The following is a 126,793-nucleotide window of genomic DNA, read 5'->3' as shown; positions in this document are numbered from 1 at the left end:
ACCCTGCGTAAAAATTATCTGTGTATTACTGAAAAAAATGCTTTATTAAAAAATAGAAAATGTTTATAAAATCTTTTCTTATGTTGAGACACTTAAAAGATATCTTCTAGTGTCCTTTCATCTGTGTGAAGAACAGTTCAGGGAAAATTAGAGGATGGTGGAATAAAGGTTTGTTAGTTAATGAACCTAACTTCCAAAACTGAGTATTATGTCCTTTTTGCAAATAATTTAGAGCATGATTTAAGAATTTTTTCAAGGCAAAGCATGAAAGAGAACAATTGCATAAAATTATTCAACTTGTGTTTAATTGTATTTTTATTTGGGTACACAAATAGAACAAGTTCTCTTTCATAAACTGCTCCAGGGCAAACCAGTGTGATTTATAGAAAATTGTGTAGAGGAAGAAGATTTTATATGTTGCTCTTTTAACTGCTAAACAAGATGAACACTACAATATTGATTTTGTAAAAAGAGATGTACCAGGATGGTCTTTAGCCTTTTGACACCGAATCATCCTAAGAAAGGAAAATCTAGATATTTTTCATTTATTATGAGCATTATTTCAATGGGGTTTTTTTACATGCTTCTTTTGGTTAGAGAGAGAAACATCCTGTGATTTTATAAGTTTTAGAAAGAGCCAGACAATATCCTCAGGTGGTTCTAAAGCCAATCTACTGTATTTTTCTCCTGGCATGCTAAATAAATATAAAAAATTATCCAAATAGACAGAGACATACATAGAAGCTTACTTTTGAGAATGAAGGTTTGACCTGACTAAGAAAAAAAGAAACTTTCCAAGTACTTACTAATTTGACTTCTCTCTGAAGCATATTGGTTACCAGAAATGTTACCCAGAAGGTGTTTTTAATGAGCTACTCTGAAGATTCTTGTGCAGGAGGGGTTTAATACAAAGGCAATTTGTCTTAGTAATTCACATCTGTTTTCTATACAGCAAGACTGAATTTACTTAAATATTTATGTGTCATTTCTATTTCCTTTTGGCTAGAAATAAAGTGGGCTAAACTTACCTAAAATGCAACTTTACTCAAAATCTGGGTTTCAGCTGTATGCAAGTCTCTTGTTCCAATATCTGTTCAGAATTGGTTCCCCAGCTTCAGCATTACACACTGTGAGAAAGCACATAAAAGATAAATTAAAAAAAAATAGTGACATCAAGACAAGGAGACAAACTGCAGTAGGAAAATCAACCCAAAAGAGACATTTCTGGCTCCCAGGACACTGTTGATTCTCAAAGAAAACACATTTTTAATATTAATGTAGGTGCAGAAATGGGGACAGCTGGAATAAAAGCAGTAAGTGAAAGGGTATGATCTTTATTTTTCTCTGTACAGGTTGCTGGAGAGAAAGAGTAAAAACTTATATGTTGACCAACACAGAAGGTTTCTATTTTATCCTTCTTTGCCAACAAATCTGAGACAGGAAAGCCATGCTGAAACAATTCAACATTTTGCTATTGCTCTGGTAGCCTGAGTCTGATGAAGATCAATTGGCTGTAACACCACAGAGCATTTAAGGAAACCATAGGAGACAAGTGAATTTGCCTCTGTTTTATGTAAAGAACAATTCACAGGAGCCTGACCAATATAAACAGAAAAAAAATCTGCCTAAATATTATTGGAAAGGAGCCTCTTTTCAGTAGAGGTAGAGATCTTCTGCACATACAATTAAAAAAAGGAAGGCCATGAGGCCCAAACCTTTAGAAGAATATTTTGGAAGCATTATGTATCAAATGGTAAAAAATGCATATTAAGCAAATTTGCCAATCTGTAAAAATTAAGGAAAAAACCCAAACCATGCTGATTCATTAAGCTTTGTGAATATGCATGACAATTTAATTATGAGAGACTGAAGGAAGTAGTCATACTAAAACAAAACAAGTCATACAGATAAATTGCTATCAAATTAACACGTATAAACATGTTTAGAATTTATGCTATAGGCCCTTTCAGTTTCAAGTTTACCCAAGGGAAATTGAAATTTTGAAGCCTGAAGAGGAGATAATGTTCAATGCATGCATACTGTGAAATTTTCAAAGATAAGATGCTAGTTTTGCTTCAAGTTTTACTTTGTGTTTTGGAATTTAAAAAGTAATTTGTCTTTAAAATTCAATAATCCATAAACATAAATGGCTTCATGTTTTCCACATAAAAAAAAAAAGCCTGCAGTTCAGTTTTTGACAAAAGTTGCAGTAATAGTCAATCAGCAGGATTAGTTTTGCATGAGAGATTGTTATAGGAACCTAATAAAAGTGGTAACATTATTGAGGCATGATCAAGATACATAATTTAATTAAGAGCCAAGAGTAAGTCTATTTTTTTCAGGATTTTTTAAAAAATTGCACATTAAATAATAATTTATCCTCTGGAGTTTTTCAAATTTAGAAAAGTGGGATATCATAAAAAGTAGAAATAAGATTAATCTTTGTATGTTGGATTTTTTACAGCAAATAGAAATAACCAGAAAGGGGACATCTAATCCTATATTTTGGATCTCATTAGGTCCTCTGTGTTTCATGTGAGCAGCAGGAGTCTGAAAATATTACTAAAATTCTACAGATTGCCACATTAACATATATTTTTAATAAACCATGAGTAGTACCACAACACCTGAAACTTTTTAAAATGGCAAAAGTTATTACAATTATATGCAAGTAGATCATGTATTCTAGAAAAAAGGCATAATGAGGAGCATGAGTACATCATCTGAAGTAAAGAGAGGACTTGAAGTATTTGCAACAGCATATCCATAGATGTGGTAGAAATTACTAATTTTCCAAAAAGAAAAATAGATTGTCAAGAATGAAATAAAATCATCCTAGTGTTAATCAATTAAATACACTAATTTAATTAATTAAATACTCTAATACTCTAAAAAACTACCCCAGAAAAGCAGACCCATAAATGAAAGGCTTTTACAGTGCTAAAAACATCACAGCCTGTGCAAAAAAGCACATTTGATCCTTTGATTTAGGTAAAGAATGCCAAAGGATCAAAGATTCTGAAAGGTTTCAGTGGAATTGTAAAAGATCTGTCAAATGCCACAGGAAAAAAGCCAACTTGTAGCTGTACATCAGCAACACCTGGTTTTTAAGGTGGTGGTAGACACGTAGAAACTCTACCCGTGACCCTACACATTAATATCAGTATCCAAATGTCCTACACCAAACTGTCATTTGATATTTATACCACCAGACTCAATCTTATAAAAATATTTAAATGCATAATCCAGATATATTCATGCAAATACAAGTAATCAATAACTTACAATGAAGAAAGCAATAAATTAAATCCCTATGGATTAGCAATAAAGACATCATTTTCATCTCTGGATAGGTGTTATGATATTTATGGCATTTAGAATGCAACTGACTGTGCACTCAAGTATCCCAAACCAACCTGATCAAGCTGCTCTATTGATTTTTTTTCTCATCTTCAGATAAGGTTTGCTTCATTGGCTTTGTTCCATATCATTAAAAATTACTGGGTGATAATATGCTTTTTCTCATCATAATGGTTATCAGCCAGCAGTTCCACATACCTGGGATCAATCAATACCCCAGTTTCTATTAAATCCTGAAGTATATTACTCTTGCCTACTGGAACTAGAAGCTTATATACCCTTACACACCTTGCCAATACACAGCTGAGATATATATATATAATATATATATAATAGTGTTACTCAGACTTTCATCCTTGAGATGCTCAGCGATGCTGATGAAGCCAAGAACAGATGATATTTCTTAACTCAAATCAGAGAGCCAACAGAGGCCTTTGCTTCTTCTGACCAGCTTAACAAAATGCATCAAATAATTCTTTTACTGGCTTTATCTGCACGATTTGTGACATCAGTAACTGTCTCCTCACTACCTTGCAGTGTACATATCATTTCCTTACCTTGTCCTTTTCTGACCCTTTCAACTTTTGATAAAGAAACACTGTCTTAATTTTCCTGTTTTTTTGCTGCTTTTCCTGCCTGCTGTGAGGTCTTGGCTAAACGTAACACACCTCTCACCTCACAGCTCTAGGATATGCCCATTGAATCACCCTTGGAACCCAACACATTCTCAAAGAGGATGACACCCCCAAAATTGGCTCCAGCCCCAGATGCAGACAAGGCTACATACAGGTGTCACAAGCTCCTCTGCTGTGAGCCCAAAGCTGCTCTAACTCATCTCCCAACTGGAATTATCTCCTGCGTTGTATTTCTCTAGGGCATTGTATCAGCAGACAACGGAGCCCTTTATATTGTATTTAACACATATTTCTTTTAAGGTCTAGTGTTTTTGTGCTCAGTAGAATACAGTTAACTGTCCATGCAGCATTCCTTCTAATTTACTGTGTAATTTTCTCAAAGTTTGTGCAATTAAGTACAGCCAGGCTGTTCCAAACATTCCAACACAATTGCTGACTAATAATTCTTGCATAACTACAAGATTAGGTTTCTATATTTATTAGTACTGAGTTTTAACCCAAAATTATTCTCTATTTTTTATTTAAAAGAAACGCTTATGCCGATTTCTAAAAGCTGAACAGGAATGGAAGCCCATTTCATGTTCACTGAGTAGCTGTACTATTTCTCTCTGGGAGGAGCACAAAGAAAACTGCAACCTTTACCCTTTGCTTGCTCTTCATGGGCTCTGGCGTGCTGAGAATTCAGCTGCACATTCACTGTGAAATACAGAAGTCTTCTACAGCACTGCTTCCAGGCACCTTTTAACAACTGAAGTCTCTGGCTGGAGAGGCAGTGTTCCATCTTTTCTCCTCATAACTGAAAATACACTTTTTAACCTTAACCTACACTAATCATGAAGTTTGGTTTAATTGCAAAGATATATGTGAGATCTAAGGAAATAATTGTCTTATTTGTCCTATAAACAAAATCAAACTCTTGCTAGCTAAACATTGGTCTGTTCGAAGAACAGGGTGGCTACAAAGACCTCTCATTATCTTCCAAGTATTACCAAGGTTCCATCAAACAGCTTCTAGACTAACCAGCTAGCCAAAATTAAAAAGAATAAATTAACATTTCTCTAGTTTATAAAAGTATTGAGAAGTTTCACTGATTGATAGTTACAAAGTACTTATTTCCACTGATAGTTTTCTAGTATTTTAACTTCTAGAACTTTATTCATAAATTGTTTGTTACTATTCTTCTAATACAAATTTTAGTGACATTTATTGGTATAATTTTATTTTAATTTATCTGATTTCTGTTCTTTGTAAGCTCCCTTGTCTAACTAGAAGTAATCCTCTAGAAACTGAACTAATTTGGTGAAATACCCCTGCACCTCTCTTGTTTTAAGATACTGATGCTTAAGATTTTTTGGTTGGTTTGAAGTGTCGGTTTTAAAACTGGATGTTGAAAAAACCCCACATCCCAATGGCAGTATTTTTAAAAAGTTCCAGCAATGACTGCATTGATACTTCATAAAAAATATACAATGCATTTACCTCTTCTAGTCAAGTTGTTGATGTAACAAGATCTTCACAGTGTATTTATCTATCCCATCCTAAGTAGGATGTTTGACATTTATGGGATAGCCAAGATGGACACAGATATTTGGCCATATGGATGTATGTATCTTATAACTGCATTTTTCTTTATTTTCTAGAAAAGAAAAGAAAGATTTACTATTACTAGAAAATGTATTTATGTGTACATGCTTCAAAATAACAAAACTTCAGAAGAAATACTTTCAGACAACCACATAAGAAAAAGGTATCAAGACAGCACATAGAGTTCATTAGAGAGAAAACATGATACAGTTTTTAACTTGCTACAAAATCCTGGCTGCATCCATGATGCACTAAGCTATAAATTTAAAACCAGCATAGACCTTCAGCTGAGGATATCACTTTGCTGCAGGCTTCAAAACAAGGAAGATAACTGACTGCCAAATGTCAAAATCAGCTGAAAGGAAGGGGTTTTTCTTTTTTTTTTTTTTTTTGGTGGAGAGACTGTTCTTTTTTAATTTTGTATCCTGCTAATAGTATCTTCATGTAGTGCACTGTGACTTTGTTTATTTGCAGCAGATGTCTATCTAGTGTCACATTTGACCTCAAATTTATTGCAAATTATACCTACTAGCTTTCATCCTTTACAACGAAAGGCTACAAAAGGTTCATCTTCTAAATCTGGATTTGTACATTAGAAGTTACTGAAATTATTGGTAAGGAAAAAAGGAAAAGTTCTTGTCAACTTTGCCTTCCTCTGTCATCACAAACCCAAGGAGGGTGCTTAGATTAATCATAGCAAAACAGACCTTTTATAATGTATATTTACTTCTCCTCTTTAAGGCTCCCATAAATCATAATCATCATGAGCCATGCCTATGTGCCCTTGATTCTGACAGCCATAATGTCATTTTATAACTCAAGCTCCCCAGAAAATAACATTTTTCTTATGTTTTTTTTCTTCTTACATATGCATTTTCCTGCCACGTGCCAGGATTATAGCTGATTTGAGTTAGGGTGATAGGGTTATTTCAAGGTCACCCAAGTGGATTGATAAATATCAGGATTTGTGTGAACTCTAGGGTGCCTATATGTGAATTCAGGAGGTTTTATTTTATAAAAGTGGTTAAAAATATTTTTTAAAATATTTTTTCTTTTTTTTTATTATACTTAAGTCTTTGCACCTTTTAGAGTGAACAAATCAACAATCTGCACCTCTGACTGATGAACATTATTCTTATAATATGAACTTGCATGTTTCAGCTACACAACTCCATTAGAATTTGAGAAATTTCTTCTTTCTTTGTTACAATATATTCCATTGGTTTGATATTGATGGTAATTGTGAACTCTGTTTTGACAATATCCTAACTTTCCTCATATTCCTTGAATAAACACAAAATCAAAACAGTAGTACTCTATTGAAAAAACATAGACCCTCAGTAAAGTCTATTTACTAAGTTAAATAAGCCAAAGCTTATTTATCTAAGTATGCTAGACTATTTAGCAACTTCACTGTACAGAATATTTTTATGTGGAATATTTAGGAACAGAAAAAATGGGAAAAGCAGGACATGCTTAACCAAGAACACACTGAGATTGCAACTTCTTGAATATCTATACTTTTCCCATCACGTAGCTCACAATTATTCAAGAAATAATTGATGTTAAAACTTTTCTTCTTTCACCTCTGTGAAGACCTTTTCCTGAAAGCTGCTGCAGTCCCTGTTGTAGCCTTCTTCAGCCAGGAGTCCCAGAGCCTGCATTTGGAATATTCAGAATTCCAGCTCGCTCTGACCGTGGGCACTGTGGATAAATAGTTTTGCCCCTGGCTCCTGGACCTTGGCGCATTCACCAACGTCCCTTCGAGTGCTTGAGGAACCTGCCAAACCTCAGCTCATTGCTGCAACTCACCTCGACTGAATTCAACCAACAGCCTGACACATTTCTTCTCAGCAGCTCTGAATTCTTTAATGGAAATATCATGGCATTATTCAAAAGCATTTGCTAGCTGGGCTGAAGGAAGTAGATGGAAGCCAAAGACAGCAACCCCACAGGAATTTGAAAAGAGTAAAGGCCTCTAATTTATGCAGAGATTGAAGTATGACTTGCTAGGAAGTCTAATTCACCAAAACAATTAGGATTTGATTTTATTCTAGTCTGCAGCGGTGCCATTACCTTTCCATCAGGCTACAGGGATGTTCAGCAGAGAATTGCTTTTTATTTTCCCTCAGAATAGCAATTGTTGCATTATGAGTTGCTTAAATATTCATTCAGGTTCAAGAGGTAGGAAAAGTTCCCAGACTTAAAATAAAATCTGATGAGGCTCCTTTCATTTTTGTGGCAGGGTAATCAACGATGTAGGGGGGAAAAAAAAAAAATCAACTACCTGGCAGCTAAAGAAGGGCAGAGCCAACAGAGTGAGCCAACAGGCTGAAAACAATAGAAATAGAAATGTTATGAAAATAATTATCTCTGACATTCATATTGTTGATTCATTTTCTAAAAACGCAGCAAAAATTAGGTGCCTATAATTTTCTTGCTAATTCTAGAACATTAAACCATTATAAAATAAAATGGTGTATTTTCTATTGTCCTAAGTTTCAAACTTTATATTTACAGTTGAGACATGCCTTTTCTTGAAGAGTAAAGAGGCACACTTCATTTAGTGGTTCAGGCTCGAGTCTCTCCTTGCCTAATCACTTTTGTGGCTGTTCACTTCAGCTGAGCCCAACATTATTCAGATTCAGTAACATTTTCTGCCTGCTCTCCACTGATAAAAAACTCCACTCAAGAGCCTGCACAAGATTTACCAAAAAGAGAATGAGAATGCTCGTGAAGAAAAAAAATTATTGTTCTGGTAATAAAAAATCCAGGTCACACATTTAGAAACACTTCATTCTTGGTGTTCATAAGCAATCTCTGACACTGGTCTGGTTTATGGATGAAGCCAGTTCCTGTGCACATTGAGTCCTGTCTGGCAATTTTTTTCCTGTGATATACTCCAACTTGGACAAAATATATTTGCTCACATTAGGAACATGACGAGTTACATGGAGAATTTAAACTAGCCATGTATGTCACACCCATTTTCAGTTTTTCCTCACCACAGCAGCTGCCAAGATAAAAAGTGCAATTCCAGAACAACACTGAGCACAGTAGAACACCTGAAAGGAGAAGCAATCTCACAGTCAGGGAGCCAACGAGGAAAATTCACTCTTGCTTTTCCATCTATTCTGGTTTTTTCCTTCTTTTTTCTTCCCCTGCCTCTGGAGGGCAAAGGTGAAGGGGAAGAGCAAGAAGTAAAACTGACTGCCAGGAAGAGAAAGCATGTAAGCAGGATTAGTCTCAAATTGAAAGGACTGGAAAATTTTCTCTTCTATCTCACATTCTCTTCCTTTTCTCCTTCCCTGGGTTTTCCTTGTTCCTCTTTTCTCTCTGCATAATCCACCTCCAGTATACATCACTAACACTTCCAGCTCCCTTTTTGCCTCAGTAACAATTCCTCCATTGATTGTGGTCATGATGGCTCCTCCACACTCACCTTTAATTTATATATTTTTTATATCATTTCATTTATACTCATTTATATTTATCCTGGGATCAGAGAAACAGAACAGTACATACACACTTAGGGGATAGTTTCACCTAAGTGAGAAGGCATGTATTTAAACCAGGCTCATTAAAAACCAAAACAAAACTGGCAAAATAAAGCATCTTCACATTATATTTAGTCATGTCAATTCTCAGAACCATTTGAAACAGGGCTGGATTTTAGTACCTCATGCCATCTATGAAAGATAACAGATTAAATCACTGCTTTGCTTTAAATAATTTGGGGTTTGATTAGTTCCATTAGAAATTAGGAGAGTTATAAATTAAAGAAGCATAAAATGGATAGATCAATCAAAATTCAGTGCGTAAACAAAGTGGGAGTGCTTATGATATAATTTACAGAGTATTCAAGACATTATAATGTTGACAATTCATTCAAATGGCAAAGAACGTAACAAAATGTAAAAATAGCAAAACATCAGTCAAATCTCTTGAAACGATTGCAGCTGAATAAAGGGAAAGCCATTAATTGAATCTCATTTGGCCATTTTCCTCCTCTCTGAAAGAAAACCACAGATCTCCTCAATGACTTCACAGGGCACAGCAGTTGGAAAAGAAAGAGGGAATTAACCAAAATAACCCTCCCAGGGAAACTTAGAAACAGATGATTCTATTTGATTCCTTAATTTCTTCAAATTAAACATGTCACACCTAAGTTTCTGAAGATATTTTTAAACCTAGAACATTCAAAAAGAAGATCACATAGCGGTACTCCTTTTTTAGACCAAAAATCAAAGACAGCCTTATTGATCCAGGCAAGGGTTTACACAGGTATCATGACAAGGCTGGAAACAGAGCCCACATCTTTTTTCACAGTATCAGCTAAAATAGATTCACTGACAACACTTTTTTGTCAGTTTATGTTTTTAGCTGTGTTTTGCCATTTTAATGAACAATTTGTACTATTTTTGCTCCTCAGTCATGACTCTGTGAGAAGTAGGACTTAACCAGAACTTACCTACTGGCAAGGTGGAGCAGGTGTTCTTTTCCAAACAGGTCTGTGATAAATTGAAAGAAAATAAATATAAAGTACATTTAAAATTATTGCTGGAAGTCACTTGGAAGCCTACATCACCACCCTACAATACAGAGAAGAATGTAGACTTCTGGAAATCAGGCTTTCATGACTGTAGGAGATCATCTGGGAGTCTCAGACCTTAAACAGTCTCTGCACACAGGTTAAATTGTTAAAATTCAGGTCACACTGAAATCATGTCATATCCTAACTTTGGAGAATTTGGCTTCCCAGTTTCATTTTTTTTTTTTTTAAACATTGTGGCTACTGACATCATTTTTAAAAGTTATAAAAGGCATTTGGGCACCATGCCATATTTGATAAACTACCAAATCTTGTACAAGGCTGAATGAGCTGGAACATTATATTATTAATATTTAAGCATGTATTTATATACGTGGAGCATCCCAAATACAAGTGTGTAACTCAATCAGCCTAATAAGAACTCCATTTATCTGAACTGAGATTTCTAAATTCACAAACATTTTATCCAGCTAACCCTCTCTTCACCTCCACTTTTTAGCTATGCAGTTGTACCCTGGAGCAGCAAAGATGGCAAATTACAGCTCTGTTAAGAGGTTTGACTTGGGAGCCCTTAATGCATTTTGGCATAATGTCTCATTTTTTCAGGTGGTTATAAGAAATTTTTAAGGCATAAGGAATCTCTAAAATCTATGTATCAATACAAACTGCTTCCAAATGAGGATTTTTTACAGACTTTCAAATACGGTTGCTAATAGGAGAAATAGCAATGCTATCATGGCTATTCCTAAAAGGAGAGAAATAAGACAAAGGTTAGGCAAAACTAAATGAGCTTCTCATATGAAATTTTATTCTTCCCTGATTCTGGACCTTTTTATCAGATAAACCAAATTGCTGACCATATGTGCCAGTGAAGAAAAGCTTGAGAGTAGAGACTGAGTAGAGTGAGCAAAAGAGACATCATCAGCCATGAAACCACTACTCACTAATTCTGCACAAAGTCAGAAATCATCCCTTCTTTTTTGCAACGTTAAAAGAGATTTTTTATTGTGGCCACTTAACATGTATTAATGAACTAGGTGCTATTATGTTCACTTGTGTGAAAAAACATTCCATATTGTTTTCTCCACTATTACTAGTACTACTAATATCCCATATATTTAAGTTTTTTACCTGGCATTTTTTTCTTGTAGGTTCAAATAAAAACTGAGAGTTTAGAAGTATGCAAGTTTAGAAAAATTCTTGTGACAGAGGAGCAGATGACACTGCTGTGGTACCAGATGCACAGCAAGATACTTGCAGTGGAGTCTGTATAAATGATATTGCACTATTTTCTTGGAGTTACAGGATTTCATAGAACAAAACACTGACCCTACTGTGGAGTTCAACATTTTGTTCATATTGAACTTCTTAAAAATTTGCAAGCATTTAAAATAGTACAGGAGACCAAGCTGATTTGAATACAAAGGACACTGGCATTTCACTTCCTAGCTCTGAAAACCAGCATTGGGCTCTGCAGCATTTTCATCATTTTTCTGTTGACTGACACTTGGAAACACCCACTTCATTGCTAGCAGCTTCACTCACTGAATCATTTCCAACTGAGCTGAAGAAAAGTGCAGTGAAAGTCCATAGATGAAAAATCTTATCTGACTACTCTGTGACTGCTTTTTCTTTTTTTTCTGTTCTTTTTTCACCATTTAAAAAGAAAAATCCATTCCCTGCACTTCTGTCAGACTTGAATGTTTTACTAAGGAGAATGTGCAATCTCTTTCTAGTAAAAATTGTGAATTATATAGGGTAATTTCAGTATTGCTTGATTTCTCTTCTTATAACAACTTTTAGTGTGCCAATCCACATGCAAAAATGTTCATACAGCTTTCATTGTCTGAAGTCATACTTAACAGTAAACTGTAAATGGAATGGTTGTTGGCAACAGATTTTTTTTAATAGCAAATTCAACATATGCCAAAGCCTCAACAAACACAATTATCCAAAATTGTTAAATTCAGTGTTAATTTTCTGTACTCACAGTGCCAGAAATATGTTTTGATTTTGCTTGCCACATTTGTGTATGTATACAGCATGGGAAAAATAAATGTGTTCTTTTTTCAAAAGCAGAAGAAAATAAGTTTCCTAGACAATTAAGAAACTGGAATCCATTTGTAAAATCTGTTCATTTTGTACATCTATACAAGTATGTGGTGGGTTGAGAGCTGGACAAATGCCAGTGCACCACTGAAATTACTTATTCATTTTCTGTTGTGAGATAAGGATTAGGAGAAGAACAAAAGTAGGCACTAAACTTTAAAGGGTATAAATAAACTTTAGTAACATAATTAAAAGAATATTAAGAATGAGAATAAACCTTTAGAACACTTCTCCTCCCCCTATCTCCTCTTTTTTTTTTTTTTTTTTTTCCCACTGACAATGTGAAGAGACAGAATCTGGTATTTCTTAGTCAGTTTACCATTTCTAAAATAATCTTTTTTCAGTCCTCTCAGGGAGAAGAGTTTCTCCTCCCATTCTGTGGAGACTTTCCCACAATAAACAGTTCTCTTCTGCTTTTAATTTTCATGAATGGCAGCTGCCTGGAAATCTGCAATCATTAAATCTCTCACAGAGTTTGGTAGTCTCCCCACAACTACCCAACATGGGTCATCTCAACTCATCCTCTCAATTACTTGATTTTAATTGCTTGATTGAGCAATTTTAAGGATGAGCTGTTCCAGCGTAGAAACAAAAGTTCTCTTCATTTATCTCTGGGAACAGAGGTTTACTTCCTCTATTCCTGGGGCAAGGTTTCTCATCTCTCTCATCTTTTTCGTTCTATTCAAGCTTTTCATTGGATCACAGTACTAAAATGATAATACTGACATTCTCTTTGTACATATAGGTGACACACACACACACACACACACATATATATATATATATATGTATATACTCACAACACCATTATAATGATGCTTTGCAATCACAGTGAGACCTAAAACTGAAAAAAGGGCTTTAACAGATTTTAACTAATATAGTCTTTTATAACCATTTTCTGTATTCCATGCTGACCCCAGAAGACACATCGCTACTGATGTGACATAATACTGATTTTAATCTGAGTTTACTTCAGACTTCATAATGTAGTTTCAGAAATCATTATAAATAGTTATTAGTTTGAGTGTGCATTATTTGTGCTTTATGGTCATTAGAGTTAATGGGACCTGGAATTATTTAATTCCTGCTATCTTACTTATCCTAGATGTTTTTGTCCTCAGGCAATGAAGACAAAGAGGAATCTGGTCCTCAGAGGACATTTTTCCCATAAAAAGCAAGCTGCCAATAGTGATACTGCAAATGTGCACAAAGCACCAATCACCATGTCTGTGCCTGCTTTTCAAAAGCTAAAAGTAAATGCAAAAACCATGTTTTCAGATCTGAACACTGATTTACAGCTTTCCTCCTTCATTTTGTCATCGCACTTGCATAATTCTCATCAGGATTCCTCCTGAGTGAAAACAGAAACATGCTTCTTGAGCCTTTCCTGTGGGGATTTCCCAATAAATGGCCTGGGGCACGTTGTATTCTTTGTGATGAACAACAGCCAGTGTGGAAATACAAAAATAAAAATGAAAAAGATGTTTGCCATTTTCTTCTCAGGGAGCTCAGAATGCTAGTAGCTGTGTTACACTAAGCTTCAGACTAATCTACATGTTTAAGCCACAGAGACACTGCTTTATAGATTGCTTATGCCAGAGGAAACCATCAGCAGCTGTGGAACAAATCCACATTTCAGAACTGCAACATTTTTGACTAGGTGACAGTAAAAGAGATGAAATAAAGTTGTTTTTTTAATAACTGATGTCCCCTACTTTCTCCGCCACAGTGACAAGTTTCTTGTGTGTTATAAAACTTTGCCAGACAGTTCAAATATTTCTCTTTGGCAATAAACATCCAAGGTTAATTTAAAATGAGGAAAACACCATGAATAACAAATACCTGAAAGTCATTTGGGTATGGCTTAATCCTAGCAATCAATTATATCTCAATACCTCTTAAAGTAACAGCATTAAAGAAAAAAAGGGAAAACATATTTGGACAAGCTGGAAAATAATTGAAGCCTTTACACACAAATAGGCAAAATTGTCTATTATTAACCAGTCATGTATGTGTCCATGCACCTCAGCAGAACACATCCCACATGAATGAGCAAGATCAAGCAAAATATTACTTAAAAGAGCACACACCTGGTAGTGATGGTGCTGTATACATTTGCCTCTGAGCTCCAAGATAAACTTTGATTTACTGGGTTCCAGTCTTGGGTTTTAGTGTTGCACTCCAGTGCACGGCCTCTTCTCAATGTGTCTTCCCCCCTAACTGAGGCCATTTCTGCTACTCCAGCCTCTCTGAGGTACCTGGAAGACATTGCCACACATTACAAAACACTCTTAATTGATTTTTAAGTCTTTTCCAAGCTACAGAAGTTGCATCAGATGGATACACTCTTGACCAAAGGAGAATTTTGATGTACTTTATTTTGTTACTAGAGGTGCACAAACTGAAGAATGTGAGCTGAGAGTTTTAGTTTAGTAACAATAACAGTAATAGTTTTCATTCTTTGAGTTTTTAAGTCTCACAAACTTCTCCATTATTTCAAAGCCTTATTATTTTTTTTTTTTTCATCTGGTCATGTTGAGCAGCATAAAGATACTACGAAGTGTTCTGTGGCATCTCTACTTGTGAGCAAACACTGGCCATAGATGCTGCTATGAAGTTTCCACCCAAAAATCCAATTGCAAGCATTCTTCTGATTACAGATATTGCCATAGTCAACATCATGGACATAGCTCATGTACCACAATACTGAATTTGCCCTTCTAAGCTCTTTCCAAACTAATAATTTATTTTTTTGTTTCAGTATTAACATGTGACCAAAGAATACACTGCCAGTTTACATGTATATCCCAGGAAACAGGAAAATTTGTCCCTATTTCATTTCTCACAAACATTTTATCTGTCTTTCCAATTAGTGTGTTGTTCTCATAACACTGGCACTAGGTTTCTTCTATCTGGAATAAATAGCATAGAAGAAGGAGCAGATATTCATGGTATCAAACACAATGAAAGTGAAATAATTTGCCATGTTTTAGAGTAGCACTAGAATGTATAATAGACTCTTTAATAACACCAAGTGAGACTGACTTAGAAATCTCTAGAATGACATCTGAAAAGGACTTAGAGAAGCTGGTAAAAACAAACGACAGCTAATGTATCTTTCACATTGGCTGTGGCAGTGATTTAGTACGTTGTCTGTGATGCTAAATATACATCATAAATCCCTCCAGCAGAAGTGTTATTATATTCATCCATCTCTACCCTGTGAGCCAATAATTTCTTCTTTCATAAAGTTTACTGTATAAAAAGGAACTCATTATATAAAATAAAATGTAGGCTACAGCCAGTGATCTTACATTAACTTAATGAGGATTTTATCTCAAGAAAGCATCTTGGACAGACCCTGTGGTCATGTTTTATAGTTAAATCCTATTTATTGAGTGACAGTGGGACTTTTGTGGAAGATAAAATGACACAGTGGTCTTTATAAACCTACATCAAGTGATCAGTTTTCTCCTTCAGTATAAGCTATTGTATACAGTTTATTAGAAACATGAATTGGAAAGAAAGCTCTTGACAGTTTGTAAAGAAAATGACAAAAGGAGGCATCGTTTTACTGACTGAAACTCTATGAAATATTTGAAAGACAAAAGAAAATCTTAATGGAAAATTAATACCAGTGTGGAGAGGGTCTCCTTTTTAGTCAGCTGACAATAAAAATTCAGGTAATTCAAAGAATTTGATGGTTTTGAAGCACCTAGGCCACTGTTCAGCCCACTGGTAATGACAATAAAGCAGTGTGGTGGGGACTGCTCTCAGGATTCAGCCTGAGAATGATTCAAACAGTGAAGCAGTGCACTGAGGATTAGTATAAAGAACACCACATATGTGGAAAATGCAACTGTCCATCACAAGAGTAAAAGCCAGTGGGCACGATTCAAAGAGACAATGGGGCTGCAGGTTCAGATGTGGAGGGTTTTTTTTTGGTAGTCATGGTGTTTGAATTAAGTCATTCAGTCATTTACAGCCACTGAAATTTCCCTCCTCTTACAGAGATGTTTATGAAATTGTCATGACAAACAGTACGAATAAAATAGGCAAAATTCCAGATTTTGAGGGATTTGCAAGGCCAACTTTAGCAAAAACCAGGGCATTCCCTGTGAGGAGCTTCCCAGTGGAGATAAACCACCATTTTTTAATGAGAAATTTGAGGGTTTTATTCAGCTTTAGTGGTAGGAAAAAATTTAGAATATCTGTTAAAACATCCTTATCACAAATACAGGGGTTAGGAATGAAGAAATAAAGTGTTCAACGGTTGGAGGGAATCAAAGTTTGGCAATTCTGTGTTTCACTTACTCAGTTAATAGCGTATTGTGATTTATCTTTTATAGCAGATATACAGCCACCCATTTAATCTAACACAGGCTTTGAATGCACTTTATAATTGAATAATTTATCAACACTTACCTATTTGAATAATAAAGCCAACTGATTGGTTTTAGTAGAACATCGATAATGCGTCACTGCCAACATCTCAGTTTTGAGAAATGTTGTCTTCTGTTGCAAAGCATTAGCATGTCTTTGATTTTATGATCATTTTTTGGCAAGATCAATGAACCCGGGAAAGCCTACAAAATATCAGTACTTAAGGAAAGTCCACCTTGCATCATTCTGCAAGACTTATTCATCAATTCAAAATAAGCTTCTTTCTGTGCCAGTGTAACACATTTCCCACGTGGTTGTGCATGGGCAGCCACCTCACAAGGGTTTTCAGAATGATTTCTCTTACTATTTCAGCTGATGCTAAGTGTCTCTGTTTATTGTTGTCACAAAATTCTGTGGAATATCGTGCAGCACACCTCAAAAATAAGGACAAGAAGTGTGGTTTATGTGATTCCCACTGAGAACTACAGGTGGAGATGTCAGACTTTACATGATTCTTTGCATCACAGAGGTCAGCTAAAAACCAGTGAGATAATTCACATTTTGTGCATTATGTTTACTGAAGGGATTTTTTTTTTAATCATTCAGTCTCATGACCTGAGTGTCAGAGACCCCCAAACCTGCATGATTTTAATTTTCAGAGTAACAGCTTGCATTAGCAGGACTTAGGGGAAATTCTTCAAGATTTATACCAGAGTACCAGAGACTTCTCTTGCTGTTACCCACCACTGTTTTGGGACCGTAGCAGTGAAATTATGCAATGAACAGGAAGGAATTTGCCAGCCAAACTGAATTCCAAACTAATTACAACCACCTGCTACATGGGAACTTTGCTCATGTTCTAAGAGAGGTGAAAAAAATGTGCTGTCTTTTTGAATGCAATCAGCAATAATGGGATTCTACTTGCTTCTGGCTTATACTAATAAATTGACAAAAGCAAGTTTTTAGGGATTTTTTTTGAGAGAAAAAGAAAACTAACACTGCTCACATAGGAGAGAAAAATCCTTAAAATAATCAATGCAATAAATTACATTAATGCCAATGAAGCAAAGATTTTGCATCCAAAAAGGAAGAAAGAAAGAAAAGGAAAAAGGATAAAAATATAACAGTGCAAACTAGCAGCATTAAAAAAAAAAAAAATCCTGGGCACAGGACACAAAGGATTCTTTAAATCACTTAGCAAGCCTTTCATTTATGTTAATTTTTGAGGCCCAAGCTTTTTCTCTCATGCACTGGATGGCCATTCCAATATTTATCCCTACATTATTTCAAAGCTGTGCAGAGCATGCAGACATCTGTGCTGTCCTGCAGATAGGGGAATGCTGGCAGATCCCCAGAATAATTAGGAACAAAAAGTTGGGGGCAGGAAACGTGAGCATTGCAGCTATTCCTTTTTGGTCCTGCCTCTTGCTGCACATTGGGCTCTACAAGAAAACAGAAAAATTACCAGAAATCAGCAGGTGGGAGAATGTCAAACAAAGCTTGCCCAGTTTGGGCTCGGTGAGCACAACCAAGCCCATCCTGGTTTGCCAGGCAGTGGAGCCCTCTCCGTGTGCCCGAGGTGCCTCCTGAGCCCACAGTGATGAGTGACCCCGAAAAAAGCCCAAAAGATGATCCAAAGACCAGCAGAAGTTAAGGCATTTCGAGAAACAGCCCAGGGCGCCAAATTAAGCCACAGATTTGGAATTTCAAGTCTTGTTTTCATTGAGGTGCCCTGCAGAAGAGTGGAGATTTCACAACAAAACCACGGAAGCGCTGATATATCTGAAAGGTGTCTATGCAGACCTTATGCCCTTGTACATTTAGTTTTTCCTCTCTTTTTTCACTGTGATGTGTGAGCTGGCAAAAAACAACCACACTAACCAAAGAACAAGAGCATAAAGCAAATGCACATTAAAATCTCCACATTTTATACTATTTGAAGAGTAAAAAAGATTTTAACTAAGAACACAAGAAATATCCCATTAAGAACACTAGTTTATCAAGACCATGGTTCTGACAAAAGCCATAGAAGATTCCATTTAGGAATAGCACACATTCTCAGCCACTTTCTGTGGTACATTCCCCTTGTATTTTCCTGGTGTCCACAGCTGTTGGATTTGGGATGCTGTGGGCTTTGTATACACACATTGACCTTAGTATCTGCTGTCCATGCATCTGCAAAATCCCCTTGTGAATCCTCATTCATCTGCTTTAAAGTTTAATGACTATAAACATGTGTGTCTCTGAATAATCTGATACATATTGCTTTGAAAAATGGTATTTAATTCTGTAATTGAAAATTGAACTGTGTTTTAATGAACTCCTTTATGGCTAGTGAGAAATTACATATTATCCCACCCACGTATTAAGAAATTTAAAGCTAGAAATGAAGGGTGAGGTCTTTCATAAGCATTAATAATCTTTGGCATATAAATATTAAAAAGTAAATGGCCATTCCATTCCAGGTTCTTCTGGTTTAATGTAGGGATTTTTTTTTCAGACTAGTTTTAATACAGTCATTCAAACAGATTTTACTCCAGTCACTTCATACCAAAAATGGGCAAGTCTGTGTTTCATTTCTTATGAGGAGAAAGTTGTTAGCTATTTTTCATAGAGGTCCATGACTAATTTTATATTATAGCCTTGGCTAATAGATAATTAAGTGTTTCACTCAAATTAGCTATTGCACAGCTAGAGGCAAAGTGGGAGGAAGCAAAAAACCTGGATTTTACAATAAATTTTGTACTTCCAGATTCTGAACACCTCTGTGAAGCAGCTGATAGGAAATGATGTACTGGATAAGCATAACCTATGTTTGCATTTTGTTAATAGCAGTCTCTGAAGCTTAATTAAAAAAAACCAAGAGAATCTTAGTAAAAAAATGACAGGCAGAGGAGGAGGATCTTCCACAGACATAAATGAGGTTGTACAGATTTCAAAACTGATTTCCTGGGTTTTTCTTGTCACTCTCACGTTACTCCAATGCCCCCCAGGGCGTGGCTGTGCCACCCGTGCCTTGCCTCCAGACCAGCAGGGTCTCTGACTCCTCTCTACACACGGTGCAGAAACTCTTGCCCTGGCCAAGCACCACCTTTGCAGGACTTTGCTGGTGTCCCCAGGTGAACTGATGTCACAAGAGGTCAGAAATGTGTAAGAGCAAGTCTGAAGCCACTAAACCAGGAGATGGTTGGTGCTGCACACGTGCCCTGGTGAAAAGGAGAATGAGAAGACAGCAACCAGCATGAGGCCTTCTGCAGCATGGCACTCAATGGCATCAGCTCTTGTAACACACCAGAGTCCCTGTTTGCATAGAGTTATTAATGTTTGAAATGTTTTTCTTCAACTACCGCTTTAAAAAGAGAATCACCCGTATATCATCACAATTGCTTTGCAGTAGCAGTCTCAAAACTTTATGATGATACATTAGAGCAGACAGCCAAGAAAGAACCATCTACATTTTTCTTCTATTTATCTGATAAATAGAAGCTTCTTGTCAGAGCTGAAGGACATACTGTCTCTTTTGTCTCACATCTGCTATTTGGATCAAGGATACAGCAAGTTTGTTTTTATATTATAGTGACATGAACGTGAGTAGTTCAGCTGAATTTAGAAGGTTACTATGATGCCAATATGCAGCTTCTTATTTATTCAGCAGATTATACATTGTGCTTATTTATCATGCATTTTCTGTCATGGCCTAGTGTAGCTTCTACACTAATTATTTACTGGTTTTCTGAAACTCATAATTCTTTTCTTTTAATGTCTAAAGACAAAACATGATTACTTTCCTAGCAGATACAATAGATATTTAAAAATTAAATAGGGAATCAATACATCAAACAAAGATACTGAACCAACATGAAGAAAAATAGAGGCTAATCATCATCAAGTGTACATTTTATCAAAATGGGATGGATACACATAAAGAACATGAAAGCAGATGTCCTTCACTCAGTTTTGGCAACATGGCAGTTTCTGCCTGCTCAAGAAAGCAGCAATAATGCAGATAGGTGGAATCCTCTCTTCCAGAATAAGTGTTGCTCCAGGTACACAATTTGCAAAACCTCAGGGTTTTAAGATTATATTATGGGAAGAGGTATAAAGTTTCTTTGTGGTCAAGGTGAGAGTCATGCCTGTCTTTAACCAGCAAAATATTCTCTGAATCCCTTTTTGCTTTCTATACCTTCACTTGCAGTAAAAAGCCAAGTAAGGAGGAGCCCAATCTGTAAATGCCTCTTTGTCAACTCTTCTACCTTATCCTGTTCTGGGTATTTACAGAGCCAGAAATTTCCTATCAGAAATATCTCAAAACTTACAGCAATGTGATTATTCACTGGATGCACCATTAATGCTACAGGGAATGAAGTGTTTATCTTTGAACTGGACAATTTAAAAGACAGAATGAGACATCCCAGCCATTTAATGTGTGTGCCCAGCTTTGATATTGTGGCCACTTGTTCCCACTGATCCCAGAAGGAGCAGCCTGAAGGGTCTCTAATCAGGATTCAGTTTGCTGGCAAGCCCACTGAAGTCACCAGAGAGTGAGTTCTGACCATAGTCACACCTTCCACTTGGATATAATTATAACACAAAATGAACCACACAACATTCTGCTAATGAGCCTATGGTTCTATAATGTGAGAGCAGCACCAAAGAATGAATTCCCATTGTTCACTTAATGATGAGCCAACAAAAGATCTGATTGTTCCTGGTGGACAAAATTAGATAATATTCCCATTAGTATTTAAAGTTTATCCAATTTATTACTGAGATTTCTTGATGAGCTTAATATAACAACATTTTATGTTTTAAATTTTTAAAGTTAAAACAATCTTACATTTATTCCTAAAAATTGCAGTAGCTGTTATCAAGGGTTTTGGAGATAACACAGACACACAAATATTCCTTTTTGAATCCAACTCATCTTATGTTATGCACAAAAAGAACTGAGCTGCTAAGACACCCCTTGTAATACAAAATCCTTCCAGGGAGAAGAGGTGAGCACCTCTCCACATCCCTCCTCAGGAAGCTGCAAAGAACATTGATGTTGTTTGCAATGAGGACAAACACAATATCCTAAATCACTCCTCACCCTCCTTCCTGCCCTTTCATCAGGTTTGTTGCCCTCTTCAAGGTACATTCAAGCACCTCAATGTCCTCATCTGCTACTTTAAAGTATATTTTGTTAATAATTCTTTTCATCCTTCCCATTTTGCTTGATTGTACCCCAAAACCCACAGATTTAGTGAGATGAGGAAAAAAAATCAACCGCACAAGCAACAATTAAAAAAATAGCAGAAAAAGTCATTCCTTTGAAGTTGGAAAATAAGTGGATTATGAGTGAGCAATAAACTGCTCCTGTAGGAAATTAGGAGTCATTTTAGTAGGAATATAACAGGGAATATATTTCTGTGACTCAGGACTTTTAATCCTATTTAGATTCCCATGCTTCATCAGGGTAGGGCATTTCAGAAAAAAAAAATAAGGAACAAGCCACAAACAAGCATCTTCAGGAATACATAAAACATATAAAAGCTGTTTGGTTTTTACTCATATGTGAATAAACACAGAAAGATTTGGTCTAAAGAAACACACCATCAAAGGAGCACCCACAACAGTTTTACACCATTGAAAGCCTATTGTAAAAGCTGCAATTTAAGTGTTCCCCATGGCCCCTGGAGAAAAAGAAAAAAAGCATTATATATGCAATTAAAAACTCATTATGGAATACACTCAGACTGGTACAGAATTAGGCAGTACAGCAAACTATCCTTATTTAAAGGTATGCAGAATAGAGTAGACACAGGTGGTAGGGACAGGGCTATATGTAAAAAATAGATTATGTTTCATACTTTTGCAGAGTGGGAAGCACAACCCTTACTGCAATATTTCAGTGATTCTCACGGCTGCAACAGAAGTAAAAAAATATTGTGCAGAAAATTACCACAATTCTGGCTTTTTTTTTTTTTTTTTTTTTCAATTTTTTTGAAGCAGGACACTGCACTTAAAGTGTGTACTTTATTTTCCAGCTGTCAGAGAAGAAAAGATGAAAATATTTAATTTCTCCGAAGTCTCCACAAGTTGACTAAATTCTTTTAAAATAATGCTCAACTTTTCCATGTCATCCAATCACATGTTGTTATAGCATAGAGTGTCTCTTTGTAGCAGAGAGAGTGTCTTTAGGACAGAGTACAGCGTGCTATAGTAAACATTATTCACACTTTTTTAAAATCTTACTTTTGTAAAAATACCTCTGAAATGTGACCAGTGTATTACCTATATTTATTTTAATACAGCTCTTAAGAATTCCTTTAATAAATGATTTTGTAGCCTGTCTGCACGCATTGACAAAAGATCCTTCTCCTCCTTGACCAAAGTATTAAGCTCCCATTAATACTAATAAGAGCTTTTAAAAACCTTTCTGTTATGTTTTACAAGAACTCTGGGTGTTATACTACAAATGTTTAGTTCAAGATTCTGAACATTCAGATACAATAAACAGGGAAAGGATCACAAGTAATTTAAGGGGAATCAGCTGAAATCAAACATTGGCTTTGTTAAAGATTACTGGCACAACAACATAAATTCACAATGCCACTGACTTACATACTCAGCTGGGCATGAAGAAACACACCTCATTTAAAAAAACCCAAAAAAGTTATTTCTCTGTTGTTTTCTGCTGCACCACTGAAACCAGCTGCATTTAAATGCAACAGTTCCAAGGAAGGATAACACAGAATTTCGGAGGGGCTTACGTGGTAGGGACCTTGTCCATCCCCCTCTCAAATCAGGGCAAACTCATGCAGGTCTACCCAGGATCATGTCCAGGGCAGTTCTGAATCTGAAAGGAGAAAACTCCACACCCAGCCTGGGAACGCTGCTTCAGTGTTTGACTGCGCTCTTGGGAAATCTTTTTTTTCTCAGATTAAGTGGTTCTTATATTTCAGTTTATGGACTTTGCCTGTTTTGTCCCTTCACTGGATACCACTCCTCTAACTCCACCCTTTTAGCACTTGTTAGGAGAATTAAGGAGATGTGATTTCACAGGCACAATCATTAATTTTCAGCATGAAAAAGACCTGAGGGTATTAAACATCTTCATCATACTTATATGTCTGAGTCAAAAATCTCCCATGATATACACAGAGAGGCAAGCAAAAAGAACCATTGTTCCCATTTACAATGAATAAATAATGGAAAAAGTAATGGTATGAGTTTTAACCACAAGCAAACAGAGAATTTGATTTGACTCCTCATATATATTGCTTCCTAGTTAATGGTACCATGATTAAGCTTAAAGAAGTTGCATCTACTGGGCCTTTAATGATTTTTCTGAGATATATAAACATGGGCAAAATGCACCACAGTTAGAATTTTTAATTGCACGAGCAGCTGTAATGAATCCATATCACAGTGCCAGGATTTGTATGGTTTCACGATTTCAGAACTATCAACTTGCCTTGATGAAAGAACTTTAGGACCTGTATTTGGCTAATGCATGAAAATGCCATTTGTATTCTAAACATGGACTTTGACCAGAAACACAAAAAGACCTGTCTCCAGATGCCAGCTGGGACAATCAAGAACCACTTAGCAGCCTGTGGAGATTTCAATCACTGAAGCAATTGACAGGTTAGTTGGATCCTAATTATTTCTGAAATGAGAATAAATTTCTGCAGTTTGAAGTGAAAGAGCTAGTATTTTTAAAAAGAAAAAATTATCTAGATAGAATTAGGAAATTGTTCACTTTTATCCAGAAATAATTCATAATGAATAGGATAACATCAGACTGGTGATCTGTCATTAGTGGGGTTCCACAGAACTTCGTTTTAAGTCCCTTTGCTCTTCAACATCTGCATAAATGACTTGGACTGAAGGATACTGAGCAAGGTCGCAGATGACACAAAGCTGGGAGGAGCAGAATCCCTCAAAGGAAGAGAGACCTCGAGAAATTAGACAATGGACAATCACCAACCAAATTAAGTTTGACAAGGAAAAGTGCCAGATTGCACAGATAGGACTGGGCAAGCTGGGATATACATAGACTGGGGAATGAGGTACTGGAAAGCAGGGCCACAAAAAGGGGGGTGTGCTAGAGGGAAAGCTGAATGTGAGCCAGCAGTGCCCTGGAGGCAGGAGAACCAGCCCTGCCCTGGGGGCACCAGCACAGCGTGGCCAGCTGGGACAGGGAGGGGACTGTCCTGCTCTGCCCTGGGGCAGCCTCACCTCCAGTGCTGGGGGCAGTTTGGGGTGCCACAGTATAAAAAAAGACCTTAAGTGGCCAACAGAGGACAAGAAAGATTGTGAAGGGCTTTGAAGGCAAGTGGTCTGAAAAGCATCTGAGGTCACTTGGTTTGTTCAGAAGAGGAGACTGAAGGAGGAACCTCATCACAGTCACTAATTTCCTCATGACGGGAGGAGGATGGATGACCTCTCCCATAGTGACCAGTGCCAGGACCCAGGGAATGGCCTGAAATTGTGTCAGGGGAGGTTTAAGCAGATATTAGAATAAGCTTCTTCACCCAGAGGGTGGCTGGGTACTGGAACAAGCTCCCCAGGCTGATGGCACCAAGCCTGATGGAGTTCAAGAAGCTTTTGAACAATGCTCCTGTGCACGTGTGTCATTTTTGGGGATGGTCTGTCTGCCTCTTTAGGGAGCCTGTTCCCATGCCCATCCACCCTCTGGATGAAAAACCTTTTCCTGATAGCCAACATAAATATCCTCTAAACAGCTTCATGCTGTTCCCTCAAATCCTGTCCCTGGTCACCAGAGTGAAGAGATCCGTGCCTGCTCCTCCTCTTCCCCTTGTGAGGATGCTCAAGTGCACAATGAGGTCTGGTGTCCCTCAGTCCCCAGGATGAACACTAATCTCAGCCCCTCCTCATGTGGCTTCCCCTCCAGACTCTTCACCATCCTCCTATTCCTCCTTTGGATGCTCTCCATCCAGTATCTTTGTAATATTGTGTTGCCCAAACCTGGATGCAGGACTCCAATAGAGGCTGCTCCATTGCACACAGAGTGGGGCAATCAGAGGTGAGGAAAACATGATTGATTCATGTTTGAAAATCAAAACTAGACATCTGACCATGGCAAAAAGCACAGAACTTTTCTTATTTCTGAAGAAAAATGCACTTCTGTAGCTATCACAAATAAGCTGATTGAGGTACTGATTTCTCCAACCATGCTTTTGGTACTGGAACTGCATTCCTCCCTGAGCCCCATGTTTGTTCAACTTTGGGCTCAAAGTTTTCTGCTCTCATCAAGCTAACATAAAGAGAATTGAGCTCAAATAAATCCAAGAATTGCTCCCAGACAAAAGCTACCAGAAAAAGAAATCTGGATAGCCTTTACCTCCCCAGGCACAAAAATAAATGGCACAAGGAGTCTCTTCTAAACCCAACAACAGTTACTCTGATGGAAGAAAAACAGCAGTGTTAAGTATACTAAAGTAAATGACTTTTCCTTCTGCTTTGGATAAACCCAGTCATACAAGAGCAGAAAAGCTCTTAAAACACTTCAGGTTCTACTCTATACAACTGGGCTTTGAGTTTGTGAGTGATGCAGGTCAATGGCTTAATAAAGTACTTGAGAAATTGGAGTTCAATCTCTGAAAATTCACAAGAATATAATTATAGATATGCCATGAGGAGAAATAGCAAAAATATGAATCAAATTCAAACCAAGTATTCATCTTGTTTGCAATTTTCTTTTCAATTTTCCAAATCACCAGATTAAAGTACCACAAAAAGAAATTTGTGATGAGAAAAAGCTTATTAGATCATATTTTATTTGTCCTTGGCAATATAAAACTGCTCTCTACAGCAGGTATCTCAGTGCTTAGTTGTGAATGAGCAGAGAGACAGATGTTCCCGATTTACTGTGAGAGAAAAATACTTTTATTGAAATAAAAGAAAGAGTTGTGACTTTATATTTCATCTAATTTTTCCTTTCTTCAGCTTAATTCCATCTTTCACATCTCCTCTGACCTTCCCAAATATTTCTCTTGCTTTTGAGTGGAATTTATCTGAAGTAAACAGTTTGCATCTTACCTTCTAATCAGATGAAAGAATTCAATAATTAAGCATGCACTTGTTTTTTTTGGTGCCTTTTATTTTTTAGGTACAGATGAATCTGTAAGAAGTATAATGGCAAATCCAATTTTTTTTATTATCTTAACATTTTAACAAGGGATAAATTATTAATTTGGAATTAATACCCACAAGTATCTGTGCAAATTAAATTTCCCCAAATATACATTTGAGCTTTTGTGATCACATCACAGTGGTAACTCACAATCATCTTCACCCAACCATTTATTTGTCTAAGGTACTGATTGCATTCAGTCGAGCCCACAGAATGTTATCTGATTTTCCTTCAAGTTATTATCTTTTCATTAAAAATCACTTTTTAGGCTTGCACAATTCTAAGATCAGACCACCAAGCATGCAGTTACTCAAACCTCATTGACTCTCTCATGGAGTTAAAAAGGTTAGTAATGTGGGCTGTATTTTATAGCTTGAAGTTGTTAGATTTTTTAAAGTAGTTTTTAAGTCTACAATTAAAATATAGATCGTGTTACAAACACAAAGTAAGGTTGGCAAATTTTTATAATGACCACATAAATCATACGCATAATCACATTATGTTTTTATAACTAGCATATAATTACTTTTTAACATAAATTTCCACTGGTTGCAAACCGTTTACTGAAGTAGTACTTGAATTTTAACAGTCCAATAAAACACACAGATTTTATTTCTCATCCCATTTTTACCCTACAGAAGCTTGGCTCAAGGGAAAGATGTTATTTCCTCAAAGCAGAAATATTTTCCCCATAAGCACTATTTTTAGGATGAGGCAATATGATTAACCTTCTTTCAGAAAGGACCATTAGCCTGTGACTTTCCTTACAGGAAGGGCTTTCCCTTCTGCACCCTCAAAATGAAGGTTTTGAAAAGAAGAGCAGCTTTTGGCAATGCTCACATTACTAAGTCTCCATCAGGTGCTGGAGACTTGCTTTTTTCTGTTTTTCTTTTCCTCATTTCAAGCCCAGTCCTCCAGAAGGGTATGTCTAAATTCCTTACATGGATTTTATCTCCTGACTGCGTGTCCAAGTCACAGACTATAACATAATCTTATATTGAGTGTGTCTTTCTTCTGTCCTTCTTTACAGAGCTTTGTCTTGGTGTTAGATTTAAACACCAATTGAGAGGTATTTTTCCTGTAATATTTTTGAATATAAGTGCAATAAGAGATTTGTAATGGCATGCTGTTAAAACTAAGAATATACAGTACTTTGAACACTATATTCAAAAAAGCCATTCAAGCTATAGAAATATCAGTAATACTGATGAATGGCCTAAACTTTAGAGCCCAATAAACAAATTGTGGAAGATAAATAGTAGTTCTTAAAGCATCAGTGAAACCAACAATACTTGTAGTTATTTTTCTCAGTGAGATTGCTTCTGTATGCCACTTTTACATGCAGTCAGGCTAGGAGAAACTTCTGGGAATTAAGAGAGTTCCAAGAGCTCTGCAGAACGAAGGTCGTACCTTATGGGCTCAGATTCTTTGAACAGCTGAATTCTACTGGAAATAATTGTATTCCATCATGCACACAAATGTATCCTCAGTCTGCCCCACTTCTCCCATGTCCATGCAGTGTAAAGTATTTTCTGTCACTGTACTCTCTACAGAGCCTGGCACACATTTACTGAGCCCAGCTTCGTGTCCCCTGCCTATAACCAAGCTGCTTCAGACAAATCTGACCTCTGGCAGTTTTAAAAATCATCCAAATAACAGAGAAAGGGAAGGAAACCAGGCTGTTAGAAAAATAAGGAAAGGTCTTTATGCACTCTTCAAATATGGAAGCATCATTCTATACAACCACGATGAGAATGGGCATCCCTTTACCAGCATTCTCCCATTACCTGGGGAAAAGCTAAAATCACATAATGGAATATGGGAGGCCTTTTATCCTGAGAAAGAATAGTGTAATTCCACTGGGACTAGTTACACAGCTCCTGTCTTAGTGACAATCTCACATCAGAACACTCAGCTGGAGAACCCTGGAGAGCAAAGACAACTCTCATCAGAAGCCTGCCAATAATATCATCACTCTGACAATTTTTACAACAGTGCTCTTATATTTGGAGGCTTTACTAAAGCATCAGCACTAGGAGTTAGATGTTTTGTGAGGATCTCAGCTTTTATTTTTAAGCTAAGTTTTCAGACCTCACAATTAGTGCACTAGAAACCAGAAGGAACTGATGTGATCATTTGTAGACCTTGCACACCATTATAGGATTTCCCTTAACTTGTTCAAACTTGAATCAGAGAATTATTTTTGAAGAGAAAGTTTCTGTGATAGAAATTCCCTCACTGCATAATTTCAGACACAGACTTAAGAAGATTGAGTTTATCTGCCCAATTAAAAAATAAAAATAAATATGAACATGTAATTTTAAAAAACCAAGTGTTTTTTAACCTTACATACAGATCTTTATTTTTGGAGGTGGATACAGTTAAGGAGATTTTATTCATAATTTGTTAGTGTTGTTAATATTTTGGATGAGAACCATATAATTTATGCTTTTAATAAACATATTCAACACCTGTGTATTAGTTCCTCTCACTAAAATACAGGTAAGAGGCATAGAAAAGACAGATTTTTTTTGAAGTCACAAGCTTTTCTCACCTTTCTGCCTTTATGGATTATCATTTTGGCTGCTGTGGCGTTAACAGGAGAGCATTTGATTACTAGTGAAGTTATTTCTAGACAATTGACAGAAAATGGATGAAATTTCAGACTGACTAGTTATATTTTCCTCATTCAACTCTAACAGGTTGTGATCGTGAATAAATACTTTCTACATAGAAATGTGGTAAAAGATTAAAAGTAATTGACAAATATTCCCTAAGTGAAAATTTTGCAAACAATTTCTGCAGCTTACATTACAGGTTAAGGGAACAGATGCTAAAAGAAATCAAAACTTGCAAGTAATTAAATTCCTGATTTGAGTTTGTGTAAAGTCAATAAAACATAATTGAAACATTTATTTTTGTCCTCTATATTTGGTCAATATCAGGGCTGTCAGAGCCTTACTTAACAATTCACAAACTGATCCAAGGCTCTGGAATCCTGAGCACTTTCTTGATAACTTTTGATCTCTTCTTATATAGGTTTCAATTTCTTCTTTGGTCTTGACTATTTTATAACAGGTTAGAAGATTTCTTAGTCTTGCATAGTTGCCTGTGATGGGAGCAGAGTAGATGATATAATGGCTTTTTTCCTCCACCAGTCCAATCTTATTAATGCACTCAGGAGCACTGGGATAATGAAGGTTTTATTATTTTTAATGCTTAGTAAAGAAGAATGTTTTTCTCTGCTTTCACTTAACTGCGTACATATTTTGGTGTGAATTACCCTTTCCTGCATAATCTGCCATACAATTTTAGCAGGTTTTCCTTACCCAACAATTTTCATCACAGACTCTGACAATCCTTTAAAGTACAAATAAAATCTTAGTGCACCGAAAATCCTTCTGATATTTTAGCCAACACAAAGAATTTTTCAGTCTGTGTTCTGAGCATCCTTCTCAATAGACTATCTTGAAATTCAGATTAGTGCTATATGGGCACATGAATCTGCTGTTCAAACAAAGCAACAGTTGTTTTGCCAGATTACAAAGGTAGGATTTTAGCTTTTATAAGTATGGCACAGCAAAAAAAATAACTCACTGATTTCTGATACAATTGACCTCTCACATTTAGAGATAAATTAAGAAGCTGCCACAGGAGGAATACATAGAGTATCTGTGTTCATTTTCTAACTACTCGAAAAATTGCTTTTCATAACGCTAGACTTTACTATATCAGCTCCTTCAACTTTATGCTCATTAAAAATATATAATTCAATATTTCACAGCGCACTCCACTCCCTTCTTTGTCACATAATCTTTTGTAAAAACAGGAGGACAAAAATGTGAAGATAATAAGATGATGAGTCAGGTGTTTCTCTTTTGGAGAGAACTGGATGCAATTCTTCACATATAGTGGACATTTCTAATATCTAAAAGCTTCAGAAACTGGCATTACAGATGAGAAAATGTGACTAAGCAAGTAATAATCCATTTCAATTAACAAGAACTTTAATATTTAATAAAGTCCACACACTTGATGACTTAACTAGATCTTATACATCTTTTCTGTAACAATTAGCTTGCCATGACAGTGATTAGAGTACCAGCAGCTCGGGTATTTTGGTTACATTATTGTAAGGCATTTGTGAAAGTCATGCTCTTCAAATGTACAATATAAGGGCACATAATTTAATTAAAAGTCAAATTTAGGCTGAAGGAAAAGCTTAACACACAAGCCAAGCAAACTGTGCAATAGCTGCAAGTGTCACGTAAATATTAGGAATTATTGATCTTGGCTTTCCTTGCTGATTATTTTCCATGTATAATGTTTCATTAAAAGGTATTAAAAAGGGATTACACCTTCCTAAAAGCACATCTAACTGCTGACTTTGTTTTCATGTTGTCACTCCACTTTTCCTAAGATGAAAAATAGTAGCCTTCAGATCAAGCTGAGTGCTGACTGGAAAGAACTTGTTGCTCCATGCTAGTTTATAAGCTTTGGATCACTGGGACTCTGCCTAGTCTGTTAAAAAGCAGTTTCTGTAATTTGCTCTGTAGAATTCTGTTACATGTACACACGTAATATACTGTCCCAAGTTTTTGCTTTCTCCTTTTCTTCCACTCCTGGAATGTGATCAAAATTTATATAAAACAAGTCCCCCTTATCCATATGAGTGTGAGATACATGCAGGAATGCCTGAAGAATTTAATACGGCATTATTTTATTTATTCCATAAAACCACAGAACTCCATCATCGGCCAACGGTGTCAAAACAGCTGCTTCTTTTTACTTTGAAAAGAATGTTTGAAGCAAAAAGAGCATTTGAAGCAAGCGCCTTTCATCTTGAACCATGAAAAAGAAACCCTGAAACAGCTTCCTTGAGCTGCCTGATGTTGGATCACTGAAGGAGCAGCGAATCCTCCCAGTGTTACAAGTTTTAATGATGCCCAGCACAGCAGCGTAATTAACATCTCATTGATAAATGACAATTCTCTGCCTCCTGAAGGTCCAGCCGCTGCAGAAGTGCTCCAGATGAAGCAATCCCCCAGCAGCCACGTAATGGGCTGCAGACAGCTGTAAGATTATTTCAGAGCTCTGAATGGGACGATGGAAATCTGGTGGTGCTGCAGATGTTTTTATCATCGTCCCCTTGGCCGTTGTCACCGAAAATAGATCAGCCCTCCAACGAGGCTGGAATGCCAATGGCTCAAACATTGGTTTTCTTTAAATGCTTTATTGCATTGCTATCCCTGAGTTACTCAAAGGCGTTTAGACTAAAATAGCAAAAAAAAGTTTTATGAAACCTTTCAGAAATATTTTTAGACCTAAATATTTCTAAATACTTTTAGAAAAATCTGCTAGAAGTGAACATTTTTTGGCTGCTCTTCTTTCTGGCAGTACCAAACCTTAATGTATTGGCAAAGGAAGAGAAGAATCTATTTCTAATTTGAAAAAAATTCACACACTTCATCAGTTGTGGTAGAATAACTTCTGCCCTGTTTCAGACCTCTTCGAATTGGCACTGTGATGTTATTGGCACTGTGATGCTGTCTCAGAGCAAGCATAGGGCAGGGATGTAAAAATTTTACCCAAGCATGTAGGAAACTTTTACAGGGCTGTAGAGAAAGTAAAGAGTATGTGACAACAAATGAAATGCCTGAATTCCCAAAGTTCCTGATTCTGCCCTCTCTCTCCTCACACTGCTGAGACAGTTTTCAGCTAAATTAAACTGCTGGCAGTTTTTAATACCATAATGAAACATAAGCAGCAAGACCTTCACTAAGGAAACACTGGACTCTTTCCTGCTTTTTCTCCTGTAAAAAGACAAAAAAATATACCTTTTTTTTTTTTTTAGCCGAGCCCTTCACATTATTTTCTCCTGATTGCTCAGCTGAAAGCAATGGAGCAGCTTCATTTGGCTAAAAGCAAGAAAATGCTCCTGGTTGCCTTAAGCTTTTCATTTGTAGAGGGGTGAGCAGAAAGCCTTCAGCTGCTGGTGCCAGGAGCACTCTGGACAACAACATCATAAATTTATGGATTTCACTTGGTAGCCCCTCGTGTACCCCAGCCCAGGCACTACCCTGACTGATTCAGGATGTTATTGCTCAGACAGTTAAAATGCAGAGGGGTGTTTTACATTAAAAAAAAATATTTTGTATTTATTTATAAAAGAAAAAAAACTTTTCATTACAGTCTCTACAAAAGGACTCTGAAATATTGCAAGATTTATTGTCTCAAATATCAAAATTTAGAAGAACAGATTGTAACAAAGCCCCAGCCTATTAGCATGCTACTTTAAATAATTGAGAAAGGAAAATAAAAGTTTTTGCTTGATTTTTACTTCATAAAAGTAGCTGCCTTTTTTTTAAGGGGGAACAGGAGAGAACAGCAATTCATTACTTTCTTTAAAATACTAAAATTGTTACCTCTGATGACACCCCTTCAATTTTTTTTACATTACACCCATCTCCCATAATATCTTCTCATCTGTATTAATAATGTATTGATTATTTTGACAAATTTTTTTCCTTCAAAGCAAATTTCATTTGCAGAAGAAAAATATAAATATTTAAAGCTGTATTGTATCAATGTTTCTATATTTACAAAGGAGCTTTTCTTCATTCAAAAAATTTAAATATCCATATATTTCAAATTTCGCACAGAATATTATAAAGCAAAATAAATGTCACCAAAAAAACCGATCACAAGCAGTTTGCTGCTATTCACCTCCACCCTGGATGTTACTTTCAATTTTATAATGTTGTGAGACCTGATCAAATCTCAGCAATTTTTATATCTGGGGAATTTTTATGGCTTGGAAATTTCCTTATTTCTCATCATAAGAGCAATAATGCAAATAAAACTCAAAATAAAACCCTCTGACTTTATCTAACAAAATCCACAGTCTTGAAATAAAACATTCTAAAAGTTCAATATTGATTTTCAGAGACAGACATTTTCTCATAGTAAACATACTTAATTATTTTTTGTCTAAATATACAATTTTCTCTTTTGCAGAGGTATTACTCTCAAGAGTGTACAGTAGGCAGTAAAACCCAAAAACAAGTTGGCAAAGGAGTAGAATCACATATGGCTCCACATTGCAGCATTCATCAAGGAGTTGTATTTTGGTGTCAGAGGAACAGAAAACGATCAGATAATTTACCCCAAATTTCAGTACTGCAATATTCCTGCTCCTGTAATGACCACAATGGAATAGATTTCTTATGTCACTGGGACTAGATCAGGTCCACCTACACCACTATGACATTTATTTACACCTCACAGCCTGCACATTCTCCTTGGTTTATTCAGATTTATTTTCCATAGCAAACTAAGGAAACAAAAAAAACCCAAAAACACCCCCCCCCCCCACAAAAACTAAAAAATTGAAACAAAACAACAACAAAAAAACCCCAATAAAACCTCCAGAGAAATGAAGTTACTAAAGATTTATAAAAGTGGTCCTTCCACTGTGTTCAAACTCAGCTGCACTGAAACCAAATTTTGGTTTCAGGTATTTTTATTCAAAGCAATTAAAGCTCTACTGCACTTCTGAGAACAAACACGTGCACATCAAAATACTTAAAGCTGAAAAGAAAACTTCCCTCTTCACAGTAGCAGGCACTCTTAAATTGCTTTGCCATTTAATGCCACCTCTGTTGCACACCAAAATGAGGAAATCTGCTTTCAGACATCCTCGTTATCCTTCATAACAACGCCAAAGATGTCTCAGGGAAAGCAGAGCTAAGGCATGCTCAGTGCTTTACAGGAAATCTGCTCCCAAACACACAGCCCAATTCAGTGCCCAATTAATGCCTGCAGGTCCCACCCATGCAATCCACACAAGATTTAGCAGCCAAAATTTATTGCCAAAAGAGAACATTCATTATTTGGTAAATTGCAAAATATACTTTTTTCTTCCCTGCCCCCTACTTGAGTTCTTCTCATTTTGAGGTTTATCCCTATGCAACTGGCTGAGTTACCAATGGAAAAAAATCTCTATGAGACAGGAACTGGTGAGGGGCATGAAGGATGAACAGATTTTTATTGTGGACTAAACAGATGGAAAAAATTAAAGTTATTCCAAAACAAGCTGTGGTGTAGGTTCAGAATGCCTTTCCTGAGACTTCAGTTTGTGTCTCCACCAGCTCCTGTTTGGATAAATTTCCTTAGCACAGATAGATTTACACACAAACACTGTAATAGTACTGTTTTGCCTCTAGTTTTTAACTCACCAGGGAGTCTTAAATATTTGCTGCCCACAGAACCAGTATTGAGAGAGAGAACTCAACAGAATTCCTGCTTAAATGTTGACTGATTATCAAACAAAGATTACGCACAATAAAAGTCAATTTCTAAAATGATAAAATCTCACAAGCTATATATTTCTAGTCATCCCCTCTGTGGCATTTTTAGTCTAGACACCTCTTTTAAATTGTTTCTTAAGCATGTTCTTTTGAAATGAGGAATTTCTGAACAGTTGAGTCTTCTGTGGGGTACCAGCTGCATCCCAGCTCTGACCATCCCCGTTCCCTTTGCTTTTTTTAAAAGGGATTCTTCCAAACGCTGTCATGAGCAGCCAGCCACTCACAGCCTGGGAGTGCCAAAACCCTAAAAAGCTGAACCCTTTTCCAAAATCTCCTCTTTCCTTGCTATCTGATCTCTCAAGCAGTATCTAGCTTGAGCCTGGGCAGAGCGTGGAAGGGTTTCAGTGATACTTTAAACCCTTCAGTTTAGGATTTCCAGCATTTCACTTGGAGCTTCTTATGGACTCCATTTCATAAAGATTAAACACAACTTGAAAAGCCATGAGTTTAAAAGGGCACCTGATTTATTTAAAGGCCTGCAAGAAAACACAGAAAACTGCTTTGTACCTCACCGTGCTGCTGTGAAGGAAGCCAATGAAAGCACAGTGCTCAAGTGTTAGAATAACTCACGAGGAGGGTTATTCTACCAAAGCTCATGATGAAATCTGCCCCCTGCAAAAATTCCAGCTTAATTTCCACACCACAGAAATGTGAGTAGTTTTAATTGCTGATGATACCCTCAAGGCACCACCTTTAAATGGATGCTACTGAAAGGATGGCTGACACACTGCAATTTCCAAGTGTTAAGCATATTCACTTTTATGGGCAAGGACATATTTAGAGCTCAAAAGCACCTTTTAGAATTCAAAAAGGCTCCTGGAGATTTTTTGAGTCCTGTTCTTTTACTGTTTTGGTTTATTTTTTGTTTTGCTCATTTGGTTTGGTTTTGGCTTGTTTTAAAGAAATTAAAATTCAAAATTGGGCAAAATATCACAGAAGAATATTTATTTTAGGTAGTGCTAGAAAGGCCATGAAGAGTACTATTGAATAGATATACACCTTACAGGAAGAAGGCATAGATTTGCATACCCTTATTCAACTCCAGCTGTATTTCCTGTAGGAATAAAAGGAAACTAAATTGGATTGGACCCTTTAGATTGAGAAGAATTTTTTTTTTTTTAATTAAACACACCCTTCATAATCCAGAGTAATGGCAAACACTAATAAGATTCAGAAGCCAGCAGTAAGTTTTGTACAATGACACCTTGGATTTTTGCAGCCTTTTTTTACTGTCTTTTTTTTTGCTGTTTTTGGTTTTTTGTGGTTGGTTTTGGTGTTGTTTTTTTTTGTTGTTGTTGTTGTTTTTTTGTAAGTGACTCTGCACCAGGCTTTTGTAACCCAATGAATAAAATCCATATCATGTACTGGAGTGCACCTGCATTACTCACATTGCCACCTGGAAAGAGCATTCCATGTTAACAGTACACTTTTGTGGACAGGACAGAAATTCACCACTGTGTCAACTAAAATATAGAAATTTACCAAAAAAGCAGGCATTTGAATGACAGTTAGTGTACACTCATCGGCCCACAGTAAAAAGACATTAAAATCTAAATACATAGGCTAGGAGTTAAACTGCAGGATTAATCTAAAAATTTTTGATAAAATTTTGGTCTTATGCAACTTCTGAGTTGTATAAGAAATCTGAAATCCATTTAACTAAATAGACTCTGCATTTTTTTTGTTTTATCTCAGTTGAGAGACAAAAAAATAAGTTAAACTACTTTCCCCATGCAGATATTATTTTGTATTTTGTTGCTCTGTTTTTTTTCCCTTTCTTATCCTATTTTTTGTAACTGCAGGAAAGATGAATCTCATCAGGCATTTTGCAGTTCTGTCTAAAAACAATGATAGCTATCCCCATTCTCCTCTCCTCAGCACTAAAACCCACGACTGGTTGCAGGAAAAATTACCCTGTACAGTTTTCTCTTTGAGGTTAATAACTCTAATTCCTAGGGAACACAATACCTTGATGAAGTCATAGTCATTAAAAGGGACCAGAATTATTTTAGGTCACTTCCATAGAGAGCTAAAGAATTTTAACATCCATAATATCAAAGCACAAATTCATTAGCATAATCAAATAGGCTAGTTCAGGTAATTACTGTTCAAAACCCACAATAACAGTCCTTTACTAAGCCTCAATGCCTCTGTATCCCACACAGATACAACCACGGCTCTGTCCCACTGTGGCTGGACCAGAAAAGTTGTTTATGGGTCTTTTGCTGTGTAAAAGAAAAAAATTCTAAGTCGTGCCTACAAAGTAAAGTTCTTTAAACAGTAGGAGTTCTACAATGCTTTCATGAAGTGAAGCCACAATTTCCAGCTCACAGGCAGTGTGCACACTCAATAACCATGGTGGCTTAGTGAGGCAGTGGAAATTAGCTGCAAATCTCTTAATCACTGCCAGCCAAAGCCACTTCAAATTGCAATGCAATATATGAGTTAAAAAATTCACCTCATTATTGTACATAAATCTTCTCCATATTTTAGGGACACATATGAGCTATAACTCATGCAATGGATACTAATACTGTTAAAAGTCCAATATTATTCTTAGATTTGAAGAAGGTGTGGGAAGAATATCACATTGCTCAACAGAAGACAATAAACGTACACTTGAATGATGGATTCTTTTACAAACTTCCAGGTTATATTTGCTAGGATTTTCTAATTCTCAATTCATTGAAACAAAAGTATACATCCATAGAAGAAAAGTAAAGCCTTTTTCAACATCAATATTAAATTTTTTTTCAAAACTTGGAAAAAACAAATTAATTATACATAAATGATTTGTCTCATATAATTGTACTGATATTTGGTCTCACAACAAGTTGATCTCAATGAACACAAAAACAAATCACAAATATTTATAACTGAAAATCAATAAATTATGGGGACAATTAAAAGTTCCATCTGTTTCTGTTACTGGGTTCCTATGAAAGAATAGTGAAATTTCAGAGTGTTGAGTTTGTTCTCACTTGCAACACAGAAGTAACCACAAGCCAAAAAGTGCTTAAGGGAAAAATGATTATCTGATGTTTCTGGCTGTTTTCTCTGAGTTTTCCCATGTAAATCTGTCGGCAGCTTCCCCACTTGGAACTCATTCCTTTGATCTTCAGTGACAGAGGTGCTGGCATTCCTGGAGAAAGACAACATCACCAGCACCCCTGACAAATTATGCTTTAATGATTCAAATTGTTTAACAGCTTGGGCTTGGTATTTCTCAGGTGGTGTCCCAATTTTTCCACGTTACTAAATGCATGCCCCCATTTTCTCTATTTTTTTCCTGGAGGGTTTCCTCTGGTTTGAGGCAAGCGCATCATCTAACTCCTGCAGCAGTTCATTAGAAGTGTTGGCCCTTTCCCCACCATGCAGGTAAAGGCTAATTCAGCCTTGTCAAGTTTCTGGAATCATGAAAGCAATTTTTTTTTTTTTTTTTACAACTAGAGCAGCCATTCCTGAGTAGGAAGCTCTCCAAATTTTAGTTACCAGTTCCACAAAACTTAACAGCGTTTCAGAGAAAAGCATTGCTACTCAATTTCCTGCAATAAACTGGCCAGATAAGAGAATTAGAAGGGAAGTGTAAGACCATCCTTCTATTGTTGAAGGAATGTGTGCTGGCATCAGGAATTCTAATGTTAGGTTTGCAATACTTAATTCTGCAGCTCTTAGTAGGTCCAAATTCAGACATTCTATTCTATTCTATAATTCATTATAATTCTATTCCATAACTTCAGAAGTGTTGTGTTGCAGCAAATATCCAGCACTGTGATAGCAGGGACTCTGGGTTTCCTTTAGGGTTAAGATGAACAGATCTCCATTCCTCACTTGTGAGCCATAAGTAACCCTTGCTCTGGTGATTTTAACTCTTTTCTCCCTGGGAAGCACACACTGCCTCTCAACATTCCAAAGTCAGTTCTGCCTGGGTTTCACTGTCACCAGCTCGTGTTCCCACTGCCATTTTGGTGGCAGCACCCAGTACTGTTCCAGTGGCACCCTGCTGACTCTGGCCATCATTTGAGGTTTCAGTTTTAGCTTCTTTGCCATCAGATGCCAACATGAACTCCACATCTTGCTCTTCATCAGAGCCACAGATTACCCCGCTGCCTCCCAACTCCTCCACTCAAAAGGTCTGAGTCAAAAGAACTTATTCCTGAGAACGTTACTAGCCCTACATCCCACACTTCTCCTGTACAATTCTCTTCCTTCCATGCACAGTCCAAAGCTCTGTCTGCAGCTCCCCAAGACACTCAGCAGCAAGCAGCCTCTCCACCTGCAGCCCTTTTTGCTTTTCTTCATTTTGCTGACACTACGGTTCTTTCACCAAATCTTGTAAGGCAGTAATATTTCATTTTCAGATTTCTGAGTAACCAGTCTGTCATTATTCCTATTTTCTTATGCCAACTCCACCCTAGGGGGAGAGGGATGACTTAGAAAATTTTCAAGAAAAGGAAACAAATTGTTTTCTTTACACTGGCCACCCAGGATAGCAATTTTCAAAAAAAACCTACACAGCTGCTCTCAAAAATTGCCTCAGAGGGGAGGCTGTGGCAAAGTTTCCAAAAGGTTCTACAGAAGGAATATTCAAGGTTTCCCTCAGAGGGAAATGTAGTGTCCAGAGCACTCCAGGTCAGAGGACAGCACTTCTGACAGAAGTAAGCCCATGTAACCATTCAATATAAAACTACAAAGGCTTTAGAGAGCAGTAAATATTGAGCAGAAACATGGGGAAAAAAAAGCCCCAGTGACCTTAGGTAGATGACTTAGGCAGGTTCTTGGAACATAAACATTGAAGAAAAGATTAAGGCCAAGTTTTCAGATACATAAAGTTGCAAAAGTTTGAACTCTTCAGGATTCTTATTTTCTATTCATGACTGAATACTCATTACAAGGTTATACTTTCCCTACATCTAAAAAAACCCAAACAATAAAGAAGTCATGCTGCTGACATCTGCTTGGATGGCACTTGGTAGAGAGGTGAGCCACCCCAGGGAAGGCACAGCCAGTGTGAGAACTGCTGTGTGCTAAGGCTAAAATTACTGAGAACAACAATTCCTTAGGACAAGCACACACATTATGCTCTGAAGATGCATTCAGTACAAAAGGATTTCATTTTTACAGATCTAAAACCTGATCTCCACCCTTACATTAAAAGATTAACACAATCATATTACATGAGTGTGGGTTCCTTTCTAAACAGGACTCCAACCACATCCTAGGCTTCATCTCATCCCTCCCCACAGCCATGACATTCTCCTTTTCCTGGGATTGCTTAAATAACCCCTAAAAATCTGTCTAATGCTTTCAAACACAACTTAACCTTACAAATCTCTCTGCAATATACATCATGCTGATAAAAGCACGTTACAGGTTCTGCATTTTATGTCAATTTAGAGAGGATCAAACCCTGACAGCTCCTGGCTACGAGGTGCTGGTGCTCACAGTGCACCTCTTCATGCTCTTCCCTCCAGAGTCCTCTTGTTTAAACTTCAGAATTGCATCCCACAGCAAACTGATACACGCACTGGGCAGTGCACAAATGTCTCCTGTTTGCATTCTTTTTTCCCTAGGGCAGTAGAGCTCGGTTACAAACCAGTTCTTCCCTCTCATCAAATAGAAATCCTTGACAAAATACAACAGCCATTTTCTGTAAATAGCTCTCCCCAATCTTTATATGCAACAGAAACATTTCCTTCATCTTGGAGGCAACTGCATAGCTCAGTCCAATGGCTAAAATGTGAACTCTGTGAAGCTAATACTAACTTACTTAGGAAAGTGATTACAAATAAAATCTCAATGATTTTTTATTTTTAATGCACACTTCTGCAAAATCCCTTCCCTGAAATGTTGTGGTGCTTACTGCAGACAAAAAATCTTGGGAGAGAAAAAAATATTCCAGATTATTTTTGTCTTCTTAAATGTGGCCATACAAGATTCTAATGAGAATGGCATTAGTGGTAATTATCAAAAAACTTGCTCTATTTCCAAATTCAAATCCAGCAGCACAAAAATCTCAGGAAAATTCTAAAATTGCAGAATAAGTATGTCTCAGAAATTCCTTGGCAACAAGTCACTAGCACAGCTTTATATTTCCTCCCCATTCCCAAAGCATGGAGAAATTCCAGGTAAGAAAAAGGCATTCCATTCCTCTTCCACATAAAATGAGCCAAAATGACAATTCCTCGGCAAATTTTTTACTTTTGACAGAAACTTTAACACTAATTGATTTAAATTACATTAAGTATGATCCTAACAAGATGCATCTTCTTGACTAAAGCCAGGTCAGAATATAACAAGAAGAAATGTATTATCCTCTTCTGAACCAAATTAATTTGCTGTGGTTTTTTTTTAATGTGTATTATACTGGGCTTGTTAGGGTGCCTAAGCATTCATGTATGTGTTTGAATAATTACAGGCACAGACAAGCCAACAAGTGAGATGCACTGCTGCTATTAAGGGTCACTCTGATCTCCTGACTGAGCTTGGAAAGCAGAAGCTGCTGCACTCTCATCAGATCAGCACCACTTGTGCCTCCAGCCTTCCCGAGTGCCATGCAATTACACAGAAATGTTTACAGCTTCCTTTATGCTCCGTGATGGGTCTCCTGGTGTGGGCATCATTTTTAATCAGAGTAAGACTTCCTCTGGTGGCTAATGCAGGCTGCAGCACGCAGCCAAACGCAGGGAACAGCAGCAGCTCATGCAGGATGGCTCGAGAATGGTGAAGGATGGAGCACTTAAGCCCAAGATAGAAAAGTGATTGTTTGGATACAATGGAAGGTGAGACATGAGCCAGCCCAAAAACCGTGCCAGAGGTGTAGAGGCATGTCCTGTGGATGTGCACCCAGGGAAGGAGTGCCTTAAGCACCCTAAGAGCTCCCATTCCCAGCTTCAGGAGTAATGGATGTGCTCTTTCAGCATGCTAGAATATCAGAGCTCAGATGAAACAAAAAAGGATCCAAAGAAAGGATCCAAAGTTCTAAACTTGTCACTTTTGCCAATGAAGGGACACACAAACTAATGCACAGATTTCTCTTGCCAGCACATCACACACTGCCCTCACCAGAGAGCAGCCGTGCTGCAACTGCTACTGCTTAAAAATAAGAGAACCAGCAACATAAATATTTTGTTTAGTCAGTAAATATTGGAATAAGATTAGGAAAATATAACTTGTTTATCAATATCAGCAGAAATCTAGGTGGTAGTTTTCATTTTATTATCTTAATCTGCCCCAGTAGGAATATTTGCCTGTCCATTTAAACACTATACATGTTTTCTTTATGATAGCAACCTAAAGAAATTGGTCTGTAGTGTGCACTGATTCATGATGACGTTTAGTATTCAGATTGCAGTCAGCTAAAAGTTCTGGTTTCCATAATAAAGAAACAGAATGTTTAAATTTTAGTTTTGTGAATTACAATTCTGCTGCTGAAGCCAAACAAAAACTAAGAATGGCATCCATAAAGTCTGTTGCAGAATCAGAGATAGCAAATATCCTAATGTCACAATAGTTTTGTGTTCAAGGTAAGAACTGCTTGGGCATCACCAGCATATAGCATGGACTTCAAAGAAAAATGAGAAACAAAATGCCATGAGAAACAAGTTTTCTTTATGTATGCATGACAATGGCTAGATGATCCATTCCTTGTAAATAGCTAGTTTGCCATCAGTTCTGAATGGCAGAATGTAGTGTTCAGATGAGGTTTGCTGTTTGCTAACAAAGACATGCTATGTAAAATTCACACTAACTTGTTCTCTATATGCTCAACATTCTGGTGAGCACAGGCATGGCAGCCAAATTATACTGGATAAGGTTGGTGGGGCTGATGATGTAAAATTAACTAATGTCTTCACCACAGCTCTCACTTAATTTAAAATTTATTTAATGTAAAAATATATATAGATTTAATGTAATGTTTTGAAACCAGCATGAAAAGTATTTCAGGATGAGAAAGGCATCTGATTGGATGCAAAATCTAGCAGTTTTAAGACTCTGAGTTTCTCTAAGAGTCTTACAATGCTTTCTCAAAACAAGAATTGCTAAAATTCCAATGGGTTTGTCTTACTATGACAGTATATGAGAGCTGAAGTGAAAATGACTTATTCATTTTCAAACTTTCATGTACACGAGGGTCTTTCTACTAAGAAACTAAATTTCTATTCCTGAAAGCAGGGAAAAGACACGGAACAAGGAAGTTGTGTTAAATCTAGTAGAGTTCCATCTCCTGAGAAGGAATTAGGAGTTCCTCAGCAAAGCCACAACGCCTGCTCCAAGCTTATCTCTGGTCCTGAGCCTGTCCCAGCAATGCAGGGCTTGAAAGCTCTGCTGGAAAAGCTCCTGTTTATCACAACATCCCCCTGCCCTGACTGCTGCTTACATGGTTTGGCTTTGTGAAGCCAGAGATGTTTTCTTACTGCCCCTGACCTTTACTTTTCATGGCTTCTTCCACACCAACATTAGCACAGATAATTCTTGCTGAAGAGTTTTTCCCCTCTTTCCTGCAAAGCTGGACTCAGTGAGCTAATGCAGGTGAGTTCAGTCTTTCATTCTCATTTTTAAACCAATTGTATGCAATCTGTGGAGCCCCACTGCATAGCAAGCATCATACAATGGCTCTACAAATTACATAAAGTGATATATAAAGTTGAGACATGTGTGCGGAACAACTCAAAGTTTTTAAATTGGAATAAAAACATAATAAATTCAGCTTTCTGCTCAACAAATGCAAATATTTAGTGAGGCCTTCATGCTGTGTGTTTCTAAGGAGCAGGCTCCTTCAGCTGTGATGAAAAGAGAGTCTAAAACAAGTCTTTGATAATGCCATTCTGCTCAGAGAAGGACAGGTTAATGTCTTAAGAAATTTTGAGGTTTCTTTCTTCACCACTAGAACTTTTATTTTTGTTTGGTAATAATTTACTATCCAGCTATTGTATTCCTTCAAAACAAAACACTTATGCTGTTTTATCTCTGCAATACCACAGAGGTTTTTAGCAAGTAGAATGGAAAACAAGTCAGATGAATTTATTCCAAGTGTGCTTATTCTCAACAAATAAGGTTTTTGTTACACTTTTAGAAATAGTCTTATGCCATCAATTTCCCTTATATAATGTACAATAAAACACCTTGCAGATAAAGCTACAATAACACATGGAAGGAAAGACTGATAAAAGACAAATGGCTCATGATAATGAGAAAACTGAACATACTTTCTAATGAAGTTCAAAGCAATATTAAGAATTGTTATTTTAATATGCAAATTTCCTACCACCTACACATCTTTAATTGAAATTGCACTCCAGCTTTTATAAGCCATTATCATGTCATAACTGAAAAACGCTGAAATTAAATTAATCATAGAATTGACATTTCTTCACTTGAAAAACGTGGCAGCCTGCACTGGGCAGGAGTTATGTTCTCTGTTCTGCTCCTCCACTGCTGGCTGGTGCCTGCCTGGAGCTTCTCTTTCAACTCTGCCTGCAGCTGCCAAAGGTGCAGAGCTCAGCTTCACCAGCCCCTCTGCACCCTGACCTTTATTAGAAACATTTCCACCCATTTCCAGAATCTTTTACTGTCTTCAACTGTTTCTTGCTCCCAAGCAAAATCCTCCTTCTTTCAAAGGCAGGCTGAACATTCACTTTGAAGTGTCCCAATCTCAGTAAATTTATCAGATTACAAGGGCTATATTTCAGATATATGTAATTAAACTGATTCTTGTTTTAGTAGGAGGATATCAACTCAACATCTCCCATATTTTAGAGGGAAGAATAAACTAGAGTAAAATCTTGGCTGCTGATTTTCTCTTGCTTTACTAATTGAGTACAGCTTTTGCTTCTATAATCTTCTGAAAAGAACATGAGTTTTGAGTGATACCCTGCACATTGTCAAAATGATGAAATACTCCTGTATCTATGACTGACAGTTGCTGAGGAATTCTCCTTTTTCCCTCCTCTGTAGAAATTTTAAGGCTACAAGTGGCTCGAAGGAAGAAAAGGTGCTCTGGGCTGTGACTTCTGGAGTTCTGTGAAGTTTCTACAAACTCTGTAAGAAAGGGACTGGGGAAACCAGAAGAGGTGGCTTGGGCAACAGGGGCAGATCAGCCCAATAAATTAGAGCTGCTTTAAAAAGATTGTGTCATCCTTATTTGTTCCAGGCTCGTTCTCAGCCTGAAATCTGTGGGCTGCAGATTTAACCAAACTATGACAGCAGCACCAAAAGAGAGGTGGAGCAGAAGTCACTATCAGAAACAAGCATACACTATATTAGCTCATACTCTGTCAACTTCACAGCAAACCCAGGTGGAAAAATAAGGATAAGAGCAAAAAAGCAACAGGAAAACTTCAATGAAACTGGGTGACATTGCCCCTAAGTTTTGTTCTTTTTTGATTTTCCCCAAAAACTAATTGGTTAGAAAAAGACATGATCAAAGCTAGTACATACTGTTCTCACTTAAAAGCATTACTCAAAGATCTAACCCATTTGACAGTGATCACTTCAGTAATGAATTAAATGAAATAGTCTGCACACAATTAAATTGGTCAATGAAGTAAGCAAATTAACCCATGGTAACAACTGCTACCCAAAATTCACACCCCTTGTTTTGTTTCGAGAGTTTCAGTGCCAAATTGTTTTTTTTTTTCAAATATATATTTGTAAATTGGAACAGAAACTTTTTCATTAATGCCATGTCAGGATGAACAATTATTAGCACTGACTGAGTAGAACATTTCCTTTACCCACTGGAGTACAGCTCCTTACAAAACTGAAAGATCAGCATAAAATGATCTAAAGAAAGTGTGAACCTTGCAGATTTATTTAACTGATGTTAAATGAAACTGAAAAAAACACACTTTTTACACTGTAGGCTGTTTCATCAGAAGCATAATTATTTATGTTTTAGTTTTGCGTGTCAAAGCATAATTTTTCTTTACTTGCTAGTCCTTTCCAGCTTTTAACATATGTCTTGATCATAGAAGATAATCTTACTCATATGCCTTGTGGAACAGTGAAAATCTACTTGCACCTAACAGCAATTTATAGAGGAGCAAACTCACTTTTCCATCTCAGATAGCAAAAACTCTTTCAAACATTTGTAAGCTGCTTGGTTAGAGTTTTCAGCCAGAATTTCACAGCATGGATTGAGTTTGTTATGTTTTTGATGCACACGTAAAGTATTTTTTAAAGGTTTGCAACACCTAACAGCCACATCATGCAATAGGAAACAACACAGCTGGTTTATTATCTGGAGTCTGGATTATATCAGAGGCAAGAGTTCTAAACATATTCCTGAATATCATTCTCCATATGTGAAGATCCTGCCTGACCTATGCCTGTGGAAGGAAATCATACAGCTGAACAGACAGGTTCAAAATTTTAATATGGTTCAAAGTAACACTCAGTTTTAAGAAGTCCATTTATATATATTCTAAACAACAATATTTTCAGTCACTGCCTGTTTTTGCAGCATGTATCCCAGTCAGAAAATCCATATTTTTGTAACCTGTATCATGGTCAGAAAATCCATATTACAAGAGTGTATTTACTAGCAGAGATAAGAGACATGGATAGGTTAGATCAACAGTCATCAGTTCTTACCCAAATGCTTAAAACAAGACTAAAGACAGATGAAAAAGTTTAACATTACCTATCATAGTCATATTAAAACTATTCTGTGAGGGCAAACTGATGCTTTATCAGTTTTGCCTAGACTCTTTCAATTTATTTTTTTTAACTCTTTCAAGCCAAAACCTAAATGTTTTATTTTAAATTTCCAGGTGTTTATTAGTAGGTTGACAGAAATAAGAGTCATCTGTTTAGCTAGACAAACACAGAGGCATACAAGTAAAAAGGTGTCACCCACCATTCCGACTGGAAAGAAAAGTCATTTACAAAGTAGATTAAATACATAAGCAGAAGATAGGATACCATTTGTAACTTTGTAAGTTAACAAATGAATATTCTACTGAAAATAGAACAACTGATGAATGTACCTCAAGGTCAAATTTCCTCTCTCCAAGCGGTTTTGAGTTTTCAGCCAAATGTAATTTTGTCATTTTTCTCTCGTGTTGCAATATGAGTGAGGACAGGCTGCATCACAGGGGACCCACCATTTCAAATGTGCACTCACCTGGCACAACTCAAGGGTAATGCTTTAAAAATCTCCCACTCATTTCAAGTCAAAGGCTAAATAAAACAGAATTATGGGAGTGGGTGAGGAAAAGGATTTGTTTGGCCCTTATCCCAGTATCTCTGGAAAGGCTTCTGCACCATGGTATCAGCAGTACTGTACTCAGGCATACATTCATTTGTACTGGAGGCCTAATTTGCTTTCACTTGGCAATAAAGCCAGAAATATGCCAATTTGTAAATTATATCATACCATATATATTTATATAATTATAATATAGTAATATGTTTATATAATTACATAATAATTATAAATTATGAGCTATAATAGACAATTATATATAATATGTAATTAAACATACTATATAGAATTCTTTTAAATTATATATTATATACAATCAATTATATAATAATTTTAATATACTCATGAAGAAAATAATAATGACTTAACATTCATAAATAGTATTTGACCCTTCTGTGTTCTCCCACACTCCAAGCTAGCAAATACCAGCCATTGCAACCAAGTAAGGTTAACTCATGAGGTTGATCTTCAGCTGTGCTGACTCAGCTGCTGCTGATGAGATTTTCAAGCTTGCCACTTTCTTGATTAGGTTGCAATACTGAAGCTTGTTAGCATCACCAGGAATCTCCTGTCTAGACACAGCTTATGGAAAGGTGTACTTTATATTCTTACCCTTTTTTCATTGCCGTGATATAGATCAATGCACAACAAGTGGTATTAGAAAATGCACCCTTCCTAAACTTGGGAGTAGAAAGTATTTTTCTTATTAAGAAAATGGTGTGGGGAAAAAAAAAATCTGGCTTATTTTGTGGCCATGTAGGAGATACAAATAGCAATGTGCACCCAAAAGAAATTGAGCATCAAAAGAGGCCAAATTTTGCAGAATTTAGCTTCTAAAACATAAAACAAAAAGACAAAACATTAAAAAACTCTCAAACAAAATTAAATACAAACAAATCCATATAAAAACTTTGAAATAACAGGTTTGAAGAAAGTAAAAGAAGAAATGTTTGTTCATAGGGTATTTGTGCATAATATGCTCAGTCTTTCTGCATTTCATTTGGCTGAAAAGGTGAGAAAGGAAAGAGGATCCCAGCCTGGATGAAATCAGACCTGCATAATGTAATCAAGGATAGAAAGGCATTCTATGTTAGCTATAATATAAAACAGGTAGAAGCTGAAATGAGGAAAGATGAGTCAAATAAGGAAAATGGACATAAACTGTGCAAGAGGCTGAGCCAAGACTTTTCTCCAAGTACATTAAAAACATCACGAAGACGACAGATCAGTGGGGTTCAGAGAGATGGCAAAAATAACGTGCTGACAGCAAAGATATGAATGAAAGTAAATGCATTCCTTAATTCCATGGTCACAACAGGCCAGGGTCACCAAGGGATGAAAAGTTGTTATTGGGAATTATATGACATCAGAGAATGTTAAAGGAACCCCAAGACATACAATGACAAAAAGATTACAGGGCATCAATAGAAAACAAATTATATTGAGATAACTTCCCATCTTTAATTGATTCAGAGACTTTTCAGTGATATACTGACAAAGGAAATCACCTTGAAAATCCAGCATACATTTAAATTATCATTTTTCTTGAAGAAATCAAGTGAAAAAAGCTGTCATAGTGACCATTAAGATCTCAGCTTTTGTTACATTGTTTTCTAAACAGAGGGTGGTTATCTTGGTAATGCTACCCCAGGTTTGATGAGCAATGCCTTAAAAATAAATATATATTCATTTAGGATTGCTATTGTGCACATTAAAATATTAAATGAGGATAGAGAGATTGATGAGGCACAAAAATAGTGCTGTATCTGGAGTTAAACAACAGTACCCACCAAATCAAGTCAAGATTGCAGCACTACAGGAGCAGTCCCTCTGCCCACTGCTATGATCATTCACACAGAAATCCCATAAATCATGACAACTGCACAGGGAAAGCCTACCCAGTACCTTTCTTTCTGATTTGAATTAGGAGCTTTGTCCTCTAAAATACACAATTAGTGTCAATATCCTTAAGTACCCAGAGATTGTTTTTTATTGTTTTTCAAGGTAATTTCTAATGTGCCTTTGTTGCTTTTTTTATACACAGTCACAGCCAGCAGGAACTACAACTCTTGACTAAGTAATTGCATAATGAATTACAGTTTCTCTTCTAACACTAAAATAAATCAGAATGTAAGCCTGGAAGATATGTGGGGTGCAGAATTTACCAGGGAGGCTGCTGGCCCTGTGCACACATTTCAGTGAAAAGCCCCCAAAGCAGTGAAGGACCAAGCACATGCTTAATTATACTTAAGAGTGTGCTTAAGCATTTCCTAAATTGGCATTGTAAGTAAGATTAAATTTTCTAGGATGTCAGGCTGACACTAATTGTAATCAGTGCAAATTTATTCTCTCTGGTATTTGTTCACAGAGCAATCCTGATTTCAATTGAATGCATCTAAAGCTCTCATAACAGCTATTTTCTGTCTGTGGGCTGAAATCAGCAGTGACTGTCCATGAGCATTTCTGGATTCCTTACATCTCATGGAATTGCTTTATTCTGCTGCAAAACAAAAAATTTTAAAATATTACACTAGCTATCTTGTATGAATACTTAGCAAAAATATTTATCTAAAAGTAAAGACATGACTAAAAGTACAATCCTGCCAAAACTATTCCAATCAACAGGTTTTAAGCAGAAGTTTCTGTGCTGTGTTTGTGCTATAGACAGTTGAACCTGTCTCCATTCTCTGCTGCCTGGGGAGCTTAGCTGAAATAATTTCAGTGCACAGAGATGTTGAAAAGCAATTTTTCTTCTCTCTGCCTTGGTGCTATAGTCAATGCCAAAGCCAGGGATCACCAAGTGAATTTTTTCCCCTCCCTGCTCACTTCACCATTTGGGACATTACCTCTCCCATGAGTGGAAGGCCACACTGGGGAGTTAAAAATGAGGGAATTGAGCTCCCCTGAGAGAACAATTCTTGTCTGCCATGCACCACACACTCCCCCAGCACACTGATTTTAGGAGAGAGGGAATTAGCATTTGCCAGCATCATCTTTAATAGCTCCCTAAATGTGAAGTGCCAAGTAGCTTTGCCTGCAACATCTTGCAGTTAGCTGAATTTAGAAAGTTTAGGATTATTTCCTGCATGAGAAACTAAAGAACTATATATGTGTATGTGTGTAATTAGTCCAACTTTTTGATTTACAACTCGCCTTTGGAAACACAACCAGTCTTAAATTTAGACTTCAGAGAATAAAATTAATTTACACACTTCATGACATCCTCAAACATGCTTTCAATAGCTGCAGTACTTTAAGTTAAAAATACACATTTAATTCTAATTTTAATTTGCCTAACTTCAACTGCAAACTGGATCTTGAATTACTTTTTCCTGTACCATGAAGAATTGCTTGCTGCTGGATAGCTCATCCCCAAAAAACATACTTATAATGAGTACTCAAAATGTTTCTGTGCCCTTATTTCAGCAACTTAGATTTACTTAGTATTACAAAACTCTTCTTTTCCTGCAAGACTCATCCTTGTATCTTTTCTGAAATCTTACTTGACTTTTGCAAAATTCTTTTAAAGTTCTGTGCTGAAAAGAGTAGTCTATCACTACATTCAATAAAATCAAATAGCAAGCTCAGACTTCCTATTCTGAGCCTATTTCAAATTTCACACTTTTAGCTTCCAGGCTTTAGTGAAGTTCACATTCATTTGGCTAAGACAAGTTTTAAAATCCAAATCCATACATTAAGTCTGAAAGTGAGACTTACAGATGGCTGAAAAAAATTTAAAATTGTAATCTCCAAACAGCTACATTGGGCTAGAAAGATAAAAACTTCAGAGGCCAACCAGCTTTCAAAACTCAGATTCCTTATGATTACCAGAACTCTGGTGGAGACAGAGTAAACCTGATGTTTATTTCATGCTTACCTCCCAGCACAATAAAAAACCAGACTCTATATGCATCCTGAAATGCAGGAAACCCTGATTCCTTACAAATATGGCTGTAAGACATGACATTCCCTTTTTTATTTATAGATCAGTTAACCCAAAGATGTGAGACATCAAGACTTAGTCCTCTCTTTGAAGGAAATACTCAGATTTCCTCTATAACCACTCAGAAATAGTTATGTACTTTAAGTCTGTAGCTGGTTTACCTTGAAGTATATACATAAATAGATGCAAATATGAATTATAAAGGGGTCTGCTCTATAAACACCTCCAGGAAATGCTTCATTTGGTACCTGTGTATTTCCTTTCTTAATGATCAGAAGGTGAACATGATTCTTGCCTTGTTCCCAATTTCGTGAGCTAGGAGTGAACACCCAGGACAGCTTTCAGCTGTATTTTCTAATTTAGAGCTGCATGCTTGTGTTCACTTTCTCCAGACCAATGAATCTGCCATTAGACCAGGCTGCTTCCCAGAAACTGCAGAGAACATTCTCCCCTTATCATTGAACAGTTCCTCTAAATCTCCAGCAGCTGGAATGATTTAAAACACACCCAGCACACAGCAGCTCTTAGGAAACTTTTTGCACAGGAGTTATGTATAGCTGACATTCAATTCTTTTTTCCCTGTTTTAACACAGCTCCTAATGGGAACTATGAATTTTAGCTTCAGCTCTGCAAGTACATTCCCTGTCATTCCCATTTTACAAAAACACTTCCTGTTTTGGAACATATTTAAGTTCTCTATAGCAATGATCTTAAATTAGTCTGATAATTTATTTAAAATATCACTTTTTTCCCCCCAATCTGGATGGCAATGCACTACATGCTAGAAACATGTCTGTGAAAACCCAGCAAAACATCCCTGCTGATTTACCCTCTTTCCTGGTATCTTGAGATATATTACTTTACTTCCCAGAAACTCACAGAGCCAAGTTCAGCCACATCTATTTCCCCCACCAATTTGCATTACCCCAAATTTAATGCAGAACATTTAAACCCAGTATTGATTCTACCAGGTGACAGCCACTGTCATTTATTTGCTACTACTCCAGAACATGGACAGGCTCAGATTTCTCTTAAGTTCTTCCATACAAAGCTACTCATTAAAACTGTTACAGCTGCATGAAAATAAAACATTATTCTCACTTCTAAGAGATATTTCTTCAGCATTAGGGACACCAGAAGTGGTAGGGTTGGACAAGGGGAGGATCAGTCTCCAGAAATAACAATTGAACACCTTTCACAAGCACTAAACTCAGCTGAATAAAAGCTAAAAAGCAGAAAATAGACTAACTTGAATTGCAAATGTAATCACTGATGGCAGACACTAACCTTAAAGCTCTCAAGGTGAAATGCACCCATCCCTGCACCATGCTGAGGACTCGGTGCTGTGCCCTGAGTAGGCATTGTGAGAGTGGAAGTCACTGACCCCAGCTGTGCACATGGAAATTACTTGCCTCAGCTCCCTTCCCACTCCAATTCTACTCCTAAACTGAGAGAAAAGCTGCATTTCCACTCCTATTCTATTCCTAAACTGAGAAAAGCTGCATTTTCACTCCAATTCTCTCCTAAACCAAGAGAAAAGCTGCATTTCCACACCAATTCTATTCCTAAACCAAGAGAAAAGCTGCATTTCCACTCCTAAACAGAGAAAAGCTGCATTTCCACTCCAATTCTACCCCTAAACTGAGAGAAAAGCTGCATTTCCACTCCAATTCTACCCCTAAACTGAGAGAAAAGCTGCATTTCCTCCTTCCTCCGTGTGGTCAGCAGGAGGATGCTCTCTGCAGGGGAAGGGAAGCCTCTCCCTCCTCCCATCAGGAAAACTCTGGCACACCCAGCTTGGCACAAGCCAGGAGTCAAAGCCCTCGGGTGAGGGTTGCATCTTATCTTGGGGAACATTTATTGTGCTCTAAGGAATAAACATGTTGGCTCTTCAATCATTCAGAAACAGAAGAAAGCTACTTCACTCCCAGCCTGTGAAGCCACTTGTTTCAAGTAATGAACTCCAACAGCCTCTTTCTTGTATTTTCTTTTTTTCTCAGTTTTACTCATGATATCTACAGAAGTGGCTGAAGCTGACTGCAGTGCAGCTAAGGATCAAACACTTAAACTTTACTTTCAAGCATCAGACACTAGACATGCTTATTAATATTCACCAGATAATTTCCTACATTGCTGATGAAAGTTCTCTCAAAAGACATTTCTTTGGTTAAAAAAAAATTCCATATAGAGCAAATGAGCAAACTATAAATTATTTGAAGGCAATTGTATGCAACAATGACCTTGAAAACTAAGATACTAAGCACTCAACATTCAAATATTTTAATCCTGCTCTTTCTACAGCCAGCATTTCTGGCTGCTGCTGATCTATGACATATGAAATAAGGCTGAATCAGCAACCTTTCCTATGCAGGTAGGTGTATGTGAGTGCACCAGGAAACCACAGCTTTTTACACAAGATTTAAGGTTCTGAAAAACACTGGAGAATGCCCTCTGAACATAAGTAATATTCTTCCCCAAACTGAGGCCTGAAGACTGAAATATTTGCTAAATAAGGTACTCTCAAACAAAAAGCAGAACTATTCAGAGGTTAACACCATGTCCAATCCAAATACCTTTCCAGGTGTATACCATTCCATGCCCCCAAAAAAGAGTTACTCTCTGAACCATGACACCAGACTCGCTATGTGAAAACAGATTTCTGGCATTATATTTGCAGAACTCAAACAGGTCAGTTAATAAAAGTATTTTAAGGCACTTTTGCACATATAGGTTCAGAATAAATGTTTTGGGGTTGGGAAAGGTTCTGATTAAGCATCCAACTCTAAGCAAGAGACTTGTGACTAGAAAACAGTTGAATGTACTGAATAAGTAAGAAGTACTGTATTTTACTTTTTCTGCCCTCTTTTTATTAAGAACCACACAGTAAAACATCAGAAATGGATAATGGAGGAGCTGATGAGTCAGAGAGCCACGATGATTAAATGCCATGAAAAGGAAGAACATATAAAACATCAGAACACACATATTTGCAACTCTTGTATCTTACTTTTGGTAAATCTTAAAGCTATACAAAGCAAGAGAATTCTTCCCTTTTTGCCAAAGCGTACTTGTTACATGGCCATAGCAATAGTCCTTTTGCTGAAGAGACTATTTTCTAACATCAACTTCATAAATACATTTAGTAATGCAACTTTGAGGAAATGTAAAGCCACAAACAAAAAAAGAAACTAAGGATGTTTGTACATCATTTGTATAATTCCATATGTTGTGTTATGATATTTATGTGAAATGAGCAGATGTTAAATTTATGTGGAAATGTACAAGTATGTCTAGATTTAAAACTGAAAAGTGTGGATTTGCTCAGAATTATTGTTGCATTTTTCATAATGGCTTTTCTTATCTGAAATACTAAAGCATATTAGCATGGCAGAGTACAAAGTAGTAATTCTAAATACCTTATTAATAATAACAAATGTTTAAGAGAAATTGCCTTTTATTAACGATTATGTGATGTGTTTGATATCTAGTGAGAAAACCATTGTACTGTTGTAGCAGTGTTTTCCAGTTTATAAGTGGGTTTTGGATTTGAAGAGGAGGAAAATAGATCTTCTCTAATATGTGATTATGAATAAAATTACCTCAATAGGAAAAAGGGGTTTAGAAGCTAAAAGGCAAATATAGATGCATGAACAAGACTGCCACAGAAAGCTGGAAGGGAGGTTAAAAAAAGGGAATATCCTTGTTCTCCAAATGATCTGTCAGGTTTGGCTATAGGAGGGAATCAGGACAAAAAGAACTTAGAAATAATAAAAAAAAAAAAGAGTTGGTTGTGCTGAAAATGACTTGCAGGTCATGGAGGACCCACCTTAACTGGGAAGGAGGTAAAGATTACTTAAGCCAAACTTAACCTGAGGAAATGAAAACAGTGAATAAAGAGAGTGGAGGATAAAGTCAGAGGAAAAGCACTTCAGAGCACAGATTGAGTTCAGCTTAAATGCAAAGGGAGAAATGTGGATGGTGGGCATACAGATAGAGAGTTAACTGGAATAAAGGACAATGCTGTTGCTCATAAAGGTGGGTGTTTAATTCTTTATGTGTGAAACAAGAGCAAAATGTAAACATTTACAATAAAAGAGGACAGCAAAAGAGAGCAAAATTAATGGGAGAAAGAAAGAACATGGAGAATGAGAGAAATACAAATTCCTGAGGAAAAGCAATAAAATAAAGGAGAATATATAAAAATCTTCAGGGTTTTCATCAACAACAAAAACCCCTAGAGCCCTGAGAAGGAGGAAGCACATATCAGACTTTGTATGTAAAATTATTGGCACTCATTTTCAACGCTTTGGCATCAAAAACAGATGAAAGTGATCTATAGAAGTCTGCTATAGCAATATAAAGTGTTATAAAAATGACTGCCAGCAAGTAAAATTAACAGCATCACCTGAACTGGAGAATAAATTATATAATGAAGTGTTTGAGAATTCTTTTCAGGTAGAACTCTTCCATGGGAAGAGCAGTGTTACATAATCCTTACAAAAAAAACTGGCATAATTCTCTCTACCAGAATTTACCCCCTTCCATCTGCAGGGGGTTCCAGCCCCTCCACCCTTTGACTGACCTCCAAAGGCTTTTCCCTCCCGAAACCAAGGAGAGTGAGTTCTCCTGGGAATTCTGCTTTAACCCCTCTGTGTCCACCTTCAACTGGTCAACATCCAAATTGACCTCTTCCATCCAGAAAAAATCTTTTTCTGTGTCAAACCACAACAAAGTGTTTTCAAATGTGGGGGTAATTTCTTTTATTCAGATTTTGAATTTTTTTCCCTGATAAATGTGAAGACATTCACAAAAGGTTCCCAGTGAAGTCAGCAATGAGTAGTGATTAATGATTTGTTCCAAGGCCAGAAATCAGGTTCCTCATGGATCTATCTTAGTACCTATTCTGTGTAATAGCTTTATCAATAAACTGAAAAGGCAAACTGCATTCCCTGTCCGATCACTTACTAAGAATTCAGCTGCCTCAAGGCCAGCACTGATAAGGAACAGCCATGTAACCTTCTGAAAAAGAGTTGAGGAAAAAAGCCTTAAGAAGACTCACAGATTCCCCTATGCTCCTCACAGAAGGAGAGAAATTAAATGAAAAATACTGCTATAAATCTTAAAATGTCAGATATATATATATCTTTCTCTAAGTAGTAAAACAGATTTATAAAAAACTTCAGAAATTAAAAGCTTGTTAAACTGATAAAAAAGTCACAATATGAGCAGAGTTTATCACAGGATATGTCATGGTAGAAAAAATTAGGAGGAGACAGACTAGAACAGTTATGCATTCAAACTGAGATATTATATAAAGTGCAAATACCATATGATTGTACGCACTGAGGAACTCGCTCTCAAGAATAACAAAAAGGTCTCAGGCAGACAAAGAACTCTACTGTACAGCACAGTTCAGTAGTGTTAAAAAGATTATCAGGGTGAGTGAACTCAGCAATTAGACTGCAAAAGGAAATACTCAGGTACCTCACATATTCACTGACCTAGGTTCAAAGAACATGACAACCTATCAGTCCCAAATTCTGTCATCTATAGCCTCTGTCACCAGTGCATGCCACATACCTGTAATTTGTTATAAATGCCAACACCAAAGTAACTTTTAGCATTATTTGGGAAAAAACCTATCTCTGAGTCTAGATACTCTTTAGAGCAAAACCTACATCAGAGACTGGTACATGTAATACCAACAAGAGCAACAGGAATCAGTGGTCCTCAGACATTACATGGCAAGAGTAGAAAGCAATGACAAAAGCCTAATGAAACAGCACAATCTGCAAAATTTCATTCAAAATGCCAATCAGCATACACTAAGCAACTTTGGTCACATCTTCAAAACAGGAGACATCAAGTTTGATTGGGAAAATAAAAATTAGAATCTACCAAGATCTACAAAAATAAAAGAACCCTCATGAGAAAGACTGGAGTGTGACAACTGATACTGCAGGCACTATAATAAGATATACTTCAACTAATGTACCATCACTACAGGTAGTACAGAAAAAAATTACTTTCTGGATTTTTACTCCGAGTCTGATACGAATGAGAAAAATTATTTGATGGAGAATATAAAGGAAGAACACAAAAGAAGACACGTGGAACCCAAGCCTTGGCCATATACTCAGGAATCTGTTTCTTCCTTTAGGCCATGCTCAAACCAAGAACTGTCAGCATACCCCATGGATAGAAATTCAACAAAATGAAATTACACAAGGGACAAGAGGCCATAATTTGAGCAAAAAGCAAAAACTCCTTGGTTGTAGTGAAGCAAGAAGGAACTTGGAAACACAAATTGCAGATACACAATTCAAAGTAACCAAGAAGTAGTGCTATGTTCCACTGGGGTGTTCAGTAACAGCCACCTCATATGATCCTGTCTTCTCTTCTTACAAATAATTGCATTTCAAATCAAGTGAATTCTTGTCATTATTTGGCAGATGAAAATACCTTGCAAGCAGGTAGCTCTTCTTACTGACCTACTTCCAACTTCACGAGGTCTCCATTAGCTACATGATAAAATAGGCTTTTAAGGGGCAGCAGATAATCTCAAGTTTCTGTTTTTCTCCCCACAAATTCCCTTATGACCAGACAAAGAATTCTACAAATGCTATGAAGGTAAAAATTTGCTTACAGGTAATCCTTTCCCTGAATAACATATCCCTCATGTGATTTTTCAGTGTAACTACAACACGTACACGTTGCTGCACCAGTAGCATCTATCAACACCTACTCTGTACTAGAAGCTGAAGAGCAGGAGAAATGCTCATCTATCTCTAAGCATCCCAAGTCACATTTGTTCAAGCATTAAAGACCTGTTCATCTGTACGCAGAGTTCAGGCTGATTGCCAAAACCATAAATACAGAGGCACAATTTCAAAGTATGAATATTCAGATTCAAAGCCATGCTACCAGACAAATATTCCTGATATTGGATGCTGTAGGGAACTTTGGCTAAGGATGCCTGATTTGGCTCCTTTTTGATCTCAAGGAGCAGGGAAGCTCCCCTGTGTGTAAGTAGGAATCCAAACGTGCTGTACAATCATTAAATCTGTGAGTTTAGAAGAAAAAAAATTAAAAATCATATATTTGCATTATGAAAATAAATAGAATATGCCAACTTGCTGAATCTCTAAAACATTTAGACTACAATAAACTTCCATTGTTACATATTGAAGACAATATTTTTTATCTAATTAAAATTTTAAAAAGACATCTACCTTGTTTGTATATTGCATACTACAAGGTTTACCTCAGAAGTGTTTATCAAACAACATGTCATACATTTCTGGAGCAATTTTTCATGTTTATGAAAGTATTCCTCATTTTTAGCCTTTGAAGTGAACCCTAAGGGAATAATTGTACACATACCCCAATGCTGATTATTTTATCAGCCATTGGAGCAAAAAAATGGCTTATCACAAAGATACTAATTAATACAAAACCAAAAAGCCCTTCACTTTTATGTCAGATGTTGAAAGAAACTCGGTTACAAAATAATTAATGAGAAATGCAACTTCTGTAATACACATTGTGAATACATGCTCCCTGATGCTTAGTTAAAAAAAAAGTGCTCTATTAGGATTACAAAGAAAATACATATTTTGCTTTTCTTTACTGCTGCTGAAGTGTTGCATACGTATCATTATCCTTTCATGTGCCATACTCAGCTGCACAGCATTTTTATTAAACACAAAACCTATGGAGTGATATTGCAAGTGAAATATGAGCAGAGGTTACTAAAAAAAAGCTATTGTACTGATTATTCATATTTTCATTCTAGAGACCCATAGTAGCATCATGCTATTTGTCTATATGACTCAAAACAGACAAAGTCTTAAAAACATATATAAAGAAACGCTATCAAGTACCAGAAAAGTCAGTGTAATTTCTATTTTATTTATTGCTGTTCAGTTTTTTAGGTGACTGCTTTAATTGACCGCACTTTGGATTTTTCTGGAGTCTGACTTGTCCTGAATACATCAGCCCAAGGACAGTAAACTGCTGTGAGCTGAAAATTAGATGCACATCAACATAGCTCAGCCAAAGCACACTCACAAGTTTGTCAAGGGAATACCATGTCACCCTGCCTGGGCTGTGGAGGAAGAATTCACCATGCGTGTAACAAAGTGATAATTTGAATAGTTCTCTGCCATGCCTTGGGAAAAGGGAAGGCTAGCAGGAGTGCTGGAAGCACACAGTCAGACAAATATCTAACCCAGTACACCCATTAGTTCAAGACATCAGATGACCTTTATATTATGCTGCAAAGGTCAAGGAAGGATAAAGAGGGAAAAAAGACAAAGAAAAATAACTCCAAACAAACAATACACAGATTTTGTACAACTTGCTAACTGGGACTCTACTGGTCAGAATGGAAGAATTCACTGGATTAGCCTCCTGGCAAAGAGGTGCCACCCTAAAGCTGTCATCCAAGATCTTTTTCTTTCTAATACTTCATTTTTGTTTTTTGTAATTTCATTTTCTTTCCACCTCCTACCATGTCACCCAGCACATAATCATATGCATGACCCAATCTCTCTGAATCTGCATTGGTTTCTATGAAAAGAGTTTAAAGGGTTGATGAGAAACTAAATGAAGCACTTTATTTTATTCCTTAGTGATATTAAAAGATATCTTCTACCTGTTGGGTTTTTTTTACAAAAGAAAAGATTTTTCAAGCTCAAAATCTCACGTTCACATATATGGAAGTAAACCAAAATGAAATAGGTTTTCTCTTTCTCATATATACGTAAGTAATATCATTGACTTCACTGTTATTGATCAATGATACACAGAAAAGTCAATCACTAGCTACAGAGGAGAATCATTATAAAATTGTTATTTAATCAAGCCAACTAAATGACAATTTAGATTTTTAGTAAAAAATTAATTAGTATTAAAAAGTATTTTAATCAGAGCAGGATAGCATTCCAGATCACATTGAATTAAATAATTTGTATTGCTGCTACACACTTTGCTCTGTGGAGCTTTTACTGAATTAATTATTTTAAACCACAGTAAGTGCTTACAAGAATCAGGAAAAAAACAAGACATCATAATAATCTATTATGTTGCACTAGAAAATAAATGCCAAGTGAAAGTCTATTTAACAAAGTACACAGAATAACAAACTATTAATATTATTTTGCATTTACAGTCTTGCAGTGAAAGCGCTGCTTCCTTAGTTAGAATACTTTTAAAGTTTCAGACTGAGATAAAAGCCCCAATTGTTATGAAACCATCATAGCAGTTTCTTCTGTACTTTTTAAAAACTTTCTATGTGTCTCATGTTACAGAATGAATATTGCAGCCATCAGAAGATTGCTCATCTGCTGAATAAAAACGTAACTTCCAATGAATTTCCTATATCAAAACGTAAATTACCCAAGTGGTTAGTCTTGACTGGCTGATTGGTTGAGAAGAATATGCTATTAGTCTGCAACAAATATTAAAGTAAATTAGTTCAACCGCCGAACTACTTTAAATTCTAGAATAACAGCATTTCAAGGCTTTGTTGGGAGTATTTAACCATCAGGAGCTCTAGTCACAGACATTTCTTGAAAAAAAAGTAGAGCCTTTGCCTCAGAGACTTCAAGCCCGAGTTCAGGCAAAGGCATTATAAACTAAGAGACTATAAAGGAATGAAATATTGTGGCCTTTCTAGTCCATCTTGAGCTGCAACCTTATGAAAAAGGATTGGCAAAATTTTCTGGGGGTGTTCCGAAGGTGGCCAGGTATTCTAGGAATGGACATCCGTAGATGTTTCCATTCTAGACACTTGAGACACTTGATTTTTATTATGGCAGACTTGCCATTCTTTTTTAATGAATGTGTCTCTGAAGCTTGATTTATTGTCAAAGCTTCACATGCATCAAACTTATCTTCACATCCTTTTCAGAGCAAATTATTGTCTAAAAGAAAAATAGAAAAGATGAGTTAAAGGGGGATGGATAGGCACTGGTCACCCAGCTGCTTTCAATGCATGTTCAGTCAGAGACATTATGTAAGCAGAGGAATGCCTAAGTGTCTGAGCACAAACATCTTCACTCCCAGAAAAATAAAGGTGCACAATCAGGAACCTTAGTTTTGCAAAATTACTGCTTTCCTTTGATTAGTCAGAACTGCACTGCTGGCATATTTAACATGATTCTTCATTCAGATAAATTACCATTAATTTGAAAGCATAAGAGATTTAAATTCCATGAAGGAGGCTATAGGTCAAAATTAAATATGTATTGGCCTATTTCTGCTGATTTCTTTATACTCAAATTGCTTAAGCACCTACAAGTAATCACAGGGAAAGGAGAAATAAAATAAGTGAAGTATAAAGATGCACACTGATATAAAGAAATTTAATCCATTTCAATTACTTTTTGATGGTCGTTAGTTAAAGGCATCTCTATTCTTGTAAGGGCCTAAATTATTCTGACATATTAATTAAATAGACATGATGCCAGAAAGGCAAAGTAGTTTACACAAATGTGATGCCAACGTTGCATTTTCTTCTGTATTAATATTGTAATTACTAAATGTAAGTTTGTGCAGTTAGGGTTTTCTAATGTTAATCAGATTTTACTGATATTACAATCCAGGGTGTATCACTCATGCTTTCCAGCTGATGATTCAAGAAACTTCAGCTAAATATTAAAGGTTCTTCTGGAGATACAATATTCCAAACCAAATAATTCCAAACAATTTGGATTATTTTAAAAGTACCAGGAAACATTTCCTGCAACAAGTTAATCCATCTATTATCCCACCTGAATGGTAATGCATTTGGTTTGTGACTTCAAGAAATATAATTAAAAATGTGAATGTGAGAACAGAGTCAAGCTCTAATGGAATTTAGACATTGGTACTTTCCAGCTATGAAGAAAGGTGTGGCAGGCAGAAATGCAATGTACGGACCAGAGGTCACTCAGGATAATACAGGAAGCCAGGTAGATTAATGTGCAGCTTGATTTATTACCCTATTCTGTGTATATTTGTGCAAACCCATCTTTTGGAGCTGTAAGTAAATAGCTGACCAAGTGAAACTAAAGTGGAAACTATAGGTGGGACAAGGGCATTGCCCAAGGTGCTTTGAAACCAAAGCTCAGTGGAATGAAAAAAGTACTTCTCAAAACACTGTAACCACAAAAAAAAAACCCAATACCAAGTACACATCTCAAGAGACTTTTCTAAATAGGAGCGGGCCCATGAAAATATTTCACTTGCTGCAGTTGTGGATATTCAAATTATTCCCAATTGCCTCAGTGGGAAAATAAAAAGGAAAAAGCAGTGTCTAACTTCAGGTTCTTGCAATGATTTCTTAATCTTTTGAAAAGCCACACATTTATTACAAAATATATATTTAGTTTCACCTTTTGTTAATAGAATTTTCTGTGAAGGCTAGTGGAGCTGGAAAATTGAAGCAATTTCCATAAATTTATTTCTTCTTCTTTTGAAAATAAACAAAGCAGTATTTTTTCTTATTATTGCATATAATTTTCAATTTTGGCTATATAATTTAATTCATAAGGTTACACGAGTTTTTTTTTTCTCCATATTGTGATAAAATGGAAAATTTATTGTTTCACTATACAGCCTCTCTCAAAAGCTCTTACTGTTGGGCTTAATCAGTGGGTATCGAGGCTGATCTGTGCAGGATGGAATTCCTCTCTTGTGCTTCTATCCTTTTTCTCTTTCTCCAAACTCACCCTTCCTGCCTATATAGAAGAAATTAAAATAAACCCCATCATCTGAAAACTCAAAGGTGCTGCCTGAAATGCCTTCCAAAATTCTGCCTAAGTAAATTATCACAAGGAGGGACCAAAGGAGCTGCCCTATCTGTGATGATGCATGGGCCTCATGCACGCTCACCATTCCTGCTTTGATTTTTGGGTCCTTTACACACCCATTCACTCAGTGAGCACATCTGCTCAGACACCCCAGCTACCAGCACTTCACTGACTCCCAAGATCTGTTCTCCTTTCTGCAAAATAAAGCCCTGAAAGCATCTGAAAAAACCCAAACTGGCACTACAGAAAGGGAAAATGCTAGACATGGTGTTTGGAATGTTAAAAGACAGTTACTATGGAAATGGGTGTTTTATCGTCCCAGTAATTCCTTTTTTGTGTGTGAAACAGTGACATAATAAGTTTGAAAACACAGAGCAGCAATGATTCGTGTTTACAAACTTACAGGAAAGGAACAGATAATAAAGAAACTGGCTTTTCAACACTGGATTTCATTACAATGGAATAATAATAAAATTTAAAATGGCAAAACTAAACTGAATGGAAATTAGAAGTACCCAAAGCACTGTAGCTTTTCATTATTGCATATTGCCTTCACAGGGGATGAAGAGTCCTGGTTTAATCTTTCTCTGAACAAATTTGGTAATTTAAGAAAAAAAAATGCATAGGGAAGGAAAGGTCTGTCTTTACATTATCCTAAAATATTTTTAGTTTTTTTATTAAAGAAATCAGTCATATATGTCTTAGACTCATAAAAGTAGTAGGATGTGCAAATTTATGTGCATAACAGAAGTCTAGACACATGTTCAGAATTATGCATATATTCAAATATTTAGTTCAGTAAATATTAATCCTGTGTTTTCTAGAGCCCAGTGCTGAACTCAAGTTATTCATATCTGTAATACTCAATGCATTAAGTACATTCACCCTTCACAGCCGATGTCTATCAGCAACTTTTCCAGAAGGCAGTCCCCTTGAGAATATTAAGTAGATCTTACACGAACATTAAAAAATATAAAATATTTAATATTTAAGAGGAAATCCTAACAAAAACATAATTAGAGATTAGATGCTATTTATGCAAAGACCCATGTTATTTATTTGAACAACAGATATTCAATGTGACTCACCTAATTGGGTCTATAAAGTTATTTAACTATCTTAAATTAGGAATTAAATTAATGCCATATTCTATAATAAAAAGACTTAATTAAATCATTAAGAGTAAACTCTTCTGAACTGATTAACAGCCCTGAAGAAGAAAGAGTTTGACAACTGAAAATATGCTTTGGAGGAATAAAAATAGGGAGAATATATATATATATATATATATATATATATATATATAAAGTTGATTAAGCTCAGTAAAGGGATCTAAATACTTATGACTGCTCTGGGAATGACACCACTACTGATAATTGCCAAACACCTACAAAATTACTAAAGTGTGCTCATTAAAACAAAATGCATAATAAGCAATCTTGAAAATGCAAATGATGCTTCCCAAATGACATTTTCCTTCTTTCTATTCACTTTCATCCCCCTTGGGTTTTAATACGGGCAGCCACATCACACGAGATATTGAACCCCCCACTTTATGTAGACATACTCTTCCATAGTTCAAATTGCCTTCAGAATCTTTCCTGTATGGAATATAAGAAATAAAAAAAAACCCAGAAAAACCACTGAAGAAGCCATCATAATAGTCAGTAAGGAAATTTCTATTATGAATATTTAACAATAAAAATTAATCAAAGCCTTTGCTTGGTAGGGTTCAGGTAGTCTGAATATTATTATTATAAATAAATGTACATAAGATTTTTGACCAATATTTGTCTAAAATGATGATTTTTTCATACCAGATAAACCAGCTCTTTCTAAATAATATTCACTCAGTGTAGGAATATTATCAAACTAGTGGATATAAATTTACATAAATAAAAACTGCTTTAACAAGCTTAATCATCAGCAAGACATGGTTAGTAGAATTGTCTGTAATATGGATAAGCTGTTGCAACCAGCCCTGGTTCATTCCTAACAGGGGAAGAAAAAAAGGAAAAAGTGTGTGTGTGGGGGGGGGGGGGGGGGAAATCTTGTGTCTTGTGTAAGAAACCTCTTGCAACCATAGATTTTACTCAGTGGATGGCTGATATCAAAATACTCAGATCTTCAGCTTCCAAAAATTATTTAGTTTATGTAGTGATTTCACTGAGATTTCTCAAATGGCATACACAAATTATAACAGTATTCTCCTCCCTATCACACCATTCTTTTTATCCAAAGGTTTAAAAAATAGCTCTACCTGGGCACAACTTTTCTTTCTAACAGGGGTGGCAAACTGACAGGATTCCTCTTAAAAATGAAGCCTAATTCCCATTTTTTATGAGATCAGTAGTCTTTCCTTTCTGGTCTCATCAGGAGGCCAAATTTGTGCCTTTAGCCCCGGATCCCGTTATTCCTCAAGTGCATTTTACTGAACTCCTCAGTTAACACTCAAACACCTTAGGGACCACCAGGACAAAAATTCACAATAAATGTGCTGCTTTTCTCATCTCCTCCCACCTTGGCCAAACCTTTCCCCAAGTGGCTGACCTCCCCTGATGGTTGCAAACAACATATTTGCTCCCGGAGATCAAAATGAGAAAACTACAAAAAAGACCACTCAAAAAAACCCCACCAATAAAATCTAGCATCCTTATTCTTCCCCCTAGCCCAAAACCCAGAGAAACATGCCATGCTGTAGAACTATTTCTTTTTTTTTTTTTTTTTTTACACAAAGTAGGAAATGCAATGCCTCTTAAACACAAAACTGAGAAAGAGCATGTAGTAACTGAAAGAAGAGATGACATCAAACTGAACACCTGAAGAACAAGATGCTGTTACACATCTGTTTTAAGCATAAGAAGTCCCACTACACCCGCCTGTCTCCTCCTTGTGCTTTCGTTCTCTCAGCCCTATCCAAATTATTGAAATACTTGCCCCCATACTCTTCAAAATCCAGGCTGCTGCTATTCCAAGCTAATATTTTTAAAGGTGAAAGTTAAGCCAGGCAGCAAAGCTATGCATGTCCAATTGACAGAAACATCATCTGTCTGCAAACCAGGGAAGAAAATATCTTTACAGAGAAGCCTTACTAAGCCCTACTTCCAAACAGCAACACAGAAGCAATCCTGGGAGCTCTAATGAAGACTGGGATCTTATGGATTTGTGTGGTGGGTTGATCTTGATGTGTATGGAAGAGGGAAGAACATTTATCACATTTTACTGGATAGCCAAGCAACACAGCATCTCTCATTTGGGCACAAAATCCATCTGCTTGTTTCAATGTGATTTTGCTTTGACATGAACAGACTGTCAAATATGCTCAAAACAAGTTCCTATGACCAAAACGCATCAGAAATACCATGTGACTGAAAAAAATTCTGCTTCTCTGCAAAAAATTGCAAAGAAAACATTGTTTCTGCAATTAAAATGGTGTCTCCTCGACAGGCAAGGTCATCTCGAGTTCTGATTCTCACTACACATTTACTCCATTAAATAGACCACATCTTATTTATGCTACAAAATTCATATAATCCATCTCTTCAGCTTCATCTCTCCCCACCTCCCCAACCCCTTTTTTAGGTTTAACTATTCCATAGTTTAAACATATACAAAATATCACAGAACCACTAAGGTCAGAAAAATCCTCCAAGGTCATCAAGTCCAACCCTAATACCAACTAATAATTCTTCCATAACTGCTACAGTCCTTAACATTTTTATGAGTTCTGGAAATATTTTTGAAAATATAATTTCAACATATAACTTTTTTTGTATGATTTTTAAGCACAGTGTAAAAAAAAAAAGAAACTATTTTGCTCTTACAATTTAATATCTAAGAAAACCTTAGGCAGTATATTCAAGAAGGCATTTAAAACTTTTAAGAAGTCTTAGATCAGCTACAATGTTGAGCAGGAACTACAAAGAAAGAAATAAAAGACAAATAGCTCCTACCCTTGTGTACAATCTGTGTAATTTTAGTCCCAGCTTGATAAAGACTGGCAACTTTTTCCTCATTTTCACAAAGTACCAACTGTTGCTAAGAAAAATGAGATAAAATAAAAAATGCTAACCACATAGCAAGATTTTGAAACAGAAAATCAGCAAGCCACTGTTTGTCTGAAAATAGTCATAGTACATTTCAAACTAACTACTGGAACAGGAAAACATCCAGAATTGTCAGGGAACAGGGAAAGCTTGTCACAGGTTCCAAGAGAGAGCCACAGGGAATGCTCTCTCAGGAACAGAGGTAGCAAGTAAACACTATTGAAGCTATTTGAAGCTACCTACCCTAGTCTTTAACATAAATGCTGAAAAAAAAAAAAAAAATCCCAGAGAATCTATTATCCTTCATTCAAAAAGGGCAAGGAAAATGACAGGAGACAAATCCACATGTTGATTTTTCATGAAAGCTGGAAAAAACTAACTTCATGATGCATTTCCAGCTAGTGAGACTTTTTTGTCCCCTCGCAGTTGTATAGAATATTGTTTTTTGTCTTAAAGTTTTTTCTTTTGTTTTCAGATTAAAATCACTGCATCTCAGGAAGCACAGGACTGTAAACCCAGTTCTCCACGGGTGCCTAAATACGCAGTTCAGGAAAAAGTTCCATATCCAGTGACAACTACAGAAAGTGCAGAATATCCCAGTGCTCCCTTTACAGAGCCAGTGTAACATATGGTTATCATGGGCTTTTCTCATCAGCTCAGACTGAAACAGAAAGTTCCAGTAAGACTCAATTTGCATGTATAATATCAGAGCAGAGTGCCTGCAGATCTGTAAGCCAGAAGAAAAAAGTATGCACAACTTTAGGAAATGAAAACTCGGAGCTGCAGACAGCTTTAGCTGATCTTAAGTCCCATACAGCTGCTAACTAATTCTCAGTAAGGCACCCAGGGAATTAAACATGCACCTCTCATCATTATCAAAGATTGCAGCTACTCAGGGTCTTTATATGCTGCACACCTACCCTGTAGTGTTTCTAATGACATCCATTTTTGTACCGCAGGTGAAATGCTGATTACTTAATTTATTTCTTAGTCATTTGAAAAACTCCCACTGTATTTATTTAACATGCCCTGCTTTTCTTCATCTGTGCATAAAGGCCACTGAAAAAATGCTCAGGGATACAACAGGACTAAGGCACAACAAATGAGCATCACAGTATGAATGCATTACAGGACATCAGGGTGCAACATCAAAATCTTCTCAACAGTCCATTTACACACTGTGAATTAAATTCAACCACTGTATCTGTATATGAAAGTTCTACCCACCCCTGCAGGTCTAATACATGCATGTTCAACAGCACACTTCAACCTTTGATTGCTTCAGCATCTAGTTTATAATTTTGACAATAAAAAAATACACCATTCAAATATTTTAGAAGCATTACATGAAGGAGAGGGGCAGAGAAATAATTCAGTACATCAAGTTTTAATAAGTGGCTTTCCTGAACAAGGGCCAGATCCTGCACATTATTTGTTCCTGACAGAGAAAGCAATGTCAATTTGTTACTAGAGGAAAATAAAATCTAAGTTATGCATTATTTCATGCATTCCTGGATCCTGCTGACTCTTGAGAGCTGCTTTCCTATTTTCTTACTAATGTTTAGAGACAAACAGCATTTTTCAATACACACTAACCACACTTTCCACAAATAATAAGTTGACCTACAGAGAGAAAGGAAAATAATGTTGGTGGTTGAATGTTGTCGCTCTTTCAATGCTGACTTGCACTGAAGAGAAAGGAATTCCTTAAGCATGGAATGCAGTTCTTACTGCATTCTGCTTTATGAATACAGAAGTGCAGTGCCCAAGGAAAAAAATATGCAAATTTACACTTGGGAATTTTCCATAGTACTCATCAGTACATTTTCTTAAGTCCCTCTCAGAGAAGACTTTCAGGGAATTTATGTAGTCTCTGGTCCTCCTTCCATTTCCTTGATTATAAACAGCTAAACTAAATTACTTGTAGCTCTGTGCATCCTTTTCAAAGACAAATCTCTTCCTACAGAAAACATTTTTTTCTTAAGCATTTACAACACAGCTCCTAACCAAAAATCTCACAGCTTACTTGAAACAAATGGTTTTACTAACAGATGCTGTGGTACAACTCAGACACAGCACAATTCCTTCTTTTCTCCCTTCCAAAACAATTTCATCAGCTTTTTCCACCTCCACCATATCCACACCCCTATTTATTCTATAATTAAGTGGGAAAGATCTGCTTACCTATTAAACAGCTATTTTGTAGCCTGGCACGCAGCATAGCAGAGGTTGCTTATCAGACTTCTGTCTTTCCTGTTCTCTGATGGCTAAAAAATAACTTTACTGGCTTTGCTAAGCAGTGTAGGAATCCTTTAAAAAAAGATGTGGTCAAATGAATACCTTTCAGGGACCATTTGCCACCAAATTTATTTTATAATTCAGCTAGTCTCTCATTCCAGAACTTACACCATCCTGTAAGGTACAACTGTACTTCCAATGCACTGCTTAAATGTTAATGGAATGAAATTGCTCCCATCCATATTTTAACAGGCTTAAGTACATCAGCTCACTCACTTCTGTAACAAAACTCAAGAGAAGTCTACCAGAGAAATTCAATGAAGTTAACTGAACAAATTATATAGGGTTGGCTCAACTTTTAGGGTTGGAGGTGAAGTTTTTTTTTTGTTTGGGTTTTTTTTTTTGGGATGTGGATTTAAAGATATTGTCATATTATGATAGGTTTGTTACTTTAGCTCCTAACAGCTACAGAACATTGTGACAACCTATGGTTTTGAAAACTGCTTGTGCTGTGGGCTACAAGAAAATTTTTCTCACCCTCTAAAGCCACTGTTATATAGACAAAATTTCTGTTCTTTATCTTCCAGTATATTTAATTAGACTAGATTATTTCAGTCAAATAATGGTGCAGTGTACATCACATTTTGACATAAATTGCTCATGTTGGGCTTTCAGAGAGAAAAGAATTGAGAGACTTGGGGATGTTGAAGCTATCATATGCTTATAAATAAACATGCAAACTGAATTAAACTTGGGCAATCTCCTCAATACCATCAAGCACAAACAGGTGTGATCCCAGCAGTAAACAATGGGTATGAGCTTCAGCATTACTGGGTTGGTTTTATTCGGTAAGTCTTCTGTCAAGTTATTACTTGATTAAAACAAAACCAAACCAGAAATGCTAAAGCTTCTTAGTTTTGTCATTCCCCCCCAAAAAACTAAACCGTATTCTCCAAAAAAACCCAAACAAACAAGTCTACAGTCCAGAAGAGGACAACAATCAGGTGAAAGGGCTGGAAGGAATTCCCTATGGGGAACAGCTGAGTAGGTTTCTCTAGTCTGGAGACAAATTCTGAGAGGAGACCTCATTCCTTCCTAAGAAGGGAGCATGGAGAGGGAAATATTGAGCTCTTCACTGATAGGACACAAGGAAAGAGTCCAAGCTGTGCCAGGGGAAGGTTGGACAGGATATTGGAAGCATTCCTTTAGTAAGGGGGCAATGAGGCACTGGAAGAGGAGCCCCAGAGAGGAGGTTGATCCCCAAGCCTGTTGATGTTCAAGAAGCACTTGGACAATATGCCCTCAACAACATGTTTCAATTTCTGTGCAGCCCTGAAATGGATGGGCAGTTGAACTGGATGATAATTTCTGTCCCTTCAAGTAGAAATACTCTACTCTGTTCTACAGATGCATTAATTTAATAAACAAATAAAGATAGGAGTCCATGATTTTGCTAAACAACAGTGTAACACTAGAGGTGAGCCTGGGCCAGGGAATTCTTTCTTGGATATTGCAATTTTCTGAACCATCTTATTTCAGCAGCTAGGTTAGATTCCTCATGGTCCTCACTTTCTCATGTGCTAAGCCAAGCACTCTCCTGCCTCAGTGGGACTAGAATGCAAACAATTAGCTGTCCACATCAATGAAGTGTGTTTGAACTACTGCCATTGCATGCAAGAAAAGACAACATAAAATGGACATGCTCTACTTCTACAAGAGTCACTTGACATTGCATCAAATGTAGTTTCAGAGGAAATTTCAATTAAATAGATTAGGTGATTATGGTCTGTGAAACAAGAGATGAGCCAAGAGCCTCAGAAATCCACATTTAGAAGAAAGAAAATGATGCAGAACTTCCATTCAAGATGGTATGTAACCAAAAACAACAGCAGTAAGTGGTCACCTAGACAAAACAATTCAGAACATGAAAATTGGAGGAGTAAAGACTTTATAAAATCAAGTTGCTGTCCAAATGAGACAGTCTGCTCAAGTTTCCTGCACAGCAGCCTAGCATGTTTTAAACTCTGTACAGCACAAGGAACAAAAACATAATGGAGATTGTGCTGACATAAAGCTCAGATCATCTATGTTCTCTGGGGCATACATAACTGCTGCTGGAGCTGATGAAGAATGTAACAAAGAAATGAAAATAGTGCAATAACCATGATAACAACAAAAAATAACAATGCTTCATACAGTCAAGGCAAGTAAATATATAATGGATTTTTAGACGCAGTATTCAGCTGAATTACTTGCTCAGTTCTTTATAGAATTACTTCTTTATTCAGTATGAAAAACTTATTTCTTTCCAAGGTCAAAAGAATGCCTATAATAAATATATAGTGAGGGACAAATAGTAAAGGATCTTTATTAGAAAAAAAAAAAACTGTTAGGATATTGGTTTTTATTGGCTGAGAAATATATCTTGAAATACTGACAAAGTCCCTCCTAAGAAGAGCTTGAGTAATACACAAGCATATGGACAGAAATAATTAAATATATACCAAATACGGGATATACTTCAATAAAAATACCAACTTCAAGTAGTCTCCACCCATAGAAACAGGGGAGAAAAAAAATCTTTAAAGTGTAATGTATTACTTTAGAATATTTTCCAATAAGGAACTGTGGAATTCATTTTGCAGATGTTTTGTCCTTATTTTGTTCTGCAGAAGAATGAATCACTCTTCACACAGAAGTCCATATAATGAACTTTGCTGCAATTTAAGCACTGACCCAGTGCATACATGTAAACAAACATACCCCCTGCCTAAGATTTTTAAATCCAAGTATTTCTGCCTACTTGTCTACAGAGAGACAAGTCTGAGCTCCTTAGAGTTTTTGAGTCATTGAGAGACTCTTTGATGATGAGTCCTTTGAAAAGAAAGAGAGCAAAATTTAAATTTACAGTGTTGTTTTCTCAAGACAAACACACTCCTCCACACACAACTCGAAGCACTTTAATTGTTGACCTCAGTTCAGCCACTCTGAAGTCACAGAGCTGAAAGGGGGAAAATAAGCAGCATTTCTTGAGATTCTGACAAATTTTCACCCAGGGTGTTTGGGTCAGACTTCAAAAGGCACTTAGCCATCTAATTCCCATTACTTTCAAAGTGAGGAAAATATATAAACAACTTTCATAGCCTGGCCTTTTATGTATACCAGGAAACCAGGGTTTTCTCGCTTTGTACTTTTTAAACAAGTTTTACTTCTAAACAAGTTTCACAGTCAATTTCCAAAATTTTTTATCTTCAGTCAAAAAGCTTTTAGATTTTGCACTTTTTGCTCTAAGGTGTTTAAGGCAACAAAGAATGCTTTTTCGCCTCTTCAGCTGCAGAGGGCAAAAAAAATGAGAGATGTCAAAGGTCCCTATAAGTACATTGTCTAATGACAAATGAGAAAATAGACCAGATGTCATACCAAAATACTTTCAATTTTGCATATAGTACACTCATGGGCTACATACACTATTATTTAATAATTTAACCTTTCAAATGCAATGGCATATTCCTCATGGCTATTTTTGAATTAGAACTGAATGTCCTAGAGGCAGACGCGTGGCAAGATTTCCAGGAGAAACCTGGAACATCACAGACTTCCCTCTAAAAGATTTAGAACAATCTTTTCTCTTTTTTTGCATTTGAACTTTTTACTATTCAATTTTTATTGACAAAAACCTTTCCTCCATCAGCTAATGGTCCCAGACAATATTGAATCTCTCAAACACCGGTAAAAAGCCCAAATTCTCAGCATCAGTTTCCCAGCTCCCAGGTTATTGGCATCACATCTGGATATTTTTTCTAGTTTTTGTCTAAATAACATTGTTGTTTAACAGATAAAGTTCATATACAATTCAAAAGGAAAAATATCTGCATCTATTAAGAAAAACATTCTATAAATATTAGAATAGCACATTTAGATGAAATTTCAAAGCCTGATTTGAATAGTTTCACTTATCTCTAATGATATCTGTTGCCTTCTGTTAACTACTAAAACTTAATTTTTTTTCCTGTTGCTCTTACCCACAATATTAAAAGATAAAATTTTATGATTATCCATCATGGAAATGCTGTACCCTTTTAAGCATTACCCACGACCAAAACCATTTTAAACTACAAGTCTATTTGCTCAAAAAGTATTTCAAATACTTCTGAAAATGAAAAGTAGAGCAAAATCATGAAAACCTTCCTCAATGCTCATTTTCCACGTAATCTAATATTTTAATAAACTTCTCTGAAACCAAACAAGTTCTAAGGCAAATGAACAAGAAATCACTAACTGAAAGCAGAAAGGTTTAGAGAAACACACCAATTCATTTCTTGACATATGCCAGAATAAGAAAGCACTAGTGTTTTTACAATCCTAGGCACAGCCTAAATCAAGCTTACAAGTTCCATTTTCTGGACTTGAGCCTCTTCTCCAGACATTTTAATAGTCTTTTATAGCTTCATATTCTGCTTTGATTAAAGGGGCCACAACACAGCTTTACATGACCAACTGGCTATGGGATCTTGAGCAGATTGTTGGTTTTCTTCTGATCTTAACTCTACACCATGAGACAGAGTTGTGATCCTACCTTAGCAAACTCAGCAAAGAAATTTCAGATCAAAATTATGAATGGAATGAATTTGCTTATTTTCTGGGTTTATAAGTAATTCTCAGAACTTAATAGACAGACAAATGTCTGCAGAAATGAGTGTAAATGGGCTTGTCCCTGTCTAGAGATGTATGATGTAATTATCTGCATGGTGTGCACAAAAACATCAATTAAAACCACAGAGAACACATATAACATAGCTGACTTCTTCAGTTTTTACACTTATCCTACAACAGATGAGCTGTACCCACAGTTCTATGTACAGCATATAAATAAATATAGACTCAGCAGAAATATTTAGACACGTTCTAGCTGTAACAACACATTCTTTACCAACACACCTTTAGGCATTCATCAGGGTCTGCTCCCCCCAAAAACATTTAACTCAGCCTTGGATCTGCCAATGCAGCTCAGAATTGTTGAGAGCACAGCTCACCCATTGCTGCAGCTGAGATGGGCACAACACACAGAGAGTGTCACCATAGAATTCCAGAAGGCTTCAACCCACACAGAGTAACACCACTCCACTCCAGAAGGCTGCAAGCTTCCACTCCTCTTGTCCTTCAGCCCAGTTTTTACCCCTGATGCTGATGCACGGCACCTGTGAGCCCCCTGTGCCCTTTTTGGTTGGGCAGTGTCCCTGGGCACTGACTGCCCTCAATGCTGCTCACCTGCTCTCACAGCTGCAGCCCATCAGCCACTCCCAGTTACCACAAACTGTGCCTACAGCAAGGGTCAGGCAGAGATCTGAGCAATATCTCTATCTTAAAACAGCTGACAGCAATCAAACAGCAAGTAACTGTGGCACACGGCTGACAAAGTCCAACAGATGTCCTCAAGCCCAGATAAAACCATCTAGATTACAAGCCACATGAAAATTACCATGTCTCTCACTAAACCATAAAATGGATATATCTGCCTTGGGCAAAGAAAATCTACAGGGCAGTTATGACATTCCTTCCTTTTATCTTATTTACCTAATCTGAATGGGAAAATAAAACCCCCAAAACTCTATTCCACAATTGAGACCGTCATGTGGACATGGTAAAGAAAGCCACTTGTGCACTTAGGATAGAATGAGCAGAATAGAAACACACAGCTTGGTGAAAAGCACTCATCACAAAATGCAGAATCTGAATTACTTTCACAGAAATACACAGCAATTAAAAAAATCCAATGATCAGGAGATACATGCATGCCTAAAAGGCAAGTCCAAAGCAGTGTTTTGAACTATATATCACTTTAACTATTAGAAAATAACAGTTTTAGAAACAGGAGCCCTTCTGCACTCCTCTTCCCCACAAACGACCCCAGAAACAAAGGAAGTCACTTCTGACTTACGTGTCTGGTACCAGCAGCAGCCAGGGGTGGAATGGGTGATTTGGCTGCCCAGAATTCCCAGCTGGTCAGAGGCAGCACACGTCACACTTGAGATGGCCACAACACACACAGTGCCACCACGGAATTCCAGAAACCCCACGCAGTGCCACCACGGAATTCCAGAAACCCCACGCAGTGCCACCACGGAATTCCAGAAACCCCACGCAGAGCACCAGCATGGCACTCAGAAGGCTGCAAGCCTCTGCTCCTCTTGTCCCTCAGCCCAGCTTTTACCCTGATGCTGATGCACGGCACCTGTGAGCCCCCTGTGCCCTTTTTGATTGGGCAGTGCCCCTGGGCGCTGATTGCCCTTAATGATGCTCACCTGTTCTCACAGGTGTGCCCAATTAAGGGTAAGGCTCAGCTGCAGCCCCGCCCCAACGGCCACAAACTGTCTGCCTACAATTCCCTTTTTATTTTTTATTCTTATGTCTGCTATTTCTTTACAGGGCTCCTGCAGAAGAAATAGTAAAAATGGTAAAACTATCTCTTTTGTAGGTTCCACTAAGTCTGGAATGCATCCATGTGCTGATCCTGATTCACTCTCTAAATTTACATATCATTAAAATCTTCATAAGTACATTTATTGAATATTGGCAATATCAATAGCAACATACAAGAATGAGCCAAAGGCCAAACACCAGGATATCAACAAAATCAGCAGCTATACAGTATCCCTCACAAGACCCAGGAGTGAAAGTCAGGGAGATCCCCTGCTTGCTTTGCCACCTCACTTGAAACTTCACGACACACAGAAAACTCACCTCAGAACAACCCACTTAAGTGAATCTCGTTTCCTATGTTAATTTTCCAATTTAATTACCTTTATTTCCTCAAGATAAAAAAAATCCACTGTATGGAAATTTAGCCATACTTTAATCAAATCAATAAAGGATTAAAAATATATATCTTTGCTAGAAGGAATAAGCTGAAGTTTTATTAATGCATTTTTCCAGATCTGCAAGTTCTATTGTAGTCATTAGTCCATGTTGTCCCACATTGTGGCTGTAATTTCTAACCTAAGCTAATGATGACTTTGAAAGACTAAAACTAAATAGCTAAAGAATTCTTTAATTAATAAAACTGTCACTCATAAAATTAATTCAATTAGAACAAAGAAAAAATTGCCTCAAATGATCTAAGGTAATACAAATTTATTACTATCAACATCTCATGTCTTCCAAGGAAATAAATTAATAATAAAAGCCATGAGTGCTCCAAGAACCCTGCAAGTTTATGCTGTCAATATTTCACTATTTGTATTTGTTTGGTTTTTATTTTGCAGTAATGATCTTGAATAAAATCTAAAACTTCAATCTGTGCAAACTAAAAGTATAATTGAATGGGAATTAATTTAGACATGTAAATCTCCTTCAGTTTAATTTTTAAAGTTCCATCTTGCTTTGTAACTGCTACAGGCTTAAGCAGAAGAAACACACATTTTTCTGTGGAACTAACCTGATAAAATAATAATACATTAAGTTGCATTAGTTGTAATTTAAGCTCTTTGCATTAATGCATTCATAAACACAAAGGTAAACAGAACAATGCAGCATTGAAGTGAAGAATGGCTTATATGGAGAGGCCAGGGTGATGGCAGGAACAGTCTGGTAGATTCATTTTCAGGAGCTAATATTGTTTATATAAAAAACCTGAGAGATCCTTATAGAACTGTATCTTCCAAGAAAAATAAACTTATACCTTTTAATGCTGAAAAACATTTCATCATTCCAGATGAGGTGGCTGAGCCCTGTAGTATTGTCCTCTCTGTTGTTTGGGTAAGCCACTGTGGAATCAATTGCTCCTTACAAACTTCATTCCCAAATCTTAGTGTTAGCTGTGCCAATTCCTTGTGTCTGCCCACACCAGACAGCTCCTGCTCCCCTGTGCTGGGGGAGCCAGCAGGAAACCCAAATTCAAGAGGAGTTCTGGAAGGAGAACTCATCCTCCACCACGTGGCAAGCACCCACTGAAAGCTGCTGGGCAGATGTTGATCCAAAGAGTAAAAACCAGCAGCCAGGTGGCTGAATGGTAAATACCTATGGCCCAGGAAACAGCCACCTGCAAAACACATTTTATTCAGAGCCAGGGAGGAGGAATGGGGAAAGGCACATACCCAAAAACAAACAGTGCGAACCCTAAATATTAAACATATTTTCATAAGAGCCATGAGAGAAGCAAAACAAACCAGAATGTTTAAAACACTTAACACAGCAGGATTTTGTCTGTAAAATCAGAATGGAAAGAATACCACTAGATTTCTGAACTCATTTGTTCCTGTCCTGCCTTCAGCTAGGGTAAATTTCTTCTGGGTAGCTGTTACAGTGCTTTTGGATTCAGAATTAAAATGTGCTCATATTACACCAACGTTTTGGGGTCTGTGCTAAGGTGTGTTTATCCTAAGCCAAGGAATTTTTCTTTCCTCGTGCCATGCTCTGCCACTGAGGAGGTGTGTAAAAAAGAAAATCAAGAGCAAAACCAAAAAAGTGTGAGGGAGCAGAGCTGGGCCAGGTGCCCCAAACTGGCTGCCAGGGTATTCCCCACCACAGAGCACCATGGCATTCATACAAACCTTTGTTTGCTGCTACCTGGGAGAGCCAGGCTGGCTGGGGAAGGGAGGTCTGCCTCCAGTTAACAGGCAGTGAGTGATTGCATTGTGATTCTTGTCTTTCTTTGGGTTTTTTCCCCCCTTTTTATTATAATTCTATTATTATTATTGCTATTACTATTGTATTGTACTTTATTTTCATTTATTAAACTGTTCATATCTCAACATACAAGTTCTGCTTCAATTTTCCTCCCACTTCCACAGGGGTGGGAGGGAAGAAAGGGGGAGCTGAGTGAGCATCTGTGTGGTGTTCCATCTCCAGCTGGGTTTAAAACCATGACAGGCACTTCTCACCACTCAAGAAATGATGATAGGCAGCCATAGCCACACTATTAATTATTGCTATTGGCATATCACAGTGAGGCTACATCAGGTCAGACATCTGATTTATCCTCCTTATCATGCTCTTGATAACCTTAAAACATTTTATTAAGCTGTTAGGGGAAAAATGAGAGAAATATGAATTTACAACAAAAATTCATGCATGTTTACACTGATTTTTTCCATTTTGCCTCCCTGAAGACAGCATGCATTTGCATCAACAGCAAAATCCTTCCTTTGCACTTTCATATAAAAAGTTCTCACCTAAACAAGTCTGAAATTTGTGCAAAGACTGGCACTAGCTCTGGCACTGCCACTTGGCTGTGAGCTCAAGCCTCGGACTCGGAATCCTTCTGCTCTCAGAAAATCTGCTGCTCTTCACTCTAAATAAAACCATTTCCTGCAGCTAATCTTGACAGGAATCACAGAGGCATTAAAAGCACCCAGCAGCATTAACCTGAGGAAGGCATGGAGCTCTTGCATGAGTAAAAGGTGGTGTGAGCCCTCGTGGGCTGTGAAAATACAGAATTGGCAGGACACATCTGCCTCTCTGGAATTAACATCTGGCAAGCTGTTGTACTTTATCCCCACCATGGGAAGCTCAGAAGACCAGGGGGACTGGACGCTGTAAAAGAGGCAGTGAAATTAAAATATAGAAAATCTAGAGTCCAGAAGGAGTTTGTGTGATCAAAGCAAGGTCAAAAGAGGCCAGCTCCCTGCTGGCCCGAGCAAGCCCCCGAGGATGGATGGCAGGGCACTGCCACCCTGCCCCAGGCCCAGCTGTCAGTGCCTGCAGGGCTGGGTGGGCACACAGGGCACTGCACTCAGCAGGCAGGCAGCAATTTCTCGTGTGGCCATCGTGGGGAAATCTTCTGATTTCAGAAAATTAGCATTTCCAAAGGAAAACTTAATAATGCCTTAAAAACAAATTGATTCAGCTGCAGAGAATGAATGGAGAAAGCAGTGAACTGCAAGAGGCAATGAGAATTACTAGTTTTCATTCTGTCAGCACAGCAAAGGTGACTGAATTACAATATACATTAGCAAGATAGGGGAAATTCTTACTCAGTCAATATAGATTTTAGATATATCCAGATAGATAGATACAAACAGCACACAATTTACTTCCTTCTCTCTTACTCTATGTATACATGTTTTTCAGAGATAAATCTGAATGTTTTTTTTTAATACAGAAAGAGTTTCCAGATGCTGTAAACTATAGTGGGGAACTTACATAAAAGATGGTTGCATGGTTCATGCAAATTTTCATGTCATGCCTTTCAACTCTGAGGCACACATTTTCACATTTCATCCTCTTGGAGTTTGCAATACTCACATATCAGACATGAATGCAGAAATCATGGAAACAGGCTCTTGTGAATAGGTCCCATGGGCAGAAAAACTTCCTTGTGATTTGGGACAATCAAAGGTGTGGTCTCTCCCCCCAGAGTTGCTTTCTGCATAATTATCTATTAGCTATAAACTGCAAAATGAAACAGAATTAGACAGTGGACTAATCCAATCACCAAATCTTCTCTACATAATCAGACCAGTCAGACCAGTTCAAAAAAAAAAAAAAAAGGAAACATGGATAAGAGTGGACTTTCTCATAAAGCCTTCCTTCACAATCACACAAGATAAATGTATGGAACGAGGATTACATGCATGGTACATTACACACAGGGAAGGATCTCCAAAGAGTGTACAAATAGCTGAAGGCAATGTGCCAAGGAGACAGGCAGACACTTTTGGTTGCTACCACTGACAGGACAAGGCAATGGGCACAAATTGAAATAGAAGAGGTTGCTTCTGAACATCAGGAAACATTTTGTTTTTTTGATATGAGATGAATGAGCACTGGCCCAGGCTGCCCAGAAAAGGTGCAGGGTCTCAGAGGCCATAAGGAAATAAATGGTCCTGAGCACTTACCCCAGGGTGACCCTGCTGGAGCAGGGGTGGGAGCCCCAGCCATTCTTTGGTTTTGTTTTAAAACTCCAGTGATGTCTCCTGCAAGAGCTGCTTCAGGGTTTCACTTTCCAGATGAAAAGTTTTCTTTATGCTAATTTGGACATTAAAAAAAAATTAAATTACTATTTTCTATCTCTGTTAGCAAAAGCCCTCAACAAATAACAAAAACCCCAGCAAAACAAACAGAATCTAAACCTCAAAGAGCCAAAAAAGCTTCTTTCTAACAATTTTTATTGCAAGGCTGATATCCCCACACCACCTTAAAATTTTACTCTTTATGTAGTGAAAATATTTTTCATTATTTTCCTTCTCCAAAATCATCATTATTACAGGTGTCTTTGAGCCCTTCATCTTTTACAGCTGAGGCCTGACCAGCCTCAAATAGAGTATCATAACTCTTGCAAATTACTTTAATTAATACATTTCAGAATGACTCCTGGCTTTCCTGGAACAGCAACGTGTTGCTGACTTGGACTGCAGTGTGCTGTTATTTTTTCTGCAGCACTGTTGCATGCCTAATTATTCCCTATATTATCACTTGCATTTATCTTCCTTGATCTTCTTCATCAAAAAATCTTATTTTACCACAGTCACTTTGAATTTCCACCCCAGATTTCAAGTACTTGCCAGCCCCTGCCCTAGAACTGCCCCTTAAGTTTTATCTTTTATATCACAGAAGGGACTAAAAAAACCAAACTGGATTCAGCCCATAATGAAAAACCCTCCAATGAACAACAAATAAACTTTCATGTATGTTGGGCATTTAATTCTGATTTACTTCTGAAATGTGTAGAGGTCAGTGGAACAAACCTCTCTGAAGTCAAAATCTATTGGAGCTGCTGCTTCTCATCTACCCAACACCCCATGAAAAATATATATTTATTTAACATAATTTCTCCTTGAATACCCATGTTGGATTTATCTTAAATCCTTACTAATCCCCACATTAGATGGATACTAGAATGTAAAATCCAGTTATTGAGAGATGCCTCTGCTCAGACTGGGGTGCATGAGAGGACACACAGAAGTCAATAGTATGGATTTTATTTTGACAATAAAATGCGAGGTGGAGAGCTAGAAATGCAGAAGGAGGAGCCACAGAGACAGGGGAGGTTAAGCAGAAGTTGGGTACCACGAGTGGGTCCAGCAGCATCCTGCTGCTCCTCGCTCACCCCAGGCTCCTCAGGGCTGGGGGTTCCTGAAGCTCTCCAAAACTTCTCACCCTGTATACATTTTTGTAGCAGGGAATTTAATGCTCATGGGCTACAGAGTTGTGTTATTTTATTGCTTAAATGATTCCCTAACTCCTCATGCTGATAATCTGCAAGATCAGTCTCTCTCCTTTGAGCCGATGTTTTTTCTTGAGCTGTGGTTATGTCAGTGGCTGTGCTCTCCCACTGCCAGAATTACTTTTACCCAGTCCCAGCTGATTTCCTTGTGGCCCAGAAATTGTCCCTTTGCAGTGATGCATTCTTCTGGCCCAGATTTAGGAACCTCCCTCTAGGTGTGAGACAACAATAACCCCACCTTTATTTAATCTCTAACTCCCACCCTCTCCTGGCAGAGCCCTCCTGCTTTGTCCTAATCAGGGTTTGAGAGAGTCACCTGTCATTCTTAAATGTTTGTAAAGACATTATGGAAATTACACATCTGTAGTCCGCTTTTTATTGTAAATAATCAAGCAAAAATTTTGGCAAATATTTGGTTTTTCACATTTTGCAGCTTGTCTTTACTTTGCTCCATCTCCCCCTTTTGAGAGAAATTAGAGAAACCTATTTTTTAAAGTGTTTTGATTGAGAGGTCTGCATTTTATCCTATAAGTTTATGCTATTCCTTTCCACTTTTGCAGCACAAGTAGTCACCAAACCTCAAGACTGCATCCAGTTGGATCCAAGCCAATTCAAATTATCAACACCTTACTTCAAAACCCTTATCTTCAGAAATCAATATTCATAGCACTATGATAAGGTTTCTGAGTAGATAGCATCGATGAAAACCAGTCACATTAACAACACAAAAAAATTCTGAAGGCTTAAAACAGTATGCAAATATAAAGGACATCTAAATGCAAAGAAGTCAGAGGCAGCATTTAATGAATACATCCCTTAATGTAACACAATAATTTCAAAGTATCTTTTGTTTAGGCTAGATAGTCTAATAAGATTTTATTTCTTCAACTGCTGTAATTTAATTTTATGGAAAATTATCTCTAAAGAGAGCACCCATTAAAAAAAAAATTTAGCATGCAAAAAGTTCTTGATAAGCAGAATAAACCAGCACTTATTTAAATAGTTCAACTTCACTACATACAAGATTATGTGAAGTTTTTTTTTGTTGTTTGTGTATTTCCTGAATGGCAGAGAGTGGCATGGGGGCTAAAAACCAGCAGAGCTGAGCTGTGACACTCAGTAAATTGATTATTGTTTTCCCAGTCCCTTATCTTCCATAAATTGAAGTAAATTAAGCCTCCTCTGTATGGAAGGTGACAGTCAACCACCTGCAAACAAACACGCTGATCCCACTTCTTTCACACAAAGAAAAACTTATCCTTTTTAATTCTCAGACTGAGAACTAGAGTCAGCCAGATCTAGTGGCAGCCCAAAGTTGACACTTTTGCTGTGGGAAATTGTTTCCTTCTCTTTTTGATTCATATAAATAGAATATATTCTAGGATTTGTAACCAAGAAAGAATTAGAAGGTGAATGGCAATGGAATATCTGCATATAAAACTTGTCTCTCTTTTATAAATGCCACATATATGAAAAATAAACAAAGAATTGTAGCATCTACATTTTCCTCATAATTTTACCAAAAGTTAAACATGGAAAGGAAACACAAAGCTGTGGTATTATCCAGGCTAAAACTCCCTTTTTAGTGACAAAGGTTTCAGATAAGATATTCCACACAATCTTTCAGAGATACATCCCTAAAGTGAACATTTCATTTGCTCTGATCACCGTAATATCTGCATGCTTAATCCACTACTCCAAACAGCAGATTGGCTTCTCCTACAGAGTGAATGCACTCCAATCCCCTGCCACCTAAAATCAATAAACTGACCGATTTTGAAGTGAGCTGTTTCATTACACAGCAATGAAATTGTGAATTTTGTCAGCCCCAAATAGTGCTGAGCCCTAACAAGGACGAGGAGATGCAGATTGGGATTGCAGCACCCATTGCTGCTGGACTTCTCCCTCCATGGCACAGCAGACAGAGAGGCTGCTCCTCCTCCTGCCATGGAACAGGTCTAGAGGCATCTTGACAAAACAACAACAAATTCATTCTGTCTCCTTGCCAAAGAATAACCATCGAGGTTTGTTCCATCTGCTGGGAGATCCACGTTTCTGCAGGAAGATTCTGAGGGCAGATGTCTAGAACTGCTTAAAATTTCACAATGAAGCCAGGATCCCCTCTGTGATGGGCATTCTGGTGATGCTGTGAGAATCAGTAGGTCATTTATTCGATCTGGAAAATTTGTTTTCTGAAGCTGTACCATTTACAGATCCATTTGTCCTTTACCTCTTCAATTGCTCATTTTATCTTGGCATACACCACTAGTGACTGAGGGCTTGGATTTGAAGTATGATGGCTACCTGCATGCATAGAATCCCATTAAACTTTTTAGTCAAGTCTCCATTTTTAGGTTTGTCATAGAGAAAAAGCAGAGAACACTTGTAATGTTCCTGTCTCCCACAACAGTCAAGCCTTTCCCAAATTCCGTTGCTGCTGCTTGCTGCATTTGCTTTCTTTGCCTCATTAATTTCTGATATCTGCTGCATGGCTTATTGTACAGTAACATATGTTCTCTGATATCCCACCTTTTCTGCAACGTTTTTAAGTACACTTAAAAAAGAAAGCTATTTTGATTGTGGGTTACCTCTGGAAGAATTAGATTACATTTGGCAGGAGTGTGAATACTCACTCAAGGCCAAATGGTTTTTGTGCAACAGAGTGAAATGGAGACTCACCTGATTTGATTGTGCATTTGTAAAGGTTAGGTGTATTTTGATCACTGCATATGCCAGATAGGTATAGAAGTAATATACTTTTCAGTTACTATTTTTTCATGCTCAGAGATTGCAGTGATTCTCTCAGCTATCCCAGTGCTGTCATTAAGTGTTTTTGATGCTCTATACTTTTACATACTGACTTTCAATCATGTATGTGAAGGTTTGTGCATTTTTGAGTTGCTGTCTCAAAAAGACTTTAAAAAGAACTATGAGACACCCAGGGAGTTTAACAATATGAAACGTTCTGAGAAACACACTTGTGTGTTATCACTTAGGAAGGGAAAAGTGAGATTGTGGGATTTGTTCAGCAGCCAAACCCTAAAACTGGAAGGGAAAATAGTCAATATCATTAAATTTTATGCTTTTCTGGTGAAAAAGGGTTTTCTTATTTTTACATCTTGAATAAATATGCCATTAAATAAAAAAAAATACATATCCTTAAATAAACAAATGCACAACACAGACAAGGCTTCGTTGTAAGCACTTGTCAGAAAGCTGAAACCTCCATTTCAGTAACTTCAGTAACACACAAAAATTCCTTGGTTTTCTACCATCATGGAATATAAAAGATGGTTACATAGACTTGCTTTTGCCTGCAAGGGATTCTAAATATTAAGCAGAGTTTACAGCCCCTCAACACACAGAGTACTCTGTTCTCACAATCAATTGACAGTCTCTAAATATTTGCTGTGCTTCCAGAATTTCCACCCAAAATTTTATCCAGGGATGAACACTTTAATATCTGAATTTTATCTCAGGTTCATAATTTCAATGGTTTGCTATCGCTATAAATGCTAAAATATTGATCTTCTAAAAGATGAAATACATATTTTGTGCTTGACATAAAAAAAGCACTCACCCAAGCAACATGCCTCTGAAACAGAAGATCTTGAGGATTTTTTTAAGTACTGTTTTTGCACACTATTAATACAGAAAAGATGGTTGTGAATTCTTTCATCATTTGTGACCATTAGAGTAGTAAGAGACCGTGGGCTTTTCTGTGATTCTTTCCTGTGTCAACAAGATTTTGAATTCTTAAAGTAGGTACACAAAGCTTCATAGTGCCACCCATGCTTCTCTTTAGACTGAAACCAACAGCAAACCATGTTTCTCTATAGCTAGGAATCACATTCACACCTTGAAATCCTTCTTGAGGTAAAATAATCTTTTCCTCTATGATAGGGGAACCTAACAAAGGTTCCCAACCTATGTTCAGCCTCACACAAAACTGAAGGGTGTTTACCATGATATTCCAGATGAAAATGTTCTAAAGAAAATATGGTAAAAAAAAAAGAGAAAATCTATTAAGGACAATAAAAGATTTATAAAAGGGGAATATGTTGCATTTAATTTTGCCATTTATAGGCTTTGCTGTTTTGATGCTTTAGCTGAACATTTCATATTAAATGGTTCACGCACCAAAATATTTTTCTGATTAAAGAAGGAAAAAATAGCCAGAAATATTTCTCAGAGTAACCCTGTATGGAAATTCTCCAAAGTTCCTTTAAAGCATATTGTGGGAGCACTCACCTTCCAGTGACTGAAGGAACCAGTGACAAAGCTTTTGACACCTTCAACGCCTCAGGGCAGCCTTTGTTAGCAACCACTGCTCCCCTTGCTTCCCTGCAACACTTAAAAAAATCACAGGCTATATTCCTACTCATATATGTCTGAAAATCTAAAGGGAAAGTCAGGTAAGTTCCAATATATACACATATATATATAATATGCCACTAAAACACTACACAGTCAAAGGAGCAATGATAGATGAAGGGCATTATTCAAGCAGTCTCACTATGTCCAAAAATTGGATGGTGCTACTGGACATACTGCTGGGGCAATTCCCATCAATGGTATGGAATATGTTCTCACCCTTCTAAAAGCCACAGCTGCACCATTTACATTCTCTCCTTCAGGAGCTTTAGACAAAAGAATGAATACAGTACTTGAGGATTTAGGTTTCCACTCAAGAACCACATCTTAAAATCTGCTTATAAGGAGGTATTTCACTGTAAAAATGTTTAGTATTTTTTGCACTAGAATCATAGGTTCTCCATAAAAAATAAACACCAAATAAACAAATTCTCATTTAGTTCAGCATGAACTTAATTAGTTTCTGCAAATCTTGTAAATTCTATCGACCTAACACAACTTAAAACCCAATAGAATAGCAGCTGAAATACTTAGTTGGATTTTTTGTCTCATGTCTCTGTGCTGGAGACACAGGGCTCTATTTCTGGAGTCCTTACTTTATTTGGACTCAAAGCTGAAGAACTCCTGGTCTTTCCCAGACCAATGCCAAACAGAAGGATCAGGACTGATCCATAATTTAAACACATTTATTAAAAAAGCAGCAGTAAACTGGATGCCCTTTTCCAATTATTTTCTAAGCAAAACTGTCTATAACAGTGATGTTTTACTGCAAAGCATAAGATTATAAAATAAAACAGCAACAACAAAACTTAAAAATGCCTGACTCATTAGAAAGTTCAACTTAAATATACACATAATAAGAAATGATAGAGAACTTTTTTCTTTTTCTATCACCTGTATCTCCCCCTTGGAATATTTTAGTTCACTCTGTTGCTGTTCTTTCTCTGACCTACACAGAAATTCCTCTGTAGCCCAGTTAGCATCACACCATAATTAGAGCAGCTATTCCATTAACTTCTTGCCGTTGCCATCTCCATTATCTCAGGGAGGTTTCTCCCTGTGCACACATGATTCAGAGAGTGAGGCATGAGAAATGAGCTGCAAGCTGTGAACAATGTATGGAAAAAAAGGCTTCAGAACCACTAAAAGAACAACAGCCAAAGATGTTTGAAAATGGATAAGTGATATGCAAAGGGAATAAGAATTAGTTGGCCACTGATGAAATGGGTTAATAAATAGACAGTTTTTACTAAATAAACAGTTTTTACCCTATATTCCAGAGTTTGTGGAAACACTAGTGCTACATTTTTACTAGGAAGTAATTACATAAATTACTGGAAAAATGATCTAAGGAAAACCTTTATTAAATATAACATTTTGCATGAAAGCTGGCTCAGATCTATACACTGCTTAATATAGAAAGCAAAGAATATTTTAGGAAAAAGGTCATTCCATATTTGCTTTTTTTTCCTCAGTTATTTCCCTGCTCATCCCTTCTAACCAGTGCTAGAAACAAAGCAGTGAGTGCAAACGTTCTCCTCAGGACAGTGCACGTGCCTTTCCTTGCCACATGGCCAGACAAGCAGGACACTACTTCTACTTTGGCAGATCTCATGTTCCAAACCATGAATTCATTGTCTCGCTCCCTCTGGGTTCACACAGACCTCAGACTAGACCACTGTTAACTACTGACATGAAAAAATACATGCAGCCTTGGCTGGGCTTTCTCCTTCCTTGTCATATTCAACCCTAAAACAAGGAAAATACTCAGCAAACAATCTACATCTAAAGAAAATCACTTACAATTTAGAAATGTTTAAATTTAGCCATTCTTACACTTTGAAACAATGGAATTTTATTATTTTTTTAAACACTGAAAAACTCATGAACATCAAATACCATCTATATGAAGCAAATAATTCATTGCACTAAATAAAACATTAACTATCCCATCAAAAATAGTGATTATTAGTTCACTTACCATAATACACATTCTATTCTCATACAGAACCTAACTTAACTGCCAAGCACAGGAAAAGCCCCAAGAGTACTTAACTTAGAGGCTTTATAGAGAAACACTAAATGGGACCTACCAAGTTTTCCAGAGGCTTTCTCTGGCTCATCCCATCATCTGCCAAGCCATAAGGCTGGGGCTGCCAGGCTTCTGCAGGTGTGGGTAGAAGTGCCACCAAAACCTCTGTCTGCTGTCAGCAGGGGACAGCAGATAAGGACCTTCTGCTCAGTCTTGGGACCTGTTTGAATTTATCCAAATATGACTCCTATTTTTGCTGATTTCCAGTTAAAGTCTGTGAAAAAAAAAAAAGGTGGTATGCAATTTCCACTTTTGATACACAGCTTTTTAATGAGCAGATCACTTAATCTGACTTTCCATTCCTTGACTGCAAAATGGCATTAAAACACTATGCCTTGGTTTAAGACAAAAGAAGAGGTGAACACTCAGAAAAGAGTTCTCCTTCTATAGTTTAACCTTTTCCAGGGCAAACTTCCAGGTTTTCCTTAATTTAAAGAGAAACCAATACAAGCAGATGTAAGTGATATAAGCAGATCTAAGGCCTCCACCTGTGCTGCCTGAGCTCTCCTGGTGACAGTGACAGGGAAAGGCAAAAGGCAAGAGAGGTAAAAAAACAACTCAAACAAGCAAGAAAACCCACCATAAAACAGAGCTTCTGCCTTAGAGCAAAAGCCCCAAGGCAAAAGAGGCTCAGCTTGGAAAGTATCTGAGTTGTATTCAGGATGCACAACCACATCTCACGTATGCATCAAGAAATCTCTGTCTAGCATAGGAGAAAATATTAACTCAGGTGTCTGTGGGTTCATTTCCTACTTTTCAAGGCATATCTTATAAACACATTTCTCTACAGAAATAAAAAATATTGAGGTAAGCTGGTTAGTTTATCAGAGTCAAAGATTAGGACTGTAGAAACAGAAAGCCTCAGATAAACAGCACATGAATCCTCATGTTGTAATTAATATCCAAAATTTTTACTTACATTCTAGATTTTTCAGAGACTACAAATGTGATCTCTCCAGCATGCTCTGTACACCTGCAGGCAAGAGTGATTTTCTGATTTTTTCTACCTGAAGAGGATATATGTGACAAGCTCTGAAAGAGTTCACAATTGTCTTTGAGAAGGTGAACTAAGAAAAAGCAAAAGGGTGTCAGAACTCTGCACAGGATACCAACTGATGCATACATGAGATGAGAAGCTGCAGATTCTTGGCTGAAAAAATATATATTGGCAAAAATATTCCTATCACTTTGTGCATAGCTATGGAAGCATTCCTGAAGCTTCTCCAGAGCCTCCTGACATTCTTTTAAGTCTTGCTGGATTTATAACAACTATCAGAGAACCTTCAGAATTTAACTCCAGATAATATCCCCAACATTAAGGTGCTTATGTAAATGATCACACACTTTGCTACTCTTTTCAGAGTGAGTTGTACCTTTCTCATTTCCCCATTTTCTGTGGTCACTTTTCCAAGTCTCCCAGCACTGTTCTCTGCCAGAGCCAGCAGCAGCATTTCCCTAAAGAGCTGAGAGTCCCCTGCTCTGGTCTCCTCTCTCACCCCCTTCCTTCCACCTCACCCCTGCAATTTATACAGCTAGCTGCACAACCCACTTCAGTCCCTGCTTTATTTGCCTTTCTCACCGGTGTCTAGCTTGAATTGTCAAGTATTCTGGCATCTAAGCAAGACAAATCCCTAAATGTGTCAGATTATCTTGCTTAGTTTCTAAGACCCTGAATAGCTCGAGGGATTCCTAATTGCTGGGGAGCCTTTTTTGGCAGGCTGTGGGTTCCATACCAAGCCATGTCCCCGATGGCCTTGAGCCAGCTTTGTGTGCTGCTTGTTTCATGGGATACCCAACGTGAGCTGTTGAGCTCAGCATCCCTTTCTGTAATAGAAGATGATCCCAGCCAGCACTGCTGCTGTCAGTCTCAGGGGGAAAAGGCAGAGTGCAGGAATGGAAAGTAAGAGAATGCTTTACAGGTGCACATGTCCCTGAAGCAGTAATATCTGATAATTTACTGCTATTGCATGCTGCAGCACTCTCTGGTGCCACCCAAAGCTGCCAGCTTGCTCCCAGAAGCGATCCACAGCTATGAATACAGTGATCTGGATTTATTAACCCAGGCACAACATCTCCCTAACAAAGGTGTGCTCCTCCAAAGCCTAATCTGAGCCCAAAGCTTGTGTATTTCTCCCCAAAGTGCAGGCTCGCTGGCAGGTGGGAGTCACTGCAGGGAGCTGTCCTTATTTTGGGAGGACAGCTGCCTTTGTATATGCTTCAATTACCCTCAAGAGCAGCCTGCTGCTCTGTCATCACCAGGGCTCAATTCACCCAGCACAAGCAGTAATATCACCTTTACTTAAATAGCTAAAACATAGGTCTCTTAATCTTTAAGACACATAAAAGAAAAAACAAACAAACAAACCAAAACCAAACTGTCCTACATATTACCTACAGCTGGGTTGTTGGGATGTCCACGTGCTTGTGTAGGAATATTCTGGATCCAAACAAGGCTCTGCCACATTCAGCATCACAATTCCAGTTGTGTTAGGTGCAAACACTCAAATACAGAGGGATGCTTCCTTTCCCTTGCTGGTGCTCCCACATCCAGCAGCCTGAATTGAACTTCTTGAAGCCCTGCACACAGAGACTGCATCTGGACAAGGGATCTAGCAGCCACCAACGTGGCTGCACATGTACCTGTAACATCCCTCTCTTTAAAATCTGATTCTGTAAGAGGCACAAGTGGCTACGTCAGTAGTTTATACATGTATATTAAACTATATAGCAAGAATGATAACTAGGAAACAAACAAAACAAAAACAACAACAAAACCCCAAAACCAACTAACAAAAAACCCCCACAAACCAAAACAATAAAAAACCCCCTACCATCCAGCATAATTCCCTAACTTGCAAACAGAACAAAATCAAGAAGCTGGCTATATCCCACAGGTTTTCCCAGCTCAGGTCCCTTCGGCTCTGAGACACTGCCCAGCAAAAGGGGGAACTGAATTAGTGAGCTGAAGAAGTGATGGTCTTGTCCCTGGGCCAGAGTCCATTGAACATGGGGGGTGGGGGAAGGTATTTACAGCTGTCAGGAATTTTTAAAAATACTTTTCCCCAGTTAGAGTTAACTGGAAGCAGGCACTTTATTCAAAACAGAAAATTTTTAGCTCTCTCCTGAGGAGAAAGTATGAATAGCTCACAGTTGCCTAAAACCTTCCTGTGATATGCATAAACTACATTTTTATTAGAACTGGATTATACTAGCTGCTATCCAGGAGGTTCAAATGCCTAACCACTGGAGACAATCAGAAGCACAGAAAGATCTCTGCATAATGAACATAAATATCCTTTCAAACAGAAAATCATAATCTACTCTGCTGTAATCAAGTCTATATTGTTGTATAAAGAATTTAAAGCAGAAGAGCAATAGAAAGGACAAGAAAAAGGAGGAACAAAAGAAATTTGAATGTTTCTTCACGATAACTTTGTTTTAATTTTTTAATAAAGTAGTTATATATGATAACATATTATTAGACAGCTTCATCTCCTAAGTATGATTCTAGAATGAAAAGGGCTGTCTTTCATTTTCATGTTTTAAATTAAAACTTTTCAGAAGTTTCAAAGTGGGACTCTAGCCTCCATTTTTGAGACTAACTAGTGCCTGAAATCATGCAGTCAGTGCTTCTTGCCAGCAGTATGGGAAGTGCTTCCAACAAATGATAAACCTTTAGACAAGGACAGGCCCAGACAAATTTCAGCCTGTCAAAGGTGCCTCAAGCATCTGTATTTCTTCTTCCATTACTTGCTCCCCTTTTCTGTAGTATGACAATTTAACTGGTGGTAGAACTTTTCAAGAGTAATAAAGTAATATCATAATTTTCTATTTTATATACCTGCTTTGCAGTGTTCAGAAAAGAGGATGATACAGGAAGTCTGGTTCCAACCTGGAAAAGGCAGAAAAAAATGAGTTTATTTAAAAATTTTCAGTAAATGAACATCCTGGATATTCTGAGGAATGGAAATTTATTCACTTATATTAATACAGAACAGATGCAAACTTGGTTTCTTGGCAGCAAAATCATTTTAGAGGTGTCCTCTTTACTGGATCCCATGAGCAGGAATAAAATGGAATAGGATGAACAAAAGCAACTTAATTTCTTCCTAGAAAGGGCCCTGCTTGAAGAAGACAGCATTGATTGTTGCAACTGAATGTACTGGAAACAGAAGAACAGCTGGTAATTTTTATTACAAAGACTTATCTACCATCACCCTAATTATTTTCACACAAATCAATTGTTTATTGAATGCTATCTCCAGTTTACTATTTGTGCCTATGAAGAACACCTCTCCAGGAACTGCTGTTTAAGGACTGCAATTCAATTTACTTCTTTTTCCCAACGTTCCTTAACAGCATCTCCAAAGCACACAAAGAATTTCTACTGCATTGCACAGCCTGTCTAAAAATAGGTAGATAATTATGACCAAAAGCAGAAGTGACTATATTTAGGCAACTGATGAAAGTAGCAGTGATCCCTTCCCACTCGTATTTAATACTAGAGTTGTGGAAAGTACAAAACCTTTCATTAAGGGATAAAAGTTAGTCCAATGTAGAAACTAGAAACCTAAGAGTAATCTTCAGTAAGGACTTGTTTCTGCAGAAAATGTAAAAATAAAGCCATTATAGAATGAAAATATGCAAAAAAAAAAAAAAATCCAAAATACTAACAAATTTGAAAAAATGTAAGCCAAAACTGCAGTTCAGGTCCAGCTAGCAAGGCATGTAAGTCTATGTTATATATAAAAAACTAGGCTGCATTGCAAACTCCTGAACAGTCCTTAGTCATCCATCCATCCTGCAAGTGTGGCAATACTTTCACTATCCTATCACTGAAAAATCCCAAACCCAATTTACAACAATGAGGTATAACCCCATACAGTTTATGGATTTTAAGAATATGCTGCTTAAAGGAAACTTTGCAGAAAAAAATTGAGAGATAGATAGAGAAAAGGGGAGAAATTTTAGCACCAAAAAAATAGTCTTTATACTGGGACCCACTGGGCTCTGGATTACTTTCCCAAGATGAATCCTGAAAGCCTCATCACTTGATTAGTTAAAATAAAGCACTGGGAAATGTGCATCATAAATATACCAAAGCAATCTTGCAGTGGATGAGACTGAACTGAATGGCATAATACATATTTTTCCAATTCTAATTTCCATGACTATGAAAATGTTGCATTTAAAATGGGAATTAATGGCACATCCAAGGTCTCATAATTTACTGTCAGTTTTTATGTGGCCTAAACAACCCAGTATATCATGTTATTAATACATGCAGACCCTGGCAGAAACTAATCAACAGGGGGAGGAGAAAAATATTGTAAAAACATCACTTTGTTCTTCAATAATTTAATAGCTATTTACAATCATAAGACACAAGTAGAGAGTAATGAGGAAGAGCAGGTTCTACAGCTTGTTATAAAAGAGCAAAACTCAGCTTAGGGAAGAGGAAAGACACCTAGAATTGCTTTAAAATTGAAAAAAAAAGCAGTCATAGAAGAAAAAATAAAAGAAAAGGTAATGAGTTAAAGGCTGGATATAATTACACAGTAGCTGGTACCCAATACCCAATATTGATGCAATTAATATGAAAAAGAAAACCCCTTAAATATCCCAGTGCATTTGCAGTATGTACCTGTGACAAGACAAAACAAGATGTTTTGAGCACTCTTCACCTCTGTAGCCACACATATAAGACTTTTCAGTCATGCTCCACTGTAGATTTCTTGACAGAAAGGAGTTGAGCCCACTACTTCAGGTTCATATTATTTCTTTAATCACTGTCACAATTAATCACATTCATAAGGGGTGGAGACTGCAAAGTGACCTAGTTTGGACCACTTCCCTTCCTTCAAGGAGAGATGAAGATGAGAAGATACACGTGAATAAAACAAGTTTATTAAAAACAAAACAACAATCAAGATAACAGCAACAACCTCTAGATGTGAAAGTGCTGCATCCCATGGACTCCCCAGGAACAAAGAAAATGGGATGAAGGAGAAGCCTCTCATCCAAGCTGGTGGCTGCTGTAGCAGAGCACACGTGGTGGTGAAGACCTTCCACCTTCTCCCTGGAACACAAGAAGTGGGAGATGGGAGCCTACAAAGCACTTCTGGGGGTGCTGGCCTGGCCTGGGGCAGCTCTGGACCTCTGGTGCCCATTTCTCTGCTGCTGGACCTCTGGTGCCCATTTCTCTGCTGCTCCTTGGCTGGCTGGACCCAGCTGGCATTGGCACTGCAGTCCCACGCCCCTGCTGCATCACAGGGAGGAGAAATGCTCCCACTGAACGCTGAAAACCTGCCCAAAACCCCAAAACAGACAAACAAAACCAGCAAAAACGTGAGATGTTTGCTTCTCAAAGAAGCGACAAAATCCAAAACGCTGGCTTAGTGGCATTCTGTCTCTGAGGGTTTCCTACAGCAGCCTTGCAGAAAGCACTGAATCTTTAATGCTGGAAAATCATTTGCATTTAAACCAAAATTTCCTTATAATTCAGCAATTCAGCAGCCTTTCTGCATAAATTAGTCTAGTGGGACAATTACATAAAAGCATCCACTCTGATTTGACACTTCTTTTTATAGAAAGAAGGTAGAAATATACGAAAAGAAACCAAATAGTTAAAAATAAGCAAGGACCATTAACCAACAGCAGCATTTGTATGATTTCACTCTAAAAACATGACATTTCTTGACTGAGTGCATCTCTGTCCTCATTCAATGCAGTGGGCAGAGTTTATTATCCCACGTTGCAAAGATAAATGCTGTCAATGGAGTGAAACAATGCCAGATTGTCAAACACCTATTTAGATTACATCAATTACACCTCCCTCCCTGCTGCTGATCAAGACAGCACTGTGCATTCTGGAAAGGATGCCTGTGATGATCTTTTGCAGGGATGGAGCACATGGATGCTTCCTCTCCACACGCCAGCAGCTTGATTAACTCAAGTTACTTCAGGTGCCATCCTTCAGCCCTCAGTTCTCACTTTCTGCCTCCTTGCAAGCTTCCCTTTCCACCCTTTCTATCCTCATTTCCCTTGGCACACTGACACACGGTACTGCAGGGACAGGAGGACAAGGAGAAAAGCCCTAATGTGCATTAAATTAGCTCATTTTACATTTAGAGTTGCATGGACACACCAATCTGTCTAAGACTAAGACTCAGGGACAACATTTTGTTCTGCCCAATGTTCCATTTTCACTGTGGTATACTTCCAAATGGCAGCTCTGTCTCTAACCTGGTATCATACGCTTCAAATAAAAGGAAATGTTTAAAGAAGGATGCAGAATAATATTTTTTTTAAATAGTGAAACAGGCCTATCTTGATGTGATCATTATTATAGAAGGGAACACCTACCAAAGTATTTTATTTTCTTTTTAAAGTCAGGATTACACTTCAGTTAAGTTTACTCCATTGGAAGGCATGGGACGTTCCAATAGTGCTCCCTCCAAAAAGAGAAGCTAGAGAATTTAAATGCTTTAATACAAATATGCCTATCTAACACACACAAACACCAAAAGTAAACACTTTAAACACTTTTTAATGCAAAGATTTGTTTTTTCCCCCAACTTCTGTACCCAGAAATCTGATTTGCCAGAACTGCAAATGGTTCCTAGCAAGCAAAATTGGAAGAAACCATCTGTTGCATTCAGAAATGTTTTAAGTCTGCATTATTGTAGTTCTAAAACTACAGACAAAAGTAAGCTTAAAAACTCGTAATTGCAGCATGGAAGTTGTGGCACCATTCAAGCTGGGTGTGAAGTGAGGCTGAAGCTTCCATTGTTTTGTAATGTCAGAAAATAACATTTAGACCAAAATTTCTTGTGCTTGATCTTCTTGCAGCTATTTCTATTTACAGATTTCTGTTTGTTTGAAGAAAAAGGGAGAATTTGGAAGGGCAGAGTGGTAAAAAGGAGAAATAAAATGAAAACAAGAAGTTTCAAATACAGCTTTTATCCTTAGGGCTAATATTCCCAGAGGTTTTAAGTCTAGGTGAGGAAAAATACGTTGTTCTCATTCTACCCTCAGCATTAATCCTACTATGCTTCTCTGGACAGAATTCAGACTTTTCATTTCAAAACTGGAAAGTGGCTTCTGTTTTTAATGTGACATTGGTCTTTTTACCTTATTTTGATGAGCAAACCCAAACTTTGGAAAGTACCATACTCCTTTCCTGTCCTTCTTTTCTAATTCCCTCAGAATTTTTGAGTAGCTTAAAATTGAGCTTAGAGTTTGCTAAGTTTAATGGGCTAAATTAATGCTTTGAGAAGTGTTTTATGTTGATTCACTGCTGCTCTAAACCTTTTGCTAAGATTCTCTGATTTTCTGGGGTTGCTGTAAAGTTTTTTTGTTGCTTTGACCTCTTGAGAACACCTTGCTGGTATTTCTCTGCGCATATAACTCCGAGCACATGAACAACCCTAAGCCCTTTGGAAAACCTCATTAAATGAGTTTTTGGAGGTTCCACAGCTATTGACAAGTTACATTTTTTGACGAGATCAAATGGCCAGGCAAACTACTTACCTGCCATAGAAGGATATTCTGAATAACTTCTAATTACATGCATGTGGTAATAACCATTATTTCTAAAAATCACCACAGTGGCAATTTCTCCATGCTTTGCATGAAGTCCACTGATTCAGGGGCTCCTGAAAAGCAATATATGTTACCATGCATAGTTTTGAACACAAGCAAGAGTAGTCTCTCTGAAATGATAGCTACAGCAATAGGCAAAGGAAACTCAGCATCCTATTGACACAGAAATGTTCATTGTTCATACCCTATTAACTGTTTAATAGTTAATTTTTGGCTTGTTTTTTATCATTGTGCCTTAAGTTAAGGCAACCAGCAGAGTTACTCTGTAAATAATCTTGTAAATATAGCTTTTCTTAAAAAATATTTGTGTATTCTCATGGTGTAACTGTAAATTAAAGTCCTTCACTCTAGTGAATACACTCCAGGGGATGAAAGTAAAGTTGTAGTGGGAAATTTAAATATGAATTTTTTGACTTATTTAAAATAAAATATCAATTTTTATTTAAATCTGTAATTGTTTTCATCGACAAAGATTAATTATTGAGGGAGATAGTGCCTATCAGCACACAATAAAAACAACAGAGACAAGTACTTAATTTTGAAACAATATCTCTGCTTGTTTTCATTGACATTTCCACTTAGAGACTACTGACATTTTCAATCTGCTTTGTGAAAACTTACATTTTCATCAGTTATACCACAAAATTTCAGGAACTTTCATGGGTCCCTAATTTAAGTCAAGTTATATGTTTGCAAGGAGGTGCAAAATTCAAGAATGCTGATATTTCTAAGCAGAAGTGACATCTGCTAGGTGCTTCATTGCTATTTAGTTTAGCCCCTGGTAACTAACTGAGCAAGCTATTAGGAAAAAGCAAGCTATTAGAGACAGAGGTGGCACAATTATGTGAACAAGCACTTTAAAAATCTTGTCGTGCATTTTGCTCTCCCACTTGTCTTTTCTTCAGCAGAGAGAAAGGAACAAGAGCAGAACCTTGCCTGAAAACTGGCACTCAGTTTTAACAGCTAAAATTATATTCTTGGCAATAACTAGTGTTGTACCACAGGGTTACTTTCAATGTACTTTCATTTATAAATTGATTTAGCCTACACAGTTTCTCCCCTGTTACCTCTAATGATGTAAACAAAGCCTCAAATGGAAAAGTATCTACCTACAGGAAACTTCGGGGAAAAAAAGCATATCATTTTAAGAAATGAAGAATTACCCATCCCATGAAGACCACAAAGAAACATGCTACTAGATGCCTAGGGCACAAGGAATAATGCTAATGTAGTCTTTGCCAGAATCCTCTAAATTACTTTCTATCATGGATTATTTGGACTGTTTGGATAACACCATGATTTTTTACATGGAAGAAGAAAAACAAAACAAACAAACTTAAACCACCCCAAAAATCCAACACCAATTTAAACATGCATAAGAGCCATTTAAATAAACAGGGAATGATATTTTCTGGGTCACTTAAATGAACACGGGTAAAAAACATTTTGTGTCTGAACAAGGGGAAAAAATTATGCAATGAAGCAGCAAATCAGATAAACACTTAATTGTCTTGAATGTTGATGGATGGTTTCCCATGGTACCAAAAGGACACATTTGGGTGTGTATTTGGCTCTTACCATTGTTGTTGATAATTTTATCAGATGTAAGGTATCATATTGGTTCAGTGTAGAAAAAGGTGCTTTTTAAAGCTAATTAAAGTAAACCATGGCATGAATACATGAAAATTTATTCCAGTAAAAGAGCAAATCACTTAATATAATATCAAACATGTTTTCATTATCTTTCATATTTCTGAGTCCTGAGCAGTGTTTCATAGCTGAAGAAAGTTTTTTGATCTTTAATTTGGGACTTTGGGTGCTTTTCTAGCATTCAGCCCTTGTCCACGTTGAATTGCTGGTAAATTTTCTACCTTGTTATACAAAGTGTTTTTTTAAAATGTTGCAAACGGGATGGCTTTTTAAATAAAAGACCCTGCTGCTTTCTGTGGAGGCAGGCAGAGTTTTGTTGTCAATGTTTCTGGAATTCAGCTGGAGCCACTGCTTTTTGCAAGCATGGGCAGGTGCTGTGTGCCTGCTCACGCTGAACAGCTCCAGGTTGCTACCAGCCACAACTATTCTAGCACATCTTTAATGCTAAAATAACATTTTCTCAGTCCATTTCTTCATAGTTCTGCCCTTTAGGCTGCAGTCAGGTCCCCCTATAATAAAATGTCACAACCTATGACACCATGATGTGGTCAAGATATGCAAGCATTGACTTTTTAATTGGGGTCACTTTATAGATGTTAAAATGTTTATGTGTTCGATTGTTCATTTATTCTCTTGTTGTAGTTCTTGTTGAGGCAAAAGTGTACCCATTTAATTATTTCAGGGTTTTTTTATGAATCAGTCCCTCCAAAGTGGTAATTAATTTAGATGGCATTCTCTGAACTCTGAACTCCTTGCAATATATCATTTTTTTTCTGCTGCACTGCACAGGAAAGTGGAGTTCTGGCAGTGCCACAAAAACAGAAGTCATTAATCATCTCTCTGTGAAGCCTGTGTATATACAACCAAATCTAGCACTAGTTTTTACTGCATCTGATACCACAGAGAAAATGTTAGAAACCAAAGGGTCAACTCAAGTGAAATCTAAAGTATTTTGTCTAAAAAATAATTGTGCTATTTCCTAAAGGAATGACACGTTGAAATGTGAGGCTTTGTTGACTGCCCACAGTTGTATCTAAAGGCTGAACTATTACTGCTTTTCCAAAAGGTTCATTAACAGCCTTGACTTGGGCTAAGCTGTTGTCTCAGGCCCCACACACACTAGAATATCTTTCTGTATGAAAGAATTCAACTGTGATTATCCCAGCAATAGGAGTAAACCAAAGACTTTTCATTAAATTAGCATCTTATCAAAGAAGAATACAGCAAATACATCTTATCAAATACAGAATAGATGCAGATCTATGGGAATTTGAGAGATATAATTGGACCTTTATGGAACAAGTTCATCTTCTTGTCCACAAAAAGGATGATTTAAATCAATGTTGGGGTTTTTTTTCCTCTCAGTTATTTACTGAAACTTTTTACACCTTTAAATAGTCTGCAAGAATAAAAGCTTCACCATTCCCTCCTGTGCTTCACTGTTTCTCAAATGACAAAAGCTTTTTAACTCTCAGGCACCATTACTCCCATTTGTTATAGAGATATTCTGATAAGCATTTTGGTAATTTTGTCTTTTTGTAAGTCACACTCCAGTAAAAGAAGATGAAATATTTTTTTCCCCACTATGAACTTCTAATGCACCAAGTAATCTGATCCTTTCTGGCTTCTTGAGAACAAAAGCCAGCAGTACATGACAGATAAAAGGGGTATGGAAGATATTTTGCCTCTATAATAACTACCTCTGTGGGAAAAAAGAACCTATTTTCTGGTGGAAGCTAGATCTGTGAACTGCAGAGCAGTGACATAGGAGCACATGGTAGCAGTCTTCTCTCTGTAAGCCTTTCTCCTGAGTCCTAGGAGGAAATGAGAAGGAAATGCAGAAAGACAGAGAATATTGTTTCCTCTGGGGTTTCATGTATCCTCTGATGTACTAGTAGGAACACTCACCCTCAGATTTTTGTAGTCTACTAGAAAATGTGCATTTTTTGCAAAAGATTTTTCTGTTTTCTAATAATATGGGTTTCCTATATGCATTTTACTCTTTATAGGTCCCATTACAATTCCACTGCAAACTTGCAGCTGAACTTTGAACGGTGTTTGTTGCAGCATGTATGTGTAGATGTACCTATGGATATATTAATGAAGCACAAGCTACTTGTTTGTCTGCAGAATAAGCATTTAACTCATGGCAGAACTTGCCATCTCATCTTCCTGCACAAACCTTCAACAAATATACAGGTGTACAGGGAATACTGTTCCTGTTTCTTACTCAGTGAACTGAAGACACCAAATGCTTTGTCATAAAAACAATGATAAAATACTCAAACTTTTTTTTTTTTTTTAGCACTGCAAGGAGCTACTTTTGGCATAAGAGTACTCCTTTTTGCCTTTGTGGAACCTATGTATAGATACAGAGAAATGAATTATCACTTTGCGTTTACTGTTCTCATACACATGCAAATCTTGTTGCAAATTAGATGAGAAATAGGTAAAGCTACTGATTTCCAATCAGCTTATGGAGTCTTTTATTCTGTGCTGATCATACTTTGAATTTATTTTCCAGCTGTTTCATACATTTTTTCCTTACAGTCAAGGAGAGGGAACTCCCACTGACAGATTTACCAGTTGTTTTTGGTGTTGCCTTGACTGGTTATAATCTCAGTAGGGGATATTACTCCTTCATGAATTATTAAACCCTAATACAGTTTGTAGCATTGTGAGATTTTATGAAATCTGACAGATGGCTGTTCTGTTCTTCTGAGCCTTGGTTATCTTTCTAAAAAACTCCTAGGTGTCTGAATATATCTAGATTTCAGCAAATAAAGCCATGGAGCCTTATTGCTGGGATAATCTTTACAAACTTTGCATGGGCTCTCGTGACCCATCAACCTGCGTGCTGTAAAATAACATTTTACTGTGTCTTCTCAGAGCAGGATTCCCTGCAGTTACACTTTGAAAGTGAGGTTTCATTTCATGTCTGTGCAACTGTCTGCCTGCACAGATGTATGTGAGGGAATAGCAAAGCTGTAGAAAGAAGTAAATTACAGTTATCATGCACTTTCCTTACAATTTGCCCATTAAATCATTTCAAGAGGTACCTCTGAGACTCTTTTTAAAACTATTCATCGATGTGAAGACTTTTTATGGGAGTGAGGCATACCATAATCACATTTATGTGCAAACAAGACTGAGACTAAAAAAAATATGGTAGCAAAGAGGGTTTTGTCTTGATTTTCCAGAGAGAGATTTTCAGACATTAAGAATGTACCTATGCATTTTGGGTGGTAAAACAGAAATAAGCAGTGTGAACATTTGCAAGATCAATAGAAGTTTTAACATTAAAACATTCAGCATGGGGAGCCAAGGCCAAAGCCAAAACAAAACCTGGGACATTCTGGAGGAACTTGCACAATTGCCTTGTAAAGCCTTTTATGAAACAGTTTAATTGCATTGCTCTCTGCTGGTAACAGAAAAGATTGCAGTCTGATGTTTAAAACCTGGAGAAAAAAAAATCCATCTGGCATAAGATCTGGTAGAAGAATTCAGCAGAATGTTTCTGGGTTTGGCATCAAAATGGAGCGCTTGGGATTTATTTTTCTCTGCAAATGGGATGTTCCCTTCTTTAGAGAAAAAACAAGAAATCTCCCACAGCTACATAGGCTGATGAGGGAACTGTTATGTGGAATTAAGAGGAAAAAGTTTGCTTAGGTCTGGAGCTATAGATTTTTTTTCTATTTTACATTTAAAATGAATACACACATGGAGGAAAAAAAACCCCAAAAAACAACCTTTTCAACCCAAAAATACTATGTCGAGAGTTTTTTTATGATTGTCCAGGGTTTCATTCAAATAATTTTTCTGATTAAACTTCAGTGCATGCTTTGTGCTACTGAAGTAAATGGCAGCAGTGAATCTTGTTTATATGTGTTTATATCTTAAAGTGAAGCAGGAATTAAATTCTTGGCTGATACGTACATGGTACAATCTGCAAACTTCCCCCACTCATATTTAGGTATTTATTTATAAATATTTAGGCACCAAATTTCAGATAATTGTACCTGATGGGAGTCTACTACAGAGATGGGGACAGACAAAAGTAGATTTTGACAAGATGACAGGACAAAGGTTTCGAATTAAAAAAACCAGGTCGGGGTAGACACTAGAACAGCAGTTTTTTACTGTGAGGGTGGTGAAGCTCTGGACCAGGCCGCCCAGAGAAGTGGTGGATGCCCCATCCATGGAAGTGTTCAAAGCCAGTTGGAGGGAGCTCTGGGTGACTTTGTCTAGTGAAAGATGTCCCTGTCCACGGCAGAGGGGTGGGAACTGGGTGATCTTTAAGGTCCCTCCCAACCCAAAGCATTCTTTGATTCTATAACCTTAAATTCTGCTGCCACCACTTTGATGAGATGCCTCTCAAGTGATGGGGAATCCAAGGCCCAAGAAAATTATGTGGAAGGAGGCTTGAGTGAATCTGAGTGAAACACTCTTTACCAATGGTACCTCCTTTATCTTTCCTCCATAAATCTTTTTACATTCCTAGAAAATACCCAGACTCAGAGGAAGGCAAAATAACCAGGTTTTTTGTGACAGCATAATTGCCTACTTACTGTCTTTTTTCTGTTCCTCAATCCACTGACTTCAAAGGAAGCATGCAGGCAGCATAATAAAATTAGTCTGGGTAGTGAATGGGGCCATTGTGCGTTATAATTGTGCTGAGAGCCAACTTCTCAAAGTATCTCTACAAGTAAATATGATCCATACATTTTGAGTGAAGTTGATTACCATGCTTATATGGGAGTTTTAACTGGCTTCTACAGTTTCCTTCAGACTTGGAATAAACATCAGCAAAAATTAGGAGAAAGGTAGCCAGCAACTAAAGAGATTGTACCTTAAAAAAAACAAAACCAAATTCACTAGGTAATTATTTATCTTTTTAGAATCCTTGATAATAAACCACTGAAGTTACAGCCAAGCTAAAGCTTTGACAGTTTTCTTGTGTATCAGTTTTAGGGAAAAAGCAGTTGAATGAGCTCAGCATAAGCCATGTCAATATAACAGGATGTATGCAGGCATGAGAAATTTGATTGAACCAGGGAAAACAGCAGAGATTTGAGAAAAGAGGGACAGGAAGAGAGCACACAGAGTACAACAAATGAACCTTCCAATATGTTCAGTACCAAAGACTCAGGGATGAGGTAAACCTAAAATGTGTGGTGAAAGTGGTCAGCAAACTAAGAGTTTCCATGACCTGAGTCTGATTACTCCTCAGTGTTAGAGCTTTGGTAAAGCAGGTTTTATTTTTGACCTGAAGCATCAGTCAGGAAATAGCAGTCACAAGACACTACCTTTGTTGACCTTGTTCTGACGTGGATAGATTGGCCTAATGGGCTGCTTAGGGGAAGTTTTGAGTGCAGTTTTGAAAGAGCTTGATTACTGTGTAATTGAATTCACAGCTTTTTACATGTTAGAATACTTTCAGAGAAATGCCTTTCCTGCCATAGAAAGAAATGCAGAATGTGTGACTCATTCATGGAAGGCAACTGAAGATCAGGTTCATTTTTTGTAAAATAATTCAAGATTAGGTCAGGACTCCTGGTTGCTGTAAGAGGCACTGCCATTAGTTTTGTTCCAGCCACTTCATTAGTGAGTTTTCAGCTGTCCTTCCACAGGATCATGTACACTTTAAAAATCATAAGGAAAAAACCTGAAGTGCTAGTTGTTACAATGATAGAGCAAGTTAATGCTATGATTTATTATATTTTCCAAAAAATGTCACCTGAAGATTTCTAAGTGAACAAATCTTTTTAACTGTTCTTTCTTCCTAAGAGTATTTTGTTGTCCTAACTTGCCATTCATACTTGCCTTGTTTTCTAAACTCCAGGTAACTATTGAAAGCCAAGAAGGGGTTGACTAAATCAGAAGCATTGAACTCTGCTTTCTATGGCTTGGAATGAGCGAGGTAGGATGTTTGAAGGGCTCACCTTATTTTAAGGAAACTGTAGCAACACTCTTTTTATCTTAACATTTCATAAAACATAATTTGATTGCTGTGCTGTCACTGTCAGTTATTAATCTGCAATCTCTATTTATATGATATGTTGAAATTGAAAACATATTCTGCAAGCTGTTTAAATACATGTGCCATCATAACAATGTAAAAATACCCGTTATCAAAAAAATTGCACAGAAACACAAAACATTCCTACAAAATTGTGATTTTAAACAATGCACAACTATGTAGATTTCTCTAGTGATATATAGTTGGAGGATTTCCTAGTCACCTTGTCCTCCAAAATCAGGGCAGTGGAGAAATAAAAGGATGTATTCTATCTCTGCTCCTTGACTAAGTAATTGGAAGCTACTGAAATAAACTGGTGTGGAAAATAACACTGACCTCAAGTGATTAACAGCTGATGTTACTTCAGTCTTGTGCTTTGTAAAAGGTGTTTCATTTTACTTTGAGTGGGAAGGAAGATAAAAGGAAGTAACTACCAAGTGAATGAAATGTGTATTTCATGTCATATATAGTAAAAACCTAGTCTTCATTTGGTTCTCAAAGATGTTGTGGCTGGGGCAAAATTCTGTAGATTCTCTTTTCTCAAGTAAGCTCTCTCTTGGAGACTGATATAATGATAGAAAAATATTCAGTATATTTCATAAAACACTAAACTTAATTTTTGTAATTCATTCTTCTGTTCGAAAAATAAGTTTAGTCTTGTTCATCAGTGGATTTCATGTCAATAGTTTTCCAATGATATATAAAAGATTTATATGAATATATACATTCATATTTGACTTTTGTTTTTTTTTTTAAACCACCACACACTTAGAATTATACTATCTGGAGTAAACCACTGCATAATATATTTATGCAGAGCTGGAGAAATCTCCAAAGATTTCCAGCATCAAAGGTCACTTTTTCTACTGCTAGCTTACTGGCTTTTCCATTAATTTTCTATTGTATTAATTTTCAAAATTTAGTTGCATGTTTAAATCCTGAGATCAAAGTTAATAAAAAATAACTGGGTTTTGTAAATTAGGACTTTGTGGTGATTAATACAGATATTTCTGTAGATGTCTGCTACTTCCATTCTCAGAAAATAAAAATGGCACATTTGTATTTGTCATATACTATATGTCCAGTGCTATTTACAAAAAACTCATAATAATCTACAAACAGTAAATTTTATGATAATAAACAAGAATGAGAGCAAGGTAATCAACTTTTACTCTGCCTCTTAGGACACTGAGTTTGGATAACACAAGAAAAACGTTAGGGTAGATTCAATATTTATTTCAGAGAATAGACCACAAAAGTGCAAATTAGGGCATGGTTTGGATGTGCTGCTAGGTGTGTGAGATGAAAGGGTGCATTTGTCAACATTCATTTTGTTATGATCTAATTTATTTTTTAGCAATTTAAATGGCTGTTTTAAGAGTGATGCACTAATTTTGCAATAATTTGAGCGACCTAACAGTGATCATGCAGGCAAGCTGAGAGCAATATATGGTGGCTTTTTTCATATGCTTGACACTAACCTTCTCAACATTTTATGAGTTTGTACTATGATCCATATTTGTTCACAATGCCAGGAATCATAATCCTATATAAGAACTTGATTTAAGATTCATTGAAGTCAGTGGACTTTATATACAGTTGAAATTATTTGGTTTATATTCTGTTTCTGGATTATTATTATTATTATTCATTTACTTGTAGGGAAAAAATTCACATTGCTATTGTTTATAAAATACATGATTATTTTATGAAAAATTGAAATTTAATTAGAGATATTTCAGTCACATTCTTTCCCCTAAACTGGGGTAATTCCTGGATTTCACCAATGTAAAGGAGTGGGAAATCAGATTCAACAGTTTTCTCTTATTTGTGTCTTCAGATACATATTGAAGACAAGTGAATAGTCTAGGCAAACTGGCTGGACTCTTTCACCACAAGGGAATTGTGGCTGAAAAATATTTCATCATATTATTCAGTTTGACTTACTTTATTTTCCGATAATACAAATGTATGTCTTGAAACAGCTTTCACTGGAAAGCTTTTTTAATCCAAGATATAATTTCTCATCTAAATGAAAAAAAGGAGCCACCCAAAATCCACCTATATCAGACAGACACTACACTTGCATCCAAGTTAAGGAACGAAGCCACCAGACCCTTGACTGATCTGAAGTAACACACTAATGAAATTTTTGAGAGCTCATGACTTTTCCAGCAGCAGGATGGAAACTTGGCTCTTCTTTGTCCTGCTGTGAATGCTTATGAAACCCTCTGCTACAGCATTCTTTCAAACAAATTCTGGAAACGGGAAGGAAAAAGAAAACCGGAAGCATTAGTACAACTGCTTCCCCTAATTCACCTCTAAATTGGGGTTTCAGTGATGAAGTGATATTCTAATCAAAAGATTCTTACTAGACTCTCTTCCTCCCTCCCCAACAAGAGGACATTTCCTGAATGCAAGGGGAGGAACTGCACCCAAGACCACTTTGAGTTTTCCTGAGAAATCAAAGTCCTCCTGTTAATGAGAGCTTTTCTCTGGAAATGAGCTCATTACTGCTCATTTTCCTTTGCTTTTAATCTGTTCTTCAAGTGTGTGTCATCTTGAAGAGTTTCAAAAGGCAGTTCATGAATCTGCAACAAAAGCAAAGTTAAAAAGAAAAGTCTTGCACTAATGAAAAGCATAGTCATGCTTCAGTCATGAAGCTGGAAACTTAATTACTGAAGAGAAGAAAGCAGGGATGGGCCACAGATCAAAGAACTGAGCTGAGGAATAAATGTGAAATTATATAAAGGGAGAGAAAAACAAAAACTGAGAAATTAGAGCTATTAAATTTGTGAAATGAACTACATGACAACTAAAAATAGAGTAAAATTTTTGAATATGCATAATTTCCTGATAATAGTGTAATCTGAGTTGAAATTACTTTAATGCTATAATTTACAGATAAAAGATTTGTTTCAGGATAATGGAATGACAATTCTTAAATAAATCAGAACTTTAACTATTTCAGATTTTTCTTGATCAGACTTTATCTCTGCTTTTCACAAAGTTTAGCATTGATTATACTTTGTTTCGCAGTACTTGCATTTAATACTTAATTTTTATTTACCTGTGCAGGATTTGATGGAATAACCCAATTGGTGACTTAAGTTGCTCATTAAATTACTTAGTAAATTATTTGGGGAGCTGAACATTAAATTCTAAATGATCATGTATGTAACAGAATGCAACCATTATAGTCTATATTGTTATCAATATTTCTTATAGTTTACAAAGTTTCATCAAATATAGTTTCTACTTTCTCTCCATCTAAAAATTGATCCTAAGAGGTTTAAGATATCGTAAATACTGAACTCTTTTGTTTCTTACATGAGGTAAAGGATTTTTTTTTGTCAAGCAGTGTAAGAATCCAGAGATAAACATTCTTTCTAGTATTCCCTTTTTTGCTGTACAAGATTTCTATTACTTCTGATGACTTGGCATCAGTCATTTTTATGAGCATTTTCATTCATACATGCAAGCAGCATATATGAATGAAAAATGGGCTCTCAATCTGTGCAGATAGCAAAAATAATGCTCTGAAAAGGTGTCAGAGACCTTTAAAAATTTTAAAATATATGCCCTCCAATAAAGTTTGTGTTTGCACAGTGCTTTAATGTATACAGGTAGTGTAATGAAAACAGACTACTACAAAATAATTGTATAAAGTGATCTAAGTATACTCAGTGCAACAGTGGTTCTGCTTCCTGAATTGTTTTCATTTCGAGAATTTTAAAATGTGTATAGTTTATTTTTGCTCCTTGAAAAGACAATTTTAAAGTATTGCCTGCTTCCTCTGAGGTATTTTCAACAGAGAAACGGATCACTTTACTTGAAAATCATGTCAGGTGACAACTAGCCCTTGTAAAAACCTGGAAAATATTAATAAATGAAAACGCCTCACTTGCACTTTCATGTTCCTATTAGCTGCCCTTGTTGTCTTTTAGCTCCTCTGATATTAGGGATTCTGCACACTGAGCAGTCACTGATTACTGCAAGAGCCAGGAAGGGAGGATCTGCCTGCTGGAGAAATGCACAGGGATAAATATCCTACATCACCTCAGTGTTTCCATGCATTCTGCCTTCCAAGGAGCTAAAATAAACTCATAACTCACACCTATCCAAGGGCCATGTGACTTCTCAATGTCCTCTATTAAAGGTCATGGCATAATTCAAAATTAGAGTCATAAAAATAGGACTTTATGACTTATGACAGGGAAATACAAAGGTCATAAACTTCATTTAGAGATTAGATTCTAGTAGAATCTTGAGGAAGTGTTGAGTCACGTGATTTATATGATTAAATGTACACATATTTTTAATTCTGCTGCTTCAAATAGAAAATGTATTTTGCAGCCACTCTAGTACAGGTTAGTGTGCAGTAAAGTTTCCATTGCCTGTAATAGTGAATCTCATTTGAGAGCAATGACTGCTACCAGAAAAATAAATGTCATTGAAATGAAGAATTTTTTCTAGAGGGGATAAAATAAATTCTCAGCCTTGGCTTCTGAAGATGAGTGAAGATGTCAGTTTTACACTGAAAACCCAAGACAGCAGTTCAGTTTAAAATTAACTCAAGAGAGGTTCCTGTTTGGACCTTCAAGCTTTGTATTGAAATAGGGGTAAATGTAGATATAGTCAAATATAAAACAGCCAAGAGGTTTCATTAGACATTGTATTTTGTAACCTTTAAAGAAAAAACTTGGTATTATCATTAGCTTTCATTGAGTAAAATGAGAAATGGTAATAAGGAAGTCTTAGTACTGAGTATTTTTATACAGAAATATGAGTATTCTTTTGACTAAAGCTTTAAAATACTCTTTATTTGTTGAGAGAAAAAAATGGTTATGAACCAATTCTAGCCCATTTAGAACAAAAATTACAATAAATATGGACACCTGACTTTTTTCAGGCTGTATAATTGAAGGTCAAAACCTAGGTTATAATTTTCCAACCAAGATAAGTTATCCTTACTGTTTTTTTAAAACTTGAACCCATGTTATTTGAGATAGCTCAATACACATTTAGCCAATAATCATACTTTTATTTAGAGATGGTGGTTTGATTTATAGGTTAGGCTCTTTGATTTATAGATAGGCTCCTACTTTGGCCTTAGTTTTTCCATTTCCTTTTGTTGTTTTGGCATCCATGTTTTCTATTTCAAGTGATTTTGGCACCAAGGTCGAAATATTTAATACATACTGTTACGTGTGTATTAAATGAGCAAAATAGATGCAAGTTGCTAAAGGAAGAGATGTTTTCTTCCTGATGGAAATCAGCTGAGCTGAGCAACAGGGGTGCTTTCTTCTGAGATTTTCCATTTGGTAGTGCAGCTGATTTCCAGCCATTCCTATTTTTCATGCAGTGTAAGTTGGGTTCTGAGCTCATACATCACTGACCACATGCTAAAAATGGAATTCCATTTACATTTAATATATCGTCATCCAATTTCTGCTTTCGGGAAGGCTTCCTCTCTCTTTCTCCCCTCAACATATAATGATGGGCTGGGCTGTTGAAGAGACTTAATAGCCCTCTCAACGTGCAGACAAATAATTTAGAGAAAGATATATAAGCCTAATTAATAAAATGGCGGTACTTCATCATCTGAGCATCACCTAATTAAAAATAACACCAAAAAAAAAGATATAAGTTGTGATGTCATCTGCCTGCTCTTTGTCTGTGTGGTTTTTACACTGGCACAAGAAGTGATCATCCATTTCTTGAAGGTTATCTTAAAAGAATAAAACAAATTGGGGGCTGGGAGATGGTGGTAAATCTGGCACTTTAAAGATTGAATATATTTTGAAGGTATAATGATAAAAAATTGTCAGTGTTTAAAAATACTTGTATTTTAATTTTTTCTTTTCAGGTTTCTACAATGTATTGCAATGCACCTTTAATTTAAAAGGACGTAATCAAGAGATAGAAGCTTTATTTGGGTAATCTTTTGTGATTTCCCTCCTAAATTATTCTCTTATGTTCTAAAATTATGAGAATTTGTGGGTGGAGTGGAACTTGGTAAAAATTCAGGTGTTTTGAAAACACCGTTGCTCAGAAAGGTTATTGCACAAAAGTAAAAGACAGTAATCAATTTTATGTAAAGATTAACAGGATGAATTTAGTAGAATTAGAAACTAGAACTGTGTTGCAAAAATATATGCACCAATCAGCATGTTTTATATCAATATGCTTTTTTGTCTGCCAGGTGCAGTCAGTCACCTGCAAGGGTTCTGAGGAATGGAAGAATTGGGCTTGGGCAAGGATTACTTGGAGCATGCTGGAAGAATAAGCAAGGTGTTATTCTTCAATTTACTTTTTTTCTAAATTACACTATTGTACGTGGCACAGTGATAGCACGAAAAAGCAAAGTGCTGTCCTCGTTAGGGGATGTCTGGTCCCAGTGTTAAGGTAAAAGCAGAGAGATTTCCTGGCTCTTCCTTTAGAACACGAAAAGAAAATCACAGGCACTCCAGAATGTTTTATAGAAGTCAGTAAGAGCCTTTTCTCTGATCTCAAGAAGTACCAATTGAGGCTTTGCAGACTTCCTTCGAAGGTGGAAGCTGTTCCTTACTCTAAAAATTATTTATTAGATCAGGTATACCAAGGAGACTTATGACACGGTGAGGATTTTCTTCTTGGTATATCTTTCTTTTCTCTTTGTGCTTGCTTGTGCTTGTTTCTATTAGGCCATTTCTCTTTGCTCTGAGAAATTAATTTTTTCACCAGGTATATAAAACAGTATAGAAAGTATCCCTTAAATTATATAAATCAGGATTTTAGCCAAAAAAATTGGCTAAAAATTGGCTACAGAAATTTGGAAGTCCCACTGCTGTGCCTGCAACCTACTGATACCATCATTTAAAATTACTTTTATACTGCAGCAATTCTTCATAATTTACTTACAAACAGAAGTTTGTCCAGGGAAGAGGCTGGATGAGAATCAGAGGTAATGTTCTTTCTGGTGAGTATAGGCTGTTAAGACACTACAACTTCATATTCTTTGTTTTCCATGTTCAGGGAAAAGGCTTTAATTTGTTATGTTCACTTTTCTGTCCATTTTGGTTCTCTTATCTGTTTTCATGATGTGGCACATGAGTCTGTAAGGGCTGTCTGCTCACAAAACCAGGACTGCCCACAGAACCAGCTGAAGAATCAGGAATCTTCTAAAAGAGTTCAACACTAAATGAGCAAAGCAAGATTTCTCTGCACTTAACTGAGGAGGCAAAATGCAGGTTCTTTTGTTTTCTTGTTTAGCTGGGGTTGTTCCCCCTGGTATTCAGTGCCCCTTTGATTTCTACAAAGTCTGTAGGCTGGATTTTTTGCTCTTAGAAGTGGAGAAAGCCAGTACAATAGGAGCAAGCCTGCTTTTGGGGGATTGCCAGTCCCTCCCAAGAGAAACATTTGAAGTTCTTCTGAAAGGCTTTTTGCTGTTTGCCAACAATTTGCTGTTTGACGAATTTTCTTGGGGAAAAGACAACTTTAGCAAACTTGGCAAACCTCAGATTTCCATACTGCTCTTTGGTTTTGTTTTTGTTGTGATAATGATAGTGAAATCCTATGGATTGTATTAGACTTGTATTTGCTGTGATAGGGGATTATATATTCTTCCTAGTGATACAGATTATATCATCCAGTGATCTTTGATACCTTTGCCTTCCTTTTGATTATAGGACTATTATTTTTGTATTTTTCAGATCATTCTTCAGCTGGTGTTATGCACAAGATGTCTTGAATTTCCCTTCCTTGCAAACTATGTACCAGCATAGCTCTGACATGAAAAGTAAATTATCAGCCTCATGAAGAAGCCAAGGCAACCCTGATTTTACATAACTTATATAAACTCAGATAACTGGGTGATTTTCTCACCCAAATGTGCTCCAAAATGTCCATTGAGCAAATGAGATATAAAAAGGCAAGGCAAGGAGCTACTAACTACTTGGGGCACTTGTTTGTGCATGAGAAGGTTGCTACTGTAAAACATAGTAAGTTCACTTCATTGAATTTCAAAGCATGAGAGCAGCACATGGGATCAATTACTTTCTTCTGGACTATTCTGTTTCCTATAGCAACAAACTGTTCAGTAAGTTTAGGGAAGGCTGTAAAGTCAAGCAAAACACACAATAATGCTCATAGAATAGCCTCTCTTCTTCAAGGCTTCTGGAGCTGGAGGGGATGCCCTTGTCCTAAACACCCTTTCCGGGATAAACATTCTGTTGATTTGTCTATTTGCTCTCTGAATCTCTGCCAAATTCTAAAACTGAACTGAGCTCCACAGTGCAATGCATACTGCTTCATGAAACAGCTTTTTTTTTTTTTTATGTTGAACCTACCCCGTGTTTTTTCACGCCTCCTTTTTTTTTCTACTACAAAATATAGAGAGCAATACTTATTTCATATTTCTCTTTGTTGTCTCCTCTCTGAGTTACAGTAATTTCTTTTTTGGCAGGCACTCAAAAATCATTGCTGTAATTTCTTGTATCTACATCTAATTCTAATCTAATCCTTATTGGATATTTGGAATGAAAGTGAGTCACTTAAGTGAGCTGCTGGCAATAGACATCACATCAAAGGGTTTTATTGATGATCTCTCACAGAACTGCCTGATATTGCTGCTCTCAGAAAGGAGTTGATGAGTCCATCATACTTTGGATCCTCTGTTCCAGCTCACATCTGCACAGAGCAGCATGTAGGGACTGTTTTTCAAATATTTTACTGAATTCAAACCCTTTGAGCTTTTGGCCTGTCTGAATGAATTATCAGCTCTTCTCGTCAGCCTTCCTCCTCATCTTCCCCGAAACCATTCTGGGGATGAGAGATACTGTTCCAGAAGTGTCTGTGCAGCACAGACTCTTGCTGAAATTGTGATATTTGTCAAGAGTAAGGCTTGTCAAAAGGCTACTTCAAAGGTGACTGACAGTCTGTGGGATGCTTTTGTCCTGAGATTTTGCTGCATTTCTTGCAGGAGTGCCTGGTGTCCAATGAGAATGGATAAGTGCATTTGTCTGGTTGGGATAACCTTTTGGCACAAGTGGTTTATCAGCAATCAGCACCAGTTGACCTCTGGACAGAGAACCCTGGGAAAGTGGAGGCTGAAGAGGAAAAGAGTAGAGGAGCACTGTGGTTGAGGAGGCAACAATAAAGCAAGAGGTGAAGGGCAGAAGGCACAGCAGGAGACATGGAAAGGCAGATTCAGGTAACAGTGCTCCACAGGAAGCTGTGAGCAGTATTGACACTGCAATGTAAATTTTCTTTACTGATTGCAGTCATTCTACATGTGTAGTTCTGAGAAAAATACATCCCAGACATGTAGAAGATTGTTGACTCTCTGCTAGTTGATATATGAACTGGTCACTAACTGTAGGTGGTTACAGATAAGATGAGTTTCTTCTTCTTTCCTTCTGGAAAATGAGACAGAACTACTGCAAAGTCCACCTTTGTCTCTAATAAAGACTCTCTTTCTCTGTATTAAGGACTTGTAGAGAATACTTTTCATACAGAGATGCTTTTCAAGCTGATTTCTTGGGCTGCTGATCTTGAAACAATTTCCACAAAGAACTGTAGTTGAAATACAGGACTAAGTCTAGTCCCAGTCTTTACATAAAATAGATTTTTCTTGCCCTAAATGGTTAGTGTGATATATTTAAGAATATAAAATCCATTTTCTATCTTTGGAATTAGACCAGAATAAATAAAAAACAAAATATGCTATGTGCTGCATAGTTTATAATTGAGATTGCTTCCATTTTTTCTGTCTTGAACGTATAGGTTATAAATAAATGAGGCAGCACAGTGAAACAGAGTGTAAATACAGCAATAAAATTAAATACTTTGTGTCTTCCTCTCTCAAAGTTATGATCATTGCAGAAGATAGTTATTAAATCTCAAAAGATTTCCTTAATTGAATTGCTTGTGTAACAATAGCTTACTGATTCTGAGCGTCTTAAAGATTTTTTTTAAAAAGCTGCAATGCCACTCTTCTTTATTCAGAAGGGAGCTGCAATGTTGAATTTTCATGTGAATAAACCTTTTATCAGTTAGGCAAAAATTAAATATTATATTGTTTCACATTCTATATGCAATTAACTTAAAAATTGTTAGGTATCTTTTACATATCTATAACCTTAATATTGTTTTTTCTTCTATTCATGAAATTGACATTTCTTTGGTGATACTTTTGTGCCTTGATAAATTATTTGAAAAGCAGCAAAACCAACCAAAAAATTCAGCATGCTTGACATCTGAACTGGAGAAAAAGACAGTATTAAAATGATGATCTTTTCTCTTTTGTTGATTTATGTAATAACTTTTTTGCCAACCACAGTGAACTGACATTCCATGGCTCATCGGGCTTGTTCAAAGGCAAGGATTTTTGGGGTCAGACAAGTAGCCAAGCATTTACAACTCTTTTATTTTTTGTTATCTTTACTCCTATTTAGGCGCATGTATATATATATATATATATATATATATATATGTATATATATGTATATATATATATATAGGGGCCAGGAATGAGACATTGATATTGATGATCCTTGTGAATCCCTTCCAACTGATGATATTCTGCTTCTATGATGAACCACCAGTGCTTCTGCCATCTCTTCCAGTTGCTGTAAAGTCTTAACTGCCTCCCTCAGCCAGAAGGCCTCTGGAAAAGTATCCTGGCATGAAGTGATGTCCTAATGTCCCTGTTAAAGGTGTGTTTTATTACTGGAATATTTTTGTTTTTAGCAAAATCCATTTGTGACCCGAGTAAGGACTATGACTCAATTTAGTATTTATTTCCCATCACCAACCACAGTACCCATGTACTGCTTATGGTTCCCATTGAATTCCAGACTCATTTGTTTTTGTGGTGAGTTCATGAAACCTTGGATATTTATATAAATATAAATGTGTTTTGTGTCCAAGTTGACATGCTTTGAAATCTGTCTTTAATCCATTGATTAAAACAGCAGTACATGAAAAAGAAATAGATTAACAGCAGCACATATGACATAAATATTTGGATGCTTTGTAAATCATTACAAATACGATCCCCAGAACCACTATTGGCATATATACTGGGCACAACAAGGATTTTAATGAGTTCTGAAAGGGTAATTAATTCATATTCTTGAAGCATTAGCTAGATGTGTTGAATCTGAAAAAAAACCAAAGAAATAAACAGAAAATAAATAAAGTAATTGCAATATTGATGCCAGAAAATACTTAGACTATATAGAATATAAAAATAACTAAACCACATGGCTACCAGAAGTGTTTTCTGCAATGCAAATAATGTCCTATGGAAGGCTTTTATAAAAATTAGAACTTTTGTAATGAACATGATGTCTAAAATGAATAATTTAGCAGCACAAGAAGGGAACTAACATGGTTTGGGTACATTTATTGATCAGTCAGTCCAGAGTAAGAAGGCATTTTAGACAAAGCTATAATAATCTATAATTTCTGTAACAAGAGCATTTATTTTGATGGCAGTGCTTTCCTCTCCTTGAAGGGAAATTGTTATCATTATGGTTTTCTTCAAAAGGCAAAAAATTTCAACATTTGGGTCGACTTAATAAATGAAAATGAGTATAGTATTCAAATCTAAAAAGTTTCTTTATGGCATCATTCATTTGCATCTCTCAGCTGACTCTCATTGTTACTTTTACCATCACCACTAGCACCAGAATTTTCCAGTCTTAGTTCTGCATTTCTGTACCAGTTTGACATCCAAAATAAGTCATTACTCATCCATCTTTCTAGTTTCTCCAAATCATACAACTTGTTTCACTCTATAAATCTGTTAACAGCTGACTCTGCTCTACATTTTCTACTGTAGGAAGTCTCAGATACTGAGCATTTAAAAGCAAGTCTTGCTAAGTTGTAGTCCAGGAGTTGTTCAAGTTAAGAAGGAATAAGAAGTCAAATTTTATACTGTAGTTTTTGTGAGCAGCAAAGCTTTCCACTATTCACATTTCTGTGGGTAGTGCAATTTGTAATTCTGAATGATTACCAGGGGAGAAAGATAAAATGCATATGCATGTCTCAGAGAAATATATCCTGTTTTCAAGTAATGAGGTCAGAGACAGAATCTTCAAAGTAATTTTGTTTTTGGAAGTATTTCTCAAAAAATATTATTCTTTCTGTCAAGTTAATAGATTGACAGAATATGATTTGTTTGTGGTCAGTATCAGCATATTCATTCAGTTAGAGAAAAGGAAGATTTATATATTTGATATGTCCATTTGGTGTCTTCATGAGATTCCTAGAAGGATTACCAAATACATTCAAGATGAAAATAAAACCTCACATGAACAGAATTTCTTATAGCATTTATGGCAGCCAACAACCAATATTGGCAAAATAGGGAAATTTAAAAATGGTATCTTATGAGAAAAATTTAATCAGCAAAATATTCCCAATAGAGAAGAGTTTTTTTAATTTGAAAGAGGTAATTTAATTTCAATCTTCGCAGATATTTGAAGGAAAAATAAAGATGTAGGCTATGCAGGTCTCTCCTGTCCCTTTAGGTTTGTATTGCTTGTGTGACATTATTATAACTAAAAGCTGAAGCCTGTTTCCTGTACCTAATATGGGAAATGCTTTGATCATTTTAAGCAGTTAAAATTTGCATTGTACTCATAAGTAGTGTTTCTGATTTCTCATCCTATTTAACTCACAATCTGAATTTTGTAGGTCTATGTCCCTATGTATTGAAGAGAGGAAGGTGATGCCTGTGTGCCTTTTCATGCTAAAATATTTGAATTATAGACCTACTCACACTTGCAATTAAAAAGAAGTGTAGGAAAAAAAAATAAGGTACACCGTATCCTAAAATGGGCACCACTACTGCTGGTGTCATGCATTTAGTGATGCTAATGTAGCCTTTGAGAAACCATTTGATGAAAACCTGTTAAAAGAAAGAGCTCCTTTTTCATTAATCCACTCATGCTTCTACAAAATAAATTTGACTTCTCTGAGGTAATCTAAAAAAACAAACTTGCACTTTTGTTTCCAACTGGAAAAGCTTTCTGCTCATACATTCAGCAAGGTACTTTTCTGAAGTGTTTTCTTTTTTTTCTCTGCTGTTTAAAGTGTGAAAAGTCACTCCAAAGAAGAAGAAACTTTCTTTGTTTGTTTCTTGTAGGATCCACAAAGAACAGTTTAAGGACTTATATTTGAAAAGAGTCTTAAAATTTTGAAGACATAATTTTTTCTTGAAGTTTAAACATAATGATATATGTAATTAAAGACGCTGTAAATATTCTTTTCAATTTCAAGATATAATGCCTGCTCTTCATTAGTCACTTTCTGAGGATTGTAAAATTTGATTTCATGTATTCTAATCAAAAGAAAACATTAGAAAACTGGGATTTCTGGAACCCTTATAGTGTTATCTTGCAGATAAATTCTGAAGTGTTTGTACAGTGGGCAAATATAAAGAGAAATTATATTTCTTGCATCTTAATATCTTCAGAGTAAAATACAATAAAGAGTTTGTATAGAAATACAAACAACCAAAGACAGAGTGGATTTTAGATTAAACAGAACAACATGATGTCTTTCCTGCACAGAAGAGTTTGATGTCATTGTTTTTAATAGAAAAGTGCTTTTGATTGCAGATATATTTTTATTCCTGTTTATTAAAGAGATATAGAAGGACAAAAGAAAATATATTTCAATTTGAAGTTTTAGCAGAATAAATATTTCCACTATAATCTATTAAAATCTATCTAAATCTATTGGAGTGCAGCTGAATAAAACAAGAGTCACACTTTTTCTTGAAATTAAGTACTTCACCCTCACTGGGGATGGAGATCTTAGCATTTTGGTTTAATCAATGTCCCATTGAGCTTAGGAAAAAATTTCTTCCTTCACTTCATTCTTACAATTAGCCAAGAAGTTTAATGTCTCTTAATGGAACATCAAGCATCACCTCCTGCTGAATGTAAATTGACCATTTATCTTTTGCTTTTGTGGTAATTGTGTACTCATTTCCAACTCCTTCCCTCAAAATATATTACTTAATTAGTATTTATAACAATGGCTTATTTTAAGATGAGCTTCAAAGGTTTGAGAGTAATTTAATGAAATATTTCAACTGCTGATTGGTAAAGCCATTATTTACTCTCCACAAGGGATTTGTAGCCTTTATATAATTAATTTAACAAAAAGGACCAAAAGTGAGTGTGAGGTTTTCCTTAAAAGGGTTATTGGTGATATTTTACTGAAGACAGCATGTTCAGAAAACATGACTCTCTACTGGATAACAAGATTATCGCTTGCCAAATTCACCCTGTAAAGAAACAGGCATAATATTCAATAAAGGAAATGAATGTGACCACTGCAGTTGCAAAGCAGATTTTGATTGCAGCAATGCTGCCTTTTTCAACAAAGTGGAATCTGAAAGGTTAGGGAGTTAAAGGTCAGAAAACATGTAAAGTGTCAAATAAGATTAATACTAAAAAAGACTTTGTAATATATTAGGTAAGATGCAGTTTAATATTAACCCTTCTCCATGGATATTTATTTTGAATACTTTCAGCAATTTGAGATGATGTTTTTTACGCAGTGTTTGAGTGAACAGAATTTTCTGACATAAAGAAAGGAGTGAAGAGCAGCAAGTCCAGGGAGGTGGTAGTGGCCCTCTAGTCCATTTTTGTGAGACCCACCTGGAGCACTGCATCCGTGTCTGGGGGCCCCAGCATAAGAAGGACGTGGACCTGCTCAGATGAGTTCAGAGGAGAGCGATGGGGATGCTCAGAGGGCTGGAGAACCTCTGCAGCAAAGGCAGGCTGGGCAGAGAACGTGTTCCAGTCGGTTTAGGGAGAGACGCCTGGGCACAAACCGAGAGGCAAATGAGACCATATGATGAAAACATCCAGATTTTATTAACAAGAAATGTGAAAATGAGAGATGGAAAGAAATAAAAAAGAGATCTCACAGAAGGAGAAAGAGAGCAGTAGCAAATCTTTTGGAACTAGATGATCTTTGACATCCTGCCCAAACAAAACAATTCTGTCATGCTTGAGGATGTGCATTTTACCTTGATAGTACTGCAATAATAATAATATTAATTTGCTAGTACTACAATTTCATCTTCTTCTTTTTCTTCTCCATCTCCGTCTTCTTAATATTTACTTCTATTACTTTTATCTTCTGCATCAACTTATTATTTTTCTTTTTTCTTCTTATTCCTTTTTTTATCCCTATTCTTATTCTCATTCATATTCTATTTTACTTTTAATTCTTGCTCTTATTCCCATTCTTTTTCTTATTAATTTCTTTCTTTTTCTTCTTATCCTTCTATATTTTCTTCTCCTTCTCCTTCTTTTTACTCCTAGTATTTGCTTCTACTACTATCTTATCTTCTACATCAACTTATTATTTTTTCTTTTTTCTTATATCTTTTCCTATTTCTATTCTTATTCTCATTCTCATTCTTATTCTTTGTTTTATTTTTCTTTCTTTAATTCTTATTCCTATTTGTTTCTCTTATTCTTTTTTTCTACTTCTTCCTATCCTTCTATTCTTCTTCTCCTTCTCCTTCTTCTTCTTCTTCTCCTTCTTCTTCTTCTTCTCCTTCTTCTTCCTCTTAGCATTTACTTCTACTAGTATTTTATCTTCTATATCATCTTATCTTTTTCTTTTATAATTTTCTTATTCCTATTCCTATTCCTATTCCTATTCCTATTCCTATTCCTATTCCTATTCATTTTTATTCTCCTTTTAATTCTTATTTCTATTCTTTTCTTATTCTTTTCCTTATTGTTTATTTTAAATTTCCTATTCATATTCTTTCCATCAGCAGCAGGCCCTAATCCTCGGGCTGCGGTGCCAGGCAGGGGAAGCAGAAGAGGCCGCGCAGCGCCCGCAGCGCCTGCGGTGTCCCAGCCTTTGGCAGCTGCTCCTGGAAGGCAGGAGAGGCCGTGTGTCCTCCGGGGGCCGGGGCTTCCACGTGGGGAGATGGGGCACAGAGAGGCCCTCCCAGGCACGGCCCGGATGCCCCGAGCTCAACCCAAGCCTCGCGAGGGACGGGCACGAAGAACCTGCCTCCTGTCAGACCTGCCGCTATTCGCTCCCTGTCTTCATCTTCACACAGCTCGATGACGCTTCTCTCGTCCCAGTCATCGTCCTCTTGCAGCAAGGGCTTGGCCCTGGTGCTCTCTTCCCATTTGTCCTGCGCAGGGTCTTGGTCACTGTCACTCTCCCAGCTGGACTCCACAGAGGGTCTCCTACCATCCCCTCCGGACAACTCCTGGCCAATGGACTCTTCCCAATCCGACACTTCTTGGCAGCCTCCAACATCTCCAAGGAACAGCTCATGCTCACTGTCTTCTTCCCAGTCAGACAGATTGTGGGAGCCACCGACTTGCCTTTGGTTCTCCTTGGATACTTTGATTCTGCCTTTGGCTACTTCTTGGTAGCTCCCAACATCACCACCATGGGACAGCTCTTTCTTGACACGTTCATCACAACTGGAGAGCTCGTGGTAGCTACCGGCTTCTTCTAGGGAGAGCTCCTTATTGCAGGCTTCCCCTTGGGGCCCTTCATCGTAGCTGCCAGTTTCTTCTGGGAACAGCTCCTGATCAATGCTGTGAAGACAGCATTGGAACCCTTCCTGGTAGCTACCAGATTCTGCTGAGGACAGCTCCTGTTCAGTACTGGCTTCCCCTTGGGACCCTTCCTGGTGGCTACCAGATTCTTCTAGGGACATCTCCTGCTCAGTGCTTGCTTCCCCTTGGGACCCTTCCTGGTGGCTACCAGATTCTTCTAGGGACATCTCCTTCTCAGTGCTCGCTTCCCCTTGGGACCCTTCCTGGTGGCTACCAGATTCTTCTAGGGACATCTCCTTCTCAGTGCTCGCTTCCCCTTGGGACCCTTCCTGGTGGCTACCAGATTCTTCTAGGGACATCTCCTTCTCAGTGCTCGCTTCCCCTTGGGACCCTTCCTGGTGGCTACCAAATTCTTCTAGGGACATCTCCTTCTCAGTACTTGCTTCCCCTTGGGACCCTTCCTGGTGGCTACCAGATTCTTCTAGGGACATCTCCTTCTCAGTGCTTGCTTCCCCTTGGGACCCTTCCTGGTATATAGTGGCTTCTTCCTGGGCAAATTCCTGCTCAGTGCTGGCTTCCTCTGGGAACCCTTTCTGGTAGGTCCTGGATTCTACTTGGGCCACCTCTTTCTCAGTGCTGGCTTCCTCTGGGAACCCTTTCTGGTAGGTCCTGGATTCTACTTGGGCCACCTCTTTCTCAGTGCTGGCTTCCTCTTGGGATTTGTCCTGGTACCTATCGGATTCTGCTTGGGGCAGTTCCTGCTCACTGTAGGCTTTCCCTTGGGACCCTTCCTGGTAGCTAGTGGCTTCTTCTAGGGAAAGCTCCTGCTCAGTACAGACTTCCCCTTGGGACCCTTCTTGGTATTCATTGATTTCCCCTTGGGACAGCTCTGTGTGTTCCTCATCTTTGCACTGAGAATGCTCAAGCTCCCCAGCCAAGGCCCCCTCCTCGCTCTCTTCCTCTGCCAGGCCTGACCCCCTGTGTGCCTCCTCCTGCTGCTCCCTGAGCGCCTGGGCTCCCGGTGGGCTGGGTGAGGGGCTGGGGGGGCAGCAGGGGCTGTGTGGGGCAGAGCTCAGGCTCTGTTCCCTTTCTCCTGGAGCTGCTGCTTCCAGTTCTGTAGCCACGCTTTGCTCCAGGTCCTCCCATTCCTCGGGCTGCTGGCCAGATGCCTGGGCCTCAGGCACAGCCCTGAGCACCACCTCAGAGCTGATGCGCTCCCCTAAGCCCAGCAGAGCCGGGCTGCAGCCCGGGGGGCTGCGTGGGGCAGGGCTCTCTGTTCCTGCCCATGGCAGCTCCTCACTGCGAGCAGGAGAACCTGGTGCCTTTTCCACCTCGGGAGCCAGAGGCTCCAGGGGCTCCTCCAGCTCCTCAGCAATGCCAGCTGGAACTGCAGCAGCTGCCAGCTCGTCCTCTGTGGGACTCCCCAGGGCAGGAGGGGCACTGGGCGGCTCCCAGGCTGCCTCTGCTGCCACCTGGGTGCCCACACTGCTGGGAGAGCCGGGCCCCTGCTGGGCACAAGTCTGGGTGTCCTCGTCCTTATCTGGGTGTAAGGGTTTGTCATGGATCTTGTACCTGGCACTTTCTCCCCAGTGAGACAGGCCCTGGCTGCTGACACTTTCTTTCCTTTGGGAAAGCTTTTGGTTGCTCCCATCTTTTTCCCATTGGGGCAGCTGCTGGACATTGTAATCTTTTGCTTGGGTTAGCTCCTTTTCTCTGTTGTCTGCCACTTGGGACAACTCTGGCTCTCTCTGGTCTCCTTCCCCTTGGTGCATGTGCAGATGAACACGTACATCTTCTTTCAAAGGATACAGATCCTGATATCCTTCCACTTCCAGCTGGGACAGCTCTTGGTGTGTCTCATCCTCCTTGTCCCATTGGGAGAGCCCCCAGTGGATCATCTCCAGCTCTCGCTGTGTGCCATCTCCCCTCTGGACTCGCACACCTACCTCGCACTGATGCCACTCTTGGCGTCTCACAACTCCACACGGGGAAACTTCCTCGACTGTCACTTCTTCTTGCTGTTGGTAAAACTCTTGGACTGTCACCTCTTCCCAAAGGCCGAGGTCTTGGCTGGTAACCTCTTCCCGCTGGGAGAGCTCTCGTTCCCTGTCGCATTCCCACTCCTCCTCCATGCTGGCAGAGGCTCCTCCTGGAGTCTGGCGGCAGCCCGAGGTGCTGCCCTGAGGCCTGGGCTGTCAGCCGCCGGGCAGGGCTGGGTGCTGGGCTGGGGTCACCCCGTGCTCCTGGGCCTGGCTGGGGTCACCCCGTGCTCCTGGGCCTGGCTGGGGTCAATCGTCCCCTGGGCTGGGCTGGGGTCAATCGTCCCCTGGGCCTGGCTGGGGTCAATCGTCCCCTGGGCCGGGCTGGGGTCAATCGTCCTCTGGGCCGGGCTGGGGTCAATCGTCCCCCTGGGCCTGGCGGGGGTCAATCGTCCCCTGGGCTGGGCTGGGGTCAATCGTCCCCTGGGCCAAGCTGGGGTCAATCGTCCCCTGGGCCTGGCTGGGGTCACCCCGTGCTCCTGGGCTGGGCTGGGGTCAATCGTCCCCTGGGCCGGGCTGGGGTCACCTCGTCCCCTGGGCCGGGCTGGGGTCACCTCGTCCCCTGGGCCGGGCTGGGGTCAATCGTCCCCTGGCAGCGCCGGCCCCGCGCCCCTCAGGCAGCCCTGCAGGGGTGGCCCGGCCATGTCACGGGGCCCGGCCCCGCCGTGTCCCCCGGCACCGGGCCCGGCACTGCCGCCGGTGTCACAAAGGGCCGCGCCCGGCACCTTCGGCGGCCAGAGCCACCGAAGGGGCAGGAGCACCCTGGGCTGTTGTGATCCACTTATTAAAATGATCAGAAACGCCTCTGCCCCAGTTCGGGTGAGAACGACGCCATAGGCCAAAGTCAACAGTATGGGTTTTATTCAACAAGAAATGAGAGAGAGAGAGAGAGAGAAAGAAATCGAAAACAGGTGAGGGGAGAGAAAACTTCTGGATCTGCAGCATCCCTTTGCCTTGGGAGCAGGTACCTGCCCTGGAGGGGATAAGATGGTCCCAGTCTCTTGCAGCAGCCCCTGGCTCTGTTCTATCCCTTTGCCTTGGGAGCAGGGACCTGCCCTGGAGGGGATAAGATGGTCCCAGTGTCTTGCAGCAGCCCCTGGCTCTGTTTGATCCCTTTGCCTCGGGAGCAGGGACCTGCCCTGGAGGGGATAAGATGGTCCCAGTGTCTTGCAGCAGCCCCTGGCTCTGTTTTATCCCCTTGCCTCAGGAGCAGGGACCTGCACTGGAGGGGATAAGATGGTCCCAGTCTCTTGCAGCAGCCCCTGGCTCTGTTCTATCCCTTTACCTCGGGAGCAGGGACCTGCCCTGGAGGGGATAAGATGGTCCCAGTCTCTTGCAGCAGCCCCTGGCTCTGTTTGATCCCTTTGCCTCAGGAGCAGGGACCTGCCCTGGAGGGGATAAGATGGTCCCAGTCTCTTGCAGCAGCCCCTGGCTCTGTTTTATCCCTTTGCCTCAGGAGCAGGGACCTGCCCTGGAGGGGACAAGATGGTCCCAGTCTCTTGCAGCAGCCCCTGGCTCTGTTTGATCCCTTTGCCTCGGGAGCACCGTGGCGCTGCAGGGCCTCAGCAATGGGTCTGGGCAGCGCTTTGGGCTGTCAGTGGCTTCTGGCCCTCCCCAGCTGCCCTCACGGCAATGTCCCGTGCCCGTGGCCTTCCTGGGCTGGGATGCACCGCCGGGCCGGTCCGTGCCGGGGAGGAAGGCTGCTCCCTGCCCCGAGCAGAGTCACAGCCCCGAGCTCTCCTGAATTGATCAGAGGGACAGGTTTGATACATGATAAGCAAGGAGTGCAGTTTTTGAAAGTATAGAAATGAGATTAAATTTTCTTGTGTGCATCACTTAATACAAGATTCTGAGATCCAGCTACCACCTAGAACTCCTTCCAAATATTTATCTTTCTGCATACTGTCATTCCCACCAGTACCACTTCCTCTTGAGGTGCAATGTTATTGACAGTGGTAAGCTGGACAAGAGCACTTTTCTTAGCTGATTTGTCTCACTTCAGCACTGAGCAATTTGGTGTAATGAAAGAAAGAAAATGCACCTGCAGCCAGTGTCCCTTGCAGCATTATATGCTTTTTAATCACATATTATGGCTTAACAGAGGACTGCAAAGTCATCAGCACAAAAGAAATATAGACCTGAAGGCAAGATTAAAGCAATTACACATATCTAACAGTCGATATGTGCCACAATTTTTCCATGGGCCAGACACTTGGATTTGGGTCATAGGGTGAATTTATATACTGGGATGAGGGGGTGGTGTGGGAAGAAGGATAGCACAGGGAATTGGCCAAGGCTACAGAAAGAAAGATGAAGAAATTGAAGGCAAAGGAAGGAAGGGACAGAAATCAGAGATAGTTAGAAATGACACACTAATTGAGATAAGGAATTGAGATAAGGGATCATTTAACTGAACCAAGAGACGACACAAAAATAAAAGAGTGATAGTTATGTTAGGCAGGCATAGATAGGCACACACAGCTGTGTTCCCCCACATCTCCCACTTTATTAAAAAAAAAAAAAGAGAGATAAGCCGGTTTTAAAACTAACATGAATACTAGCAATTCTAGCCTGAAGGCTTTTCCAGCCTTTTTTTTTTTTTTTTTTTTTTTTTTTTTTTTTTTTTTTAGTTCATTCACAAGAAGAAAAAGCAAAATCCTTTGGCATTTCTGTCTCCCTTTCTGGTCTCTGTGTGCCACCTTCACATTACCCAGATATTGTATAAGAAAACATGCTGGTCTGACAGAGAAATGGCCCATTGCTCTTCAGTCCAGATACAGTCCGTGTGGGTAGGGAGCTAGCAAGACATGAGCTGTAACAATCTTTGCAAAATCATCCGCAGAATGTGCCAAGCTCTGGCTGCCTGCACTTTAAACAGCAGGTCATCTTTGTCTCTGGTAACAGAAGGACCTCTTGTGTACCTAAGGAGCTCTTTTGCTTGTTTGACTGGATTTGTCTTTCTAGAACTCCATATCAACAAGTAAGACATCTGTCTGGGAATTAGTCCAGTGTTTTTGATTAAACATCACTGTTTGTTTTTTCCATCCTCATTCATATTCCATCCTGGTTTTAGAAGAGGAAAACCAAAACTCATGGCAGAAACCACACAAATGTTAATGAACTCTAAACAGCCAACCTTTCATGTCACTTAGCAATGTAAATAAGTATTAGATGCAATAGAAGTTATATTTAACTGTTTTATTAAGCTTTTTACCTGTGAAAGCATATTGAAAAAGGCACGTGCTAAGACTGTTGTCTCTTCTGTAATTAATTACCTGAGTGAAACAAACAAAAGGCCTGACAATCCCAAATAGGATATGACCCTATTTGGACTATGAACGTGCTCTAGGATTAAATAATTTGTGGGCCAATAATCTGAAGCAGTCTCATTTTCCATACCTTCATTATGGCCAGTGGAGCTAGGACAATTTACAAGGGTGGAAGAACTGACCTGATGTCAATGTGATAGATAAAATGATACTTTATTCTCATTATCCTCAGTGTCAGCACATATGGCACTTCTATGTGATACAATTCCCTTAACACACAGCAAATATTTACTCAGCTCCTCTTGTTGCTTGAGCTGGACCATGAGTGACCAGCTGCCATCATCAATCAATTCATCAAGTGTAAGGTTTTGACCTGTACTTTATAAAAGCCCCTGATTGAATAGGTTTCTTCATGAGACAGTGTCCAAATTCAACAGAATGATGATTCTTATGTCACTTGTAGCAATATTTTCACTCGGCAGCAATATTTTACACTCTTTAGGAAAACCACTGGTGGTATGAACCCTGTTAAGAATCTCAATTTATTTTGGAGGGAGGAGGAGGGCTGAAGGATACCTTTATGGTATGGAGACTGAATGCTTTTGAATGTTAATATAGAAAGTATGAATACTTCCATTTCTATTTGAAATAAATATCGAATGAAAAGTATACC

At 37.6% G+C, this 126,793-nt stretch overlaps 1 protein-coding gene and 1 long non-coding RNA gene across 3 annotated transcripts; both read right to left on the bottom strand.

The window, feature by feature from the left end:
• Nucleotides 1-8,110: 8,110 nt before the first annotated feature.
• On the bottom strand, nucleotides 8,111-75,674 carry LOC146767732 (uncharacterized). 2 transcript variants are annotated; one of them, XR_014955008.1, is made up of 4 exons: nucleotides 75,305-75,674; nucleotides 14,331-14,498; nucleotides 10,051-10,090; nucleotides 8,111-8,275 (listed from the first exon to the last, which is right to left on the bottom strand). It is a non-coding gene; the product is annotated as an uncharacterized LOC146767732 (long non-coding RNA). The 2 variants fall into 2 exon arrangements; XR_014955009.1 differs by having other exon boundaries at nucleotides 14,390-14,498.
• A 39,101-nt stretch (nucleotides 75,675-114,775) lies between these two features.
• On the bottom strand, nucleotides 114,776-122,944 carry LOC146767731 (uncharacterized). Its single transcript, XM_085579560.1, has one exon. It carries the CDS (start codon nucleotides 122,942-122,944, stop codon nucleotides 120,074-120,076), a length of 2,871 nt encoding a protein of 956 aa, XP_085435686.1. The 3' UTR covers nucleotides 114,776-120,073.
• Between the last annotated feature and the right edge of the window lie 3,849 nt (nucleotides 122,945-126,793).

The sequence above is a fragment of the Lonchura striata genome, chromosome 4, assembly GCF_050655825.1.
Source record: "Lonchura striata isolate lonStrDom1 chromosome 4, ASM5065582v1, whole genome shotgun sequence".
NCBI classification, from domain to species: domain Eukaryota; kingdom Metazoa; phylum Chordata; class Aves; order Passeriformes; family Estrildidae; genus Lonchura; species Lonchura striata.
This window is presented reverse-complemented; position numbering and strand designations above follow the sequence as displayed.

Coding starts and splice junctions, on each gene's coding strand:
- LOC146767731 (XM_085579560.1), bottom strand. CDS start 122,944: ATGGAGGAGGAGTGGGAATGCGACAGGGAACGAGAGCTCTCCCAGCGG.